This window comes from Pseudophryne corroboree, chromosome 10 (assembly GCF_028390025.1).
Source record: "Pseudophryne corroboree isolate aPseCor3 chromosome 10, aPseCor3.hap2, whole genome shotgun sequence".
In the NCBI taxonomy this organism is placed as follows: domain Eukaryota; kingdom Metazoa; phylum Chordata; class Amphibia; order Anura; family Myobatrachidae; genus Pseudophryne; species Pseudophryne corroboree.
The window spans coordinates 248,697,428-248,841,606 of record NC_086453.1 but is presented as its reverse complement, the minus strand read 5'-3'; the positions used below and the strand labels follow the sequence as shown (position 1 = coordinate 248,841,606).

General features: G+C 43.4%; 2 long non-coding RNA genes across 3 annotated transcripts; both read left to right on the top strand.

The window, feature by feature from the left end:
* The first annotated feature begins 25,305 nt into the window (after nt 1-25,305).
* LOC134965475 (uncharacterized) lies at nt 25,306-92,982 on the top strand. 2 transcript variants are annotated; one of them, XR_010188389.1, is made up of 5 exons: nt 25,306-25,510; nt 27,486-27,664; nt 33,495-33,571; nt 57,930-57,992; nt 92,837-92,982. It is a non-coding gene; the product is annotated as an uncharacterized LOC134965475 (long non-coding RNA). The 2 variants fall into 2 exon arrangements; XR_010188388.1 differs by lacking the exon at nt 92,837-92,982 and adding an exon at nt 85,336-86,014.
* An 18,365-nt stretch (nt 92,983-111,347) lies between these two features.
* On the top strand, nt 111,348-121,060 carry LOC134965474 (uncharacterized). Its single transcript, XR_010188387.1, has 3 exons — nt 111,348-111,509; nt 120,710-120,781; nt 120,855-121,060. It is a non-coding gene; the product is annotated as an uncharacterized LOC134965474 (long non-coding RNA).
* Nucleotides 121,061-144,179: the final 23,119 nt, after the last annotated feature.

The window sequence follows — 144,179 nt, the reverse complement described above, 5'->3', positions numbered from 1 at the left end:
GCTTCCGCTGTCACCCAAAGTTTTTGAACTTGTCACTGACTTATTATGAATGCGCTGCAGGTGACGTATAAGGGAGGATGTTCCGAGGTGGTTAACGTCCTTACCCCTACTTATTACAGCTTGACAAAGGGAACACACGGCTTGACACCTGTTGTCCGCATTTCTGGTGAAATACCTCCACACCGAAGAGCTGATTTTTTTGGTATTTTCACCTGGCATGTCAACGGCCATATTCCTCCCACGGACAACAGGTGTCTCCCCGGGTGCCTGACTTAAACAAACCACCTCACCATCAGAATCCTCCTGGTCAATTTCCTCCCCAGCGCCAGCAACACCCATATCCTCCTCATCCTGGTGTACTTCAACACTGACATCTTCAATCTGACTATCAGGAACTGGACTGCGGGTGCTCCTTCCAGCACTTGCAGGGGGCATGCAAATAGTGGAAGGCGCATGCTCTTCACGTCCAGTGTTGGGAAGGTCAGGCATCGCAAACGACACAATTGGACTCTCCTTGTGGATTTGGGATTTCAAAGAACGCACAGTTCTTTGCGGTGCTTTTGCCAGCTTGAGTCTTTTCAGTTTTCTAGCGAGAGGCTGAGTGCTTCCATCCTCATGTGAAGCTGAACCACTAGCCATGAACATAGGCCAGGGCCTCAGCCGTTCCTTGCCACTCCGTGTGGTAAATGGCATATTGGCAAGTTTACGCTTCTCCTCCGACAATTTTATTTTAGGTTTTGGAGTCCTTTTTTTTCTGATATTTGGTGTTTTGGATTTGACATGCTCTGTACTATGACATTGGGCATCGGCCTTGGCAGACGACGTTGCTGGCATTTCATCGTCTCGGCCATGACTAGTGGCAGCAGCTTCAGCACGAGGTGGAAGTGGATCTTGATCTTTCCCTAATTTTGGAACCTCAACTTTTTTGTTCTCCATATTTTATAGGCAGAACTAAAAGGCACCTCAGGTAAACAATGGAGATGGATGGATTGGATACTAGTATACAATTATGGACGGACTGCCACGGTTAGGTGGTATAAAAAAACCACGGTTAGGTGGTATATATTATAATAATAATACAATTATGGATGGACGGACTGCCTGCCGACTGCCGACACAGAGGTAGCCACAGCCGTGAACTACCGCACTGTACACTGGTTGATAAAGAGATAGTAGTATACTCGTAACAACTAGTATGACACTATGACGACGGTATAAAGAATGAAAAAAAAACCACGGTTAGGTGGTATATATTATAATAATAATACAATTATGGATGGACGGACTGCCTGCCGACTGCCGACACAGAGGTAGCCACAGCCGTGAACTACCGCACTGTACACTGGTTGATAAAGAGATAGTAGTATACTCGTAACAACTAGTATGACACTATGACGACGGTATAAAGAATGAAAAAAAAACCACGGTTAGGTGGTATATATTATAATAATAATACAATTATGGATGGACGGACTGCCTGCCGACTGCCGACACAGAGGTAGCCACAGCCGTGAACTACCGCACTGTACACTGGTTGATAAAGAGATAGTAGTATACTCGTAACAACTAGTATGACACTATGACGACGGTATAAAGAATGAAAAAAAAACCACGGTTAGGTGGTATATATTATAATAATAATACAATTATGGATGGACGGACTGCCTGCCGACTGCCGACACAGAGGTAGCCACAGCCGTGAACTACCGCACTGTACACTGGTTGATAAAGAGATAGTAGTATACTCGTAACAATTAGGATGACACTATGACGGTATAAAGAATGAAAAAAAAACCACGGTTAGGTGGTAGGTATATAATAATAAATAATACAATTCTGGTCGGACGGACTGCCTGCCGTGTGCCGACACAGAGGTAGCCACAGCCGTGAACTACCGCACTGTACACTGGTTGATAAAGAGATAGTAGTATACTCGTAACAATTAGGATGACACTATGACGGTATAAAGAATGAAAAAAAAAACACGGTTAGGTGGTAGGTATATAATAATAAATAATACAATTCTGGTCGGACGGACTGCCTGCCGTGTGCCGACACAGAGGTAGCCACAGCCGTGAACTACCGCACTGTACACTGGTTGATAAAGAGATAGTAGTATACTCGTAACAATTAGGATGACACTATGACGGTATAAAGAATGAAAAAAAAACCACGGTTAGGTGGTAGGTATATAATAATAAATAATACAATTCTGGTCGGACGGACTGCCTGCCGTGTGCCGACACAGAGGTAGCCACAGCCGTGAACTACCGCACTGTACACTGGCTGATAAAGAGATAGTAGTATACTCGTAACAATTAGGATGACACTATGACGGTATAAAGAATGAAAAAAAAACCACGGTTAGGTGGTAGGTATATAATAATAAATAATACAATTCTGGTCGGACGGACTGCCTGCCGTGTGCCGACACAGAGGTAGCCACAGCCGTGAACTACCGCACTGTACACTGGTTGATAAAGAGATAGTAGTATACTCGTAACAATTAGGATGACACTATGACGGTATAAAGAATGAAAAAAAAACCACGGTTAGGTGGTAGGTATATAATAATAAATAATACAATTCTGGTCGGACGGACTGCCTGCCGTGTGCCGACACAGAGGTAGCCACAGCCGTGAACTACCGCACTGTACACTGGTTGATAAAGAGATAGTAGTATACTCGTAACAACTAGTATGACACTATGACGGTATAAAGAATGAAAAAAAAACCACGGTTAGGTGGTATATATTATAATAATAATACAATTATGGATGGACGGACTGCCTGCCGACTGCCGACACAGAGGTAGCCACAGCCGTGAACTACCGCACTGTACACTGGTTGATAAAGAGATAGTAGTATACTCGTAACAATTAGGATGACACTATGACGGTATAAAGAATGAAAAAAAAACCACGGTTAGGTGGTAGGTATATAATAATAAATAATACAATTCTGGTCGGACGGACTGCCTGCCGTGTGCCGACACAGAGGTAGCCACAGCCGTGAACTACCGCACTGTACACTGGTTGATAAAGAGATAGTAGTATACTCGTAACAATTAGGATGACACTATGACGGTATAAAGAATGAAAAAAAAACCACGGTTAGGTGGTAGGTATATAATAATAAATAATACAATTCTGGTCGGACGGACTGCCTGCCGTGTGCCGACACAGAGGTAGCCACAGCCGTGAACTACCGCACTGTACACTGGTTGATAAAGAGATAGTAGTATACTCGTAACAATTAGGATGACACTATGACGGTATAAAGAATGAAAAAAAAACCACGGTTAGGTGGTAGGTATATAATAATAAATAATACAATTCTGGTCGGACGGACTGCCTGCCGTGTGCCGACACAGAGGTAGCCACAGCCGTGAACTACCGCACTGTACACTGGCTGATAAAGAGATAGTAGTATACTCGTAACAATTAGGATGACACTATGACGGTATAAAGAATGAAAAAAAAACCACGGTTAGGTGGTAGGTATATAATAATAAATAATACAATTCTGGTCGGACGGACTGCCTGCCGTGTGCCGACACAGAGGTAGCCACAGCCGTGAACTACCGCACTGTACACTGGTTGATAAAGAGATAGTAGTATACTCGTAACAATTAGGATGACACTATGACGGTATAAAGAATGAAAAAAAAAACACGGTTAGGTGGTAGGTATATAATAATAAATAATACAATTCTGGTCGGACGGACTGCCTGCCGTGTGCCGACACAGAGGTAGCCACAGCCGTGAACTACCGCACTGTACACTGGTTGATAAAGAGATAGTAGTATACTCGTAACAATTAGGATGACACTATGACGGTATAAAGAATGAAAAAAAAACCACGGTTAGGTGGTAGGTATATAATAATAAATAATACAATTCTGGTCGGACGGACTGCCTGCCGTGTGCCGACACAGAGGTAGCCACAGCCGTGAACTACCGCACTGTACACTGGCTGATAAAGAGATAGTAGTATACTCGTAACAATTAGGATGACACTATGACGGTATAAAGAATGAAAAAAAAACCACGGTTAGGTGGTAGGTATATAATAATAAATAATACAATTCTGGTCGGACGGACTGCCTGCCGTGTGCCGACACAGAGGTAGCCACAGCCGTGAACTACCGCACTGTACACTGGTTGATAAAGAGATAGTAGTATACTCGTAACAATTAGGATGACACTATGACGGTATAAAGAATGAAAAAAAAACCACGGTTAGGTGGTAGGTATATAATAATAAATAATACAATTCTGGTCGGACGGACTGCCTGCCGTGTGCCGACACAGAGGTAGCCACAGCCGTGAACTACCGCACTGTACACTGGTTGATAAAGAGATAGTAGTATACTCGTAACAATTAGGATGACACTATGACGGTATAAAGAATGAAAAAAAAACCACGGTTAGGTGGTAGGTATATAATAATAAATAATACAATTCTGGTCGGACGGACTGCCTGCCGTGTGCCGACACAGAGGTAGCCACAGCCGTGAACTACCGCACTGTACACTGGCTGATAAAGAGATAGTAGTATACTCGTAACAATTAGGATGACACTATGACGGTATAAAGAATGAAAAAAAAACCACGGTTAGGTGGTAGGTATATAATAATAAATAATACAATTCTGGTCGGACGGACTGCCTGCCGTGTGCCGACACAGAGGTAGCCACAGCCGTGAACTACCGCACTGTACACTGGTTGATAAAGAGATAGTAGTATACTCGTAACAATTAGGATGACACTATGACGGTATAAAGAATGAAAAAAAAACCACGGTTAGGTGGTAGGTATATAATAATAAATAATACAATTCTGGTCGGACGGACTGCCTGCCGTGTGCCGACACAGAGGTAGCCACAGCCGTGAACTACCGCACTGTACTGTGTCTGCTGCTAATATAGACTGGTTGATATTTAAAGAGATATTAGTAGTATACAACAATACTATACTGGTGGTCAGGCACTGGTCACCACTCCTGCAGCAAAAGTGTGCACTGTTAATTAATATAATTGTACTCCTGGCTCCTGCTAACAACCTGCAGTGCTCCCCAGTCTCCCCCACAATTAATTATAAGCTTTTAATTTATACATTGATGACTGTGCAGCACACTGGGCTGAGCTGAGTGCACACAGACTGAGTCACACTGTGTGACTGACTGTGCTGTGTATCGTTTTTTTTTTCAGGCAGAGAACGGATATAGCAGAGAGAAGTGAACGGATATATTATATTAAATAAAAGTTAACTAGCAACTGCACTGGTCACTGACTGTGGTAAACTAACTCTGTCTGCGACTCTGCACAATCTCTCTCTATCTAATCTATCTATCTCTATTCTAATGGAGAGGACGCCAGACACGTCCTCTCCCTATCAATCTCAATGCACGAGTGAAAATGGCGGCGACGCGCGGCTCCTTATATAGAATCCGAGTCTCGCGATAGAATCCGAGCCTCGCGAGAATCCGACAGCGTCATGATGACGTTCGGGCGCGCTCGGGTTAACCGAGCAAGGCGGGAAGATCCGAGTCGCTCGGACCCGTGGAAAAAAAAGTGAAGTTCGTGCGGGTTCGGATTCAAAGAAACCGAACCCGCTCATCTCTAGTTTTTGGGTGGTTAGGGTCCTGGTTGAACCTCACTGCAGAATGCGCAGAGCAGTACTTTAACCTAGTGGGCCAGTTCTGGGTCTTTCACTGGATGGATTTGGATGAAAACTTCACAGAGTGCTAACACTGAATCCCAGAAGACATGCTAGGGGGCTGGGGTCAGTTTGACCTCAAAGTGGAATGCAACAGGTAGAACTTTGACCCAGGGAGCCTGTTCTGGGCCATCCACTATATAGATTTGGAAGAAAACTTGACAAAGTGGGAATATTGGATCCCAGAAGACATACTGGGTTGGGGTCCCAGACAGATGCTGCATCAGTCCAGTCACAGTGGTGGTGTCCTCTGCTGCCATATGTCCAGTGTAGCTGTATAAATCCAGTCCAGTGGTGCTGTGTTGTGCTGCATCAGTCCAATGGTGGTGTCTTGTGCTGCATCAGTCCAGTCACAGTGGTGGTGTCCTCTGCAGCCATATGTCCAGTGCTGCTGTATAAATCTAGTCCATTGCAGTGGTGATGTGTTGTCCTGCATCAGTCACGATATGTTGTCCCTGTGCTGCTGTATAAATCCAGTAGTATTACCGTATATGTCCAGTCATACTGCCGTATATGTCCAGTGATATTGCCGTATATGTCTAGTAATACTGCCATATATGTCAAGTGATACTGCCGTATAATTCCAGTAGTACTGGCGTACATGTCCAGTGATACTGCCGTATATGTCCAGTGGTACTGCCGGATAATTCCAGTGATACTGCCATATATGTCTAGTGGTACTGCCGTATAAATCCAGTGGTACTGGCTTATAAGCCCAGGGGTACTGCCGTATATGTCTAGTCCAGTGGTAGTGTCTTGTGCTACATCAGTCTTGTCACAGTGGTGGTGTTCTCTGCTGCCATATGTCCAGTGCTGCTGTAAAAGTCCAGTCCAGTGGTGCTGTGTTGTGTTGCATCAGTCCAGTGGTGGTGTCTTGTGCTGCATCAGTCCAGTCACAGTGGTAGTGTCCTCTGCTGCTATATGTACAGTGTAGCTGTGTAAATCCAGTGCAGTGGTGCTGTGTTGTCCTGCATCAGTACAGTGGTAGTTTCTTGTGCTGCATCAGTGCAGTCACAGTGGTGGTGTCCTCTGCTGCTATATGTCCAGAGTAGCTGTATAAATCCAGTGCAGTGGTGCTGTGTTGTACTGCATCAGTACCATGGTAGTGTCTTGTGCTGCAGCAGTGCAGTCACAGTGATGGTGTCCTCTGCTGCCATATGTCCAGTGTATATGTATAAATCCAGTACAGTGGCGCTGTGTTGTACTGCATCAGTACAGTGGTAGTGTCTTGTGCTACATCAGTCTAATCACAGTGGTGGTGTCCTCTGCTGCCATAAGTCCAGTGCTGCTGAAAAAGTCCAGTCCAGTGGTGCTGTGTTGTGCTGCATCAGTCCAGTGGTGGTGTCTTGTGCTGCATCAGTCCAGTCACAGTGGTAGTGTCCTCTGCAGCCATATGTCCAGTGCTGCTGTATTAGTCCAGTCCATTGCAGCAGTGCTGTGTTGTCCTGCATAAGTGGTATAAGTCCAGTGGTATAAGCTGTGGTATAAGTCCGGTCTTACTACCGTATACAGTATGTCTAGTGATACTGCAGTATATGTCCAGTGATATTGCCGTATATGTCCAGTGATACCGCTGTATACTGTAATTCCAGTTGTACTGGCGAATAAATCCAGTGATACTGCTGTATACAGTATGTCCAGTGGTACTGCCGTATCATTCCAGTGGTACTGCCGTATAAATCCAGTCCAGTGATACTGCTGCATATGTCCAGTGGTACTGTCATATAATTCCACTGATACTGCCGTATATGTCCAGTGGTACTGCCGTATAATTCCAGGGATACTGCCATAAATGTCCAGTGGTACTGCCGTATAAACCCAGTGGTACTGGTGTATAAGTCCAGGGGTACTTCCGTATAAGTCCAGTGCAGTGGTGGTGTCTTGTGCTGCATCAGTCCAGTCACAGTGGTGGTGTCCTCTGCTGCAATATGTCCAGTGTAGCTGTATAAATCCAGTGCAGTGGTGCTGTGTTGTCCTGCATCAGTACTGTGGTAGTGTCTTGTGCTGCATCAGTCCATTCACAGTGGTGGTGTCTTCTGCTGCCATATGTCCAGTGCTGCTATATAAGTCCAGTCCATTGCAGAGGTGCTGTGTTGTCCTGCATCAGTCCAGAGGTGGTGTCCCTGTGCTGCTGTATACGTCCAGTAGTACTGCCGTATATGTCCAGTGATACTGCCGTATATGTTCAGTGATATTGCCATATATATATATATATATATATATTAAAAAATGAAGTATATAAAAGCGCCTAATAGTGTTGGTGAATCACTCCTCGTGAAAAAATTGTGATAATAAAACAGACAAAGTATAGCAACTTAGCTGCGGATGTTTCTGGTAGATGACTCTTAAAAACCGGACATGTAAAGGAGAGATAAAATAGACATAGTGTGTACTGTTTTTAGATTTCCACAGGTGTTTTTTTTTTTAAAAAAAAACAATTTATAGGAACTATGCAGGTTCCAAATTTATAGTAGAAACTATGTTTAGTTAAAAACAATAGTTTAATAGACACACTCCTGCCAAAACATGCAGGTTACATATATAGATAAAACAGTACACAAATTTTAAAGGACATATATAGCAGCTGATTCAGTTCTAAAAATGCAGGTATTACTCGTACAATATTAAAAAGTATAGCAGGCTTATCTGTCCACAAATATGGGTATTGGATTAGATTTCATCCATGAATGCAAGTATCAAACGTACAAGATAAAAGGTAAAAACATGGCTTATCTGTCCACGGATAGGAAGTCAAAAGGGGTGGGCATCCAGTCCCTGTCCCAACGCGTTTCGTCCTAATGTGAGGACTTCTTCAAGGGGATGACATGCTGTGGGAGTCCTGGGATTTTTATCCTCCCAACATGACCCTCTCCAGGAGGGACACAATGCTCTGCTTCTGGACTTTTCTCTTAATGTATGATTGCCGGCACCTGTGCTGAACAGGTTAATGGAAACACCTTTCTTATCCATTAACCTGTTTAGCACAGGTGCCGGCAATCATACATTAAGAGAAAAGTCCAGAAGCAGAGCATTGTGTCCCTCCTGGAGAGGGTCATGTTGGGAGGATAAAAATCCCAGGACTCCCACAGCATGTCATCCCCTTGAAGAAGTCCTCACATTAGGACGAAACGCGTTGGGACAGGGACTGGATGCCCACCCCTTTTGACTTCCTATCCGTGGACAGATAAGCCATGTTTTTACCTTTTATCTTGTACGTTTGATACTTGCATTCATGGATGAAATCTAATCCAATACCCATATTTGTGGACAGATAAGCCTGCTATACTTTTTAATATTGTACGAGTAATACCTGCATTTTTAGAACTGAATCAGCTGCTATATATGTCCTTTAAAATTTGTGTACTGTTTTATCTATATATGTAACCTGCATGTTTTGGCAGGAGTGTGTCTATTAAACTATTGTTTTTAACTAAACATAGTTTCTACTATAAATTTGGAACCTGCATAGTTCCTATAAATTGTTTTTAAAAAAAAAAAAAAAAAAAAAAAAAACACCTGTGGAAATCTAAAAACAGTACACACTATGTCTATTTTATCTCTCCTTTACATGTCCGGTTTTTAAGAGTCATCTACCAGAAACATCCGCAGCTAAGTTGCTATACTTTGTCTGTTTTATTATCACAATTTTTTCACGAGGAGTGATTCACCAACACTATTAGGCGCTTTTATATACTTCATTTTTTAATATTTATCTTTATATTGTTTAAAAGCTGCCACTTACGTACTCGTAAGGAGTGTTAGGCCTGACCATATAGTCATTATATCCCTTTGTTTTAGGGGGTCTTACTGAATTTACCTAGGCGCTATCCTCTATTGTTATACATATATATATATATATATATATATCCAGTGACACTGCCGTATACGTCCACTAAGGGATCCGGTCTGAAGATTGACAGTGTCTAGGTCGACAATGTTTAGGTCGACCACTATAGGTTGACAGTCACTAGGTCGACATGGATGGTAGGTTGACAGGGTTTCTAGGTCGACATGTGCTAGGTCGACAGGTCTAAAGGTCGACATGGGTTTTTCACATTTTTTTCTTTTTTTGATTTATTTCATACTTAACGATCCACGTGGACTACGATTGGAACGGGAAAGTGTGCCGAGCGAAGCGGTAGCGGAGCGAAGGCACCATGCCCGAAGCATATCGAGCGAAGCGAGCCATGCGAGGGGACGCAGTGCACTAATTTGGGATCCCGGTCACTCTACGAAGAAAACGACACCAAAAAAAAATAAAAATCCTCATGTCGACCTTTAGACCTGTCGACCTAGAAACCCTGTCGACCTACCATCCATGTTGACCTAGTGACTGTCGACCTATAGTGGTCGACCTAAACATTGTCGACCTAGACACTGTCGATTTGATGAACCACACCAGTCCACTAATACTGCTGTATAATTCCAGTGGTACTGCTATTATGTCCAGTGATACTGCCGTATATGTCCAGTGGTACTGCCGTATAAATTAGAGATGTGCACCGGAAATTTTTCGGGTTTTGTGTTTTGGTTTTGGGTTCGGTTCCGTGGCCGTGTTTTGGGTTCGAACGCGTTTTGGCAAAACCTCACCGAATTTTTTTTGTCGGATTCGGGTGTGTTTTGGATTCGGGTGTTTTTTTCAAAACACCCTAAAAAACAGCTTAAATCATAGAATTTGGGGGTCATTTTGATCCCAAAGTATTATTAACCTCAATAACCATAATTTCCACTCATTTTCAGTCTATTCTGAACACCTCACACCTCACAATATTATTTTTAGTCCTAAAATTTGCACCGAGGTCGCTGGATGACTAAGCTCAGCGACCCAAGTGGCCGACACAAACACCTGGCCCATCTAGGAGTGGCACTGCAGTGTCACGCAGGATGGCCCTTCCAAAAAACACTCCCCAAACAGCACATGACGCAAAGAAAAAAAGAGGCGCAATGAGGTAGCTGTGTGACTAAGCTCAGCGACCCTAGTGGCCGACACAAACACCTGGCCCATCTAGGAGTGGCACTGCAGTGTCACGCAGGATGGCCCTTCCAAAAAAACACTCCCCAAACAGCACATGACGCAAAGAAAAATGAAAGAAAAAAGAGGTGCAAGATGGAATTGTCCTTGGGCCCTCCCACCCACCCTTACGTTGTATAAACAGGACATGCACACTTTAACCAACCCATCATTTCAGTGACAGGGTCTGCCACACGACTGTGACTGAAATGACGGGTTGGTTTGGACCCCCACCAAAAAAGAAGCAATTAATCTCTCCTTGCACAAACTGGCTCTACAGAGGCAAGATGTCCACCTCATCATCATCCTCCGATTCATCACCGTGTACATCCCCCTCCTCACAGATTATCAATTCGTCCCCACTGGAATCCACCATCACAGCTCTCTGTGTACTTTGTGGAGGCAATTGCTGCTGGTGAATGTCTACATGGAGGAATTGATTATAATTCATTTTAATGAACATCATCTTCGCCACATTTTCTGGAAGTAACCTCGTACGCCGATTGCTGACAAGGTGAGCGGCGGCACTAAACACTCTTTCGGAGTACACACTTATGGGAGGGCAACTTAGGTAGAATAAAGCCAGTTTGTGCAAGGGCCTCCAAATTGCCTCTTTTTCCTGCCAGTATACGTACGGACTGTCTGACGTGCCTACTTGGATGCGGTCACTCATATAATCCTCCACCATTCTTTCAATGGTGAGAGAATCATATGCAGTGACAGTAGACGACATGTCCGTAATCGTTGTCAGGTCCTTCAGTCCGGACCAGATGTCAGCATCAGCAGTCGCTCCAGACTGCCCTGCATCACCGCCAGCGGGTGGGCTCGGAATTCTGAGCCTTTTCCTCGCACCCCCAGTTGCGGGAGAATGTGAAGGAGGAGATGTTGACAGGTTGCGTTCCGCTTGACTTGACAATTTTCTCACCAGCAGTTCTTTGAACCCCTGCAGACTTGTGTCTGCCGGAAAGAGAGATACAACGTAGGTTTTAAATCTTGGATCGAGCACGGTGGCCAAAATGTAGTGCTCTGATTTCAACAGATTGACCACCCGTGAATCCTTGTTAAGCGAATTAAGGGCTCCATCCACAAGTCCCACATGCCTAGCGGAATCGCTCAGTGTTAGCTCCTCCTTCAATGTCTCCAGCTTCTTCTGCAAAAGCCTGATGAGGGGAATGACCTGACTCAGGCTGGCAGTGTCTGAACTGACTTCACGTGTGGCAAGTTCAAAAGGTTGCAGAACCTTGCACAACGTTGAAATCATTCTCCACTGCGCTTGAGACAGGTGCATTCCACCTCCTATATCGTGGTCAGTTGTATAGGCTTGAATGGCCTTTTGCTGCTCCTCCAACCTCTGAAGCATATAGAGGGTTGAATTCCACCTCGTTACCACTTCTTGCTTCAGATGATGGCAGGGCAGGTTCAGGCGTTTTTGGTGCTGCTCCAGTCTTCTGTACTTGGTGCCTGTACGCCGAAAGTGTCCCGCAATTCTTCTGGCCACCGACAGCATCTCTTGCACGCCCCTCTCGTTTTTTAAATAATTCTGCACTACCAAATTCAAGGTATGTGCAAAACATGGGACGTGCTGGAATTTGCCCATATTTAATGCACACACAATATTGCTGGCGTTGTCCGATGCCACAAATCCACAGGAGAGTCCAATTGGGGTAAGCCATTCTGCGATGATCTTCCTCAGTTGCCGTAAGAGGTTTTTAGCTGTGTGCGTATTCTGGAAAGCGGTGATACAAAGCGTAACCTGCCTAGGAAAGAGTTGGGTTTGCGAGATGCTGCTGCTGGTGCCGCTGCGGCTGTTCTTGCGGCGGGAGTCAATACATCTACCCAGTGGGCTGTCACAGTCATATAGTCCTGAGTCTGCCCTGCTCCACTTGTCCACATGTCCGTGGTTAAGTGGACATTGGGTACAACTGCATTTTTTAGGACACTGGTGAGTCTTTTTCTGAGGTCTGTGTACATTTTCGGTATCGCCTGCCTAGAGAAATGGAACCTAGATGGTATTTAGTACCGGGGACACAGTACCTCAATCAAGTCTATAGTTGGCTCTGCAGTAATGATGGATACCGGAACCACGTTTCTCACCGCCCAGGATGCCAAGGCCTCAGTTATCCGCTTTGCAGCAGGATGACTGCTGTGATATTTCATCTTCCTCGCAAAGGACTGTTGGACAGTCAATTGCTTGGTGGAAGTAGTAAAAGTGGTCTTACGACTTCCCCTCTGGGATGACCATCGACTCCCAGCAGCAACAACAGCAGCGCCAGCAGCAGTAGGCGTTACACTCAAGGATGCATCGGAGGAATCCCAGGCAGGAGAGGACTCGTCAGAATTGCCAGTGACATGGCCTGCAGGACTATTGGCATTCCTGGGGAAGGAGGAAATTGACACTGAGGGAGTTGGTGGGGTGGTTTGCGTGAGCTTGGTTACAAGAGGAAGGGATTTACTGGTCAGTGGACTGCTTCCGCTGTCGCCCAAAGTTTTTGAACTTGTCACTGACTTATGATGAATGCGCTGCAGGTGACGTATAAGGGAGGATGTTCCGAGGTGGTTAACGTCCTTACCCCTACTTATTACAGCTTGACAAAGGCAACACACGGCTTGACACCTGTTGTCCGCATTTCTGTTGAAATACTTCCACACCGAAGAGCTGATTTTTTTGGTATTTTCACCAGGCATGTCAATGGCCATATTCCTCCCACGGACAACAGGTGTCTCCCCGGGTGCCTGACTTAAACAAACCACCTCACCATCAGAATCCTCCTTGTCAGTTTCCTCCCCAGCGCCAGCAACACCCATATCCTCCTCATCCTGGTGTACTTCAACACTGACATCTTCAATCTGACTATCAGGAACTGGACTGCGGGTGCTCCTTCCAGCACTTGCAGGGGGCGTGCAAATGGTGGAAGGCGCATGCTCTTCACGTCCAGTGTTGGGAAGGTCAGGCATCGCAACCGACACAATTGGACTGTCCTTGTGTATTTGTGATTTCGAAGAACTAACAGTTCTTTGCTGTGCTTTTGCCAGCTTATATCTTTTCATTTTTCTAGCGAGAGGCTGAGTGCTTCCATCCTCATGTGAAGCTGAACCACTAGCCATGAACATAGGCCAGGGCCTCAGCCGTTCCTTGCCACTCCGTGTGGTAAATGGCATATTGGCAAGTTTACGCTTCTCCTCCGACGATTTTATTTTAGGTTTTTGAGTCCTTTTTTTACTGATATTTTGTGTTTTGGATTTTACATGCTCTGTACTATAACATTGGGCATCGGCCTTGGCAGACGACGTTGATGGAATTTCATCGTCTCGGCCATGACTAGTGGCAGCAGCTTCAGCACGAGGTGGAAGTGGATCTTGATCTTTCCCTATTTTTGGAACCTCAACATTTTTGTTCTCCATATTTTAATAGGCACAACTAAAAGGCACCTCAGGTAAACAATGGAGATGGATGGATACTAGTATACTTATGAATGACGAGTGACTGACGACACAGAGGTAGCTACAGCCGTGGACTACCGTACTGCGTCTGCTAGTATAGAGATGATAATGATATAAAAAATATATATCACTACTGCAGGTATATATAATATAATGACGGACCTGCTGGACACTGTCAGCAGACTCCTAAACTACTAGTATGAAGAAGATAGAAAAAAAAAACCCACAACAGGTAGGTATACAATTATGGACGAGCACTGACAACACAGAGGTAGCTACAGCCGTGGACTACCGTACTGCGTCTGCTAGTATAGAGATGATAATTATATAAAAAATATATATATATCACTACTGCAGGTATATATAATATAATGACGGACCTGCTGGACATTGTCAACAGACTCCTAAACTACTAGTATGAAGAAGATAGAAAAAAAAAACCCACCACAGGTAGGTATACAATTATGGACGAGCACTGACGACACAGAGGTAGCTACAGCCGTGGACTACCGTACTGCGTCTGCTAGTATAGAGATGATAATGATATAAAAAATATATATATATCACTACTGCAGGTATATATAATATAATGACGGACCTGCTGGACACTGTCAGCAGACTCCTAAACTACTAGTATGAAGAAGATAGAAAAAAAAAACCCACCACAGGTAGGTATACAATTATGGACGAGCACTGACGACACAGAGGTAGCCACAGCCGTGGACTACCGTACTGCGTCTGCTAATATAGAGATGATAAAGATGATAGAGATGAACAAAAAAAATATAACACTACTGCAGGTAAAAATTTATATAATATAATGAATGACGGACCTGCTGGACACTGTCAGCAGAATGCGTTTATAGAATAAAAAAAAAAAACACCACAGGAGTGTTTAACTTTTTCAGGCAGACAATATACTGGTGGTCACTGGTCAGTCACACTGGCAGCAAAAGTGTGCACTGTACTCCTGCTATAACTGCACCCCAGTCTCCCCCACAATTCAGCTGTGTGAGCAGTGAGCACTCAGCACAGTCAGATATACATAGATATATCATGCAGCACACTGAGGCTGAGCACAGATATGGTATGGAGCGTTTTTTTCAGGCAGAGAACGGATTTAAAAAAACTAGCAAAACTCTGCACTGACTGTACTCCTCCTAACAGCTCTCCCCAATCCTCCCCACAATAAGCTAAGCAGCAATCAGATCAACTAACTACTAACAGTAACTATAAACGGAGAAGACGCAAGCCACGTCCTCTCCCTATCAATCTCAATGCACGTGTGAAAATGGCGGCGACGCGCGGCTCCTTATATAGAATCCGAGTCTCGCGATAGAATTCGAGCCTCGCGAGAATCCGACAGCGGGATGATGACGTTCGGGCGCGCTCGGGTTAGCCGAGCAAGGCGGGAAGATCCGAGTCTGCCTCGGACCCGTGTAAAAAGGCTGAAGTTCGGGGGGGTTCGGATTCCGAGGAACCGAACCCGCTCATCTCTAGTATAAATCCAGTGGTACTGGTGTATAAATCCAGTCCAGTGATACTGCCGTATATGTCCAGTGGTACTGCCATATAATTCCAGTTATACTGCCATATATGTCCAGTGGTACTACAGTATAATTCCAGTTATACGACCATATATGTCCAGTGGAACTGCCGTATAAATCCAGTGGTAATGGCTTTTAAGTCTAGGGGTACTGCCATATAGGTCCAGTCCAGTGGTAGTGTTTTGTGCTGCATCAGTCCAGTCACAGTGGTGGTGTCCTCTACTGCCATATGTCCATTGCTGCTGTATAAGTCCAGTCCAGTGGTGCTGTGTTGTGCTGCATCAGTCCAGTGGTGGTGTCTTGTGCTGCATTAGTCCAGTCACAGTGGTGGTGTCCTCTGCTGCCATATGTACAGTGCTGCTGTATAAGTCCAGTTCATTGCAACAGTGCTATGTTGTCCTGCATCAGACCAGTGGTGGTGTCCCTGTGCTGCTGTATAAGTCCAGTAGTACTGGCGTATAAATCCAGTCCAGTGATACTGGTGTATAATTCCAGTGATACGGCCATATAATTCCAATGATACTGCCCTATAATTCCAGTGATATTGCTGTATAAATACAGTCCAGTGGTACTGATGTATAAATCCAGTGGTACTGCCGTATAAATCCAGTGATACTGGTGTATAAATCCAGTAAAGTGGTACTTCCGTATAAATCCAGTGGCACTGGCGTATAGGTCCAGTGGTACTGACGTATAAGTCCAGTGATAATGCCATATAAATCCAGTCCAGTGGTACTACCGTATAAGTCTAGTGGTACTGCCATATAATTCCAGTGATACAGCTATATAATTTCAGTGGAACTGCCATATAATTTCAGTGGTACTGACGTATTAATCCAATCCAGTGGAACTGCCGTATAAGTCCAGTGGCACTGCTGTATAAGTCCAATGGTACTGCTGTTTAAGTCCAATGGCACTGCCATATAAGTCCAGTGGTACTGCTATATAAGTCCAATGATACTGTCGTACAAATCCAGTCCAGTGGTACTGCCGTATAAATCCAGTGGTACTGCCATATAATTCCAGTGGTACTGGCGTATAAGTCCAGTGATACTGCCTTATAAATCAAGCCCAGTGGTACTGCCGTATAAGTCCAGTGGTACTGTCCTGTACTGTATATTATTTAATCCATTTAAAGGGGTTATGAATATTTAATCCAAATAATTTTTACAGGGTTTGCTCTATGTGGTGTAGGGATATGCTGTCCTTTGCCGCATATTGGCCCTCATTCCGAGTTGTTCGCTCGCAAGCTGCTTTTTCACTCCTCCGTTTCTCCAGCCATTCCCGCGTTTTTCCCAGAAACGGTAGCGTTTTTTCACACACTCCCATAAAACGGCCAGTTTCCGCCCAGAAACACCCACTTCCTGTCAATCACATTACCATCACCAGAACGAAGAAAAAACCTTGTAATGCCGTGAGTAAAATACCAAACTTCTTAGCAAATTTACTTGGCGCAGTGCGAACATTGCGCATGCGCAATTAGCGGAAAATCGCTGCGATGCGAAGAAAATTACAGAGCGAACAACTCGGAATGACCACCATTGTGTTATATAACTCCAGAAAAATAATGGAGAACAAAAATTTGGAAGATAAAATAGGGAAAGATCAAGAATCAATTCCTCCTAGTGCTGAAGCTGCTGCCACTAGTCATGACATAGATGATGAAATGCCATCAATGTTGTCTGCCAAGGCCGATGCCCAATGGGATAGTAGAGGGCATGTAAAATCCAAAAAGCCAAAGTTCAGTAAAAAGACCCCCAATTTTTTTTTAATTGCCTGAGGAGAAACGTAAACTTGCCAATATGCCATTTACGACATGGAGTGGCAAGGTACGGATAAGGCCCAGGCCTATGTTCATGACTAGTGGTTCAGCTTCACATGACGATGGAAGCCCTGATCCTCCCGCTAGAAAAATGAGAAGAGTTAAGCTGGCAAAAGCACAGCAAAGAACAGCGTTCTGAGGTGGTTTCACAAATCCCCAAGGAGAGTCCAAGTTTGTCGGCGGTTGCCATGCCTGACCTTCACAACACTGGACAGGAATAATGACTCCTTCCACCATGCGCACACTCTCTGCAAGTGCAGGAAGTAGCACCCACAGTCCAGTTTCTGATATTCAAATTGAATATGTCACTGTTGCAGTACACCAGGATGAGGATATGGGTGTTGCTGGCGCTGAGGAGGAAGTTGACAATGAGGATTCTGATGGTGATGTGGTTTGTTTAAATCAGGCACCGAGGGAGACAGTTGTTGTCCGTGGGATAAATAAGCCTATTGTGATGCCTGGGCAAAATACCAAAGAAGCCACCTCTTCGGTGTGGAATTATTTCTCCACAAATCCGGACAACAGGTGTAAAGCTGTGTGTTGCCTCTGTCAATCTGTAATAAATAGGTGTAAGGACGTTAACCACCTAGGAACATCCTCCCTTATACGTCACCTGCAGTGCATTAATCAGAAGTCATTGTCAAGTTCAGAAACTTTGGGTAAGAGCGTAATCAGTCCACTGATACCTAAATCCTTTCTTCATCTTGTACCCAAGCTTCTGCAAGCCACACCACCAACTCCTCCCTCAACGTCAACTTCCTCCTTAGTCAGGAATGTCATTAGTCCTGCAGGCCATGTTACTGCAAGACTGAGGAGTCCTCTCCTAATCAGGATTCCTCCGGAGGATCCTTGAGTGGTACGCCTACTGTTGCTGCCGCTGCCGTTGTTGCTGCTGGGAGTCGATTGTCATCCCAGAAGGGAAGTTGGAAGACAATTTGTACTACTTCAAGTAAGCAATTGACTGTCCAAGAGTCCTTTGCGAGGAAGATGAAATATAACAGCAGTCATCATGTTGCAAAGTGGATAACTGAGACAGCTCTGACAGCTATGCTGGTGTTAGACGTGCATCCGGTATCCGCCATTAGTTCAGTGGGACTTAGAGAATTGATGGAGGTAGAGTGTCTCCGGTACCAAATCCCTTCTAGATTCCACTTCACTAGGCAGGCGATACCAAGGATGTACAGAGACATCAGAAAAAGTGTCCTCAGTGTCCTAAAAATTGCAGTTGTACCCACTTTCCACTTAACCACGGACATGTGGACAAGTGGAACAGGGCAGACTAAGGACTATATGACTGTGACAGCCCACTGGGTAGATGTATTGCCTCCCACAGCAACAAAAACAGAAGCATCTCACAATCATCAACTCATTCCTAGGCAGGCTACGCTATGTATTGTCAGAGATAAGCCTCCTTCTATCAATTCCCTTCAATTGTCTGTTTGATACCATTTGTTTAACAATGCATTGGGAATCCCAGGAAGCAGACAACACACATGGTTATGTCGGCAAGATGAGACTAAAGCTTGTTTATTTCACAGGGTGTTATATAACAGAAAGGTACTTGCATGAACACTTGATACACGTCACATAAGAAAACAAAATGCATCTTCTCTCAGAAATCCTCCCTAGCTGACCCTCTCCTTTGTGTCCTTCTCAAGAAGTCTAAACACATGAGAAACTGTCATATAACAAATTTCCAAGACTATAGCTACGACCTTGCTTCTCACAGAATGTACTAACTATGAAATGTCAGCATTCTTATGATTTCTTAACAAAGCATCTTCCTTATTCACTACAACATGGCTGCTACTTATACAAAATGGCTGATAGCAGCATAAGCTTAATACTATCTCTTTTAGTCCCTCCTTTTCATAATAATTTGACATTACAGGTGACCTATAAGGCATTAAACAATCTCTACCTACAAGAGTCTAGGCAAACAGTCTAGCTATAATGGTGCTAAAGGCTATATTCTTGTAGTATCGTGCTTGTCACTCTATCCCATGGAAGGTAATGACTGTTCACATCATATCCATTAAGGTAGACTGCTTATGGCTCCTTCTTGCCAAGCTCTTCTGTAGTTTCTTAAATTTGGAGGTTTCACATCTTTGAGTTTACAGACTTCTTTCAAGCTGAAAGGAAACCAAATAGCATCTTAAGACACAGATATATGCAAACTGCTCAGCCAACAATTTTTAATAAAAACATCACAATTTCAACAATCTATTCTTTGATCTCGCTAAACCAATTGGCAGGATTTAACCAGGAGAGGATAACCATCCTCCCTTCCCCCAAGTTCCCTCCAGGAAGTCAGGAGTATTATGTTTGTTGGCATATGCCTGCCTTTGATTCTTCACTTCTTGGTCATATCTCTAAACCACTTCTTGCGCATTATCTATTTCATTAATAATAAATATACAACACATTCTTGGAGTTCTTTTCATACACATTTTAAAAAATGTCATGTATTTGCTTTAAATAAATCTAAAACCCTTACATGCTTATATGTAGTGGGGACAGATGTCCATTCCCCTCCTTTTCCAGATGTGGGCCCATGTGAGCCCAGCATTTCTTAACTAACTGGTATCTTTGAAATCCTAGATATTTCATGATCTTTACTTTAGTTTGCTTAACACAAGATCTAGTGGCTTTGATACCACACTTCTTACATACTACACACTGGTATGTAACTTTGGATTGGCGGACATGCCAGTCCCTGCCCTCTCCTATGAGGAATATAGAGTATATTATAACTACAATGAGTAATGAAGTTCCCAATATAATGACCCATAGTGGCCTGTCTAGTTTAGGCTCAATTAGCCTCTGCATGTTTGTGTATTTCATTGTTCAAGCTTAACTTGAGCAAATTTGCAGTGGGACCCAAGTCTCTCTCCTTAATTTTCACAGAAGTGGGCATGGTCAACGACATTCGATATGGACAATCAAATCTGGGCTCAAGTGACTTTTTCACGTGTCTTTCCAGATACACCCGATCTCCTGGTTAAAGCTTGTGGGGATTCATATCTGCTCCTGAATCTGGGAGAGAGGCAAAAACTAGAGAATACAGAGGTGTTAGTTTCTTTAGTAAGACTTATTTTAACATATGCAGTCAAATTACCATATTTATGCTGTAACTCTTGTAAATAATAACATCCTATAGATATGCAATCAAACAATATTTCATAAGGTGAATAACCTATGGTTTCACTGAATATGGTTCTACTATTAACCAGTACTAAAATTAAAACACCTTAGCATCCTTTTCTGGTTTCTGTGACACACTCACTAACCTGTGGGTGATACATGGAATGCCTGTTGTATTCCCAAATCATATATTATGTACTACATTGTTTCTTCAATGAGATAAATACTGCTATCTGCTACTATAACTTCTGGTATTCCGTATCTGCATATAAATTCTGAAATTAATTTTCTAGCTATCGATTTTGCTGCGGCTTTTGCCATTGGCCAATAACTGGAAATGTCTGTGGCTACCAATACATCTTTGGCAGTTAGATATAGTCAATTTGCAGTCTTTGAAATGGAAAATAACTTTTGTTGTGGTTTGCTCCAAGGGTTGTCATGACCTTCTGTCCTGGATTGGACATTTCCACATATCCAGTAGGCTTGTACAAACTTGGTTGTATCTGGATAAATTTCTGGAGCTATCCAACTTTCATTAACTAAATTTCTCATTTGATCCCTTCCCAGGTGTGTGAGTCCATGGCTGACTTGACACATAAGTGGATATAAGCTCCTGAGTAAGCATAACTTCTCTTCTAATTTCTTATTCTTGTCTGGCTCCTCTTCTCTCTCATGCTGCTTTTTCTTCAGGACCTGCTTGTTCCTGAAATTTCTTCAAATTCTGTAGATCAGGCATTTAAGGCTTTATTTCGTCTGTTTCTTCTGTCTCTATGGTGTAGACTGCTACCTTTACTGGTTGTTTGGTTGCTTTTCTTTTTTACACAGGCTACTTTCTCACTCTCTCCTGCTTGGTTCTGAAGTTCAATCAGTGTAGCATAATCAGGCATTTGGTCTGGTACTGGAATGGTTACTGTATAGGCTTGCCTTTCCTGCTGGGGGCATCTTCCTGCCCTCTTGACTTCAGCATCTTGCCAGATTGTTGCCTCTTGTTTCAGGAGTGTCATTTCTTGTGTGTGCCTGGATCTTCATTACTGCAACCTTTTCTGTGGCCCTTGCAGAGCTCTGAACTGGTGTCTGATAAGTGAGGCACTTTGCATGTATTAACCACTTGCCGTCTTGAAGCCTCTGCTTTTCCATATCTGGCCCACACTCTTGTATTGGGATGGTAAGGATCTTGAATCCACAACTTCATGTTCAGTGGTTACTACATATCCTGTATAAGGAATTCCCCATAGGTGTGCGCAGGGGGGGTGCCTGGTGCGCACAGGCACCCCCTAATGTCCGGCACCCCTATCTCACATGCCTGATGCAGCCGAGCAGGCTGATTACTGTCCCCTCTGCACTGATCCCTGTCAGGACTGCATTACTGAATGGATGCCTGAGTTAATCAAGGGTGCTACTGCCACTGACTTTCAAACACCCGTCTCCACCTCCATGTATAAAAACAGCGTGATGTAACGTGATTATGTCATGCTGATCGCACGCCCACCCGTCACACCTGCCACACACCCACCTCTCTCCTTCTATGCTATGCCAATGTCAGCCACTGATGAGGATCAGCATGCAGCCAGCGTTCCTCTTAGGAAGGCAAATTCAATACTGGCAGGCGGTCGGCAGCAGCATTGACACGTCACTCGTTTTCTCAGCAGCAGCAGCAGTACTAGTCTGCGACTGTCAGTGTCAGTGAGTTGCTGACTTGTAAGTAAGCTGCTGCAGCTTGCAGGAGAAAGAGAGGGGGAGCCAAACCAGGCTGAGGAGGAGCAGTGTAATTGCAGTGAGTGCCATCAGGGGTGTTTGTTTGGGGCACACCACAACATCTGACAATGTATCTGCTTTATTAGGATTGTTACAAAGGTGGATATTTTATATTGCGATGACCGTCAATAGATGATGCTAGAGATGCCCAAAAGGCGGTGCTAGACACACCCCCTCCGACGGTGCACCCCCTAATAAAATGTGCTGCGCACGCCTATGGAATTCCCATAGTACCTTGATCCATCCACATATAGCTCATGCTGCGCATAAGGTAGTTCTTGTTCCAGTAAAGCCACACAATCATGGAAAAAGAAAAATGTTGCCCTTAGTAGAACTATCACCTTGCTCTGGATTTTGCTTAGTAGAACTATCATCTTTCTCTGGACCATCCCTCTGTGTCCATGATAATTTGTCTGCATCCTCCTCTTCTGGACCACCTTCCTGGTCCTCATCATCATCTGCTTTCTTGCTGATCCATCAATAGGGATGATAATCTGTTTCTCCCTCCTTTTGAATCTTGAGATTCAACACCTTTATTGATTAATGCTGGAAAAGGGTTGCTGGGTTGAGGGTAGTACATCTTCTGATGGTTACATTGTTGGACTTGGCAGTGCTACTTCATACATGGTCAGCTTTACCGCTGACAGGTGTTTGGTTCTTACTTGTTGAAGCTTCTCTGTAACCGCATGCGGTACCTGGATGATAAGCTCATGATTCAACACTATGCCTGTGCTCTTGTCCTCTACTAGGACTGCTGCTGCTGCTGCCACTGCTCTGATGCTGGTAGGTGCTACTTGAATGATGTTGTCAAGCTTGCTTGAGTGGTAGGCCACTGGTCTTCGCCTTAGTCCATATTTGTGCGTTAGGATTTCTATGTATGGCATCCTTCTTCAACAGTCAAGTAGTTCTAGGGCTTGAGATGAGGCAACTGCTGCTTTCAATTGTTCAATTGCTTTATTCATCTGTTGCTGTGTGTAGGATGTGGACTGTCCCTCTTACATGCTTGCATGTAGACTGATGCTAAAGGTATCCATTCTCTGCAGTATCCTACTAGGCCCAGCAATGATCTCTTACTTGCTTGACACTAGTTGGTATCTTAGCTTGCATTATGATTTTCTTTCTCTATTCTGTTAGAAGTCCGGTACTTTGAGTGTCCTAGGAAGATTACCTTTTGTTTTGCTAGCTGCAATTTCTCCTTTCGAGGCTCTGCAGTCTTGTTCATCCAGAAACTTCAATAAGGATACTGTCTCTTCTTGGTACTTCTTTCAGTGGTGGTGGCATTCAGCAGGTCATTTACATACTGTATTAGCTGTGTGTTTTTTGGATAAATCACTTGGTGATGTAGCACCTCCCTGGGGTAATTTGGTCTAGCAGTATTCCTTACTTTCTTCCACAACTGATACTGTGGGAATGAGCCAATATTTAACTTCTGTTCCAACTTGCTTCTAAACGGTTCTGTATCTCCTTTGATAAGTTGCTGGAAAATTCAACTTCTGCTGAGGTGTACTGTATTCTCGCTTGTATAAGCTTCAGTACATTGTGTCCCAGAAAAGTCACTGGACATGTACTCCGAGGTCAAGAACTGGACTGGTATTGGTGACTGTAGTTCTTGTGTCTTCTGTCCCTTTAAGAGTTTCTGATATCATCAGTTCTTGTGGTACCTCCCTCTGCTGTCTTCTGCATCTGTTGGTTCGAGTATTCATTAGACACAAACGTCCTTCTCCAGTGGGCAAGGCGACTGCAATTATACCTTCTGTTGTTTCTTCTGGAGACATTATGTTCACTGGGAAGTACCTGAAGACGCTTGTACTTTATATTGGCAGAAGAAGCATCATTCATTTGCCTTCTAGGACTTCTTCCTTAGTATTTGCTTTAACTTTGTAGCTGCTGGTGCTTCAAATGTTCTGATCATGGCATCACCTCTGTAATCTTGCCATGTAGTACTGATCACTGTCAGATGTCTTTTTAGTCCATCCATAATGGTGTTCAACATAATGATGTCCATGGTGGGAGTTGTTGTTCCTCTTTATCTGACTTTTCCTGTGAGTGGTAGACAGGTATAGCAGCTTTTACTTCAGGTTACATCTTTGTTGGAATGTTGTTGGTACATCTTGCTTTCTTGCAGGGGGTAGGGCTTGACCTCCCAATCCAGTTGCTGCGATGGCCTGATCTGTAAGTAAATGTGGAGGAATCTGGTTGTGCATAAAAACAGTTCTTGAAGCCCCTGTGTCTATTAAATAATCAAGGTCTTGTCCTGTTGGTAAAGTCACTGTAATAGTACCTTTTGTTGAAATGTCAGTGGTAGCTGGGTACACTGTTGCTGTTCAAAAATCACAATTCAGGCGCTGTATGTTTTTAAATTGTATAAATTCAATTCGTTTTTATACTATGAGCTGCAAAAAAACAGTCCAGCTGTGTCTGTGTGCACACAGCTATTTTAATTAGTGATGATGAAGAGCCACAGATCTCCACCTCAGAAATTAAAGCAAACCAAAGAACCAAAAAATTACTGTTTTGCGCTAAAATACTTAATGGTGCATATATGAATGAAAATTCCTGTATAATATATAACCATCTGATTTATTTATTCAATAAAAAATATATATATAAAAAGATTGGGTAACATTCTGCCAGGGCCGTAACTAGGTGTGTGCCGATGGTGCCTTGCCCACAGCGCATATGCACTGTAGGCGCACCATCCGGCATCACCACCCGCACGGCCGCTCAATAAGAATTAATCTACCAGGACCCAGGAGGCGCCCACCGCACCGCAGCTCCGCACGAGTGAAGAAACAGAAAATAAACTACAGCTCCCAGCAGCCCTTGCTGCAGGAAGCTGTAGTTTATTTCCTGTTTCATCACTCAGTCAGCGTGGGTTCGGCATGTGATGCTGCCCCCGCGCTCTTACTGTTGCCGGCCCCACAGTGCAGCACTGCAGGAGAGGAGACAGAGAGACAGCCCTCACTGCTGGCAGCTGAGCTCTCCGGCTGTCAGGGGGCGGAGCCAAGCTCAGGCAGACGTTGCAGACAGAAGGCCCACACTCCGGAGGAGCAGAGGTGACAGGAAGTGTGTAAGTCTGTCTCTCTCTTCCATCTCTACCTCTGATTAACACTCTCTCCTCTCTCTTATCTTTCTTATCTCTCCCCCTGTGTAACTCTCCCCCCTACCTTCTCTCTCCCCCTGTGTAACTCTCCCCCTACCTTATCTCTCCCCCTGTGTAACTCTCCTCCCTACCTTATCTCTCCCCCTGTGTAACTCCTCCCTACCTTATCTCTCCCCCTGTGTAACTCTCCCCCTACCTTATCTCTCCCCCTGTGTAACTCTCCCCCTACCTTATCTCTCCCCCTGTGTAACTCCCCCCCTACCTTATCTCTCCCCCTGTGTAACATTTCCCCTACCTTATCTCTCCCCCTGTGTAACACTTCCCCTACCTTATCTCTCCCCATGTGTAACCCTCTCCCCCCTACCTAATCTCTCCCCATGTGTAACACGTCCCCTACCTTATCTCTCCCCATGTGTAACCCTCTCCCCCTGTATAACTCTCCCCCCTACCTTATCTCTCCCCCTGTGTAACACTTCCCCTACCTTATCTCTCCCCATGTGTAACCCTCTCCCCCTGTATAACTCTCCCCCTACCTTATCTCTCCCCCTGTATAACACTTCCCCTACCTTATCTCTCTCCCTGTGTAACTCTCCCCCCTACCTGATCTCTCCCCATGTGTAACCCTCCCCCCACCTTATCTCTCCCCCTGTGTAATTCTCACCCTTACCTTATCTCTCCCCCTGTGTAACTGTCCCCTACCTTATCTCTCCCCTTGTGTAACTCTTCCCCTACCTTATCTCTCCCCCTGTGTAACACTTCCCCTACCTTATCTCTCACCCTGTGTAACTCTCCCCCTACCTTATCTCTCCCCCTACCTTATCTCTCCCCCTACCTTATCTCTCCCCCTGTGTAATTCTCACCCCTACCTTATCACTCCACCTGTGTAACTCACCCCTACCTTCTTTCTACCCCTGTATAACACGCTCCCCTACCTTATCTCTCACCCTATATAACACTATCCCCTACCTTATCTCTCACCTTCTTGTATAACACGCTCCGCTATCTTATCTCCCCCTGTATAATCTCCCCTATCGTATATCTCCGCCTGTATAACACTCTCCCCATAAAATCTCTCCCGCCATATAACACACTCCCCCACCTTATCTCTCCCCCTGTATAACTCTCCCCTACCTTATCTCTTACCCTGTATAACACTTCCCCTATCTTATCTCTCCCCCTGTATAACACCCTCTCCTTCCTCCTCATTCCATCTGTATAACACCCTCTCCTTCCTTCTCTCTCCCTCTGTATAACACTCTCTCCTTCATCTTCGCTCCATCTGTATAACACCCTCTCCGCGCTCCCTCCGTATAACACTCTCTCCTTCCTCCGTGCTCCCTCCGTATAACACCCTCTTCCTCGTCTCTGCCTCTGTATAACACTCTCTCTCCTTCATTTTCTCTCCCTCTTTATAACACCCTCTTCTTCCTCTTCTCTCCCTCTGTATAACTCTTCTTCCTCCCCTCTCTCTCTCTGTATAACACTCTCTCCTTCCTCCATGCTCTCTTCGTATAACACTCTCTCCTTTCTCGTCTCCTTCTCTGTATAACACCTCTTCTTCCGCCTCTCTCTCCTTCCTCCTCTCTCCCTCTGTATAACACCCTCTCCGCGCTCCCTCCGTATAACTCTCTCCTTCCTCCGCGCTCCCTCCGTATAACACTCTTCCTCGTCTCTTCCTCTGTATAACACTCTCACTCCTTCATCTTCTCTCCCTCTTTATAACACCCTCTTCTTCCTCTTCTGTCCCTCTGTATAACTCTCTCTGTTTAACACTCTCTCCTTCCTCCGCGCTCCCTCCATATAACACTCTTTCCTTCCTCCATGCTCCCTTTGTATAACACTCTCTCCTTTCTCGTCTCCTTCTCTGTATACCACCTCTTCTTCCGCCTCTCTCCGTCTGTATAACACTCTCTCATTCATTCTCGCTCCCTCTGTATAACAGCGCCACCTTTCTCCTGGATCTGATGCTCCGCCCCCCTGCAGTGTCTCTAGGGAGAGACATGATGACATGGGGGTTTGAGGAGGAGGCATTCCAGCTCACAGTGCAGCAGCCCAGTGAGTCCGGAGTCAGACCTCCGGTGACCTTTTCCCCACCTGCCGTCAGTCACAGAGCTTGGGGTGGTGAGTGATGTATAAAACAAGAATGCTATTTTATATTTCTCTACCTGGAGTAATGTGTAAAATGGGACTCTATCTGGTGTAAAGTGTGTAAGTGGCGCTAGAGTACTGGAGACTACTGTGCAGCGTAATATGAATTGGTATTATTTTGTGGTCACACCTCTTCCCCTAGAAGCCATGCCCCTATAGTTTTGGTGCGTGCCTATGATGCGCGCTGGCCCTGTTTTAAATATTGGGGGGGGGGGGCGCCGATGCTATTTCTTGCACACAGCGCTAAAATGTGTAGTTACGGCACTGCGTTCTGCTTTTACTATATAGAATTCATGTGTACAAGTCATCAAATACTTTTCCTTATTGCTATAACAATGGAAAACACCTGATATATATTACCACATGTAGTATGAATACTTAAGCACACTCTAGATCAGAGGTTCTCAAACTTGGTCCTCGGGGGCACACACAGTGCATGTTTTGCAGGTCTCCTCACAGAATCGCAAGTGAAATAATTAGCTCCACCTGTGGACCTTTTAAAATGTGTCAGTGAGTAATTAATACACCTGTGCACCTGCTGGGTTACCTGCAAAACATGCACTGTGTGTGCCCCCGAGGACCGAGTTTGAGAACCTCTGCTCTAGATAGTATCCAATCTTAAGTATACATCTTTCATAAAAAAGTGCAATTTAATGTTAAAATGTTATCCATATAGATATTGTAGAAACAACTGTGTTTAAAGATGCTGTCCCAAATTGTGGTTACCACTCATATGCTGTATGCACACAGCTTATTGTTCCATGATATATATGTTTCTTAAAATGGTATGAAAACTTTTGCACACTCATATGCTTTTCAATTTTAAGGTGCAGTGTCTTGTATATAAAAGCAGTGGCACTAAGTATAGTGTCCCACGTTATGTGCAAACGATCCTGAGAGCACTTGTCCCGTAATGTGATTGCTGCTTATGTGCCGTGTATGGCAGCTTACCACTGCAGCCCAACTGGCTGTATTGCGGGATCTTGCGCTGCACTCAGAGGGAGATTTTGCTGATCATTCTACAAATTCCTACAACTGATGGTGATCTAATCCATAAGCTGGGAACCAAGGACGACCAAACGTGACTCCTTAAATCAGAAACCGCCGGCTGGGTCTTCTGCAACGAGGACGCTGCCAACCAGCTGACAGGGAAAGTCAGATCTGCACAGCCGTCCGTATACAAGCGGCTCCAGCTTCCCGTCCTCTGTTGAGCGAACGTAGACAGTTGAGAGACAGCACCACACACCGCTGAGTGCAGCACAAGATCCCGCAAAATAGCCAGTTGGGCTGCAGTGGTAAGCTGACATACACGGCACATAAGCAACAATCATGTTATGGGACAAGTGCTCTCAGGATCGATTGCACATAACGTGGGACACCATACTTAGTGCCACTGCTTGTATATACAAGAGACTGCACCTTAAAATTGAAAAGCATACGAGTGTGCAAAAGTTTTCATACCATTTTAAGAAACATATATATCATGGAACAATAAGCTGTGTGATACAGCATATGAGTGGTAACCGCAATTTGGGACAGCATCTTTAAACACAGTTGTTTCTACAATATCTATATGGATAACATTTTTTAATTAAATTGCACTTTTTATGAAAGATGTATACTTAAGATTGGATACTATCTAGAGTGTGCATAAGTATTCATACTACATGTGGTAATATATATCAGGTGTTTTCCATTGTTATAGCAATTAGGAAAAGTATTTGATGACTTGTACACATTAATTCTATATAGTAAAAGCAGAATGTTACCCAATCTTTTTATATATATATATTTTTTATTGAATAAATAAATCAGATGGTTATATATTATACAGGAGTTTTCATTCATATATGCACCTTTTAGTATTTTAGTGCAAAACATTCATTTTTTTTGTTCACACTGTTGCTGACACAGAGGTTGCACACCCTCATACTCTGTCATCTTGTGTGTGTTGCTTTACATATGGCTGGTCAGAAGCCTGTTGCCGTGCTTTTATAACCTGTTCTAAATCTACTTAACAGGGTCTATATATATATATATATATATATATATATATATATATATATCTATCTATATCAAACACTTGTATTTGCTTAAAGAATGCAGCAGGATTATTTTTCCTTATTTCTGGCAACTTATTTACAATTCTTAACATATTAGACTGAAACCATGGTATGTAATGTTCTCAATCAATATGTTTGGGGTTGTAGTATCTAACTCACTTTCCCCTGCATCAAAACTGCATTACCAGAACTTTTAGTATTTTAAATAATAGTAAAGTACTGTAATAATGAGCACTAAGCTACTATCTTCAGCTACCTGACAGCTGAGAATACTTTTTTCTAAACCAAAACTAAACTACACATTGCATATATGAAAAATTACTTTATGGAAATATATATAAATCTGCATAATTATGCGTAATCACCCATTAGTATAATTTGCTTTAGCATTTTCTATGTAGTTAAACTTACTGCTTTCTAGTTATGTTTAAAATCTTATAAGGCATTCAGGACTAAAATGACAATTATTTTTATAATGCAATTTTTGCTTACTGTTATATTATTCATATTCCGTAGTCATAAACATTTGTACATCCGCATGTCATTAGTCACATAGAACTAACAGGTGAATTGTTACCGTACTTCCCATCCCCAGCCTGTATATTTACAGAGCACATAGAATAACAGATTATAATTGATATAGTTACCATTACGATAAACTTTAATATATCAATTATCTATTTTTTCCCGATTTTGTAATATTTTGGATTTACATACTGGTACTTTGGCCATATAGAATCAGCTTTTGTGGCTTCCCTGAGGGATTTACAACATAAATGGGCTGTAGCTGTGGTTCTGTATGATTACTTTGCCTGTCGGTTCCTTTCTCTTTGCTATCACATTCACATTTCCAGGAACCTTGCTTATAGGGCGTAACCATTGACTTTTCTTTATTACCACTTCTAGTACTACTTACTGTGGGCAGTACCCCAGACTTATTAGGTCTGCATTTTTCAGACCTAGGAACATTATAATTTTAACAATCTCTATTTGTACATTTCCATCCTGATACTTTTGTTTAAACCAGGGAACAATTTGGATCCACTGTTCTTGTGGATGACATATTAAATCATCATGAAGGTTGGGTATTTTTAACACTCAAGTATATTAAACTTAGGTAACATTAACACTTAGGTACTTTTCCAAGTATCAATATCCAGGATCTAAAGGATTGTGGGATATCCGGCTATATGCTTGATTTCCTGAAATAGCAAGGAAACTCAACCACTCTTTGCCAATATCACTTGGTTTTGGAATAAAATGACACCCCATCAATATATAAACACTTTCCACTGAGTCCGTAGTGTTTCTCCATACCTCTGGCTCAGCACAAAATGAAATAGCTCTCAAGATAAAAGGGCCGTGCCCCTTCTTTTCTATAAATGCCTCATATAAACACTCTGAGCAAACGTCTTCTGTCAACATGTGTATACGCTTTTAACTTCTTATTTATACAGGTGATGTATTGAATTATGAACAAATTGTATCCAGCGCTCTACTTGTGTGGATAAACGCTGTGGCAGCAAAATTGTGGTGGAGGTTAAACCCAATACCTCTTTAAAGATATATAACATAAGGGTACACAATTGCGCCTGAATATGTGGTGGTAATGGTTGCAATACTAAATGACAAGTATACACTGTATATATGAAGAATAAGTGTATTTATTCTAAAACAAAATGACAGAAAGAGAGAATGAATGGAAAAAGATGTGAAAAAATAGAGAATGAATACATTGATGAAAGAGTGTATATATATATGTATATGAAAAAATCTATACATATGTATATTTTGGTCCGCAGTCCAGTACAATAGAGTGTGGCGTCCCACCTCGTTTAATTGTGCTCAAACTTCTACCACAATGTGTGGAGGGGCATCTACAACACAGTGATCTTCTGACGGTGCTAGCAAATGAAGGGGTACCCCAAGTGGCTATGCGGGAGGGATGAGTTGCAGGAGATAGGTAATTACTGGCTCTGGACTCGCCGCTCTCTGACTCTTTCTGTGGCTGCGGAAGGTGCCCGTGTAGACAGGCGACTGCCGCCGGCTAGATCCGGGGAGTGCAGTCGTGTCTCTGGGGGGAAAGTGTCACTGACTTCGAGACCCGGAGCGGGACTGTCCGCAGTGCACCTCCCCACTTACAGAGCCCTTACCTCGTTCTTCTGAAAGTGAAACCGGAAGAAAAGCTGCAAGACTGACAAGGAAGCAAGGTGACAGCGGAAGTTGGGAATCGAGCAAAGAAGAACGAGGTAAGGGCTCTGTAAGTGGGGAGGTGCACTGCGGAAAGTCCCGCTCCGGGTCTCGAAGTCAGTGACACTTTCCCCCCCAGAGACACGACCGCACTCCTCGGATCTAGCCGGCGGCAGACGCCTGTCTACACGGGCACCTTCCGCAGCCACAGACCGAGTCAGAGAGTGGCGAGTCCAGAGCCAGTAATTACCTATCTCCTGCAACTCATCCCTCCCGCATAGCCACTTGGGGTACCCCTTCATTTGCTAGCACCGTCGGAAGATCACCTCACCCCCCCTCCCTCTCAAGACAGGGTCAAGCTGCTGCAACAGACTCTTTGACCGTGACCCCTACACATTACTGAATGAGCTCCTCTGGGACTGTGTTGTATATGCCCCTCCACACATTGTGGTAGAAGTTTGAGCACAATTAAACGAGGTGGGACGCCACACTCTATTGTACTGGACTGCGGACCAAAATATACATATGTATAGATTTTTTCATATACATATATATATATACACTCTTTCATCAATGTATTATTTCTCTATTTTTTCACATCTTTTCCCATTCATTCTCTCTTTCTGTCATTTTGTTTTAGAATAAATACACTTATTCTTCATATATACAGTGTATACTTGTCATTTAGTATTGCAACCATTACCACCACATATTCAGGTGCAATTGTGTACCCTTAGGTGATGTATTGAACCTTAAAGCCCTGAGACAGTTTACCAAATTCTTAACAGTGTCAGTAAAACCTCGTTTATCAATCCAGTGTTTGTTGTTTGCTTCAAATCTCCTTTATTGGTCAAGTTTGCCCCTTACACAAATTGCACCAATAAGTGCCTATTTCCCTTCCCCTAGCACTGACGATTTCCAGGGGCTCACTGTGCTGTCCCTTTGCTTGATTGATCAGTTCACTTTGCGAAATCCTTCGGGGCTGCACCTTTACTTGTGCTGCACAGTATTCAAAACAAAAGTTACTATATATCTCAGCTTGAAAGACTTACTCTTTTAAGCATCACACTTATGGTAATAAGTGTTTTCTAGGGAACTCTCAGTTTAAAAGACATAGTCTCCTAAACATCACACTTGTATTATTTAAGTGTATTCTGTATTCATCAACAACAAAGGGACAAATGAAGCAAACTACTTGGATCTTAATTCTCTGACACAACAAACCAAAATTCTGTTATTTTTCTATCACCACTTTAGAAACATGACTACCCACAACTGTTGCAAAACCTGTCTTAAGGATCCCTACAAAACTGAAATCACTGTTTTGCAATATACCTTTAAATTCACAATATTCAGACTCAAATGCAGGATTATACCACAAACATATTGAGCATTTGCAGTTATGACAAGTCATTTAAAAATAAAACCACATTTTTTCCTTGCAAAAGCAAAACTGAAACTTATAACTTTATCAGCGCACACAGAAAAATAATGAATGCTTTCAAACAGACAAGTGGGTCCAAATGATTATGTATTGCTTACCTCGGCAGATGAACAGACCAAAGGACTATATACAAGTGCTGATAGAGTAATCAAGTTGAAATCAATCTTCAGATCACTCACCCAGGTATGTCAGCAGTTGCACATGTCCAGCAGTCGTGTCGTCATCTGATGTCAGCATCTGTCAGCGATCGCGGCAAAGGAGCCCCCATGTAACTGTCAGAGATAAGCCTCCTTCTATCAATTCCCTTCAATTGTCTGTTCGATACCGTTTGTTTACCAATACATTGGGAATCCCAGGAAGCAGACAACACACACAGTTATGTCAGCAAAATGAGACTAAAGCTTGTTTATTTCACAGTGCGTTATATAGCAGAAAGTTACTTGCATGAACACTTGATACACGTCACATAAGAAAACAAAATGCATCTTCTCTCAGAAATCCTCCTTAGCTGACCCCCTCCTTTGTGTACTACACAAGAAGTCTAAACACATGAGAAACTGTTTAATAACATATTTCCAAGACTATAGCTATGACCTTGCTTCTCACAGAATGTACTAACTATGAAATATCAGCATTGTTATGATTTCTTAGCAAAGCATCTTCCTTATTCACTACAACATGGCTGCTACTTATACAAAATGGTTGATAGCAGCTTAAGCTTAATACTTTCTCTTTCAGTATCAATGCTTTCTGTAGGCGGCATACCGCTGACAATCTCTTACGGAAACTGAGGGACATCATCGCACAATAGCTTACCCCACTTAGACTCTCCTGGGGATTTGTGATACCAGACAATGCCACCAATATTGTGCATGCATTACATCTGGGCAAATTCCAGCATATCCCGTTTTGCACATACAATTAATTTGGTGGTGTAGAATTTTATGAAAAATGACAGGGGCATGCTGGAGATGCTATCAGTGGCCCAAAAAATTGTAGGCCACTTTCGACATTCAGCCACCGCGTGCCAAAAACCGGAGCACCAGCAAACTCTCTTGAACCTGCCCTACCATCACCTGAAGCAAGAGGTTGTAACGGGGTGGAATTCAACACTCTATATGCTTCAGAGGATGGAGGAGCAGCAAAAGGCCATTCAAGACAATAAATTCAATTAAGATATAGGCAATGGAGGGGGAAGGCACGTGATTTAAGCACAGTGGAGAATGATTTCCATCTTGTGCAAGGTTCTCCAACCCTTCAAACTTGCCACACATGAAGTCAGTTCAGACACTGCCAGCTTGAGTCAGTTTATTTCCCTCATCAGGCTTTTGCAGAAGCAGCTGGATAAATTGAAGGAGGAGCTAAAACAGAATGATTCTACTGAGTATGTGGAACTTGTGGATGGAGCCGTTCACTTGCTTTGCCAGGATTCAAGGGTGGTCAATCTTTTGAAATCAGAGGACTAGATTTTGACCACCATGCTTGATCCTAGGTTTAAAGCCTACATTGTATCTCTCTTTCCAGCAGACACAAGTCTGCAGAGGTTCAAAGACCTGCTCCTCCTTCATTTTCTCCTGCAACTGGGGCTGCGAGGAAAATGATAAGTTTTCCTAGCCCACCCACTGGCAGTGATGCAGGGAAGTCAGGAGTGAGTGCTGACATCTGGTCCTGACTGAAGAACCTGCCAACGATTACTGATGATTCTGTCACCATTGAAAAAATGGTGGACGATTATGAGTGACAGCATCCAAGTAGGCATGTCAGACAGTCCGTACATATACTGGCAAGAAAAAGAGGCAATTTGGATGCCCTTGCACTAACTGGCTTTATTTTACCTAAGTTGCCCCCCCCCTTACAGTGTGTACTCCAAAAGAGTGTTTAGTGCAGCCGGTAACCTTGATAGCGGTCTGCGTAGGAGGTTACTTCCACAAAATGTGGAGAAGATGATGTTCATCAAAATGAATTATAAATTCCTCCAGGAAGACCATTACCTGCAATTGCCTCAAGAAAGTACACAGGGACCTGTGATGGTGGATTCCAGTGGGGATGAATTAATACTCTGTGAGGAGGAAGAGAATGTACACACTGAAAGGGGTGAGGAATCGGAGGATGAGGTCGACATCTTGCCTCTGTAGAGCCAGTTTGTGCAAGGAGAGATTGATTGCTTCTTTTTTTGTGGGGTCCCAAACAAACCAGTCATTTCAGCTACAGTCTTGTGGCAGACCCTGTGGCTGAAATGATTGGTGTGTTAAAATGTGCATGTCCTGCTTATACAACATAAGAGTGGATGGGAGGGCCCAAGGACAATTCCATCTTGCACCTCTTTTTCTTCTTTGTATCATGTGCTGTTTGGGGCCTAGTTTTTTAAAGTGCCACCCTGTCTGACACTGCCGTACAACTCTAGGGGTACTGCCGTATAAGTCCAGGGGTACTGCCGTATAAGTCCAGCCCAGTGGTGCTGTCTTGTGCTGCATCAGTCCAGTGGTTGTGTATTGTGCTGCCATAAGTCCAGTGGTGGTGTCCTTTGCTGTATTTTATTTTCTCCAACTAAAAGGTTTATATACATTACTTATATTATTATCCAAATAATTTTTACAGGGTTTTCCCTGTGTGGTGTAGGGGTACGCTCACCTGTGCTGCATATTATTATAATAGCTCCAAATAAAAGGGTTATTATTATCCAAATTAATTTTACAGGCTTTGCCGTGTGTGTGTGTGTGTGTGTGTGTGTGTGTGTGTGTGTGTGTGTGTGTGTGTGTGGTTTAGGGGTATGCTCTCCTATGCCACCAATATTGTGCGTGTATTACATCTGGGCAAATTCCAGCATGTCCCATGTTGTTTGTGCCATACACTTGTGTCGCTTAGCTTAGTCATACAGCTACCTCATTGCACCTCTTTTTCTTCTTTGCATGATGTGCTAGTTGGGGCCTAGTTTTTTTAAGTGCCATCCTGTCTGCAACTGCAGTGCCACTCCTGGATGGGCCAGGTGTTTGTGCCGCATACTTGTGTTGCTTAGCTTAGTGATACAGCTATCTCATTGCACCTCTTTTACTTATTTGCATGATGTGCTGTTTGGGGCCTATTTTATTTAAATATGTTATCATGTCTGACACTGCAGTGCCACTCCTAGATGGGGCAGGTGTTTGTGCTGCACACTTGTGTCACTTAGCTTAGTCATACAGCCACTTCGGTGCAAACTTTTGGCCTAAAAACTATATTGTGAGGTTTTCAGAATAGACTGGAAATGAGTGGAAATTAATGCTATTGAGGTTAATGATAACGTAGGATCAAAATTTCCCCCAAATTCTGTGTTTTTTTGGTGTTTTTATGTTTTTTTCAAAAATCATCCAAATCCAAAACCAAAACTCGAAAGGGTGATTTTGGCAAAACCAATCCAGATCCAAAATACGAGCATGGAACCAGAACCAAAACCAAAACACAAAATACGAAAAGTGCTCGCCGCACATCTCAATTTGTTAAGAGGTTTTACAGTTTTGGAGCTAAAAATTTTGAGAATGGGGCCTAGTTCCTGTTTGAGCAATGTGGGGGTGGGCCTTTTGATGAGTTCACTGGTATATATAGGCCCATTGGGGCCATGGTATAGTAAGCTCCAACACTTGGGCATCTGGTCTTGAGGAAGGGCCACGCTGGGCCCGAAACATTGACATCTGCCTTTGTATCGTAATATGAAGTAATACATTTATTTTTTCACCGCGATTTTGAAGACTGGTGAGTGCACTCTGTATGTCTGGAAATATATATATATATATATATATATATATATATATATATATATATATATATATATATATATATATATATATATATATATATATGAGTGTAAAGATTGGTGGCACTCAAGCAGGCTTGGTAAATGCAGATAAAAGTTTCTTTATTTGCCTACATGTTTCGGGGAAAAGCACCCCGTCCTCAGGGCTGAACAACAGTAAGAAGATACACATACAACACTTAAATACACCACAGAAAAAGACATTAATGCAAGGATTGTACTCGCCTGTCCTCACAGCGCCGCCGCCCGTCCGCACATGCTGCACACTTCCGTGTCGCTGGGCAATGACGTCACGGTGCGCCGCGGGGCAGGGAGATCGTCATGGAAACAACAATCAGTTACAGGCTCCCATAAAACCTGTGTAGAAAAACGTACAAAACATATAAAAATACAATATAAGATAGCACATTTAAAATACATAGAGATCATCATTTAGGGGGAGATCCTGACAATACTTAATTGTCACCGCAATCTCGTCTCAAATAATGATAATTGTATATTCCCGCCTTAACAAAGACCCTACTAAGGACTTTAAAAAAGAGCTGGACATTTATTTAAAAGAGTCCAGCGGGCTGGGTATTATATCCCAAGATGTTTGTACTGCCCTTATGGTAGACTTCCCAGTAGTACCGCTTTTTTATACCTTGCCGAAAGTGCACAAGACCCTGGAGAATCCTCCAGGTCGGCCAATTGTGTCAGCAAGGGGCTCGCTATATCAGCCTATTGCGGTCTACTTGGATGCCTATCTTAATCCCTGTGTTCAAGCTTTGCCCTCCTTCCTTAAGGATACGTCGTCCCTCTTGCTGCAATTACAGCAATTGGATACGTTACCTAACAATACCCTGTTGTGTAGTGCCGATGTTACCAGCCTCTACACTTGCATCCCACATGATGCAGGTGTGGAGGCGGTAAGAGCACTCATTGAAGGTAATGATATATACCATGGCCCAGATTTGTCTTTTTTTCTACACTTGTTGGATTTAGTTTTGAAGAGAAATTATTTTATCTTCAATGGGGAATTTTACCTACAGTCATCTGGGTGTGCGATGGGGTCCGCAGTGGCCCCGTCGTACGCCAATGCCTTTATGTACCATCTTGAGAAAACTATGTTTTATCTTGACCCCTCTGTTAAGCCTCATGTGATTTACTATAGGCGCTATATTGACGACCTTTTGGTTTGTTGGAGTGGATCTAGGGAAGAGTTGATTAGGCTGTGGGATCAGCACAATGCATTGGAACATGTAGTGAAATTTACATATGTAATTGATGATAAGCAAATCAATTACTTGGATGTTTCCATTTCCCTTAAGTCTGGTCAGCTTAGTACCTCCCTATTTGTCAAAAATACTGATAGGAATACGTTTTTGAATTATCAAAGTTTCCATCCACTTGCATTAAAGAAAGGGTTGCCGTACTCACAATTTCTGCGGGTACGGCGTATCACGTCAGACCCTCAGGATACAAATAGGGCCCTCGATGAAATGCTACTGAGATTTGCGCAGAGGGGGTATCCTATTAGGGATCTTGAAAAGTCAAAGGAGGCAGTTCTCCGTATTCCTAGGCAGCAATTACTGATCCCCAGATCCAACCAGAAAGTCACAGGAGACAGATTACCATGGGTGAGTAGATACACTACGAGTTCAAAACGGATAGTGAGTAAGGCCAAACAATTGTGGCCTGTTATACAAACAGAAACAGCTCTGAGCAATCTATCCAATACTAGACTATTACCTAGTCATACTAGGGGCACTAATATAGGCGACCATGTAGTTCGCCTTGATGTCACCAATATGGCTAAACGTGATCAAGCCCACTTTCTTAGACCGAAGATGGGATGCTATAGGTGTCTTGGATGTGCTACATGTAATACTTTACAAACAGGTACCACATTTAACCATCCACAAAATGGTCAGAAAATACCTATCAGACATCGCCTTACCTGTACTACTACTCACGTAATTTATTTACTTACATGTCCGTGTGGTCTTGCTTACGTGGGCAAGACCATACGACAGTTTAGGGAAAGGATGGCACTCCATCGGAGTGCCATTAAAAAAGCATTTGAGAAGGGCACAAGTGATCAGCCGTTTGCGCGTCACTGTTTGTTAGCTAAACATGGGGTGGCCAGCATTCGCGCTATCCTTATTGATCACACCCCCATGTCATTGAGGGGTGGTAATAGGGATAGACTACTTCTACAGAAGGAATCCCGTTGGATATTTAGGCTAGGAACACTGTCCCCTGGTGGTCTTAATGAAAACCTGGGATTACAGTGTTTTCTTTAGGCCCATACAATCTATAAAGGTATTCCTATATGTTATCCGTAGGGGAGGCTGTTAATAGCCAATAGCTAACAGCGAATGGTTAATTATTATTGAGTAAGTCCTGTTCTCCTCGAGGTAGAAGGATATAACACCAGAAGTCCTGAATATTATTATTTGAGACGAGATTGCGGTGACAATTAAGTATTGTCAGGATCTCCCCCTAAATGATGATCTCTATGTATTTTAAATGTGTTGTCTTATATTGTATTTTAAATGTGCTATCTTATATTGTATTTTTATATGTTGTACGTTTTTCTACACAGGTTTTATGGGAGCCTGTAACTGATTGTTGTTTCCATGACGATCTCCCTGCCCCGCGGCGCACCGTGACGTCATTGCCCAGCGACACGGAAGTGTGCAGCATGTGCGGACGGGCGGCGGCGCCGTGAGGACAGGTGAGTACAATCCTTGCATTAATGTCTTTTTCTGTGGTGTATTTAAGTGTTGTATGTGTATCTTCTTACTGTTGTTCAGCCCTGAGGACGGGGTGCTTTTCCCCGAAACATGTAGGCAAATAAAGAAACTTTTCTCTGCATTTACCAAGCCTGCTTGAGTGCCACCAATCTTTACACTCTATGCCTGTCACTTGCTGACCTGGATGGCACCGCAGCAAAGGAATCTGTTCATATTTATTGGAGTGCCGGTATGACTTTGGAATTATATATATATATATATATATATATATATATATATATATAAACAAAGAAAGATACAGCACTCCTAGGCAGATTGGAACAACAACACAACGGCCGTATAAGAGCTCTTATACTGCCATTGTGTCGTTTTTCCAAGCTGCCTAGGAGTGCTATACCTTGTTTTGTTTGTATCAGTTACTAGTATGGGCACCCAGCGCAATACTTTTTACTGCTGATGGGAGAGCCAGTACCTCAAACAAGCTATATGTATACATATATATATATATATATATATATAATACAGTACACTCTGAGAGCAGCTGTCTACTACATCTGTGATTTAATTAAGATATAACAAAAATTGCGCTACCTGTCTTGGTTGTGGCAGGAATCGTGCGCTGCATGGTGTAAAGGTGCTCATTCTATGAGGATATATATATCTGGGGTTGCGAGTCCAGTGGTTTTATATTTGTTTATATATTGCAGGGTTAATCTTTGGTTAACTCTTATTAACTGTGGCCACAAGCTTTTTCATGCACCCCTATGTAAACTCAATTGTCCTAAACCTGTGTCAGCTGCTCCTTAGTAATTTATCAGCCTGTGTCAGATGACTAGTGTGCCTTTAAAAGTCATAAGATATGTGGCAGGTACACATAAAATCTAGTGGGCATATTTGCAGTTATATTATGTGTGATACAGTTGGCAGGTTTTAATTTTTAAGACTCTGTGATAGTGTAGGACCTGCAAGAAGGTGGGGTACCTTGGTGAGCGGTTTGTAGGCTTCCGTGCATTGGCCAATTAACTAACTAAACCCCCATCATTTATTTATTGATGTTGTGAGGATAAGTGAGCTTGCTATGGTGAGTGCTGAATTTTCTGTTTGTATATATTTAAGTAGGTGGCCATGGGCTACATGTGCCCCACCCTATGAGTGGTGAGTGCAGACATTGCACCCCGCTTCTGGGGTGGCGAGTGCTGTGGTTTTATATTTGGTTATATATTGCAGGGTTAATCTTTGGTTAACTCTTATTACCTGTGGCCACAAGCTTTTTCATGCACCCCTATGTAAACTCAATTGTTCTAAACCTGTGTCAGCTGCTCCTTAGTAATTTATCTGCAGTGTCAGGTGACTAGTGTGCTTTTAAAAGCCATAAGATATGTGGCAGGTACACATTAAACCTAGTGGGCATGTGTGCGGTTATATTATGTGTGATACAGTTGCCAGGTTTTAATTTTTAAGATTCTGTGATAGTGTAGGTGGCCATGGGCTACATGCACCCCACCCTATGAATGGTGAGTGCAGACATTGCATCCCGCTTCTGGAGTGGCGAGTGCTGTGGGTTTATATTTGTTGATAGATAGATAGATAGATAGATAGATAGATAGATGCACTTGTGATTAAGCACATGCCCTTGCTGTGGAATTTAAAAAGACAATAATACTCCGGGTTTTGCATTTAATTTTATTGCCCTCCTTGAAAACCCTTGGAATAGTAAATATACTGTTGAATCATTGTAGGTTCAAAGCAGACAGAATAGCTCATTCCGACTTTTCTGTCTCCTGCCATTTGTCCTCCGCCTGCACCTTGGGGAAAGCCTTCTAAGCACATTTTTTAAGGGGGGGGGGGAAATCATAAATAAAAAAAACAGCATTTTTAGCTACAAACTGCAGGATTTACTGTACTGTCCATGGCCACCTTAACATATAGGCCCACTGGGCAGCTGTCTAGGGCCCCACAATTCAGGTTCCTTTGAGCAGGGGCTGGTGGTGGTGACAAATCAGAGCAGTGAGCGGCATTCTCCACTTGCCTCCCAGCTGCAGCCAAACCGTGAATGGCTGACCGCATGCTGATTGGTGGAGGGCTGGTGTTATCCACCATTCAGAGTGCTGACAACCATTCACTGTATGGAAGCATGTGGATAGCCAGCATAAGACCACAGAAGGGGCATGTTATAGGCATAGTAAGATTTATTATAATTGCCCTGTGCAAATGCTGTCTTTTCTCTTTGTAACTATCTTTGCCTAATAAAGATATTTTTATGAAAATTACACACACAGACACACACAGTCACACACCTATGTTTGCATGTGTGTATGTGCATGCATGTATGTATGTATGTATGTATATATATATATACATATATATATATATATATATATATATATATATATATATATATATAATGTGTGTATGTGTGTGTCTGTTTCAAGTTCAACATACTGTATTACAATTGCATCTGCTTTTTCTAAAGCAGCATTTGGTGGCCTAATATTTATTAACTTCTTAACTTCTTAATACCAGAAATTCTATTACCACTATGTAAATGAAAATGCATAAACCCTGCATAAAATAATATATATTATATCATTGTATTATAGATAATCATTATCAATTTTTTTTCTTATAACTGTGAACATACCGTACAATTTCTGACCTGGATTTTTTTCTCATCTCTAGCTAGGCAGCTGCTTAAATACACAATGCTATGATTTAAATTAGTGCCTTAACCAGTAAGAAAAGGTGGATTTTCAGGATGAAAAGTCAATATGATAATTGGAATGAGTGTGGAATTGGAATTCTGGATTCTCTTCTACTATAAATGAAAAAGATAAACCTTATTTGAAAGGATTTTTTTACTTTTTATTGATTCAGGTGACAGTGCTTGTAGGCTGTTAGGTATGAGTGATATTTACTAAAGTGTTTCCAATGAATTATACATTTGTATGATTTACTGTTCATCATCACACTTTGAGAAGAAAATAATATATGGTACAGTAATTTTGTAATGTGATTGAGAGCAAGCAATGTTTGTTACACAGTTTTTTTATATGTAAAAATGGGTGTTTTTATAAGGATTGCCTATTGCTTGAGACACTGCACATAGGGGGTGATTTAGACCTGATCGCTGTGCTACTGATTTTGCTGTCCTGCGATCAGATAGTCGCCGCCCAAGGGGAGTGTAAATTCACCCCGTGCAAGTGTGCGATCGCATGTATGCGCCATGTGAAAATGTCCCTCAGTCAGTGAACAGCTGCAAATCTGTTTGCAACTCACTCACCATCAAGTTTTCCAGTGTGTGCAGTCTGTGCGCAGCCCAGGACTTACTCCTACAGTGCGAAAAGAACAGGCTGATTGGGTCTGGAGCTGCCGTCACACACCCTATCAGAAAATGCTTGGGAACACCTGCCTTTTTCCTGACACTCACAGAAAACGTCCATGTTACCACCCACAAACAGCCTCTTCCTGTCAATCAGCTTGCAAATGGCTGTGCGATCAAAATTTTCGCACCAGCTTGTTGCTGTTTGGTGACGCCCATGTGCATTGTGGTGCATACGCACGTGCAGTCAATCGATAATCAATCTCTGTGCGAAAATGCACAGCAGTGATGAGGTCTGAATCGGGCCCATAGTTCATAGAGTAGTTCATAGTTCATACCTTTCTTCAGGTTGTTTTGATGAGGTCTTATGTCATTTATTTTGTGCCAGGTCTTGATTTAGGAAGATTATAAAATTGCAACCTTATGTCTGTATATTTAGATGTTGCCCAACATTTAATGATGTAGGCACTAGATCTAAAGCCATATTGTGACTTTAAATATAGTGGCTAGCTCAACAAAATCTTGTTGCTGTCTGCATCTTGCTTACCATTTTATTTGGGCCGATAAGATTATTACTGATGCATCTTTGGTGTTTTTCATAAAATGGTGATTAAATAAAAAATTACAAAAGTCATTAAATAAGTAGCCAGAACCAATATTATAGTTTCACTGGCAGCCACAAAGCAGAATATATATGGAATGCCAGATCTGTTTGTAACAAACTGGTCCCCACTCATGACCTTTTCATTTCCAACTCCTTACACCTACTAGCTATTACTGAAACTTGGATTACGCCCTCTGATACTACCTCTCCTGCTGCTCTGTCTGCTGGGGGCCTCGCATTCAAGACACACCCCGACCTGGGGGTCGCCATGGGGGTGGTGTTGCTTTTACCTTCTAGTTACTCCTACCAACTCATACCACCAGAACCATCCCTTACATTCTCTACATTTGAGATCCATACTATACGCCTCTGCCAACCAGTTCATCTTAAAGTAGCTGTCATTTACCGCCCCCCTGGCTCTGCTTCCAAATTCATCGACAACTTTGCTTCCTGGCTTCCTCACTTCCTCTCTTCTGACATTCCCTCCATTATCCTAGGCGATTTCAACATCCTTATTGACATCCCCATACAATCCCCTGCCTCTAAACTCCTTAACCTCACCTCTTCACTTGGTCTCTCCCAGTGGACCTCCTCACCCTCCCATGTGAATGGGAGCTCACTGGATCAGGTCTTCACTCACCGCTGTGATATTTCTGATTTTTTCAATTCCCCATTTCCCCTCTCTGACCACCACCTGCTTTCCTTTAACCTATCTCTCTCGAATTCCCCATCTCTACCTCCCAAGGCTACCATCACTAAGTGTAACATTGAGGCTATTGACACCACATTCCTTTCCTCCCTGTTTGACTCACTTCTCTCTCCTATTGTCTCTCTCTCATGCCCTGAACAAGCCACTTCCATATACAATGCATCCCTCACTTCTGCTCTTGACTCTGTTGCTCCACCAACCACTATTCACCCTTGCAAATTAACACCTCAACCCTGGCACACCAAATGCACCAGATATCTGCAAAAATGCTCACGTACTGCTGAGCGACACTGGAGGAAATCACGCTCTAAGGCAGACTTCCTCCATTTCAAACTTATGCTCTCATCCTTCAGAGCTGCCCTTTCTCTTGCTAAACAGTCATACTTCAAGAACTTCATATCCTCCCAGCAGAGGCGTAAGTTATTATAAGACGCCCGGAGGCGAAAAAGTTTATATCCCCCCCCCCCAGTCCAGGTATACACTCACAGCCACATATACACGCACTCACATATATACAAATACACACCCAACCACATATACACACATTATACCACTTATACACACATATCTACATACTCACAGTCACATACACATCTATACAAATACACACACACACACAGCCACATTGACACACACACTGTCCCCCACCCTGACACTTTCCTCCATCAGATATCGCATCTCACCTGCCTCAGTGTCAGCATGCAGGAGCTGGGCAGCGGCGTTGTGGGGCAAAAGCTGAATCCAGGCAGCGGTGTTGTGCGGCAGGAGCTGAAGCCGGGAAGCTGTGCTGTGGTGGTGCAGGAGCCGGGTAGCGGCACTGTGAGGCGGGAGCCGGCCAGCCGTGATGTTCTCAGGCTGAAGCCGGAGCTGGGTAGCTGCGCTATCGGGCGGGAGCTCAAGAGACGCTGAAGAGCGGTATCATCCTGGAGCCGGGCAGCCGCACTTCTCAGGGGGCGGGAGCCGGGGTGTCATTCAGGAGACGGGAGCCACAAGCGGACAACCACACTGTCGGAGGCAATGGAGAAGGTGCCCCCTTCATTGCTGGAGCCCGGCGGCATCCGACTCCATTGCCTCCCAGACTTCCGCCACTGCCTCCCAGTCTTCCAACCCCCGGCGCCTCTTTGCCACTCTCAACTCACTCCTCTGCCCACCTCCACCTAGTCTCCCTTCCTCACTCTCTGGTCTTGACTTTGCCACTTACTTCACATCCAAAATTTACTACATACGTCAGGACATCACATCACACCAGACCATCAGTAAGCAGCTTTCTCCCATCCCTTACCACCCCTCCCCATCCTTCCCACCAACTCTGACATCTTTCTCCCATGCATCTGGAGAGGAAGTCATGGCCCTCATTCGTTCCTATCCCCTCACCACCTCCCCACTTGACCCTATCCCCTCCCGCCTCCTCCGCTTCCTCTCTCCTTCTGCTTGTTCCCATCTTTCCCACCTTCTCAATCTCTCCCTCTCATCAGGCACTGTCCTCTCTGCCTTCAAGCATGCACTCATCTCTCCTATTCTTAAAAAACGTACCCATGATCCAAACACTCTCTCCAACTACCGACCCATCTCTCTCCTCCCTTTTGCCTCCAAACTCCTTGAGCGTATTGTCTACAACCGCCTTATTTCCTTTCTATCCTCACACTTACTAATTGACCCATTCCAGTCTGGCTTCCGTCCTCTCCACTGCACTGAAACTGCCCTTACAAAAGTATGCAATGACCTCCATGCTGCTAAATCTAAGGGACACTACTCTACACTTATTCTACTTGATATCTCTGCTGCTTTTGATACTGTGGACCATCCTCACCTACTGCAAATCCTTCACTCCATTGGTCTGCGTGACACTGCCCTCTCTTGGCTGTCTTCCTACCTCTCTGACCGTTCATTCTCTGTCTCCTCTCATGACTCCACCTGCCCCTCACTTTCACTTACTGTACGTGTACCCCAAGGTTCTGTACTTGGTCCTCTGCTCTTCTATCTCTATACATCCTCACTAGGCAAGCTCCTTAGTTATTTTGGTTTTCAATATCATCTCTATGCTGATGACACCCAAATCTATCTTTCCTCTCCAGACCTCACCCCTGCTTTCCTCACTCGTATCTCCAACTGTCTCTCTGCTACCTCTTCCTGGATGTCCCAGCGCTTTCTTAAACTTAACATGTCTAAGATCAAGCTGATCATCTTCCCTACCTCCCTCCCACATTACCTCACCTCCTACAATCTCATTATCTATTGATGGCACTACTATCTCCTCTAGCCACCAAGTGTGCTGTCTTGGAGAAATCCTTGACTCCTCTCTCTCCTTCAAACCACACATTCAGCACCTCTCAAAAACCTGCGTTTTCATATATAAAATATTTCCAGGATCAGACCCTTTCTGACCCAGGATGCTACTAAGACTCTTATCCACTCACTGGTCATCTCCAGACTGGACTACTGCAATCTCCTCCTGACTGGCATTCCTGACAAACACCTCTCTCCACTCCAATCTATCCTCAATGCTGCTGCCCAGCTCATTTTCCTCACCAAACGCACCATGTCTACTTCTCCTCTCCTACTAGACCTTCACTGGCTCCCCTTCCCTTTCAGAAACCATTTCAAGCTTCTCACACTCGCTTACAAAGCCCTCACCCACTCCTCCCCATCTACATCTCTGATCTTATCTCCCTTTACACTCCCACCCATCCTCTTCGCTCTGCTAGTGCACGACGACTCTCCTGCCTACGGATTACTTCCTCCCACTCCTACCTCCAAGATTTTTCATATGCTGCACCACTTCTCTGGAATTCTCTACCTCTCCCCCTCAGACTCTCCACCTCTCTACAAAACTTCAAATGGGCTCTCAAGACCCACTTCTTCACCAAACCCAGCCAAATCTCATCCTAACCCTCTGTTCCACATTCTCTATGTACCCCATCTGTGTCACCCCTGTCTGTCTACCCCTCCCCTTTAGATTGTAAGCTCTCACGAGCAGGGTCCTCTTCCCTCATGTGCTTATCCTTTGTCTTGCTTTAATAATCTTCAACTGTACCTCATCCAGCAGTCTTCTGCCACCTTATACTTATTCCAGAGTCATCTGCTGATGTAACTATGTGTATTTACCCTGTACTTGTCCTATACTGTCATCAACTGTAAGTTGCTGTTTTCCTGTTTGATTATTTATGTACTCTGTAATTGTGCACTGTGGAACCCTTGTGGCGCCATATAAATAAAGGATAATAATAATAATAATAATAATAATATCACCTGCTTTACCATTTGGTGCATTTCTGGAATATTTAATTCTGCAATTAAACACGCAGAGACAGTAGTTCACTAAATAGGCTCCTACGTAACAGAATATAGCAATTGTCACACGGGACAAAAAAAAAAAGCAGTATATCACTTATATTTAGCTTTATATGAAACTTACAAATCTGTAGTCACAGACAATATTAGCCAATTACATTTTAGAGTTTGATCCAACTAAATGCATTCCTACAGTGGCATAGTGTGGTGCATGGGGAGCTCATGCTCCAAGTGTTGACTGACTGGGACACCAGCTGCAGAGGCTAGTGGTGAACACAGAAACCCCCCTGACAGACAACAATTGGATCCCAGACCCCTTTAATGATTAATGCCAGGATTCACAGGTGTATGAAGAAGGGGTGGGACCAAAATGATGAAATTATTTTTATCACATAATTTTTGCTCTGCCCCTGCCCGTACACCAGCGAATCACAGGATTATGCCACTAAGAGGTAGGGCCTACTGATGCAATGTACCTGCCCCCTATTAAGATCAGCTGCATCTCTCCATGCTGGACATTGTGACTCAATGCTACACCTCTGCATGCATACAGTATAAACACTATAATTAATGTTCCTATATCCAACTGTGTTAGCAGGCATTTATTCTAAGAGATATCCAAAGCAATACATTCCTTAGCTCATGTAATTTCACCTGTATAGTATTAGTAATAACACAACAACAGACTAGGACCTGTTAAACAGGCAGATGAGAGAAAATCCAGTTTGTTAATCTGTATATACATTTTTTAGTTCAGCAATAAAAAAGGATTTGCACAAAGATCTATTCACCATTTATCTGAGGTACACAGGTTTTGATATGTTCTTGCTTGTATGCAAACTTCATGCAAATATAGTTAGTAGATGAGTTGTAATAATATATATTGGCCCTTTTAGCATAATCGATAGCTCCAGGTTAGAAGATTCCTCGATCACTGTCCATAGCACAAGCTCTTAATGTACTGGAACTGCAGTATGTCCCTCTCCAAATCCATGGTGTAAAGTAAAGTAGTGCAGTACAGTATAGTGGAAGGACGGTCCACAACACACCCTCTGCATGCATTTTTTTCAATACTCGCCCCCTGGAGTCCCACGTTGTCAGCAGGAGCACTGCAGAAGTCACCAGAAAAATGGCACAGTGGACATTTTCCAGGCAATTAGTGCATGTGCAGTGCGAAAATCACTGGGAAAATGGCTGCTGCGCCACTTTACTACACACATGCGCATGTGCAATAGACTCTGGGACAGAGCTAGGGTCCCCTAGTGACCACAGTCTACAGTGCAGCCATCTAAAGAGAAGGAAGCCCAGACAGAGTGTCCACACAGGTGTCTGCCTCTCTTGATGTGCCTCTGCTGGAAAGACTTCCAGACTTGTACGTCAATGCTCTTATCAATGTGCATTCTACAGTAACTGCATTTCACAGGAAGTGAAAGTTGCTGAATATATTTTTAAGAGCTGTACAATGCAAAAGAGGAAATAGAACAACTGTATGAGGCACTGGACACAAAATTGTCTCTTTCTAGATCAAGGGAGCGTTGTGCTCTCTATACCCCTCTTCTTCCTGCTGTGTTCTGTATAGGGGCAGGTGTGTGGCTCTGCATATAACTTAAAGGAACATTTTTGACTAACTATTCCCATTCTAAGCCTAACACTTATTAAATAAACTATTGTACATAGTATCTTGCTAGAATATTTTGATTCAAACTGTACTTACCCGTTCCTGTGTATTACAATATTACAAGAGCTGTTCCTTGTGGTTTCAACAGGAGTTATTAATGATTCCCCTCTTGCTTTCTGTTTTGTATTTTGACTATTCTGATCAGAGCCGTAAGGGCTGTAACACACTGGCCGGTTTCTCTCGGATGGCAAAAAGCCGGACAAACTTTGTCCAGCTTTTTGCCATCCGGGAGAAACCGGCAGAGTCTTGCAGACAGGACGGCTTTGAGCCGTGTGTGATGCTGTGCGCATGCGCAGCATCAGACACGGCTTCAGAAAAAAACGTTGTGTGTGAAAGCTCCCCTTCACACACACGGTTCACTGGCTGCAAAGACGGCCCGGTGGCCGCCCGGCCGCCGGACCTTCCAGTGGTGAGACCCGGCTGCAACCCGGCAGCCGGGGCCGTGCAGTGTGAAGGGACCCTAGCCCTCACACTGTTAACTACAATGACGGCACGGGAAAAAGCCGTCCGGCTTTTTCCCGGCCGGCAAATGCCGGGTAGTGTGTTTTAGCCCTAATTAGACATTTTGGTGCCCTGTGCCAGAAAGAGAATTGGCGCCCCCCACACTCACCATTTTTACAATAAGTTCATAAGATGCATGCCTCGCGGAGAAGAGGCATGACAAAATTGATCCCAGAGAAAGCCCATGCTACGATGCCCCTTACTATATATATATATATATATATATATATATATATATATATATATATATATATATATATATGTAGTAGAACAATCACAAGGGAGCTATATAGTGTCTGGTATGTAAAGGCTCAAATTTCCCAACTGATCATTAGTTGGTCACCTTTATATAAATAGATATTTTATTCATAAAATAGACGGGGAATATATACCACTTCAAATCATCTATGATGAGATTAGATAAAAAATACTCTCAATTCACAGTTCATATTAATATTGTTCAATTGTAACAATTGCAATTTCCAGCAGATATTCTTCACTGAAGTAAAACAAGATCGCTGTTAATAACCCAATGCGTTTCGTCCTCAAAACTACATCAGGGGTTAACAATCAGAATCCTGCATAAAGCATGTTCATCATAGAAACTTCTCAGTTTAGCATACTGAACATTGTGAAGATGTCAGATAACAAACCACCATATTGGATATCAGGGAGACGTCATCGGTAAAAACCATATAATTAAAAATAATGCATATTGCTGTAACAGAGCTTCTCTGCAAGCCAGACACTTCTTACTGCAAAAAATACTGTATACCACCCTTTCAGGTTTTAGCCTTGGTTTTAGATCTGGATTTATTTTTTTAGATCATAAAAACAGCTAAAATCACAGAATTGCTTTTTTTGTTCCTACAGTATTATTAACCTCAATAACATTAATTTCCACTCATTTTCAGTCTATTCTGAACACCTCACAATATTGTTTTTAGGCCAAAAGGTTGCATTGAGGTAGCTGGATGACTAAGCTAAGCAACACAAGTGGGCGGCACAAACACGTGGCCCATCTAGGAGTGGCACTGCAGTGGCAGACAGGATGGCAGTTTTAAAAACTAAGCCCCAAAGAAAAAAAAGAGGTGCAAGATGGAATTGTCCTTGGGCTCTCCCACCCACCCTTATGTTGTATAAACTGGACATGCACACTTTAACAAACCAATCATTTCTGCGACAGGGTATGCCACATGACTGTGGCTGAAATTATTGGTTTGTTTGGGCCCCCACCAAAAAAGAAGTAATTAATCTCTCCTTGCACAAACTGGCTCTACAGGGGCAAGATGTCGTCCTCATCCTCTGATTCCTTACCCCGTTCAGTGTTTACATCCTCATCCTCAAAGAGTATTAATTCATCCCCACTGGAATCTACCATTACAGGTCCATGTGTACTTTCTGGAGGCAATTGCAGGTAAAGGTCGTCCTGGATAAATTTATAATTCAATTTGATGAACATCATCTTCACCACTTCTCTACTTTTGTAAAAGTTACCTCCTACACCGATCGTTGATAAGGTTACTGACTGCACAGGAGACATGTCAGATATTGTTGGAAGATCCTTCAGTCTGGACCAGATGTCAAAAAAAGCTCCTGACTGCCCTGCATCACCGCCAGCAGGTGGGCTAGGAAATTTTATTATTTTTCTCGCAGCCCCAGTTGCGGGAGAAAATGAAGGAGGAGCTGTTGATGTGTCACGTTCGGCTTGAGCTGATCATTTTCTCACCAGCAGGCCTTTGCACCTCTGCAGACATGTGTCTGCCGGAAATAGAGATACAACATAGGCTTTAAACCTAGGATCGAGCACAGTGGCCAAAATTTAGTGATCTGATTTCAACAGATTGACTACTCTTGAATCCTGGCAAAGCAAATGAAGGGCTCCATCCACAAGTCTCACATACTTAGCAGAATCACTCCATTTTAGCTCCTCCTTCAATTTTTCCAGCTGCTTCGGCAAAAGCCTGATGAGGGGAATGACCTGACTCAAGCTGGCAGTGTCTGAACTGACTTCACATTTGGCAAGTTTGAAGGGTTGGAGAACCTTGCACAACACGGAAATCATTCTCCACTCTGCTTGAGTCAGGTGCATTCCCCCTCTTTTGCCTAAGTCATTGGTGGATGTATAGGCTTGATTAGCCATTTGCTGCTCCTCCATCATCTGAAGCATATAGAGGGTTGTATTCCACTTTTTTACTAACTTTTGCGTCAGGGGATGGCAGGGCAGGTTCAAAAGTAGAACAAGAAAAAAAACACAGACTGGAACTGCGCTTAACATCCAATTAAAGATTTTATTCACTCTCACAATAAAAAAATATATATATTTTTACAATCACCGGCCGGATTTCATATATTGCACAAACCATAAATATACTAATAAGGACCTTCAATGCCTCTATAACACATAATTAGCATACAAAAATCTCTTAAAAACAAAAATTAAGAACTCAGTGCACACATAGTCGTTTCACTGACTATAAGACTGCTCATAGGTGATTCCTCTAACCTTGCAGGCGTCCCTGCAATGTATAGCATTTCGTCCAATGTCCATATTATTTATTTCTACAACAGCAAAGGAATAATGAAATATTCTTGTAGTGCCCCTATGTCTACGGGGTTAAACTGAATGCCAGTCATTGATTAATAACCGTCCCATGAGCAGTAGGTCAGCAAAGCAATGTTAATAATGCGGTTATGGCAAGCTTGTAAATGTCCTTCCCTTTAGCACTAGGGTATCAAGGCTGCCTCTGAATGAAATTATGGCTGCAATGATACTCAGGTCTGGGAGCGCACTCCCTATTCCCCCTTAGCACTGGGGTCCGTATGTCCGGGTACCGAGTTGATTAGTTGGTTAGTTGGTTAATGAGCCGTCATGCAGAGTATGCCTAACAGTCGCTTGGTAAATAACTTAGCCGGCCGGCTATAAACTCACTTATCCACTCCTCCACATACACATTTCACTGCCTCGATGTGCCAGCACATCGAGGCGGTGAAATGTGTATGTGGAGGAGTGGATAAGTGAGTTTATAGCCGGCCGGCTAAGTTATTTACCAAGCGACTGTTAGGCATAATCTGCATGACGGCTCATTAACCAACTAATCAACTCGGTACCCGGACATACGGACCCCAGTGCTAAGGGGGAATAGGGAGTGCGCTCCCAGACCTGAGTATCATTGCAGCCATAATTTCATTCAGAGACAGCCTTGATACCCTAGTGCTAAAGGGAAGGACATTTACAAGCTTGCCATAACCGCATTATTAACATCGCTTTGCTGACCTACTGCTCATGGGACGGTTATTAATCAATGACTGGCATTCAGTTTAACCCCGTAGACATAGGGGCACTACAAGAATATTTCATTATTCCTTTGCTGTTGTAGAAATAAATAATACGGACATTGGACGAAATGCTATACATTGCAGGGACACCTGCAAGGTTATAGGAGTCACCTATAAGCAGTCTTATAGTCAGTGAAACGACTATGTGTGCACTGAGTTCTTAATTTTTGTTTTTAAGAGATTTTTGTATGCTAATTATGTGTTATAGAGGCATTGAAGGTCCTTATTAGTATATTTATGGTTTGTGCAATATATGAAATCCGGACGGTGATTGTAAAAATATATATATATTTTATTGTGAGAGTGAATAAAATCTTTAATTGGATGTTAAGCGCAGTTCCAGTCTGTGTTTTTTTCTTGTTCTATTAAAGTGGTGGCAGAGGAACCAAGCCCCAGGAACGTGCGGCTGACATCCGATTTAAAACACTAGCGCCCAATTTTGTGTTTTCTTTCAGGTTCAAAAGTGTTTGCTGGTGCTCCAGTCTTCGGCAAGCAGTCGCTGTATGTCAAAAGTAGCCCGCAATTTTTCGGCCACTGACAGCATCTCCTGCACGCCCATGTCATTTTTGTATGCTAATTATGTGTTATAGAGGCATTGAAGGTCCTTATTAGTATATTTATGGTTTGTGCAATATATGAAATCCGGCCGGTGATTGTAAAAAAAAAAATATATTTTATTGTGAGAGTGAATAAAATCTTTAATTGGATGTTAAGCGCAGTTCCAGTCTGTGTTTTTTTCTTGTTCTAATAAAGTGGTGGCAGAGGAACCAAGCCCCAGGAACGTGCGGCTAACATCCAATTTAAAACACTAGTGCCCAATTTTGTGTTTTCTTTGAGGTTCAAAAGTGTTTGCTGGTGCTCCAGTCTTCGGCAAGCAGTCCCTGTATGTCAAAAGTAACCCGCAATTTTTCGGCCACTGACAGCATCTCCTGCACCCCCATGTCATTTTTTTAAAAAGTATGCACCACCAAATTAATTGTGTGTGCAAAACATGGGATGTGCTGGAATTTGACCAGATGTAATGCTCCCACAATATTGGTGGCGTTATCAGATATCACAAATCCCCTGGAGAGTCTAAGTGGAGTAAGACATTGTGCGATTATGTCCCTTAGTTTCTGTAAGAGGTTCTCAGTGGTGTGGCCCTTACGGAAACCAGTGATACACAGCGTAGCCTGCCTAGGAACAAGTTGGCGTTTATGAGATGCTGATGCTGGAGCCGCTGCTGTTGTTGCTGCGGAAGGCAACACATCTACCCAGTGGGCTGTCAGTCATGAGTCATTAGTTTGCCCTACTCCACTTGTCCACATCTCTGTTTTAAGTGGACAGTGGGTACAACTGCATTTTTCAGGACACTGAGGACACTTTTCTTAATGTCCATGTACAGTCTGGGAATTGCTTGCCTAGTGAAGTGGAATCTAGATGGGATTTGGTGCCGGGGATACCGGATGAACGTCTAATACCAGCATAGTTATTATGGCCTCAGCAACAGGGTGACTGATGTCATATTTCATCTTCCTCGCAAAGGACTGTTGGACAGTCAATAGCTTAGTTAAAGTAGTACAAGTGGTCTTCCGACTTCTTCTCTGGGATGATGATCGACTCACAGCAGCAACAACAGCTGCGGCAGCAGTAGGTGTAGAACTGAGGGATCCTCCAGAAGAATCACAGATAGGAGAGGACTCGTCAGTTATTCCAGTGACATTGCCTGCAGGACTACTTCCGATCCTCACTGAGAAAGAAATTGACGATGAGCGAGTTGTTGATGTGGATTACAGGAGTTTGACACAAAATGAATACAATAGGAAAAAGGGATTTAGGTATCACTGTACTGTTTACGCTCTTACCCAAAGTTTATGAACTTGACAATGACTTATGATGAATGCGCTGCAGGTGACATTTAAGGAGGAATGTTCCTAGGTGGTTATCGTCCTAACCCCTACTTATTATGGATTGACAAAGGCAACACATGGCTGGACACCTGTTGTCCGAATCTGTGGAGCAATAATTCCACACCGAAGAGGTGGATTTTTTTGTATTCTGCCCAAGAATGATAATGGGCTTTTTCAACCCATGGACAAAAACTGTCACCACTGGTGCGTAATTCTATATCAACTTCCTCCTCAGCGCCAGCTACACCAATATCCTGCTCGTCCTGGTGTACTTCTAAAGTGACATCCTCAATCTCAATATCAGCAACTGGTCTGGCGGTGCTCCTCCCAGCACTTGCAGAGGGTGTGCAAATGGTGGTAGGAGCTTCCTTTTCCTATACAGTCTTGGGAAGGTCAGGCCTAGACATCGCAACAGCGGACACACTTGGACTCTCCTTGGGGATTTGTGATATGTCTGAGTCTGAATGCACAGTTTTTCCTGTGCTTTAACAAGCTTTTTTTTTATATATTTTTCGAGAGGGAGGAGGGCTTCAATCTTCATGAGAAACTGAACCACCAGTCATGAACATAGATCAAGGCCTTAGCCTTTCCTTGCCACTTCGTGCTGTGAATGGCATTTTGCTAATTTTACGTTTCTCATCAGATAATTTCATTTTTCTTTTTCATTATTGGATTTTACATGCCCTCTATGACATTGATCATCGCCTTAGATGATGATGTTGATGGAATTGCATCGTCAATGTCATGACTGGGGGCAGCATCAGCTTCAGCAGTAGTACTAGTAACTGGAAGTGGTTCCTGACCTTTCACTACTTTTTCCTCCAAATTTTTGTTCTCCATTTCACAGGATATTGCCCCTTTATTAATAAAGCACACAGAACAGTGCCCCTTTATTTTTACCACAAACAGAATAGTGACCCCTTTATATTTACAGCATCCCTGTATTTTTACAGCATGCAGGACAGGGCCACAGCACCCCTGTATTTTCACAGCACCACTGTATTTTTTACAGCATACAGGACAGGGCCACAGTGTTCCTTTATTTTTACAGCACCCTTGTATTTTTACAGGATAGGGCCACAGCACTCCTGTATTTTTACAACATACATGACAGGGCCACAACACCAATTTATTTTAACAGCATACAGGACAGGGCCACATTACCCCTGTATTTTTACAGCACCCCTGTATTTTTATGGCATACAGGACATATTTTTAAATTTAATTTACAGCATATATTTATATTTACAGCACCCTGTATTTTTACAACACCCCCGTATTTTTACAGCATATAGGAGAGGCCCACAGCACCCCTGTATTTTTACAGCATACATAGCAGGGACACAGCCCCCTGTATTTTTACTGCATACAAGACAGGGCACATTATTCCTTTATTTTTACAGCACTCCTGTATTTTTACAACACCCCTGTATTTTTACAGCAAACAGAACAGGGCCACAGCACCCCTGTATTTTTACAACATACAGGACAGGGCCTCAGCACCCCAGTATTTTTACAGGACAGGGCTGCAGTGTTCCTTTATGTTTACAGCATCCCTGAGTTTTTACAACACCCCTTTATTTTTACAGCATACAGGACAGGGCCACAGCACCCCTATACTTTAACAGCATACAGGACAGGGCCATAGCTACCCTGTATTTTCACATCACCCCTATATTTTTAAAGCACCCCCATATTTTTACAGCATACAGGACAGGGCCACAGCACCCATGTATTTTTACAGCATACAGGAGAGAACTACAGTGTTTTTTATATTTACATCACCCCTGTATTTTTATAGCACCCCTGTATTTTTACAGCATACTGGACAGGGCCACAGCAACCCTGTATTTTTACAGTATACAGGAAAAGGCCACAGCACCCCTGTATTTTTACATAATACAGGGCAGGGCCACAGCACCTGTTTTTTTTTACAGCACACAGGACAGGGCCACAGTGTTCCTTTATTTTTACATCACCTCTGTATTTTTACAACACCCCTGTATTTTTACAGCATACAGAACATGGCTACAGCACCCCTGTATTTTCACGTCACCCCTGTATTTTTACAGCATACAGGACAGGGCCACAGCACCCCTTTATTTTCACATCACCCCTGTATTATCACAGCACCCCTTTATTTTTACAGCATACAGGACTGAGCCACAGCACCCCTATATTTTTACAGCATACATGTTAGGACCATAGCTACCCTGTATTTTCACAGCACCCCTGTATTTTTACAGCATACATGACAGGACAACAGCACCCCTTTATTTTTACAGCCTACAGGACAATGCCACAGTACCCCTGTATTTTTACAACATACAGGACAGAGCCACAGTGTTTGTTTATTTGTCAGTTTGACTCATTATATGCCGCGCTGGCTTTGGGACCCTTGACAGTGGTAGTTGTTGCTTTCATTTATTTTTATTTTATACACTTTGAAAAATATTTTTTCAAATATTTAAATATTCTATAATGCACATCTGCAGAACATATCTCCTTCTCAAAAACTGGGGGACACAGTGGGGTGACATGTGAACTGACCATGCCAGTTACATTAACGTGTTAAATTATATTTTCCTCTTAGAGAAAATAATAATAAAGAAAGTCCATTTATCAATCCTTTCTTTATTTTATAAGTAACACCTTATTTCTTGCAAACTTCTCACCTCTGCAGGGAGAAATATGCATACCTAAGGACAGAAAAGGGTGGTGCTGTGCTACTATATCTGCGGGACAGGTGGGTAGAGCTGCTGTGAGAGTGGATGTACTGCAATAACCACTAGTGTATAGTAGAAAAAAAGGCGTAAACTCCAGCACTCAGCTCACCATATGAAAAACATGCCAACACAATGGTTATATATATCTGTTTAATTTTCTGAAAATATAATATATATACTCAGATGGGATTAAAGTATAAAAATGTGAGTCTATGTCAAAGGTGTAAAATTATGATATAAAATGTGTGTTGACTCCTAATACTGGTATACAACAATAACACGGGACATAAACAACAAAAATAAATTAGGGTTTAAAATGTTACTCCTTAATGCAAATGGAATCTGCTTCAACATTTAAAAAAAAAAAGATGAATCAAAAAAACCACACAGTGATGTAGGTTGCATTCCTGCGTCTTACTCCCTTAACGATGTGTGTGGTGGAATGTAAAAATGAGGTCCAGTGACCGTTAGTTGTAGCCAAAAACCTCTCAGCTAGTAACAACGGGCCTAATTCTGAGTTGATCGCAGCAGCAAATTTGTTAGCAGTTGGGCAAAACCATGTGCACTGCAGGGGGACAGATATAACATGTGCAGAGAGAGTTAGATTTGGGTGGGTTGTATTCAAACTGAAATCTATATTGCAGTGTAAAAATAAAGCAGGCAGTATTTACCCTTCACAGAAACAAAATAATCCACCCAAATCTAACTCTCTCTGCAAATGTTATATCTGCCCCCCCTGCGGTGCACATGGTTTTGCCCAACTGCTAACAAACTTGCTGCTACGATCAACTCAGAATTACCCCCTATGTGTGCAATGCTGCAAATACCGGAGCCTGTAGTGGATGTAACAATAATTCAAGTAGGTCAGAGGTTGTTGAGAGATGTCACTTTCTTACCTCCTCCAGTCTTTTTACGTGGAAGAAAGTCCACTCCCGGTGTCCTATGGATGCTTATAGCTCCATTTCCGATAGAGAGAGTGTCTGCTGGCAGACCACCCAACCAGCCTTCTTCAGCACTGTGCGGCACTGGAGGGATTGATGCGATCTGGGATCAACGCATTTCACCTACAAGGCTTTGTCAGGAACCAAATTATTTGATACACGCTCCTTTCCGGATTTAAATAGCAGAGCAGATGCGTTCCAAAGTTACTAGGTTACTTCTGCACTGCTGTGTGTTCTAAATGGTCCTATTTATCCACCCATCCTTGGGGGGAGGTATAGTGATAATTCCACAGTCTATAATTGGTCAGAAAAAAATAATATTTCCGGACAACAGTAATAGTAAGTGCATCAAACAAACATACTAGTTGGGTATTAGACATAAAGACAACATATACGACAGTGCTCAAAATGTGACTGCTAAGGTGGGGCTAAAAATGTACCTGGTATAGTATCGTCCTCTTTCAACAATTGTAATAAATGTGTACCCATCTTCTTATTGCATACTTATGGTGAAAATACTATGTAAATTACTAGTAATAAAAAACACAAACAAAAAACAAGAAGCAAAACCAAAATCCAGAGAACAAAGAATATTCATGTTGGAGAGTTTTATACTGGAGTGGGATACTGTGGCATAGAGCTAATGTATTGCCTGAACCCCTAGCCTACAATAAGATATAAATAATAAAGTGCCCTACCTAGAAGAATGACAATATAGGCAAAGCCTAAAAAACCACTAGGGGTATATGTATAAACATATAAACATACTGTATATGGGGTACTATGTGGAATAGATGACCTATCCCCTATTAAGATACTTCTAAATGGGCAACAAGATACTTATTCTACTACATTATTATATGACACCTATGAAAAAAAGTATATAATATTTTGCAAAGAGAGTACTAGATGAGAATTCCTATGTAAATATGTGTAGATATACAATTTTCTTACTGTAAGAACGGGGTGATTTCGAAGTCAACATTTAAGCCTTTTGGGGTTAAGGTTCCCATAATATAAATAAACTTTGATTCTTCTCTTGACAGTCGCTGTTCAAAATTCCCACCTCTCCAGGGTAATATGACTTTCTTGATTCCCATGAATTTTAAGACATATGGATTGCTGTTATGCTTTTGCAAGAAATGCAGTGGGACACTATGATGTTCATTTTTATTTTTAATATTGCAAAGATGTTCTTGCACTCTTATATGGAGTTTGCGTTTCATTTTGCCGATATATTGCAAGCCACATGGGCACTCAAGGAGATCTATTACTCCTGTAGTTTTACATCCGATACGTTCTCTTATCTTTTATTGCCAGTTGTTAGAATTTGAGTGTACTGTCTCCATAGTTTTGACTGAATTCTGTCTAGTTTTTTAAAAACCGTAAATATTCCGCAGTATGAGAACCCATTTTTTATTTTTCCTCCTGCAGTGGTTGCGATTTCTTGATGACTTTTGATTATAGTTGACTTGATTGTTGGAGCTCTCTTATATACCACACGTGGTCATGATGGTAATAAATCTTTAAGCACTGTATCGATCTTCAGAATGTGCCAATTTGTTTTACACTTTGTTCTAATTTATAGCTTTGCAAACAGAAATTTGATATGAAGAGAATTGCATTGTCTTCTTTAACATCTCTTGGTTTGTACCTCAACAAATCTTTCCTAGTTATGCTCTAAATTTTTTCTTTAGATTCCCTTAATAGTTTAGAGTCATATATTTTTTCAGCAAAATTCTTTATCATGATGTTGGCTTGTCTGTTAAATCCATTTCTTTTGTGCAGTTCCGTTTTATGCACCTTAATTGGCCACCCAGAATATTTTTTACCCATGTACTATGATGATTACTTCTGCATGAAGATAACTATTGCTGTCGGTTGGCTTCACAAATGTTTTAGTTTTTATCTTGTTATTTTTCACTAAAATAGTTAATTCCAGAAAATTCACTGAACTCTTACTGATGGTACTTGTGAATTCCAAATTTGCATTGTTATTGAATAAACAGTTAGAATTCCATATGTTCTCCTTCCCAAAGTATGATGACATCATCTACATACCTCGCTCACAGATATAATTTATCAGCGTAGATGTTATTGTGCCAAATGGTTTCTAACTCCCACTGCTCTAAAAATAAATTTGCATAGGACAGGGCAAATTTTGTGCCCATCGCTATAGCCAAGCATTGTCTGTAGTGTATCCCGTTGAACCAAAATAAATTATGGGTAAGTATAAACCTAATGGATTCTATTAGAAAGTTCATCTGTTAATGTTTTTACAGTAGCTGGCATCATCCTCCAATCTTTTCATGACAAAATCACAACCAATGTCATGAGGACAGAAGAAGAGGGCACTAAGGGCATCTTTAACCTAAGTCATTATAAACTGAATAAAGCAAAAATGCAGTCCTTAGAAAAGGTTTAAAGTATGCACCGACTAACAAACTAAATAAATTTGATACGTTTATTGATTTGCATAAGTTTATACGGAAGTTGACTTTCAAGAAGTTCTTCCATAATGACAACGACATTCTGAATATATGCAACAACATCTAGAGGATGGGTTCACCCATACATTACTTAAAGATAAGTCATTATTTTACCCACAGTACTTAAAAGTGGGCAGTACGGATGGTGTAATGGTTAGCATTACGGCCTCACAGCACTGAGGTCATGGGTTCAATTCCCATCATGGCCCTAACTGTGCAGAGTTTGTATATTCTCCATGTACTTGCATGGGTTTCTTCCGGGTACTCCAGTTTCCTCCCACAATCCAAAAATATACCGGTAGGTTAATTTGCCCCCAACAAAATTAACCCCAGTGTGAATGTGTCTGGGTGTACATGTGATAGGGAATAAAGATTGTAAGCTCCACTGGGGCAGGGACTGATGCGAATGGGCAATCATTCTCTGGAAAGCACTGCGGAATATGTGTGCGCTATATAAGTAACTGGTAATACATAAATAAAAGTACCACAGATACAGACTTTCCAGAAGTTAGTGGAACATGACATCAAAACAATCCCCAACAAGGTGATAAAAAGTACATGGAACATCACCCGAGAAGAAAGATCGGCACTACAAGCACTCGGAAAGAATAAAGAAATTGTCATCAAGCCAGCTGACTAGGGAGGAGGGATTGTTATCCAAGATCATGAGAGGTATGTGAATGAGACCTTAAGACAACTACAAGATGAATCTACATACCAAATATTGAAGAAAGATCCTACTCCATAATATAATGAAGAATTTCAGGGTCTCCTGAGGAGGAGGAGAAGAAGCTTAGGCATCTTATCATAACAAGAAAGCGTGTACCTGGATCCAAAGAACTCTCTGATGCCAGTTTATTACCATCTCCCAAAAATCCATTAGGATTATGAAAATCCACTGGGAAGGCCAATAGTGGCAGGAACAAACTTGCTTATGGCAAAGCTGTCAGGGTACGTCGATAAATTTCTTCAACCTATTGTTGTTAAAAAGAAAGGATATATCAAAGACACAACTCAGGTTTTGATTATCCTGAACGAGATGGATTGGAAGGAAAAGTATGTTCTCATAACTTGCGACATTAAGGCCCTGTACACGTGTACCCAACATGACATTAGTTGTGATTTCATCAAGAAAAGATTGGAAGATGATGCCACCTAAAAACAAGAACAGATGAACTTTCTAATAGAATCCATTAGGTTTATCCTTATCCATAATTTCTTTTGGTTCAACGGAATACATTACAGATAACGCATGGGTATGGCGATGGGCACAAAATTTGCCCTGTCCTACGCAAATTTATTTTTAGCACAGTTGGAGTCAGAAACCAATTGGCACAATAACATCTACACTGATAAATTATGTCTTGGACGAGGTATATAGATGATGTCATCATACTTTGGGAAGGAGAACATACAGAATTAGAACTGTTTATTCAATATATAAACAATAACAATGCAAATTTGGAATTCACAAGTACCATCAGTAAGATTTCAGTGAATTTTCTGGACTTAACTATTTTAGTAGAAAATAACAAGATAGAAACTAAAACATTTATGAAGCCAACCGACGGCAATAGTTATCTTCACGCAAGAAATAATCATCATAGTACATGGGTAAAAAATATTCCAGGTGGCCAATTAAGGCGCATAAAACGGAACTGCACAAAAGAAATGGACTTTAACAGACAAGCCGACATCATGATAAAGAATTTTGCTGAAAATATATGACTCTAAACTATTAAGGGAATCTAAAGAAAAAATTCAGAGCCTAAATTGGAAAGATTTGTTGAGGTACAAACCAAGAGATGTTAAAGAAGACAATGCAATTCTCTTCATATCAAATTTCTGTTTGCAAAGCTATAAATTAGAACAAAGTGTAAAAAACATTGGCTCATTCTGAACACCGATACAGTGCTTAAAGTTTTATTACCATCATGACCACGTATGGTATATAGGAGAGCTCCAACAATCAAGTCGACTATAATCAAAAGTCATCAGGAAATCGCAACCACTACAGGAGTGTTCTCATGCTGTGGAATCTGTACTGCTTGTAAAAAAAACTAGACTGAATTCAGTCAAAATTATGGAGACAGTACACTAAAATTCCAACAACTGGCAATACAAGATAAGAGAACGTATCACATGTAACACCACAGGAGTAATATATCTCCTTGAGTGCCCATGAGGCTTACAATATATCGGTAAAATGAAACGCAAACTCCATATAAGAGTGCAAGAACAACTATGCATTATTAAAAATAAAAGGAAGCTCATAGTGTCCTAGTGAATTTCTTGCAAAAGCATAAAAGCAATCCATATGTCTTAAAATTCCCGGGAATCAAGAAAGTCATATTACCCTGGAGAGGCGGGAATTTTCAACAACTACTGTCAAAAGAAGAAACAAAGTTCATTTATAATATGGGAACCTTAACCCCAAAAGGCTTAAATGTTGACTACGAAATCACCTCATTCTTGCAGTAAAAAAAATGTATATCTAAACATACTTACATTGGTATTCTCATCTAGTACAGTACTCTCTTTGCAAGATATTATATACTTTTTTTCCATAGGCATCATATAATAATGTAGTACAATACATATCCCGTTGCCTATTTAGAAGCATCTTAATAGGGGACAGGTCATCTATTCCACATAGTACCCCATATATGTTTATATGTTTATACATATACCCCTAGTTGTTTTTTAGGCTTTACCTATTTTGTCATTCTTCCAGGTAGGGCACTTTATTATTTATATCTTGTTGTAGGCTAGGGGTTCAGGCAATACATTAGCTCTATGCCACAGTATCCCACTCCAGTATAAAACTCTCCAACATGAATATTCTTTGTTTTCTGGATTTTGTCTTTGCTTCTTTTTTCTGTTTGTGTTTTTTATTACTAGTAATTTACATAGTATTTTCCCCATAAGTATGCAATAAGACGATGGGTACACATATATTACAATTATTGAAAGAGGAAGATACGATACCAGGTACATTTTTAGCCCCACCTTAGCAGTCACATTTTGAGCACTGTCATTTATGTTGTCTTTATGTCTAATTCCCGACTAGTAAGTTTGTTTGATGCACTTACTACTACCGTTGTTCAGAAGTATTATTTTTTTCTGACCGATTATAGACTGCGGAATTATCACTATACCTCCCCCCAAGGATGGGCAGGTACGTATGACTATTTGAAATGCACAGCAGTGCGGAAGTGATCTATTAACTTTGGAACACATCTGCACTGCTATTTATATCCAGAAAGGAGAGTGTATCAAATGATCTGCTATCCTGATGAAGCCTTGTAGGTGAAACGCGTTGATCCCAGATCACATCGATCTCTCCAGTGCTGCACAGTGCTGAAGCGGGCTGGTTGAGTGGTCTGCCAGAATACACTCTCTACCTATGAAACACAGGCTATATGCATCCATAGGATACCGGGAGTGGACTTTCTTCCACGCAAAAAGACCGGAGGAGGTAAGAAAGTGACATCTCTCACCAACCTCTGACCCATGTGAACTATTGTTACATCTGCTATGGGCTCCAGTATTTGCAGCATTGCACACATACTTACTAACTGAGAGGTTTTGGCTACAACTAGCTGTCACTGGACCTCGTTATTACATTCCAGCACACACATCGTTAACGGAATAAAACGTAGGAGTGCACCCTACATCACTGTGTGGTTTTTTTTATTCATGTTTTTTTTTTAAATGATGAAGCAGATCCTATTTGCATTAATGAGTAAAATTTAAACCCTGCTTTATTTTTGTTGTGTATGTCCCATGTTATTGTTGTATACTGGTATTAGGAGTCAACACACATTAAACCTCATATAGGGGGTCATTCCGAGTTGTTCTCTCATTATTTTTTTGTCGCAACGGAGCGAATAGTCGCTAATGCGCATGTGCAATGTCCGCAGTGCGACTGCGCCAAGTAAATTTGCTATGCAGTTAGGAATTTTACTCACGGCATTACGAGGTTTTTTCTTCGTTCTGGTGATCGTAATGTGATTGACAGGAAGTGGGTGTTTCTGGGCGGAAACTGGCCGTTTTATGGGTGTGTGCGAAAAAACGCTACCGTTTCTGGGAAAAACGCGGTAGTGGCTGGAGAAATGGAGGAGTGTCTGGGCGAACGCTGGGTGTGTTTGTGACGTCAAACCAGGAACGACAAGCACTGAACTGATCGCAGATGCCGAGTAAGTGTGGAGCTACTCAGAAACTGCTAAGAAGTGTCTATTCGCAATTCTGCTAATCTTTCGTTCGCAATTTTGATAAGCTAAGATTCACTCCCAGTAGGCGGCGGCTTAGCGTGTGCAAAGCTGCTAAAAGCAGCTTGCGAGCGAACAACTCGGAATGACCCCCATAGTCTGAGGATTGTCCGTAACATAAACTATAACATCTTAACACTTACTTATAATAAATAAAGACACGGAGATTTGAATTTGGCAGAAATTGTTAGCTATTTATTTAAGTGAACCATTAACTGTGAATAATTAAACTAAAGTATGGTGGCCAGAAAGAACGGCTAAACAACCCTATCCCATAGATAACTATCTTATAAAAAAAGAACTGACGTAAACCTTCCAACAAACAAATAGGTATCCGCTCAACCTCCATCCTGACTACCCACCCATGAAGGTGATGAGGCTGCCACCCGAGAAGGCGGTCCAGCAGATGTAAACCAGTCAGCGAAGGAGAGCGCACCTAAAAATCAACCACCAAACGACCTCCAATCCACTCTTTAATACAACAAATGTTAACTTGCCGTTCTTTCCCGCCAACAGCGAAGTTCTGTTCCACAGAAACTACACCCCGCCACCATACCCCTAACCTACCGAACCAACCACCGAAAACAGATCCTCCAAAAACATAGATAGTCCCTGTCCTGTCAAGTGCACACCATCAGGTCTAAACAAGTAGAAGTACCAAAACTTGATCCGCTGATGCCAAACCACAGCACCGCCATGTGCCACCACAAACTTAGCCACCGCGGCATTCACCTTCCGGCTAGCCACATCAATCGCCCGACAATCCACCACTCCATGCCAACACAACCGCGGCACTATACAAGACCAGACAAGCCTACAGCCAGGCCAAGCGCCCGAAATCACTTGCAGATCCTGAATGATGGCCAATCGAAGATTCACTGCCTTCCTCCTACCTAGGTCGTTCCCTCCTAAGTGAATCACCAACAGTTTGGGGATGCCAAACCGCCGAACCTGCTCCATAAGCTTCACTTTCAGGTCATGCCAAAGCATACCACGAACACCTATCCACCGCACATCATCCGAACCCACAAAGCAAGGAGCCCCTTCCGCAGCCAAAAAATTGGCTGCCCAATAAACAGAGGAATGGCCAATCACCCACACATCACACAAATCCTCCCGCCAACCTAAAAGGGAAAAAACAGATAAACAAACGTGAATATGGGAGATAACCAAACCCAGCCCAGAACAGGAACCAACTATCAGAACGAGGATCTGTCAAAAAGAAAAATTGAATAGAGGACTATAACTTTCCTCTTGAACAAGCTTCAGGCCAATCGAAGCAACAGAAAGAAACAAAATGAAAAATCAAAATAACAAAAAGGGGGGGGAGGTTAGAGCTGGGAGGGGGTGGGGTTTGGGGGGAACACAGAATAACTCGGCTGGAGGTGAAACGTAAAAACCTGCTGACGTACTTGTAATTAGATGCCAATTAGCCGAATTGAATAAATTAAGCCAAATCAGTTTGTCAGTTCAGGCAAAAAATCGCGAAGCACTCCAGACCCCCTCTGCCAGCAGTGGCGAGTAGCTAGCCATCCGAGTAGGGAGGACAGGGGAGACAAACAATACAGCACGAACACACTGAACTGAAACACACAACGCAGTAACACAAACAACATGTTAGTAGAACAAACTCGCTTACGCAACAATGGGCCGAATGTAACGCTTATAAGCCGCCGACTTCCAGCGGCCCAAAGCCTTAATTTCGTCCACAGCGCGCCCTGCAGATGCTGCGGAAATGGCGGCCCCGATTCTAAAGGAATGGGAACCAAAGTCCCTAGGCGAGAGGCCAAAACTGGACAGGCAGCGCCGCATCATCCATGTAAACTGGTACTTCGTCAATGGCGACCCATCGTAATGTAGGAGCCAAGACCCCTCAGACGAGGTCCTGACCTCCGCATACTGACCAGCCAATGCCACCGGACAACAGTCCCCACCACCCGATGGTGTCAAAGTGAGCCAATGCCCTCTACCCATCTGATCAGTTTTTGAGCGGCGCAGCCTGCACAGCACAGACCCCCCACCCACAATAAAATCCGCGCGCCGCATAAAGGCCTCGGTTTTCTTAGAAGCCGCAACCAGCTCAGAAACCCTGAATGCACCATGGAACAGGCCAGCTGAAACAGGAGCGTTTCAAAACGGGAGTCCGCAACCCCCGCCACTGCCCCTAAGAGGGAAGAAAGCAGGGACGCATCAATAGGGCGTCGGCCATCGGGAGGCACCGGAGCCGAACGCGCCCAACCTCTAAGCGCCCTTGCCAGCAGGAAACCCTTCGTAAAATCCGGCATACCCTTCAATTTAGAATAAAAGGATATCCCGGCGAGGTACCGAGACACCATGGCCCTCAATCTCCCCGTTACGAAGAGTTGCCAAACGAAGTCTAGACACAAGCTCTGACCCCTCTTACCTCTAGGCCCTTGGTCACGGGAAAAGTATTCCCACTCCTTCCAGGCCCTACGGTATCCAGCGAGAGTGGACGGAGCCAAAGACAGCTCTGCTAGCCCTTCCAATCTGCCATGATGACCTGCCAAACATAAGAAGGGCAGGGCAAACCTACCGAATCAGCCTCCGGGGCCAACAAACAGAACCTATCCCACTGCCCCCTGGACAATACATCGGCGATCCCATTATCTACCCTGGGGACGTGTTGCACCCGAAACAGAATATTGCAGCGCAAACAGGTTAGCACGAGCCGTGACAACACTCGGAGGACCCGCAGGGCCTTAGCCCTTTGGTTGTTAACCGCGTGCACGACCCCCAAGTTATCGCAACGGAAGAGAATACTGCGATCGCGCAGTCGCTCCCCCCAAACTTCCAAGGCCACCATGATGGGAAAGAGCTCCAGCAAGAACAGGTTGCCGGTCAGCCCCTCCCTCGACCAAGACTCGGGCCAAGAGGCCGCGCACCAAGCCCCGTCCAGGTAACAACCGAACCCCGAGGAGCCCGCCGCATCTGTAAACAACTGCAATTCGAAACTGTCAACGAGCGGGGCCATCCAGATCCATACACCATTGAAATCCACCAGGAACGAAACCCACATAGCGAGGTCCCGCCTAATCTCTGCCGAGAAACGGACAAAATGGTGCGGCCTGGACACCCCGGCAGTGGACCGCTCCAACTTCCGTCAAAAACCCTGCCCATGGGAATCACCCGACAGGCAAACTTCAACCGACCTAAGAGGGATTGCGCCTCCTGCAACGTAACCTTACTTCGTTCCAAGCACTGCGCAATGGACTCCCGTAGCTGCATGACCTTGTCCTGAGGCAGCCGGCACGCCCCCCGCGACCGTATCGATCTCGATACCTAAAAAGGACAAGCAGAAGAGGGGCCCCTCCGTCTTATCCTCGGCCACCGAGACGCCAAAATGCCCCAGCAATGCCCGCAGCGAGAACAGCAGGAAACCACAGCGAGGAGAAGGCGCGGGCCCCATGCACAAAAAAATCATCCAGGTAATGTAAAATCCTGCTACCTCCGCAAGAATACTCCACACACCAATGTAAAAAGGTGCTGAACTTTTAAAAAAAGGCACATGAAACGGAACACCCCATAGGCAGACACTTGTCAATGAAGCATTCCTTCCCGACGCGGAAACCCATGAATCGAAACGACTCCGGGTGCAAAGGGAGCAAGCGAAAAGCCGATTCAACATCCAGCTTAGCCATGAGGGCCCCCGGGCCACACTCCTGGACCAAGCCCAGAGCATCCTCAAAGGACTGATACACCACCGAACAATCTTCCGGCGAAATTGCATCGTTCACCGTGGACCCCGATGGATAAGACAAATGCTGAATGAGCCGAAACTTACCCGGGGCCTTTTTGGGCACAACCCCCACCGGGGAAATAATCAAATCCTTGATAGGTGGCTGCGCAAAGGGGCCCGCCATTCTCCCTAGGCAAACCTCCTGTTCCACTTTACCTCGAAGCACGTCAGGGAAATCCCGGGCAGACTGCAGGTTCCTGGCGGCCCAAACTAAAACATCCCCCACCACAGGCAAAGGAAAACCTGACGCAAAACCCTCCCGCTGAAATCTTGCGTCGTCTGTGTTTGGGTACCATCCTAACCATTTTAGCATGGCCCCCAAACGAACCGGGGTCGGCGCCCTAACTAGCGGCAAGCCCGCCCATTGCTCTTCCGGCAGGGCCAGCGGCCGCCTTGGCACCAGGACGCCCCCCGCGGAAGCAATTGGAAGCAGGGTGGGATCCGTTACATCGCAAGCAAAGGTGTCGAAAACGACACCGTTGCCCCAGGGGGCACGTGGCATTGTTGAACGCGAAACAGTTCCCCTTCGCCGGTGTCTGCTGCCGAGAACGGGCTGCGTTCCAAGGGCGGCGCGTGGACCCTCAACCGCTGGTCGAAACTGACTCGCCGTTGCGACCTGCGCCACCGGCGCCCCCTTTGCCACCATCTTCACATCCTGCGCTCGCGTGACCCAAAGCCATACCTCCACGTCTTTGCATCCAAAGTCAATGACGTGTAGGCAATCGTGCTTCTGACGGAACTGTTTGTCGTACTGCAGCCACGAATCATCCTAAGACTGACGCTGCATGTCATGCACGAGGTGAATATACCTGATGACGTTCATGTGTTCATCAGGGCGATCCTCCAAGTAGCACGCCACGAAAACACAGAAACCCGCCAACCAGTTGTCATACGATCGAAAGGCCTCCGTCCCAATACCGCCCTTCGTGAGCGCTTCCTTACCTTCCCTCTTGGTGTCCTCCATCAACGTAAAGAGGTCGACATATTCCCCCCGTCTAATCTTCCTCCTGCAACTCTCCTGCAATCCCCGCAAGACTGCCGTGTACTCGCAGCGAACCACGCCCGGCAAATTACGCCTCCTCCTTTCCCGTCGAGAACTACCACTACTCTTCCGAGACCACTTATCCCGGTGCCGCGCCTCACGCCGCGCGTACCTGATAGCCCTCTTCCTAGCCTTCGCGGTGCTACTAACCGCAGACTGGCACGACAAAGAAGAGGAATAACTACTCGACGTACTGCCGTACGAGGAAGAAGAGGACCCTAGTGACATAGCAACAGTATCGGCGTCCCACTCACCGGCGAGCCCGCTTCCGGAAGGCGATACGATGGCCACGACCGGCTCCTCGTCCCGATCGCTATCCGGAACCGCACCTGAAAAAGAAGGGACAACCGCCCCCGGAGCCGAAGCCCCCCTGGCGGGAATGAAAGCAGACGCCCCCACGGGCGATGGGGTAGTGCTACCCAGCAACACAGCGGCGGAGCCCAGACTGCGACACACCTGTAGAAACTGCACCATGGCTGGGTCAGACGCACTTGGGGGAACAGCCGCATCGCCCGAAGCGGGAACCGATGAAACGCCACACGGGGACAAAGCCGTCAAAAACGGCGCAAACGCTGCCGTCATGGCCGACAGTGCCGACGCAACGGCAGAGGGATCCGGAGCCGCAGCTCCAGAGGTCCTCCCAGCACCCGGGTCCACAGCCGGGATTGGTTGAACCGCGCCGGCACGCCGCCCAGGTCGGCCCCGCCGGGAACCGGCACTAGCCGCCCCAATAACCCCCGTTCCCTCCTGCGGTGCATCTCGAGCCACCGAGCCGCTCCGGCCCCCACTGGCCCCGCCCACCGGGAGAACCCGCTGCCTTCTGCCACCAGCCAGAACCCCCCCCCCGGCACCCCGCCATCACTACCATAGGCCCCCGGGAGCCCCCCCGTCAGAGCGGGGAGAGCACCCCGGGAGTCCAGCTGCCCCACGGGCGCATGCACGCGCCCGCGATCCGGACTGCGCCAGCCTCACCGGACGGCCCGTGGAAGGTTCACTGTCCCCCTCCATAGAGGCAATCCCCTCATGCTCTGGGGAGCCGCTGGTGACTCTCAGCGGTGGAGAGCGCAGGGAACGCGCGTGCGGCGGCCGCGGCCTGGCCTGCGATGGGGTGGACGCACGCGCCGCTGCGCGCGCCCGAGAGAGCGCCCGCAGCAGCGCCAGCAGGCACAGACCCGGCCGCGAGCAGAGCGCTCCGGTCCGTTGCACCGGAGGCCGGCTCCCGAGTAGGGGACGCATCAAGGAAGCGGGCAGGGGGGGGGGGGGCAGAGGAGCGGCGAGGACGGGGCATGTCAGGCTAATGTATAATCCCGGGCAATGAGGACAGAGGGGGCACAGCAACAGCAGCTATGACAAGAGCACTCAAAAATAAGATGCAGCACAGCAAGAGACAAAGGGGGGTAGAGCACTTACCCTCACCACGACAAAAGCAGAAGAGGCTGACCCAGACCCTTTCTCAGGCTTAAGAACCCATTCCACCTACCCCCAACATTCATTCCTGTTGGCTAACAATAAAACTCCCATAATGCCTTACCGTCCTGCCCCCAGGCTAGCTGAGGTTTAACCCACTCCTCTCCTATTCTGTCAATTTGTTCTCCTTTCTATCATCATTTTACACCTGTGACATAGACTCACATTTTTATACTTTAATCCCCTCTGAGTATATATAAATTATATTTTCTGAGAATTAAACAGATATATATTTCAACTATTGTGATAGGCATGTTTTTCGTATGGTGAGCTGAGCACTGGAGTTTACCCCTTTTTTCTGAAATTTGTATACCTACTGTGTGCTCATTAATGTTTCTATCATGGGTGCAATGTGTGCAGTGCACATGGACCCCTGGGGCTATTGGGGGCCCACACCGCACACACTGCACCCATAATGTTTTAATATTCACCTTCTGGAGTCTCGTGATGGGTGCTGCAGCCAGGGCAAAAAAATCACTCCCAAAATGGCTACCGCCAATTGTCTTTGGACCATGATGGGTGCATTGTTTCCGGGGACCTGCGCATGTACAGTAGACTCCGGCACAGTGACCAAATTCTAGGGTGCCGTGGAGAAGAGGGGGCATACCCGGAGTCTGCACATGGGTCATCTCCTGTCTTAAAACCTGTGGGTGCTGTTGCACAAATTGCAGTCAATTACAAATCCTAATCTGTGTTTGTATCATTGATCTTCTATTTTACACTTTGTAAGCGACCTCCTGTGTTTGTATGTGACAGCTAAAACCAAAACATAATTTGTGCGGAGGCCGCAACGTGTGCTCTATCAGGAAATGTAACACTATATATACTATATACCATCTCCCAATTGTTTATCCATTTACTGCTAATAATATTATTGCAATTTTCTTTAAACCATAAAGCACTGCCATAGTATGCAGCACTGTACACAATGCAGATCATTGCACAAAGACATTATATAAGATTTATTTAAGCTAAAGGTAAAGATGGCCTTGCCCAATTGATATTACTATCAAAGAGGTTTAACAAACACTTACAGTATTATTACTAGCTTTATTATAAACAGTTACTGTTATAGCACCAGCATATACCATTGCGTTTACAACTGGAAACAAAATGGTAGTAAAAAATGATTTAGTAATAACAGTCAGACAAAGAGGGAAGAGGGCTCTTCTTGCAAGCTTGCAATCTATACTTGATATAGGGCCCAATTCAAGGTTGATTGCAAAACAACATTTTCCTCTAATGGGCAAAACCATGTGCACCGCGGGGGGCAGATATGATATGTGCAGAGAGTGTTAGATTTGGGTGGTATGTGTTCAAACTGTAATCAAAATTGCTCTATAAAAATAAAGCAGCCAGTATTTACCCTGCACAGAAACATAATAACTCACCCAAATCTAACTCTCTCTGCACATGTTATATCTGCCCCACCTGCACTGCACATAGTTTTGCCCATTAGAGGAAAATGTAGTTTTGCAACATAAAGTTGTGGAATAATACTGTACAGTAGCTGCTGCTCCAGAATGAGTTGTTCTGTCACTATGGATCTGTGTGTCAGTTGGAATCTGTGTGTTCATTTTTTCTCCATGAGTCTCTATTTCAGTGTATTTGCATCAATCCTCCATTGTGGTTCTATGTCAGTATGTCTTTGGGTGGGATATATCAATGGCAAATTGCAGTCAAAACTCCCAAAACATTTTCTGAGGTTTGACCACATTTTCTATTTGTTCAAAGCTAGAGCTTGTACCCAATAAGCTGATGGGCTTCTTCCAGCAGAGTACCTTGGGAGGGATCCAATAGCAGAAAGATGACTTTTCCGAGTGATTTTTTTTCCAGTGGCGGCTCCAGTGCAGTCCAAAATTCAAACAGGGGAGCAACACCAACTGCAACTCCATGCGCTGTCAAACATCGCTGGCCAGGACTCACTGGCAGTAGGTGTGGCTCTCCTAATTGAATCTTGGACTGCGCTGCAGCCCCACCTCTGAAGCCACTGCTGCTTTTTTTCTGTGATGCCAGAGCAGATTAAAGCTTTTGGTCTGTAGATGCGCCGAATTATATAAGCATTGCAATTGGTTGCTCTGTTTCCGAGTTATGTGGCAAAATGTCCGCCTGCCATTTATAATGCATTGTCATTGTGACAGTTTTTGAACTATCCCTATGCACCTGCTGGCTGACCTGGAACATGTGACATCCTTGGTGGTCTGGAAACTGTGACAGTTATTTGCAGCCTCCCACTAAACAGAGATTTTTTTTCTAAATTCTGCTTCTAATGGGGTGAAAAGGGGTAAAATGTTCTGCCCAGCAAACATTTGCCCATTTGAAACTAGGAACATCAGTTAGTTGTTATTATTATTATTATTATTATTAGTTTGAGCCATTATTATTTCTGTATGGTTCTTGATGTTATTTTATATTAAAAAAGTAAACTACATATAAATAAAACTTATGCAAGCCCACCTATAGTGCTGAGTGAATTCACAATATATTGCTCTTTGGGTAGATATGTGAGGATTTTTGCTTCAAATGTCAGTCAACAATATCAACAACATCAAAAAAATGTTTCTGTCCTTTATGTGAGATGTGCCAGCTGAACATCACAATGCACATGAAGAGGGAATGACTGGATGGATAATCCGGAAACTGTCAAGCATTAAGAACCTGTTTTCTCTGTGTAACAGACTGCAAAACTGATATGGTCACACTAATCCTTTTCTGTTTACTTTTGATGTACTGTATATACAACCCCAGAAATTCAATATCCATACTGTATTTACACAAGAAGATAAAAAATACTGAATTTTGGACTTAGCAGATATATAAGATATGGGTTTATAATACTTTAAAGCTATACTTTTCTACTAAGAAATTCAGATTATTGCATATTTCTAGAAGAGATTAGGAAATAGAAGCAAACCAGTTTGCTATAGTTTATAGTGTAGTTCAGTGGTTCTCAAACTTTTTTGAAACACAGCACCTGAGAGTATCATATTTTTGTTTCACGGCACCTCTAGGCCAAAAGTTTGTTACTGAGAAATGTAAAAATAAATATTAAATTAAGTACATTGTGTTTATACAGTATGTCATCCTTATGGTCAGTTATGTGGTGGGGTCAAGATTTTCTTCTGTTTGTCCACTTATTTTATGATTGACAGCACCAGCGCTGGTTATGATTATTACATTGACCATAAATAATCCATGGCACGTCTGCAAGGGTTCTGAGGCATCGTAGGGTGCCATGGGACACAGTTTGAGAACCACTGGTGTAGTTGTTTATGCTCCTAGTTTTAAATATAGGAACCAATAAGTCATCATTTTAATTAATGTATTTTAAATTCACTGAACTGACTTAAGGACCACAGGACAAACAAACTGTACTGATTGATGCAGCTTAAATTTGGTTACCATAGTCTTCTCTAATAATAATAAAATAGTAATAATAATAATAATAATAATAATAATAATAATAATAACAACAACACAAGTACTCCTAACAGTAATGGAACTACTACAAATGTAGGGTTTGTGGCAACTAGATAACCTGAAGTTGAAGGTGCACAGCAAATCCAGTCCAGCCTCCCAAGTGATTCAGCATGATATGCTGATGGACGAGATGCTGGTTGTCAGAATACTGACAGCGACATCCTGACCATCAAAATCTAGACAACCCCCAGAAAGTACCCTAAGCCTCCCCTGCCCCCAACGCTAACCCTCCCTTGTGAGTGCCTAACCCTTCCCAGTGGTGCCTAACCCTAACCCTCACCAATGGTGCCTGTCCCTAACCCTTCCTTCCCCGTTGCCTAAACCTAAATCTCCCTGCTTGGTGCCTAACCCTAACCTTCCCTTGAAAGTAAGGATGAGCGGGTTTGGATCTCAGAAATCCAGACACCCCCCCCCCCCCCCCCCCCAGACTTCACGATCCGAGTCCGGCTCGGCTTTTCCCGCCAGTCTCAGTTCCCATAACGAGGCAAAACAACATCATCCTGGTGTCGGATTCTCGCTATATCTGGACTTTTGTATATGTTGCGCCTCCCTCCCCACCATCTTCACTCCAGTCCTGGAGAGTGTAGCGAGAGGATGTGTCTCCTCAGTGTCTGTGCAGGAAAGTGGCGTGGCGCTTGGGGTGGTGACCTGCTCTTTGTATCATTCCAGTGGTGCTGTCTTGTGCTGCATCAGTCCAGTGGTAGTGTCTTGTGCTGCATCAGTCCACTCACAGTGGTGGTGTCTTGTGCTGCCATAAGTCCAGTGCTGCTGTATAAGTCCAGTCCAGTGGTGCTGTCTTGTTCTGCATCAGTCCAGTGGAGGTGTCTTGTGCTGCATCAGTCTAGTCACTCCAGTGGTGGTGTCCTGTGATGTCATAAGTCCAGTGGTGCTGCTGTATAAGTCCAGTCCAGTGGTACTGTCTTGTGCTGCATCAGTCCAGTGGTGGTGTCCTGTGCTGCCATAAGTCCAGTGGTGGTGTCCTGTGCTACCATAAGTCCAGTGGTGCTGCTGTATAAGTCCAGACCAGTGGTGCTGCTGTATAAGTCCAGTCCAGTGGTGCTGCCGTATAAATCCAGCAGTATTGTCGTAGGTCATGCGTACTGACATACAAGTCCAGTGGTACTGCTGTATAAGTCCAGGGTTACTGTCATATATGTCTAGTGGTACTGTCGTATAACTCCAGCGGTACTGCCATATAAGTCCAGTTATTACAATAACTTCAAATAAAAGGATTATTATCCAAATAATTTTTACAGGGTTTGCCCTGTGTGGTGTAGCGGTATGCTCACCTGTCCTGAATATTATTATAACAACTGCAAATAAAAAGGTTTATTATCCAAATAATTTTTACAGGCTTTGCCCTGGATGGTGTAGGGGTACGCTTGCCTGTGCTGATTATTATTATAATAACGCCAAATAAAAGGGTTATTATCCAAATAATGTTTACAGCCTTTGCCCTGTGTGGTGTAGGGGTACGCTCTCCTGTGCTGCATATTATAATAACTCTAAATAAAAGTGTTATTATCCAAATAATTTTTACAGGCTTTGCCCTGTGTGGTGTAGGGGTATGCTCTCATATGCAGCATATTATTATAATAAAAACTTCAAATAAAAGGGTTATTATCCAAATAATTTTTACAAGCTTTACGGTGTGAGTGTGATTTAGGGGTATGCTCTCCTGTGCTGCATATTATTATAATAACCCCAAATAAAAGGGTTATTATTATCCACATAATTTTTACAGGTTTTGCCCTGTATGGTGTGGGGGTACGCTCTCTCCTGTGCTGCATATTATTTAATAACTCCAAATAAAAGTGTTATTATCCAAATAATTTTTACAGGCTTTGCCCTTTGTTTCGTAGGGGTACACTCTCCTGTGCTGGATATTATTATAATAACTCCAAATAAAAGTGTTATTATCCAAATAATTTTTACAGGGTTTGCCTAGTTTGGTGTAGGGGTACGCTCTCCTGTGCCACATATTGTTATATAACTCCAGAAAAATAATGGAGAACAAAAATTTGGAGGATAACATAGTGAAAGATCAAGAACCACTTCCCCCTAGTTCTGAAGCTGCTGCCACTAGTCATGACATAGATGATGGAATGCAATCAACGTCGTCTGCCAAGGCCGATGCCCAATGTCATAGTAGAGGGCGGCATGTAAAATCCAAAAAGCCAAAGTTCAGTAAACTGACCCAAAAAAATAAATTAAAATCATCTGACGAGAAACATAAACTTGCCAATATGCCATTTACGAAATGGAGTGGCAAGGAATGGCTAAGGCCCTGGAGTGGTTCAGCTTCACATGACGATGGAAGCCCTCATACTCCTGCTAGAAAAATGAAAATAGTTAAGCTGGCAAAAGAACAGCAAAGAACTGTGCGTTCTAAGATGGTATCACAAGTCCCCAAGGAGACTCCAAGTGTGTCGGCGGTTGCGATGCCTGACCTTCCCAACACTGGACGGGAAGAGGTGGCTCCTTCCACAATTTGCACGCCCTCTGCAAGTGCTGGAAGGAGCACCTACAGTCCAGTTTCTGATATTCAAATTGAAGATGTCACTGTTGAAGTACACCAGGATGAGGATATGGGTGTTGCTGGCGCTGAGGAGGAAGTTGATGATGAATATTCAGATGGTGATGTGGTTTGTTTAAATCAGGGAACGGGGGAGACAGTTGTTGTCCATGGGATTAATAAATCCATTGTCATGCCTGGGTAAAATATAAAAAAATCCACCTCTTCGGTGTGGAATTATTTCTCCACAAATCCGGACAACAGCTGTCAACCCGTGTGTTGACTTTGTTAATCCGTAATAAGTAGGAGTAAGGACGTTAACCAGCTAGGAACATCCTTCTCTAATATGTCACCTGCAGTGCTTTTATCAGAAGTCATTGTCAATTTCAGAAACTTTGGGTAAGAGCATAAGCAGTCCACTGACACCTACATCCCTTCTACCTCTTGTACCCAAGCTCCTGCAATTCACATTACCAACTCCCTCAACGTCAATTTCCTTCTCAGTCAGGAATGACAGTAATCCTGCAGGTCATGTCACTGGCATGACTGATGAGTCCTCTCCTAACCGGGATACCTCCGGAGGAACCTTGTGGTAAATTTACTAAGATGGGAGCTCTAGTTAAGGTGGGATGTTGCCCATAGCAACCAATCAGATTCTACTTCTCATTTATCTTGCACCTTGTAGAAGATAATACCTGGAATCTTACTGGTTGCTATAGGCAACATCCCATATTAAATAGAACTCCCATCTTACTAAATTTACCCCCTTGAGTGGTGCACCTACTGCCGCTGCTACCGCTGCTGTTGTTGCTGCTGGGAGTCGATCGTCATCCCAGAGAAAAAGTCGGAAGACCACTTGTACTACTTCAACTAAGCAATTGAGTGTCCAACAGTCCTTTGCAAGGAAGATGAAATATGATTGCAGTCATCCTGTTGCAAAGCGGATAAGTGAGGCCTTGACAGCTATGTTGGTGTTAGACGTGCGTCCAGTATCTGCTATTAGTGCACTGGAATTTCGACAATTGATGGAGGTGGTGTGTCCCCGGTACCAAATCTCATCTAGATTCTACTTCACTAGGCAGGCGATACCAAGAATGAACAGAGACATCAGAAAAAGTGTCCACAGTGTCCTAAAGGATGTGGTTGTACCCACTGTCCACTTAACCACGGACATGTGGACAAGTGGAACAGGGCAGACTAAGGAACATGGGGCTAATTCAACAAGGAACGAAAAACTGCAAAAAATCTAAAACATTGCGAAAATACGTTAAATCTGAGACAAAAAATAAAATTTCTGAAACAAAAAAATAAAACTTCTGAGACATAGCAAAAACTGTGTATGCAATATGAAAACTAGGTGTGTAGGGGCGTACTAAAGGGCTGGACTCGCAAAAACTACGTGCAGGGGCGTGTTGTGGCGTTATGCAGATTTTAGATAGGCGGAGCATACACATTTTTTTGTAACTGAACGCACATTTATGGTGTGCAGTTTCTGAAGTCAACCTTAAAATCTGCACATGCTGACCTCAGTAATAGAATGTTTGATGTATACAGCAATCATTGCTTCATTACACCCAGCTGAAACTGCTCACACTGCTGTCCACAATTCAGTTTATTCAGCTGCATTGAAATTTAACAACATGTAAGGGAGCTTTAAACTATTTAACACATGTATTACTTTAAAATTTGTTAGTAGTAACCTAATAATTCTTTAAGTTAATAACAATGCAGGTTTGTTAAGAGCACACTTGTTTTCCTACAAACATGTACAATAATATTTACAAGCAAGATTTTTTTTTTGGTTAATGGATTTTTTTTTTAAAAGCTGAGTTTTTTTATGATTTAAATCAACAAACAATTATCTTCAAAAATCATACCCACATACATGTGTAAGGTTTTTTTGTTTTTTTTCCCCTTGACAAAGAAACATGTTCAATAACATCACCACAATAATTGTATTTTGTGGACATTTTAATTATGCACCACTTTTTTTTATATTTTCACATTAAACAATAATATAAGGAATGTTAATAATAACAAAGTAAAAATAAATGTTAATTATAAAAAATAATTAATGTCATGTATGAAAACATTCAACATAAAAAAAACTATTTTTTTTCCCTTTTTCCGCTTGCGTTTGTGGATTCACCAGCGGAAGTAGCTTGTCTTGTTGTTCGATGCATCCTGTCAGTAAGCATGGTGGGCTCAATGTTACAGTATATGTGGCTGATGTTAAATTGTGACATCAAAAACCCTTTTACGCAAAAAATGCAACTACTGTAAGTTTACGTTTTTTTCACAAAAAATGCAGATTTTTAAATCTAATCGCAAAATTAGCAAATTTGACAAGTCCACCTTTTTTTGTAACATCAAATTAGTGTTGCAGATTTTCCGTTTGGGCGTGCTTTCACAATTTTGCGATTGGTCGCAGTTTTTGCTAAATTGCACTTTTTACGATCCTTACTGAATTAGCCCCTATATGATTGTGACAGCCCATTGGGTAGATGTATCACCTTACGCAGCACAAACAACAGTGGCACCAGTAGCAGTATCTCAGAAACTCCAGCTCACTCCAAAGCAGGCTACGCTGTGTGTCACCAGTTTCGGTAAGAGGCACATTGCCAACAACCTCTTAGAGAAACTGAGGGAAATCATCATCCAATGGCTTACCCCACTTAGACTCTCCTGGGGATTTGTGATATCAGAAAATGCTACCATTATTGTGCAAGCACTAAATCAGGGCAAATTCCAGCATGTCCCATGTTTTGGTCACACAATAAATTTGGTGGTGCAGCATTTTTTGAGAAAAGACAGGGCCTTGCAGGAGATGCTTTTGGTGGCCCAAAAAATTTCAGGACACTTTCGCCATTCAGCGACTGTGTGCCAAAGACTGGAGCACCAGCAAACATTCTTGAACCTGCCCTGCCATCACCTTAAGCAATAGGTTGTAACACGGTGGAACTCAACCCTCTATATGCTTCAGAGGATGGAGGAACAGCAAAAGGCCATACAAGCCTATACATCCACCTATGACATAGGCAAAGGAGTGGGTATGCACCTGACTCAAGCACAGTGTAGATTGACTTCCGTGTTGAGCAAGGTTCTCCAACCCTTCAAACCTGCCACCCGTAAAGTCAGTTCAGACACTGCCAGCTTGAGTCAGATCATTCCCTTCATCAGACTTATGCATAAACAGCTGGAGAAAGTGAAGGAGGAGCTAATATGGAGTGATTCCGCTCGGTATGTGGGACTTGTGGATGAAGCCCTTCATTAGCTTTGCCAGGATCCGAGGGTGGTCAATCTGTTGAAATCAGATCACTACATTTTGGCCACCGTGCTCGATCCTATGCTTAAAGATTATGTGGTGTCTCTCTTTCTGGTGGACACAATCCTGCAGAAGTGCAGAGACCTGCTGGTGAAAACACTCTCAGCTGAAGTGGAACATGACATGGTAAGAGATCCTTCTTTACTTTCTCCTGCAACTGGGGCTTCCAGGAAACATCTTAGATATCCGATTCATAAACAACCCGCTGGCGGAGATGCAGGGCAGGTAAGACCAATTTTGAACATCTGGTCCGGACTGAAGGGGGTGGTGAGCACAGCGAGCCCACATGGGGCTCATTTGCGCTTGCCCAGTTGTTGGTATGCCAGCGGTCAGGATTCCAGCACCAGTATGCTGGCCGCCGGGAGCCTGACCACCGGCATAACATACTACACACACTGAAGGACCTGCCAACAATTTCTGACATGTCTATTGTCACTGCATATGATGCTGTCACCATTGAAAGAATGGTGGAGGATTACATCGGTGACAGCATCCAAGTGGACATGTCAGACAGTCCATACCTGTACTGGCAGGAAAAAAAGGCAATTTGGAGGCCCCTGTACAAACTGGCCCTATTTTACCTAATTGCCCTCCTTCCAGTGTGTACTCCGAAAGAGTTTTTAGTGCAGCCGGTTACCTTGTCAGCAATAAGTGTAGGCGGTTACTTCCACACAATGTGGAGAAGAGGATGTTCATCAAAATGAATTATCAATTATTCCGGGAAGATTAGCCTCCAAAAAGTTTAGAGGGACCTGTGTTGGTGGATTCCAGTGGGGACTAATTAATACTCTGTGCGGATTAGGATGTACACAACACTGAAGAGGGTAAGGAATCGGTCGATGAGGATGAGAATGACATCTTGCCTCTGTAGAGACAGTTTTTGCAGGGACAGATTAATTGCCAGCTTGATTTGTGGTGGCTCGAATGAACCAATCATTTCAGCCACAGTCGTGTGGCAGACCCTGGCGCTGAAATGATTGGTTTGTTAAAGTGTGCGTTTCCTGTTTATACAACATAAGGGTGGCTGTGAGGGCCCAAGGACAATTCCATCTTGCACCTCTTTTTTTTTGGTTTGCAAAATGTGCTCTTTGTGGCCTAGTTTTTTTAAACTGCCATCCTGTCTGCCACTGCAGTGTCACTCCTAGATGGGCCAAGTGTTTGTGCCGCACACTTGTGACGCTTAGTTTAGTCACCCAGCGACCTCGGTGCACCTCTTTTTTTTCTTTGCATGAAGTGCTCTTTGGAGCCTATTTTTTAAAACTGCCATCCTGTCTGCCACTGTAGTGCCACTCCTAGATGGACCAGGTGTTTGTGCTGCACACTTGTGTCACTTAGCTTAGTCACCTATGCCACCTTGGTGCACCTCTTATTTTTCTTTGCATGATGTGCTCTTTGGGGCTTAGTTTTTAATACTGCCATACTGCCACTGCAGTGCCACTCCTAGATGGGCCAGGTGTTTGTGTTGCACACTTGTGTTGCTTAGCTTAGTCACCCAGTGACCTCGTTGCACCTCTTTTTTTATTTTGCATTATGTGCTCTTTTGGGGCCTAGGTTTTAAAACTACCATGCTGTCTGCCACTGCAGTGCCACTCCTAGATGGGCCAGGTGTTTGTGCCGCCCACTTGTGTCATTTAGCTTAGTCATCCGCAACCTTGGTGCAACATTTTGACCTAAAAACAATATTGTGAGGTGTGATGTTTTTAGAATAGACTGGAAATGAGTGGAAATTAATTTTTTCTGAGGTTAGTAATACCAAAGGATCCTGACCTCCGTCTGTACCTTGACACCAGTCTTATGCCATCATTCTGGATTATGGCATTGGTATTTCAACCAGCGGGATCCCACTTTGCAGCATTTTAACTGCATCCCCTCCCAATCACCCTGGTGAGAAGAGGAGAGTGGCAGTCTCTTCTGAGAATTTGTAGGGCTGCCACATTTACAGTGCCAACCCTGAATTTGCTCATTAGAACAGTAATGGGGCCTTGGGAAGTTGGACTAATGTCAGAGAGCCCACGTTGGAATTTTTCTTTTCAGCCAAGTGATGCCAGGCTAATCACATAAAGCCAATCATATTCTGGTGCTACCATTTTGTAAAACAATAGCCACATATACTGTAAATATAAATAATAGCATATAAATATTGTTATAAAGCACAAAAACATTTATACTTTTCTTATAAAGGAGCCATCAGTTTGTTTGTTTTTTAAATCCAGTAATTTCATGCAAGAAATTTTAACCTGCATTTGTGTTGTTTTGCACAATAAATGTGCAGTTACAGTATCAAGTAATATGTCTTAGGAGATACTTGGCATCACAGCCTTATCTGCTTTAATAGTGCCAACATTATGTGATCCTTTGAAATACAGATAGATTTAATACAGATGTAGCCACTTTCATCGCACCCATGGCACGCCACATGGGCACACCTGGCAAATCGTACCGCAGGTGCGGCTTAAACACTGGGCTGTGACTAACTGCCGCCCAATGTATTTCCTATGGTGGCATGTGCATGCCAGGGCTGGTGCAAGGTGTCTCAGCACCCTAGGCAAATCCTTAACACCCCCCCCCAAATAAATAAATAAATAAATAAATAAATATATCGAGCCCCCCTAAAGTGAAAAAGTGCAGACACAACATCTAATAAGTTCCACAGCCACCGCCTGATGGTGGTCGCAACTAGTATGCACGTATATATATATATATATATATATATATATATAAAGAACAAACCAGTCTGGCACTCCCCTCTGGACAGACTGAGCAAGGCTCCTGCTCCGGTGCCCTCCTTGCAGACACAGCAGTCAGCATAAGTATAATGGAAGAACAATGGCGGCACTCTGGAGACTTTGTTCAAAGAGGTGAAAAAATCAGTGCAGTTTAATCAACATTTCGGGGGTACTGGCCCCCGTCTTCACGATACACTCACAAAGTGACACAGTGCAAAAAAACAGACTTTAAATTAATTACCAAGCGCGCGTCCAGCCGCCCACTCCACGCCGCTGCCGACTTCCGGACTCAGTGCTTCCTGTCCCAGGATCCGGTCACCTGACCTGACGCGAGCTCCCAGAGCCGTCATGCAGGGGCGGGAGGAAGCGTTGCTATGGAGAGCGCTATCAACAAAACAAACATGGCATGATAAAAACTGTGCACATAGGACAAATAACGGACATCAAGTACATTATTTGATACATTGACTAAGTGTAAAGTGCTTAAGCTTATATTAAAACATATGTATCTATGCTGAATAATGCTATTACTAAATCAAGTGAAAAAAACTCCTACCAGTGTACAAATGAACTATACCAATAAAAATATAAAAAAATAGCCGATGTTAATGAAATATGGAGCCAATATGGTTGACTTATAACTTGCAATAAGACCTATTTCCTCTGTACCTGGCGGTAAACCTAATTTAAAACAAATGTATCAGTGTTTTTCACCAATCCGATAAGAACTGCTGGCTTTCACAGATGCGGTCTATGTGTGGGGTGCAGAAGCATCAAAACAGAGAAAACTAAATACACAGAACTCATCATTAATGGTAATAAATTGAAGATTCATGACTTCATCACATGCAATACTTCCAGTGTCATCTACCTCATCATGTGCAAATGCGGTAAATCCTATGTGGGTAGAACTTCAAGGGCCTTGAAAACACGCATAGGGGAACATTTGCGCAACATCCGTAAAGGCTTTGCCACCCACCACATCTCAGACCATTTCCGGAAGGAACATCAGTGTTCCACCAATTCAATTGCCTACTTTGTAGATCTCCGGAATATCAGGTCCACATGGAAAGATAGGAATCTAGAAGCCAACCTAGCAAAAGCAGAAATGAGGATGATATTCAATTTACAAACGCTTTCCCCCAATGGTCTTAATCAAGACTTTGAAATTAAATGGTTTCTTTAACATCATACCAGCCACATCTTCTATCCATCACCACTTAGTCATGCTTAACGGCCCTTCTTTTTTCAGGTGTATACCTTACTTAGAATCATTTATTCCCATTATTTATTTATTGTTGTATTTCCTTTTTTTCATGTCAATGGGGAACTACATTGTTTCTACATGAGAATGCCATTCTACGACCACTACGAAAGAACTGTGATCCATCCCTTTCACCGGACATCTATATAAGTTTACCTCTCCTTCAAGCTAATAAAGGACATCATGGGACATATTTGAATATTAATTCCGGTTATAATTTCTGTTTATTTGTATTGGAAACAATCAAAATGCTGTCTAATGACCATCAAGAATGATTGTCCACCTCTTTTCCCACTCAAAGAAGCTGATATCTTCTCAGGAGAGAGCAATGGACACTGTGGAATGCATTTCTGACATCATTTCCGGTCAAAACATCCTTTGAATGGACCGCAAACGTCACTTCCGGTCTGGACAGGAAGTGACCTTATCCCGCCATTTTTGGCCGTTTTTCACTGGCTAAAAGACATTTAAAAGGATCCCTATCAAGCCACAAAGGTATCTTGCCTTGAAGAAGGGACCAGGCTGTCCCGAAACGCGTTGGAGATACCTTGTGGCGCTGCCCACCCCCTGGACATTTGGTGGACTGTTTTCCTGATTGCCTGGAAGGGAATTCGATCAGAGGAGCCACCAGCAGGGTATTTCCCGGGGTACCCTGCCTTTATTTGACACCTGCGGCTCCTCCACCTGCATCGGTAGGATCACATTCCCCCCATGGCCTGTTCCTAGTCCATTTGATTTTTTATGTATTGCTTGTTTTTAGACATTGTATGCTAGTATTGTATTAAATTCAATTTTATTTACCATACCAATGTGTTTCAACATACACTTTCACACCTTGGTATTATCCACATACATAGGTGACCGTAAGACAGACCAGCGCCATTGTAGAGAGAGCACACCCCCTTTTTCATTTTGACCCCTAAATTCGCCCATAATCAGACCATGTAAGCTGCTGCTGCAGCTCTGTTCTGTCTGCTTAATTGCTGTAGCAGCTACATAAGATTAGTGATCTTTGGAAGTTTGGCTGCAGGAGGCTGTTGATTGGCTCCTGTTCCCTTTATCTCCTGAACCTGCCTTGCACTACTTGCTGGTCACAGAGCTGGACTGCAGAGGAAGCCTTTGTCACTCTGTGTCAAGTCACAGTCCTGTTGGAACACTGCTTCCATTCTTATATAGCTATAGCTCTTCAGAATCCTTGTTTGTTTGTCCCTGCAATCTATCCTGCCTGGTGCCTGTCTGCCTTGGCATCAGCTGCAGGCCGGGATGTACTAAAGGGAAAATGCATTAAAACCCCTGTTTTCGGGGGTTTTAGCATTTTTGTACTAACACCCGTCTGCCGCCTTTTCACCCCTGAGGGTATCGCCATCTTTGGATCAACATCGCTGCGAGGGGTGGCGCCCGCAGTGTGAATTATTTCCACACAATACTTGTTCTTTGTCTTGTCCGTATCTTTGGTCTTTCTGCTTGCTATCCATTATTATTTTATTTGCATACATCTGCTTTACACATAACCACCACATTTGTCTCTTTTACCACAGTCCTATTCCATTACAGTCTCTCTCTCTCTCAGGCCTCTTTTACCATGTATATAGGGGGTCATTTCGAGTTGATCGCTAGCTGCTTTCGTTCGCTGCACAGCGATCAGGCAAAGAAAGGCACTTCTGCGCATGCGTATGCGGCGCAATGCGCACGCGCGTCGTACCATTACAACGAACGATGTAGTTTCACAAAAGGTCTAGCGAGGCTTTTCAGTCGCACTGCTGGCCGCAGAGTGATTGACAGGAAGAGGGCGCTTCTGGGTGTCAACTGACCGTTTTCAGGGAGTGTTCGAAAAAATGCAGGCGTGCCAGGAAAAACGCAGTCGTGGCTGGGCGAACGCAGGGCATGTTCGTGATGTCAAAACAGGAACTGAACAGTCTGAAGTCATCGCAAGCACTGAGTAGGTCTGAAGCTACTCTGAAACTGCACAAAATTATTATGTAGCCGCTCTGCGATCCTTTCGTTCACACTTCTGCTAAGCTAAAATACACTCCCAGTGGGAGGCGGCTTAGTGTTTGCACGGCTGCTAAAAACTGCTAGCGAGCGAACAACTCGGAATGACCACCATAGTCTCAGCCCTATTAGTCTGTCCTCAGACCTATTCCTGATCTCAGTCTTTCTTTGTCTGTCCTTGTCTAATCATCTCCTAGCAGTAGTACTGTATTTCTCCTTTGTGTTGGTTGCAATGGTTGCCAGAATGAAAAACCACTGGCCTGGAGCATTCTGTGTTATTAATGTATCTGTTCTGCTTTCCCTGTCTGAACTCTATTGTCATGCACTTCTGTTGTTGCCAGTAGCAACTACTGCTGGTTCAGAGCAGTCCTTGTTATTTATATACCAGTTGATTTATGTTCCTTCCCTGTCTCTTTAATTAATTTACCTGTCTGTTAGTCGGTTATTGCCATCTCTCCAGACTACTTCCTCGTGCTATTACCATTGGTGTACTCTTTCTGTATCTCTAAATATCAAGGTATTTTAGTACCTTTACCCTATTACTGTTCTCTTGTCTTGTTCTTGTCTTCTTGGTCTTGTCTGTCTTTTCTACTGGCATTGATTCAGGTCATTCAAGGGATAAGCTCATACTACCGCCAGTGGCGTAAGTCCTGGTGGGCATCCCAATACTGGTAGGCGTATAAAGCCTTATGGGAAAAGCGACTGTTATAGGCTAGAAGACCTGCTGGTGCGTTCTATGAGTCTTCACTCTGGCTGTACAGGGGTCACTGCCCAGCAGTCAATCTACAACTTCAACTCCTGCAAAGAACCTCAGTTGCATTCATAACAGTTATAACCCTCTGACACTTTTCAAGGGGAAGCTGTTACAATACCGTATTCAAGAACAGCATTTATGTTGATATTCTATTCTATATATGACAACTATTTTGCAAATGTATAGATGGTCCCCCTTGTCACTGTGCTGCCTGATGACTTTGCACTTTTAGTTATATGTATTTGTCACTAACTTTCCCCATGCTTGCCCACATCCAGCATCCTTGGTAATGGTTGCTGTGGTGATCCCAAGCCCTCCCAGTGACTATGGAGGTCACTCCGAGTTGTTCGCTCGCAAGCGGATTTTAGCAGATTTGCTCATGCTAAGCCGCCGCCTACTGGGAGTGAATCTTAGCATCTTAAAATTGCGAACGATGTATTCGCAATATTGCGATTACACACCTCGTAGCAGTTTCTGAGTAGCTCCAGACTTACTCGGCATCTGCGATCATTTCAGTGCTTGTCGTTCCTGGTTTGATGTCACAAACACACCCAGCGTTCGCCCAGACACTCCTCCGTTTCTCCGGCCACTCCTGCGTTTTTTCCGGAAACGGTAGCGTTTTTTCCCACACGCCCATAAAACGGCCTGTTTCCGCCCAGTAACACCCATTTCCTGTCAATCACATTACGATCGCCAGAACGATGAAAAAGCCGTGAGTAAAATTACTAAGTGCATAGCAAATTTACTTGGCGCAGTCGCAGTGCGAACATTGCGCATTAAGCGGAAAATCGCTGCGATGCGAAGATTTTTACCGAGCGAACAACTCGGAATGAGGGCCTATACGTAGATACTGTATAACTGACTGGAAGTGATGTTGCGCAATGGATTGCATTCCCGGAAGTGGTGGAAGAACTGGCTCTGGAGCTGTGAGCATGGTGTGGACAACCGCTTCCCACAGTAATTACCTTTAAAGGTGAGTAGTATACCCACTGCCTGTCTTGTCTCTCCTGCTTGATGACGGATTAAACTCAGAAATGTTGCATACTTACTTGATGCACAAGTTATGTATTATGGGAAGTCCGATGAAGTGCCTGCTTGTTGGTGAATATACAATTCTTTTGGGATGATGACCCAGCAGCTGTCTTCACATTTATGATGCGTGTAACCCATGTGGAACTATAAATATATATATAAAATTTCAAGAGCGCATGGTGCTACATAGGTCAGCCATCATGCCGTCCCTGGAGGAGAAGGGGCACGACCAGCCCATGGCACACCACTTTAATATTGTGAACCATACTCTGGCACAGTTAAAATATATCATAGTGGACCATGTGCCCAAACCCCTTTTGGGGTGGGGGGGGGGAGAGATAGTGCCAAGACCCTTTCTCAGAAAGAGACAAAATGGATTCATATGTTGAGAGTCCTTTCCCCCAGTGGCTTAAATGAACAGATCGCGTGGAATGTCTTTCTTTAAAATCATGGTGATATTTGTTGTATGCATGCCTGGCCTGATATGGTAACCGTGGGTTAGTGGATGCACCACTTTTTTGCGCTAAGTGGCCCTATCTGGCTCAGTATAATTAAGGATCCTTAGTTCCATTTTCTGTCCATATGCATGTATTTATCTCCCCTTGCATGTATAAATGTGTTATATATATCCAGGGCCGGTTCTAGCCCTTGTGGCGCCCCGGGCGAAAAATAGTGGCGTGGCTTCATACAGGGGCATGGTCAGTTACGTCCCCTGTAGAGTTGAACCCCTCTTGTGCCCCCTGTACAGTAGCGCCACTTACAAAAAAAAAAATAATACTTACTATTAGTGATGTGCACCGGAAATTTTTCGCGTTTTGTGTTTTGGTTTTGGATTCGGTTCCTACGGCCGTGTTTTGGATTCGGACGCGTTTTGGCAAAACCTCCCTGAAAATTTTTTGTTGGATTCGGGTGTGTTTTGGATTCGGGTGTTTTTTTTACAAAAAACCCTCAAAAACAGCTTAAATCATAGAATTTGGGGGTCATTTTGATCCCATAGTATTATTAACCGAAATAACCATAATTTATACTAATTTTCAGTCTATTCTGAACACCTCACACCTGACAATATTATTTTTAGTCCTAAAATTTGCACCGAGGTCGCTGGATGGCTAAGCTAAGCGACACAAGTGGCCGACACAAACACCTGGCCCATCTAGGAGTGGCACTGCAGTGTCAGGCAGGATGGCACTTCAAAAAAATTGTCTCCAAACAGCACATGATGCAAAGAAAAAAAGAGGCGCACCAAGGTCGCTGTGTGACTAAGCTAAGTGACACAAGTGGCCGACACAAACACCTGGCCCATCTAGGAGTGGCACTGCAGTTTTCTAGCGAGAGGATGAGTGCTTCCATCCTCATGTGAATCTGAACCACTAGCCATGAACATAGGCCAGGGCCTCAGCCGTTCCTTGCCACTCAGTGCCGTAAATGGCATATTGGCAAGTTTACGCTTCTCATCAGACGCTTTCAATTTTGATTTTTGGGTCATTTTACTGAACTTTTGTTTTTTGGATTTTACATGCTCTCTACTATGACATTGGGCATCGGCCTTGGCAGACGACGTTGATGGCATTTCATTGTCTCGGCCATGACTAGTGGCAGCAGCTTCAGCACGAGGTGGAAGTGGATCTTGATCTTTCCCTATTTTTTTAACCTCCACATTTTTGTTCTCCATTTTTTAATGTGTGGAATTATATGCCAGTATCAATAGCAATGGCCTACAATTAAGCAGTGTGAGCACAGATATATGCAGCACACTGAGCACAGATATGGAGTGTTTTTCAGGCAGACAATGTATACTGGTGGTCACTGGTCAGCAAAACTCTGCACTGTACTACACCTATATAATACAGCTGCTCCCCAGTCCCCACAATTAAGCAGTGTGAGCACAGATATATGCAGCACACTGAGCACATATATGGAGTGTTTTTCAGGCAGACAACGTATACTGGTGGTCACTGGTCAGCAAAACTCTGCACTGTACTCCTCCTATATAATACAGCTGCTCCCTAGTCCCCACAATTAAGCAGTGTGAGCACAGATATATGCAGCACACTGAGCACAGATATGGAGTGTTTTTCAGGCAGACAACGTATACTGGTGGTCACTGGTCAGCAAAACTCTGCACTGTACTCCTCCTATATAATACAGCTGCTCCCCAGTCCCCACAATTAAGCAGTGTGAGCACAGATATATGCAGCACACTGAGCACAGATATGGAGTGTTTTTCAGGCAGACAACGTATACTGGTGGTCACTGGTCAGCAAAACTCTGCACTGTACTCCTCCTATATAATACAGCTGCTCCCCAGTCCCCACAATTAAGCAGTGTGAGCACAGATATATGCAGCACACTGAGCACAGATATGGAGTGTTTTTCAGGCAGACAATGTATACTGGTGGTCACTGGTCAGCAAAACTCTGCACTATACTCCTCCTATAAAATACAGCTGCTCCCCAGTCCCCACAATTAAGCAGTGTGAGCACAGATATATGCAGCACACTGAGCACAGATATGGAGTGTTTTTCAGGCAGAAAATGTATACTGGTGGTCACTGGTCAGCAAAACTCTGCACTGTACTCCTCCTATATAATACAGCTGCTCCCCAGTCCCCACAATTAAGCAGTGTGAGCACAGATATATGCAGCACACTGAGCACATATATGGAGTGTTTTTCAGGCAGACAACGTATACTGGTGGTCACTGGTCAGCAAAACTCTGCACTGTACTCCTCCTATATAATACAGCTGCTCCCCAGTCCCCACAATTAAGCAATAAGCACTGCAGTAGCACAAATATTATTAATAAACGGAGAGGACGCCAGCCACATCCTCTCCCTAACATTTCCAATGCACGAGTGAAAATGGCGGCGACGCGCGGCTGCTTATATAGAATCCGAATCTCGCGAGAATCCGACAGCGGGATGATGACGTTCGGGAGCGCTCGGGTTAACCAAGCCATACGGGAGAATCCGAGTATGCCTCGGACCCGTGTAAAATTGGTGAAGTTCAGGGGGGTTCGGTTTCCGAGGAACCGAACCCGCTCATCACTACTTACTATCCCCTCTCCTGAGTCCCGACCGCTGCAGACCTCCGCCAGCGCCGCTCCTCTCCTTGGATCTATGGGAGAAATGTCATGATGTCTCATTCATAGCACAGCATAAATAGACACTAGAGGTCAATTATGACCCCTAGCGTCTGTGCCAGTCCCACAATGCTGTGCGGTGCGTGATGATGTCATTGCACACCGCACAGCAAAGGTCCTCTCCACGAAGGGAAACTAGATGGGTAGCATCTAGTTCCCTTCACAGCGGGGGACCCAGCAGGGGGGGCACTGCCAAACAGTAGCGGATCTTGCCATGGTGCTGCACCCTCCGGATGGTGCCGGTGCCCTCTGGAAGGCGGCGCCCCGGGCAAAAGTCCTGCTTGCCCGTGGCAAGATCCACTACTGTATATATCCATGACAGAGAGGCCAGCAAGGCTGGCTCTTAGTAGAGTCTAGATACTCACCCTAGTCCTGGTATGTACAAGTATACCCTTATTGTGCCCATACCTAGTATCTCTCTCTTTTTTTCTTAAAAATCAACTTAATGTATAGATGTAAATACATATGTACCATAATTAATTTATCCTTTTGGGTCAATACCCCGTGATCTATTTTTTGCTACTTTGGCCATTTATGCAGTCAGCTTATTAGAATTTTAATGTTTATATTAGCACTGGATGCACTCTAGCACTCTTTCACTTGTACACTATTGATTGTTTATTTACTATGTTACACCCTCCTCTCCCATATCGACGGCTGCCCTGGAGACCATTGAGGCACGGTTGCTTGGCACCAACAGAAGCAGACGCAGGCCGCATCACAGCGGCCTCCTATGTGACCGGAGCTTTGGAGAGCCGCGACTTCCAGTACTGGGGGACGCGCCGGCGGCAGCAGACGGGAATGGTCTTACTCACTACAGGTATTTAAGGCACAGAAATGTTTCCTCATGAGTTTTTTTTTAGAGATGAGCGCCGGAAATTTTTCGGGTTTTGTGTTTTGGTTTTGGGTTCGGTTCCGCGGCCGTGTTTTGGGTTCAACCGCGTTTTGGCAAAACCTCACCGAATTTTTTTTGTCGGATTCGGGTGTGTTTTGGATTCGGGTGTTTTTTTCAAAAAACCCTAAAAAACAGCTTAAATCATAGAATTTGGGGGTAATTTTGATCCCAAAGTATTATTAACCTCAAAAAACATAATTTACACTCATTTTCAGCCTATTCTGAACACATCACACCTCACAATATTATTTTTAGTCCTAAAATTTGCACCGAGGTCGCTGTGTGAGTAAGATAAGCGACCCTAGTGGCCGACACAAACACCGGGCCCATCTAGGAGTGGCACTGCAGTGTCACGCAGGATGTCCCTTCCAAAAAACCCTCCCCAAACAGCACATGACGCAAAGAAAAAAAGAGGCGCAATGAGGTAGCTGTGTGAGTAAGATTAGCGACCCTAGTGGCCGACACAAACACCGGGCCCATCTAGGAGTGGCACTGCAGTGTCACGCAGGATGTCCCTTCCAAAAAACCCTCCCCAAACAGCACATGACGCAAAGAAAAAAAGAGGCGCAATGAGGTAGCTGACTGTGTGAGAAAGATAAGCGACCCTAGTGGCCGACACAAACACCGGGCCCATCTAGGAGTGGCACTGCAGTGTCACGCAGGATGTCCCTTCCAAAAAACCCTCCCCAAACAGCACATGACGCAAAGAAAAAAAGAGGCGCAATGAGGTAGCTGTGTGAGAAAGATAAGCGACCCTAGTGGCCGACACAAACACCGGGCCCATCTAGGAGTGGCACTGCAGTGTCACGCAGGATGTCCCTTCCAAAAAACCCTCCCCAAACAGCACATGACGCAAAGAAAAAAAGAGGCGCAATGAGGTAGCTGTGTGAGTAAGATTAGCGACCCTAGTGGCCGACACAAACACCGGGCCCATCTAGGAGTGGCACTGCAGTGTCACGCAGGATGGCCCTTCCAAAAAACCCTCCCCAAACAGCACATGACGCAAAGAAAAAAAGAGGCGCAATGAGGTAGCTGACTGTGTGAGTAAGATTAGCGACCCTAGTGGCCGACACAAACACCGGGCACATCTAGGAGTGGCACTGCAGTGTCACGCAGGATGTCCCTTCCAAAAAACCCTCCCCAAACAGCACATGACGCAAAGAAAAAAAGAGGCGCAATGAGGTAGCTGTGTGAGTAAGATTAGCGACCCTAGTGGCCGACACAAACACCGGGCCCATCTAGGAGTGGCACTGCAGTGTCACGCAGGATGTCCCTTCCAAAAAACCCTCCCCAATCAGCACATGATGCAAAGAAAAAGAAAAGAAAAAAGAGGTGCAAGATGGAATTATCCTTGGGCCCTCCCACCCACCCTTATGTTGTATAAACAAAACAGGACATGCACACTTTAACCAACCCATCATTTCAGTGACAGGGTCTGCCACACGACTGTGACTGATATGACGGGTTGGTTTGGACCCCCCCCAAAAAAGAAGCAATTAATCTCTCCTTGCACAAACTGGCTCTACAGAGGCAAGATGTCCACCTCATCTTCACCCTCCGATATATCACCGTGTACATCCCCCTCCTCACAGATTATCAATTCGTCCCCACTGGAATCCACCATCTCAGCTCCCTGTGTACTTTGTGGAGGCAATTGCTGCTGGTCAATGTCTCCGCGGAGGAATTGATTATAATTCATTTTAATGAACATCATCTTCTCCACATTTTCTGGATGTAACCTCGTACGCCGATTGCTGACAAGGTGAGCGGCGGCACTAAACACTCTTTCGGAGTACACACTTGTGGGAGGGCAACTTAGGTAGAATAAAGCCAGTTTGTGCAAGGGCCTCCAAATTGCCTCTTTTTCCTGCCAGTATAAGTACGGACTGTGTGACGTGCCTACTTGGATGCGGTCACTCATATAATCCTCCACCATTCTATCAATGTTGAGAGAATCATATGCAGTGACAGTAGACGACATGTCCGTAATCGTTGTCAGGTCCTTCAGTCCGGACCAGATGTCAGCATCAGCAGTCGCTCCAGACTGCCCTGCATCACCGCCAGCGGGTGGGCTCGGAATTCTGAGCCTTTTCCTCGCACCCCCAGTTGCGGGAGAATGTGAAGGAGGAGATGTTGACAGGTCGCGTTCCGCTTGACTTGACAATTTTGTCACCAGCAGGTCTTTCAACCCCAGCAGACCTGTGTCTGCCGGAAAGAGAGATCCAAGGTAGGCTTTAAATCTAGGATCGAGCACGGTGGCCAAAATGTAGTGCTCTGATTTCAACAGATTGACCACCCGTGAATCCTTGTTAAGCGAATTAAGGGCTGCATCCACAAGTCCCACATGCCTAGCGGAATCGCTCCGTGTTAGCTCCTTCTTCAATGCCTCCAGCTTCTTCTGCAAAAGCCTGATGAGGGGAATGACCTGACTCAGGCTGGCAGTGTCTGAACTGACTTCACGTGTGGCAAGTTCAAAGGGCATCAGAACCTTGCACAACGTTGAAATCATTCTCCACTGCACTTGAGACAGGTGCATTCCATCTCCTATATCGTGCTCAATTGTATAGGCTTGAATGGCCTTTTGCTGCTCCTCCAACCTCTGAAGCATATAGAGGGTTGAATTCCACCTCGTTACCACTTCTTGCTTCAGATGATGGCAGGGCAGGTTCAGTAGTTTTTGGTGGTGCTCCAGTCTTCTGTACGTGGTGCCTGTACGCCGAAAGTGTCCCGCAATTTTTCTGGCCACCGACAGCATCTCTTGCACGCCCCTGTCGTTTTTTAAAAAATTCTGCACCACCAAATTCAAGGTATGTGCAAAACATGGGACGTGCTGGAATTTGCCCATATTTAATGCACACACAATATTGCTGGCGTTGTCCGATGCCACAAATCCACAGGAGAGTCCAATTGGGGTAAGCCATTCCGCGATGATCTTCCTCAGTTGCCGTAAGAGGTTTTCAGCTGTGTGCGTATTCTGGAAAGCGGTGATACAAAGCGTAGCCTGCCTAGGAAAGAGTTGGCGTTTGCGAGATGCTGCTACTGGTGCCGCCGCTGCTGTTCTTGCGGCGGGAGTCCATACATCTACCCAGTGGGCTGTCACAGTCATATAGTCCTGACCCTGCCCTGCTCCACTTGTCCACATGTCCGTGGTTAAGTGGACATTGGGTACAACTGCATTTTTTAGGACACTGGTGAGTCTTTTTCTGACGTCCGTGTACATTCTCGGTATCGCCTGCCTAGAGAAGTGGAACCTAGATGGTATTTGGTAACGGGGGCACACTGCCTCAATAAATTGTCTAGTTCCCTGTGAACTAACGGCGGATACCGGACGCACGTCTAACACCAACATAGTTGTCAAGGACTCAGTTATCCGCTTTGCAGTAGGATGACTGCTGTGATATTTCATCTTCCTCGCAAAGGACTGTTGAACAGTCAATTGCTTACTGGAAGTAGTACAAGTGGGCTTACGACTTCCCCTCTGGGATGACCATCGACTCCCAGCGGCAACAGCAGCAGCGCCAGCAGCAGTAGGCATTACACGCAAGGATGCATCGGAGGAATCCCAGGCAGGAGAGGACTCGTCAGACTTGCCAGTGACATGGCCTGCAGGACTATTGGCATTCCTGGGGAAGGAGGAAATTGACACTGAGGGAGTTGGTGGGGTGGTTTGCGTGAGCTTGGTTACAAGAGGAAGGGATTTACTGGTCAGTGGACTGCTTCCGCTGTCACCCAAAGTTTTTGAACTTGTCACTGACTTATTATGAATGCGCTGCAGGTGACGTATAAGGGAGGATGTTCCGAGGTGGTTAACGTCCTTACCCCTACTTATTACAGCTTGACAAAGGGAACACACGGCTTGACACCTGTTGTCCGCATTTCTGGTGAAATACCTCCACACCGAAGAGCTGATTTTTTTGGTATTTTCACCTGGCATGTCAACGGCCATATTCCTCCCACGGACAACAGGTGTCTCCCCGGGTGCCTGACTTAAACAAACCACCTCACCATCAGAATCCTCCTGGTCAATTTCCTCCCCAGCGCCAGCAACACCCATATCCTCCTCATCCTGGTGTACTTCAACACTGACATCTTCAATCTGACTATCAGGAACTGGACTGCGGGTGCTCCTTCCAGCACTTGCAGGGGGCATGCAAATAGTGGAAGGCGCATGCTCTTCACGTCCAGTGTTGGGAAGGTCAGGCATCGCAAACGACACAATTGGACTCTCCTTGTGGATTTGGGATTTCAAAGAACGCACAGTTCTTTGCGGTGCTTTTGCCAGCTTGAGTCTTTTCAGTTTTCTAGCGAGAGGCTGAGTGCTTCCATCCTCATGTGAAGCTGAACCACTAGCCATGAACATAGGCCAGGGCCTCAGCCGTTCCTTGCCACTCCGTGTGGTAAATGGCATATTGGCAAGTTTACGCTTCTCCTCCGACAATTTTATTTTAGGTTTTGGAGTCCTTTTTTTTCTGATATTTGGTGTTTTGGATTTGACATGCTCTGTACTATGACATTGGGCATCGGCCTTGGCAGACGACGTTGCTGGCATTTCATCGTCTCGGCCATGACTAGTGGCAGCAGCTTCAGCACGAGGTGGAAGTGGATCTTGATCTTTCCCTAATTTTGGAACCTCAACTTTTTTGTTCTCCATATTTTATAGGCAGAACTAAAAGGCACCTCAGGTAAACAATGGAGATGGATGGATTGGATACTAGTATACAATTATGGACGGACTGCCACGGTTAGGTGGTATAAAAAAACCACGGTTAGGTGGTATATATTATAATAATAATACAATTATGGATGGACGGACTGCCTGCCGACTGCCGACACAGAGGTAGCCACAGCCGTGAACTACCGCACTGTACACTGGTTGATAAAGAGATAGTAGTATACTCGTAACAACTAGTATGACACTATGACGACGGTATAAAGAATGAAAAAAAAACCACGGTTAGGTGGTATATATTATAATAATAATACAATTATGGATGGACGGACTGCCTGCCGACTGCCGACACAGAGGTAGCCACAGCCGTGAACTACCGCACTGTACACTGGTTGATAAAGAGATAGTAGTATACTCGTAACAACTAGTATGACACTATGACGACGGTATAAAGAATGAAAAAAAAACCACGGTTAGGTGGTATATATTATAATAATAATACAATTATGGATGGACGGACTGCCTGCCGACTGCCGACACAGAGGTAGCCACAGCCGTGAACTACCGCACTGTACACTGGTTGATAAAGAGATAGTAGTATACTCGTAACAACTAGTATGACACTATGACGACGGTATAAAGAATGAAAAAAAAACCACGGTTAGGTGGTATATATTATAATAATAATACAATTATGGATGGACGGACTGCCTGCCGACTGCCGACACAGAGGTAGCCACAGCCGTGAACTACCGCACTGTACACTGGTTGATAAAGAGATAGTAGTATACTCGTAACAACTAGTATGACACTATGATGGTATAAAGAATGAAAAAAAAACCACGGTTAGGTGGTATATATTATAATAATAATACAATTATGGATGGACGGACTGCCTGCCGACTGCCGACACAGAGGTAGCCACAGCCGTGAACTACCGCACTGTACACTGGTTGATAAAGAGATAGTAGTATACTCGTAACAACTAGTATGACACTATGACGACGGTATAAAGAAAGAAAAAAAAACACCACGGTTAGGTGGTATATATTGTAATACAATTATGGATGGACGGACTGCCTGCCGAGTTCCGACTGCCGACACAGAGGTAGCCACAGCCGTGAACTACCGCACTGTACTGTGTCTGCTGCTAATATAGACTGGTTGATAAAGAGATAGTATACAATACATACAACAATATACTACTATACTGGTGGTCAGGCACTGGTCACCACTAGTCACACTGGCAGTGGCACTCCTGCAGCAAAAGTGTGCACTGTTTAATTTTAAATTAATATAATATTATGTACTCCTGGGGGCTCCTGCTATAACAACCTGCAGTGCTCCCCAGTCTCCCCCACAATTATTATAAGCTTTGCCTTTTATACATTGATGTGCAGCACACTGGGCTGAGCTGAGTGCACACAGACTGAGTCACACTGTGTGACTGGCTGCTGCTGTGTATCGTTTTTTTTCAGGCAGAGAACGGATATAGCAGAGAACGGATATATTATATTAAAATAAATAAAAGTTAACTAACAACAACTGCACTGGTCACTGTGGTAAACTCTGTCTGACTCTGCACAATCTCTCTCTCTCTTCTAATCTAATTTCTAATGGAGAGGACGCCAGCCACGTCCTCTCCCTATCAATCTCAATGCACGTGTGAAAATGGCGGCGACGCGCAGCTCCTTATATAGAATCCGAGTCTCGCGAGAATCCGACAGCGTCATGATGACGTTCGGGCGCGCTCGGGTTAACCGAGCAAGGCGGGAGGATCCGAGTCTGCTCGGACCCGTGAAAAAAACATGAAGTTCGTGCGGGTTCGGTTTCAGAGAAACCGAACCCGCTCATCTCTATTTTTTTTTGTGTGTGTTTTTTACCTCACAGCGTAGCACCCTGATAAAAATGCCAGGAAGGCGTTGAAACGTTGGTGGACTGCACTATGCTTGTTTGTATTTGACCACTTGCTTGCGTAATACAGCCTATTTCTATTTTTTGCAAAAGCCAGGGAATGCCGCCTAGTTCTTTTAAAGCTTGGAGGGGACATGCTACATATATATATATATATATATATATATATATATATTTAGTACCCCAGTCCCAGCAGGTACCCCTACAAGATTGCCCTAGAGACCTCAGAGATTCCCTCAGACTATTCAAGATCCTGTTAACACAGGGTTAATGGAACTAGAGGGGCATTAGGATCCAGGGAAGGCAGGCTCAGCACTGTAAAGCAGTAAGATAAGAAGCCCGCTGTTATGATAACCCCTGACCTGAGTGAGGAGAGTGTGCTGAGCGCAGCGGGAAGGAGCAGCAGCTGCAGTGTGGAGAGCGTTCAGGAGAGCCAGCGTGTGGACACACGTGGCACGGACCAGGAGTGACGCGGCAGCTGTGTTCCCAGAGCGGGACAAGGGGTCAGAGCTGAGTGTGGCAATGCATAGCACCCACACTAGCGTGAACCGGGATTGGAGACAGCCAGGCAGCAATCGCTTCCACAGAGACCTACTACACACAAGCAGCTGCCGTGCGGGCACGTCTAGATGAGACTACAGTGACCAAGGGATACTGCATGAGCCAGAGACCGTGACATCCAGCTGGAACTGGCAGCTAGGGAAGGTACTGAGCACCCTCACAACCATCGCAGGTTTGAGCCAGGGACACTGGGCATCAGCACCGCCACCACAGATTTGAACCAGGGCTATTGGGTACCCTCTCAACCACCATAGAACTGAGCCAGGGCTATTACAAAGACACATGTCTCCCCTTCTCTCCTTCCATATCTCACATTAACACTGGGTTACCTGCCCAAAGGCAGATTCTGCTACTCAGCAAAGGTGAATGGGACAGCGACTGTGGGTGTAAACCCTATTTACAGAAATAGAGACTTAAATCCCTGTGCACAGGTCGCGTTTTGTTTACCACACACTTGCAAGTGTTAGTAATAAAAGGTATACTGTTGCTAGCCTAAAATAGTGAGTGGGACATACTAATATATTAATTGCACTGTTGTGATATGTTATATAAGCTATAGATAAAGTAACTCACTTACTGTTGATGAAACCACTGTTCTAAACGTGTTGTCTTTGTTACAAGTGCAGAAGCATTATTGAAGTGACCTGTTTATTAACCAGCTGTCTGACAGCATAGAGAAATTCAGGGGTTCTCGCCCCTATGACGTAGTACACATTCAGATTTTAACATTTGTGGAATAATAAAAGACACTGATTGCATAGCCCTAGTGTTACTTGCTCCTTGAGTCCCCAGCAGGTGTCTCTGATTTGCCGGATAACAAGAACAGGGGTATTCCCCGCACCAACAAGGCAATTACATCTACACTCAGGTCGTGTGCACCACAATTCCATCTTGCACCTCTTTTTTTTTCTTTGCATTATGTGCTCTGGAGGGCCTAGTTTTTAAAACTGGCATCCTGTCTGCCACTGCAGTGCCACTCCTAGATGGGCCACGTGTTTGCACCGCCCACTTGTGTCGCTTAGCTTAGTCATCCAGCTACCTCGGTGCAACCTTTTGGCCTAAAACAATATTGTGAGGTGTCCAGACTAGACTGGAAATGAGTGGAAATTAATGTTATTGATGTTAATAATACCGTAGGAACAAAATTACCCCCAAATTCTGTGATTTTAGCTGTTTTTATGTTTTAAAAAAAAAAATCCAGATCCAAAACCAAAAACCCGAAAGGGTGGTTTTGGCAAACCCAATTCAGATCCAAAACCAAAACACAAAACCCGAAAAGTGTCCGCCGCACATCTCTAGTTAAAAGCTGCTAACACAATGTGGGATTTATAGATAACAATGTAGCTCATTGTTAATATTTATTAATTAATATACTGTACTTCATTGCAGATAATACCCACACATGTGAACTTTCTAAGCAATAAAAGAGGCTATATCTACACTCTGGGGGTAATTCAGACTGTATCGCTGCAACGGCAGCGATCGTAGTCTGAATTCCTTTGTGGAGTGCGCCCTCGCAGCACACCCCGGGAGGCCCAGTGCGATGATAAAAGCATCTCAAGGCTGCGATCGCCTCTGCCTGATTGATTTAGCTGGAGGGTGCGTGCCAATGGCGTTAGAACGCTTTTGGCGGGGCACGGTCCAGACAATGCAGGCTTGTCCAGACCAATGCGGGGGCAGGCCAAGGCGACAGCATGAAATCACATGCAGCCACTACAACCTGGCACGTGGAGGGTAGCCACCTGTCAGCTCGCAGGATCTGAGCAGACGGAGACCTACTCAGCAGGTGGAAAAAGCATCGCCGCTGTGCGATGCATTATGCACCCTTGCGGAGGGGGGAGGGCATGACATGCGGGGTGGAATAGCCCTGTCATGGGCGTCCCCCAGCATATCAGAGAAATTGATTGTAGATGTGCTAAATTTAGCACATCTATGATCAGATCTGAATTACCCCCTCTAACCAATCAGTCCCAATTTGCCATGTTTGTCTAGAGCAGTGGTGGGGAACCCTTAGCCCTCCAGCCTCCAACCTTTGGCCCTCCAACCTTTGGCCCTCAAGCTGTTGTTGAACTACAAATCCCAGCATGCCATGCTACATGATGTGTAGTTCAACAACAGCTGGAGGGCCAAAGGTTCCCCATCCCTGGTCTAGAGTGTCATTCATAGCAGGGCTACTTCAATGAGCAGTTTTAGTGTGGTTTTATTTATCTCCTGTGGAGGAAAAGCCTTGAAAGAAGAAGAGGACTCGCTATTGATCTAGTGCATTCTGTATGTCCAGTAAAGTGGAGAAAGAGGAATTGTCTTGGAGTGTTTATTTAAACATGTTCTTTTTTAATCTATATTTGTGTTTATTTTACAGTGAATTTTACAGGTGAATTACAATTTCAACGTGTCCCTTTCAAAGCCTGTCATAGCTTAGTGCTGGTAGCAGCAGCTGTTTATACCAGTAATTTATTCACTACCACCCAAGGCTGTGAACATTCATGCTTGCAATGTTTGGGAGGGGCACACCAATTTGTATTTATTTTACTATTATGAAAACCTACCTGAAAACACTCCCCTCCTCCACCTCATCATCATCATTATCATCATCATCATCATCCTGCATGAATGGAGTCTGAAAGAATGGTAACATACCTAATATCATATCATTACACTTTATTCAAACACATGCATTTGGTTTTATATTCTGAACTGTATGGATAAACATACAGCTCTGCATATAAGAGTATATATGCTAGGTTTGTGTATGCTTTTCTAAGAAGTAAATTGCATTAATTTGGGAGCCAATTTTGATTCAGCCCCTTCTATTTTTGTTTCCGTCTCCAATTTTGTGTGTGTACCCAGTGTCGAAATGGGGTATGAAGGAACCACCATGGAAATGCAGCAGTAGGGGCCCATACTTAAAGGGTGTTGCCAGCCACCACAGTCTTGGTCAACTCTTAGATAGGACATAGCCTGCAAACAACATGAATACTACAATGCATTGGACCATATGTCAACGTAACCTCTAGATTTGATTTAGTAGGATGGAGGATCTTGGTGTAGTTTCTATAGAAACAATCCAAACATCAGTGTTCCTGCTCTGCCAGGTAACTGATCCTCTAATAGGGTAACATTGTATAATACAAGTTCACAGTCTGAAACCAGACATTAGAGGAGGGATTGGGGTCCACCAAGGGTTTCCCCAGTACCCCTATGGGCCAGTCCATCCCTGTGTATAACTCTCTTATCTCTTTTCTTATATGTGCCTCTGTAATAAGAATTTGAATAAACTACAAGCATAACTGAACAGATATAACCTTTAAAAACTCAAAATTCTTTAGCAAAAAATGGAAACAAAGGAAATGAAACATAAGCTATATGGAATAACTGACTGTTAAACTGTGGAGCTGATAATATAAAAGAATTCATTTGACATGTACTATATCACTATCTTTTGTAATTTGTTAGATACTAATAAAAATTGTATTTATAGCACTTTATGAAAGAGAACCTGTCATCGTGTTCCTGAGGGGCAATGAAGCTGAGAATGAAGATAGTGCAAACAGTGGGAACATAGAGTTCCTTCATTTTTTCCAATCCTTCTCCAAAAAACCAAACGGAGCAGACAATTTTTTTTGTACATTTACATAGTAAACTATGTTATAGAAGAAAAAAAAAACCGTTGTTATAAATTATTATCATTATTAACAGTTGCTTATATAGTGCAGCATACTGCTTTGCGCTTAGTTATGTAATGTAAACATACTATTTAAGTGTTATGGAGCCTTCATTGGACAGTAGCTGTTGTGCCCAGCCCCTGACCCCATGAGGTTCCCCTGTCTCTCTATCACTCTTACCCAACTCCCTTACACTCAGTCTCTCTGTCCCTGTATCTCAACACCTCATTTCTATCTGTCCCCCTCCAATCTCCATTATGTTCTCTCCCGTCTTATCTCTTTACCTGTTTTTTTCTCTCTTCTTCTATTTTCTCTATTGATCTTTTCTCTCTGACTTCCATTGCTTTTTTGTCTCTACCCGCACCTTTCACTGTCTCTCCAACATTTGACTTTGTAAATATATATATATATATATATATATATATACACACAGTATATAAATATATATATACATGGTGGAGTTCAGAACAAACAAATGTTTAAAACGGACACGGCACTACAGGGCTTGTCTTTAACAAGTCACTTTAATGTCCATCCATATCAATGCTGTGTACATACATATCTAAGGTAGCAATATCCAAAGATATAAATCATGCAGCAAACAGAAATAAGCTCACACATGTAGAACAATGCGGCATTTCGGGCCACAGTGGGTCCCTTCGTCAGGTTCAGCGTGTGCTGCAAAGAAAACGTGAATAACATACAATACCCATAACGCTTACCTATATAGCGTCCCCATGCCGGCGTGGTCGGTCTCGGAGCAGCAGAGGGCTTCCGGTCAAGGCAAAACGCTTGACAGATTACGTAATCCGGGAGCGACGGTTGTCATAACAACCCGGTATGCGGAGGCTTCAAAGCTGTCCCCGGCCGCTCAGCCTGACAGGGGAGGCTATATAAAATGAAAAAAGCATACAGTGTGAGAGAAATAGTGGACATACAAAAAAATAAAACACATATAAATAACAACATATGGTCAGTTACCTAATTCTAAGCCATAATGCAAAACACCACTATATATAAATCCATATGCTGTATCTATCTATATATTAAAATCAACATGGAATCTGGGCAGACAGATGCATCTACTCAGGTTGTAGCACTCTCATTAGTAGGTATTATTGAGAGAGATAATTACAATAGTTCCTAATCGTTGGTAAGGTACAAATTGCATAATACCCTATATCCCTAACATTGTGATCCTACATGATCAAGATCAATTCTATGCAGACATATGCATCTGCCTTATTTGTACTGTAAATAATTCCAATTTATTTTCTCATTCAAACCTGCCGGTTGAATGGTATTAAGTTTCACTATCCATCGAGCTTCCAATCTATGTAGTGCTAAGACTCTGTCACCCCCTCTCCGTAGAGGAGGAATATGATTGATTATCTGATAGCGGAGGTCCGATAGTGTGTGTGCTTTAGAACAACAATGTCTTGACACTGGTTGTTCGTTAGCGTTACCCGCTAAAGCCTGACTGATATTGGAACGGTGGAGGACCATTCGTTCCCGTAAAGTATGTGTAGTTAACCCAACATATAGTAACCGACATGGGCATATGATGTAATATATAATAAATTTGGTGGTACAATTAAGGACATGGCAGATGTTAAATTTCTTTTTAGTTTCTGGATGTTCAAAAGAAGACCCAGTAATTAAAGACGAACAAGTAATGCAAGAGGGATACCTATAGCACCCTGCTTTTTTAATTGAACCAAAAATTCCATGTTTAGGTGTATAGTCTGTAATGTCAGTTTTAACTAAATAGTCACGTAAATTGCGATCCCGTTTATAACTGGTCATTACTAGGGTATGTTGAAAGCATGGCAAAGATTTATCTGTCTTTACAATTGGCCAAAGTGCTTTACTGGCACGGGGTATAATGGGACTGGCTGTGGAATATCTAGTAGACCAAATAAATGTATTTTGATCATTTTTTTGATCTGAAGCTCATTGCAATATCGCTAAGCGATCTTGTTGCATAACTTTATTCTTAGCTAGTTGAAGGTCCTTCCAATTGTATCCCCTGCTCTTAAATTTGTCAATAACCGTCTGTAATGCATCTTCTAACTGAGAAGGATCACTAGTTATACGGGCCACCAGTAACATTTGCGAAAATGGAAGTCCCCTCTTCAATGGTACTGGGTGGTGACTACTCGCATAAAGCAATGAATTTCGGCCGTTTTTTTGTGAAAGACCATAGATGCTAGTTTCCCTTCTTTCAGATGAATTGTAACATCTAAATAATCAATATAGTCAGGTCTACACACAGATGTAAACTTGATGGGACCTGGTAATTGATTAATATTGTGCATCATCTCTTGAAATGCTACCAAACTGCCACTCCATAACATAAACAGATCGTCTATGTAACGAATAAACCATCTAATGTTGCTACTGTATGTGGGGTTATCAAAAAACAATTTTTGTTCTTGATCAAAAATAAAAACATTTGCATATACCGGGGCCACCCTACTTCCCATGGCAACTCCAGCCTGCTGTAAATAAAACACACCATTAAACAAAAAATAATTTTTTAGTAAGCACGAGCTCTAACAACTTCAAGAATAATGTTTTATCCAAACCAAAATCATCACCCAGATTACTGATGAATCTACCCATCGCCTCTAAACCCCCTCTATGCGTGATGATAGGTATAGAGGGAGTAGACATCCATCGTACATAGCAATGTATCTGCTGGTAAGTGCTCAAACTCCATGATTCTTATAAGGAACATAGTAGTGTCCTTTAAATATGTTGAACATTTAGTTACATGTGGTTGGAGTAACGAATCAAGGAATTCAGAAGTGGGTTGATATAAAGAGCCTCTTGCCGACACAATCGGCCATCCCGGAGGGTTTACCAAGCTCTTATGCACTTTGGGCAGTGTGTACAGGCATGGAATAATGGGACTTTTTGGAAGTAATGCATCTCTTAGCTTGGAATCCAATAATTTATTTTGGACTGCTTGTTCCAATACAGTGCTAAGTTCCTTATGAAATCTTGTCGTAGGATCAGTGTCCAATTTTATGTAGGTGTCAGAACATGCAAGTTGTCGCATCACTTCATCAATGTATTGGGTCCTATCCTGTAACACTATACTGCCGCCCTTATCCGCCGGACGGATTATAATTGTAGTATCAAATGATAAATTGTGGTATAAAGGTCGAGGGGTAGCAATAAACCTATTCACAGAGTCATTCATCAATCAACTAAAGGTTTTTAGAGATGGATTAGTAGACATGGGATCAAACGATGAGGTACTGTATTTACGAATGATCTTGCTATTTGAATCAATCGGAGGGTTAGTTGCACTATGCTGAAAAAAATTATCTTAGCCTCAATTTCCTATTCATTTGGTGCATATCCATTTGCCACTCAAAAGGGTTATGAGGATTGGTGGGAACAAACGTGAGTCCTTTATTCAGCACGGATTCCTCGACTGATGTTAATTGTCGTGAAGATAAATTGAAAACGAAATTGTTTTCTTGGCTTTGTTTGCTTTTGTTGATCCTTTGGGTTTGACTTCCACGCCTCGTTGGCTTGGGCCAGCCTCTGCTCTAGCCCTGGTTGTAGCCCCTAAAGGGGGTCGATTAGCAGATAAAGCATCATCCGAGTCGGCGACAATTAAATCACTGTCGCTATTGGAGAAATAATGTCCTTTAACTTGACGACCTCTGCATTGCCGGTATGTTGTAGGTGTTGGTCCTCTGTAATTCAATTTTGTAGTATCTGTCCCGGTGAGCCATCTATAGACCTGATGATCCTCGTAGCCATTTTGGACTACTTGTAATTTTGATTTTTAAAATTTTAATAGCTTCTTTCTGTAGTTATCTATATGTTGAGCTAATTTTGCCCATGTTGCCGCCTGCCCAGGGTCTGACATGATTTTTACATGAGTGGTATTCAAAGTCTCAATCTTGGACTTCGCTACTTGCAGCTCCCGGCCTGCCTCCTCGATAACAAGCAGCATCAAATCGAAACTACATATATTTAATACAGATACCCATCTGCGGCAAAAACTCAGGGTTTGTCCTCCCTATCGTAGGGATATTGCGGACCCGGAAGCCCAGTGGAATCAGCTTTTGACGATAATAGTCTGATAAAGTGGACCCGTGCAATAAATAATCGGTCTCCCGTTTGACTTTGCGTAAGCATAATAATTGCTTAAATACATCATCTACCGTGTCATCCAGTGCCTCAGGCACACAATCTTCTGCAAACAAAATTCGATCAACTTGAGCTTTACTAAAACTAAGCATGTCGCCCATTTGTAATGACACATTAGTGGCCGTAGTGACATCCACTCTGTTACTCTCAGAATTTTCCATGTTGCTAAATATTTCCACTTGTATTCACCAACACAGTTATACTTCAAACAACAATCCAACAATTTCTGTAGGTGCCTTGATACATAGGGGAATACTTCCCAAACAAATGCAGTCTCTGGATAATCCGGCACTCTCTATAATAAATCAACCGCCTGTGTGCCTTTGTCCCATAATACAGACATGGTGGAGTTTAGAACAAACAAATGTTCAAAACGGACACGGCACTACAGGGCAGAGACGTGCAGTCAGGGGAGGCAGGGGAGGCAGTGCCTCCCCTGTCATTAATGATTAAGATAATACAAAGAAGATGCATATGACACATATTATGTGTCATATGAATTCTCTTAATATTATTCTTGCATTGCTCCTCTCTTTATGTGTTTGGGAGGCACCGATCGTGGTGCCTCCCGTTGTCTCTGGGGAAAGGTATGGGAGCGGGGGGCGGGCACGGGCGGGGACTAGCCATGGGCAGTAAAAGCCCATTGAAAATATATGGGAAAGCGGCACCATTAGAGGTGCCGCTTTCATACAGGGATGTGCTTTCAACCTATGAAAGCACGTCCCTGTCAGTGAGGCCACAGTGATTGGCCAGCGGATCCGTCACTGGATCCGCTGTCAATCACTGTGTGGGCGACGCTGGCGGAGGAGGTGCGGGCGGCTGGATGCGGCGGTTGTGCGGGTGGCAGGATGCAGCGGTGGTGCGGGCGGCGGGATGCGGAGGTGGTGCGGGCGGCGATAGAGCGGGCGGCGGGTTGCGGCGGCGGTGCGGGCGATGGAGGTTTACCTTTAGCCTGCAGAGTTTGGCAGCGGAGCGGTACCAGTTTCAAAAATGGCGCCTCAGCGTCATTTTTGAAATTCAAGATGGCCGCCGCGAGCCAATCACGGCTCGCCGCGTCATCGCCCCGCCCCCTCCGTCTGACTTATATAAGTCAGCGCGAGGCAGAGGAGCGTCAGTCCGACGGCGGAGGAAGAGCTGTGAAGAGCTCCTGAAGAAAGAAGACGCTGGAAGTCCTGGATGGGCGGCTATGCAAAAGAGCTTAGCAGCCGCCGCCCACCAGGTGAAGACGCTGGAAGCCCTGGGGAGGTGGCACCCCCCCAGGTGAAGACGCCTGAAGCCCTGGGGAAGCGGCGGCCACGCAAAAGAGCTTAAAGGCCGCCGTCCCCAGGTGAAGATCCAGTTTAATAAAATTTATTTTTAAGACCGTGTGGTGTTTTATTTTAATATTTTCTTTACAGGTGGACTACAGGTGCCAGCGGGCCCTTTATGTCCGGGCATGCTGGCACGTGTGGTTCTCCAAGTGGGGTGCGGGGCATAGCACTGGGCTATCAGCCCAGTGCTGGTTATTGCTCGGGAGGGGGGACCCCATTTTTATTTTTTGGGGTTCCCACTTTCCGAGGAATTCCAACCCTGGGCTGACTGGCTGGGGGGATGATTAATGTTATAGCAGGGGGACCCCATACTGAGTGTATCCCCTGCTATGGCATTACTCCCCCTGGCTGGTTCTGCCTAGTGCTGGTTTTATTGATGTATTGGGGGACCACACTTTTTTTTTTCTTCGGGGGGGGGGGGGCTTGTTATCTGTCAGTGCCTCCCCAACCAGTGACCTCACCGCACGTCACTGCTACAGGGCTTGTCTTTAACAAGTCACTTTAATGTCCATCCATATCAATGCTGCGTACATACATATCTAAGGTAGCAATATCCAAAAATATAAGTCATGCAGCAAACAGAAATAAGCTCACACATGTAGAGCAATGCGGCATTTCGGGCCACAGCGGGTCCCTTCGTCAGGTTCAGCATGTGCTGCAAAGAAAATGTGAATAACATACAATACCCATAACACTTACCTGTATAGCATCCCCATGTCGGAGCAGCAGAGGGCTTCCGGTCAAGGCAAAACGCTTGACAGATGACGTAATCCGGGAGCGATGGTTGTCATAACAACCCAGTATGCGGAGGCTTCAAAGCTGTCCCCGGCCACTCAGCCTGACAGGGGAGGCTATATAAAATGAAAAAAGCATACAGTGTGAGAGAAATAGTGAACATACAAAAAAATAAAACACATATAAATAAGCTTCAGATCAAAAAAATGATCAAAATACATTTATTTGGTCTACTAAATATTCCACAGCCAGTCCCATTATACCCCGTGCCAGTAAAGCACTTTGGCCAATTGTAAAGACAGATAAATCTTTGCCATGCTTTCAACATACCCAGGTAATGACCAGTTATAAACGGGGTCGCAATTTACGCGACTATTTAGTTAAAACTGACATTACAGACTATACACCTAAACATGGAATTTTTGGTTCAATTAAAAAAGCAGGGTGCTATAGGTATCCCTCTTGCATTACTTGTTCGTCTTTAATTACTGGGTCTTCTTTTGAACATCCAGAAACTAAAAAGAAATTTAACATCTGCCATGTCCTTAATTGTACCACCAAATTTATTATATATTACATCATATGCCCATGTCGGTTTCTATATGTTGGGTTAACTACACGTACTTTACGGGCACGAATGGCCCTCCACCGTTCCAATATCAGTCAGGCTTTAGCGGGTAACGCTTACGAACAACCAGTGTCAAGACATTGTTGTTCTAAAGCACACACACTATCGGACCTCCGCTATCAAATAATCAATCATATTCCTCCTCTACGGAGAGGGGGTGACAGAGTCTTAGCACTACATAGATTCGAAGCTCGATGGATAGTGAAACTTAATACCATTCAACCGGCAGGTTTGAATGAGAAAATAAATTGGAATTATTTACAGTACAAATAAGGCAGATGCATATGTCTGCATAGAATTGATCTTGATCATGTAGGATCACAATGTTAGGGATATAGGGTATTATGCAATTTGTACCTTACCAACGATTAGGAACTATTGTAATTATCTCTCTCTCAATAATGCCTACTAATGAGAGTGCTACAACCTGAGTAGATGCATCTGTCTGCCCAGATTCCATGTTGATTTTAATATATAGATAGATACAGCATATGGATTTATATATAGTGGTGTTTTGCATTATGGCTTAGAATTAGGTAACTGACCATATGTTGTTATTTATATGTGTTTTATTTTTTTGTATGTTCACTATTTCTCTCACACTGTATGCTTTTTTCATTTTATATAGCCTCCCCTGTCAGGCTGAGCGGCCGGGACAGCTTTGAAGCCTCCGCATACTGGGTTGTTATGACAACCGTCGCTCCCGGATTACGTCATCCTTCAAGTGTTTTGCCTTGACCTGAAGCCCTCTGCTGCTCCGAGACCGACCACGCCGGCATGGGGACGCAATATAGGTAAGCGTTATGGGTATTGTATGTTATTCACGTTTTCTTTGCAGCACACGCTGAACCTGACGAAGGGACCCGCTGTGGCCCGAAATGCCGCATTGTTCTACATGTGTGAGCTTATTTCTGTTTGCTGCATGACTTATATCTTTGGATATTGCTACCTTAGATATGTATGTACGCAGCATTGATATGGATGGACATTAAAGTGACTTGTTAAAGACAAGCCCTGTAGTGTCGCGTCCGTTTTGAACATTTGTTTGTTCTAAACTCCACCATGTCTGTATTATGGGACAAAGGCACACAGGCGGTTGATTTATTATAGAGAGTGCCGGATTATCCAGAGACTAAACATATATATATACATATATATATACATATACACTGCTCAAAAAAATAAAGGGAACACTTAAACAACACAATGTAACTCCAAGTCAATCACACTTCTGTGAAATCAAACTGTCCACTTAGGAAGCAACACTGATTGACAATCAATTTCACATGCTGTTGTCAAATGTAATAAGCAACAGGTGGAAATTATAGGCAATTAGCAAGACACCCCCAATAAAGGAGTTGTTTTGCAGGTGGTGACCACAGACCGCTTCTCAGCTCCTATGCTTTCTGGCTGATGTTTTGGTCACTTTTGAAAGCTGGCAGTGCTTTCACTCTAGTGGTAGCATGGGACAGAGTCTACAACCCACACAAGTGGCTCAGGTAGTGCAGTTCATCCAGGATGGCACATCAAAGCGAGCTGTGGCAAGAAGGTTTTCTGTGTCTGTCAGTGTAGTGTCCAGAGCATGGAGGCTCTACCAGGAGACAGGCCAGTACATCAGGAGATGTGGAGGAGGCCATAGGAGGGCAACAACCCAGCAGCAGGACCGCTACCTCTGCCTTTGTGCAAGGAGGAACAGGAGGAGCACTGCCAGAGCCCTGCAAAATGACCTCCAGCAAGCCACAAATGTGCATGTGTCTACTCAAACGATCAGAAACAAACTCCATGAGGGTGGTATGAGAGCCCGACGTCCACAGGTGGGGGTTGTGCTTACAGCCCAACACCGTGCAGGACATTTGGCATTTGCCAGAGAACACCAAGATTGGCAAATTAGCCACTGGCACCCTGTGCTCTTCACAGATGAAAGCAGGTTCTCAGTGAGCACATGTGACAGACGTGACAGTCTGGAGACACCAAGGAGAATGTTCTGCTGCCTGCAACATCCTCCAGCATGACCGGTTTGGCAGTGGGTCAGTAATGGTGTGGGGTGGCATTTCTTTGGGGGGCCTCACAGCCCTCCGTGTGCTCGCAAGAGGTAGCCTGACTGCCATTAGGTACCGAGATGAGATCCTTAGACCCCTTGTGAGACCATATGCTGGTGCGGTTGGCCCTGGGTTCCTCCTAATACAAGACAATGCTAGACGTCATGTGGCTGGAGTGTGTCAGCAGTTCCTGCAAGACGAAGGCATTGATGCTATGGACTGGCACACCCATTCCACAGACCTGAATCCAGTTGAGCACATCTGGGACATCATGTCTCGCTCCATCCACCAACACCACGTTGCACCACAGACTGTCCAGGAGTTGGCGGATGCTTTAGTCCAGGTCTGGGAGGAGATCCCTCAGGAGACCATCCGCCACCTCATCAGGAGCATGCCCAGGCATTGTAGGGAGGTCATACAGGCACGTGGAGGCCACACACACTACTGAGCCTCATTTTGACTTGTTTTAAGGACTTTACATCAAAGTTGGATCAGCCTGTAGTGTGTTTTCCACTTTAATTTTGAGTGTGACTCCAAATCCAGACCTCCATGGGTTAATAAATTTGATTTCCATTGACAATTTTTGTGTGATTTTGTTGTCAGCACATTCAACTATGTAAAGAACAAATTATTTAATAAGAATATTTCATTCATTCAGATCTAGGATGTGTTATTTTAGTGTTCCCTTTATTTTTTTGAGCAGTGTATATATAAATAGAAGACCACAGAGACAAGAAGTCTTGCAATGTTTCAAAGCATTTATTGCTATTTTATAAATTATAAACATCAATAGCAAAATACTGAATATTTAAATGCTTACCCCCCATCATCTATCCCCACCATGTGGACTCCAAGCACCACACCTTCCAGTCAAGAAAAAAATCAGACACAGGTTGTGGCCATTCACTTACTAGACGTACAAAGTGTGATGCAAATAACAAACATTTAAAAATAACACAGACAGATACATATTAAAATCAATGGCATAGAATAATAATAATAATAATAATAATCATCATAATACAGATTATGAACAAATCTTGCGTTGTTTTTTGTGCTATACCTCTCAATATTTCTGACCTGTTCAGTTTTTCAGCCCTCTTTAATGACTCAGTTCCATTTCCTTTGACCTGACATAGCTGTGTGTACATGTATCAGGCTAGTATAGTAACAGCCTTGTAAATATTGTGTCTATTACCCCAAAACTGGAATTTGGTTGGAAGCACATTTCTTTAGTGTGTTAACTATTCATGTTGAATATGTGTTGTCATTAATCTGGTATTTACAGTAAATGTATGTTCATTTATTCATTACTATAATCAGAACTCGTTTGCATTATGTATATATATTTTTTTAATTAGAGTCATATTTTATTGTTTTTCTAATAAGACAAAATACATACATTAAAAATTACATACAATCATAGTTACATGTATATATTCGACAAGCCAGTTTACTTTGTTATATATTCTTTCTTAAAGCCACAAATTGCTTTGGGCTACGTGCTTGGGCGCCACTGTCACTGACCCCGTCCACACCCACCACTCCTCATTCATACATCATAGCACATGGCATTCCCATCTTCTTTATTGTAATTTATTTAATTTACCTAATATATGCCTCATCTTTTTACTTTATTTAGTGACATCAGTTATTTCCATACTTCCCGTGTATGTATGTTTATCTTTAATATGATACATATAAATGTGATACATGTGAATACAACCCTATACCCTTGTCCTCTTTTGTTTAATGAAGTGTCTAATGTCGGTCACTGCCAGTGGCAGCAGGCGCCCCCACCCTCACCAAAATCTACTCGACTTTTTAATTTTTATCTAGTTCAATCTATCAACTTTTATACATTAACCATTATATACATACATACATACATACATAAATGCGAAATATAATATACAACCGGCCAGTACTTCATGTTATTCACACTTATTTATAACCACAAAATTATATTGCACGTTTCGAAATGTTATATAGATGATTTGTTATTCAAATAAATAATTTTTTAGAATACATTCATAAAAACACTTATGGGTTAAAATTCACATCAGTGACCATCCAGACATCGATAGTATACCTTGATCTGGAAATCTTTATACAAAACAACATCATACACACTAGAAATCATGTAAAAAAAAGAACCGTATATACTTGAGTATAAGTCGACCCGAATATAAGCCGAAGCACCTAATTTTACCACAAAAACCTGGGAAAACTCATTGACTCGAGTATAAGCCTAGGGTGGGAAATGCAGCTCTAGCCGTACACAGCCATCAGTGCCAGATATGCCCTCATACTGCCAGATATGCCCTCATGCTGCCAGATATGCCCCACAGTGCCAGATATGCCCTCATGCTGCCAGATATGCCCCACAGTGCCAGATATGCCCCACAGTGCCAGATATGCCCTCATGCTGCCAGATATGCCAGATATGCCCCACAGTGCCAGATGTGCCCTCATGCTGCCAGATATGCCAGATATGCCCCACTGTGCCAGATGTGCCCTCATGCTGCCAGATATGCCCCACAGTGCCAGGAAGGGTACTTACCCTCCATCGCTCCCGCGTTGTCTTCTGAAGGAGGGACACGGAGGGCACAGTGCGCGGCTCTCCTGTGTCCCTCCTGCATCTCCGTCTCCGGTGGCGTGTGTGTATTAAATGAAGTGCCGGTTCGTGAGCCAATCAGAGTTCACTAACGGGCAGTTCATTTAACACACACACACACACACACACGCCACCGGAGACGGAGACGCAGGAGGGACACTGGAGAGCCGCGCACTGTGCCCTCTGTGTCCTTCCTTCCACTGACTCGAGTATAAGCCGAGGGGGCTTTTTCAGCACAAAAAAACGTGCTGAAAAAGTCGGCTTATACTCGAGTATATACGGTAAGCGGAAATAACACAATATTAACATCCAGGAACCATCCTAAAAACTGGATAAAGAATATCCCAAGTGGACAATTCAGACACCTTAAGAGAAATAGCTCACAGATGGAGACTTTCAAAAAAACAGACGGCACAGATGAAAAATAAATTCCTACAGAGATGATACAAGGATGAAGACGTCCAGAATCAAATTAATCAAATATCCAAGTTCGACAGAAGTGAGCTTATTAAATATAGACAAAAAGGACAACAAAAAGACTTCAGACTATCTCTTATAACACAGTTTAACAGCCAGAATTTAGCCTCTGAAAAAATCTTAAACAAACACTGGCACATTTTGACATTGGATAAAGAAATAGCTCCTCTAATTCAGCAAAAACCACATATTATATATAAAAAAGCTACGTCATTGAAACAAGAATTTGTGAAAAGCTACATCCCAATTGACAAACAATGTTCAATAGAAGATAAGAAAGGACATTTTTACTGCTTAAACTGTTCAGCATGCAAAACAACAAAGAAAGAAACAACAAAACCTGCAACAAAGTTCACTTGTAATGACACAAACAAAAGTTACAAAATAAGAGACAAAATATCTTGTGACACAGAGGGAATTATTTCTCTTCTACAAGGTCCATGTGGCCTGCAATATGTTGGACAGACAAAAAGAAAGATGAAAATCCGCATTGTAGAACATATTTACAATATTAAAAAAGGTCTACAGACACATAGCATATCCAAACATTTTTCCGACATTCACAACAAAAATCCTTCTGATGTACAATTTATGGGAATACAAAAAATGATCCCAAACTGGAGAAGAGGAAATATTTCAGATAAATTGAAAAGAGCAGAAACAAAATGGATCTTTTTATTACAAACGTTAGAACCCACAGGACTCAATATTGATTTTGATTTTAATTCATTTTTATAACCCATCATTTTTATTCTTTAAAAATAGTACACAGATATTTACTTTAACATATTCTCAAAGTATTAAAAAAAACTATAAAATAATTCATATGTAACAACACTTAATGCAAACACCAGTAAATGTTTTTTAAAAGCAAATTTTAATTGATTCTAATTAGCCAATTATTCAATAAAGGCTTTGCATAAAAAGAACAATTCACTACATGGACGCTATCCATGACTAAGGACCCACGGGTCCAAAACGCGTTGGAAAGCGACAGCAGGAGATTCCGGTAATCAATCACATCACTTAGCCTGCGCCGACGGGTATGAAGACAGAGAGACAGTGTGCGGGAACCAGCCGGGCGGAGAAAGAGACTGAAGACTCCGTTAAATGTAGGCAGCAATAGGGAGAGTTAGTCAGCCAGCGCCTCACCACCGCCGCATTGCGGGACACGGCTCACATACGGAACCCACCTACGGACAACTGCACAGGCACAAAAAAGTGCTGTAAACATTTTACTAATTTATTCTTTTTTACAGGTGTTTGCTAACAATTTTAACACAATAAGCACCCCAATTTTCCTTTTATAGATTGTACCACTCTAATGGGAGCTGCTATATAATACTCCAAGCGCAGGGTAATTTTATCATTTGTATTACAACTTACTTTATACTTCAACATAGTGTGCACAAATTTATCCCCTTACTTACCTCTATTTCATTTTAATGTGTCGTGTGAGACGGTAGCAGTGGCTGCAACTCCCCAGGTTTTCACAGGCCCCATACTGACCTGGTTAGATTTTTTCCCCAACCATTTCCTCATTCTTCCTCAGTGTGATGTGCTACTTTCCCCCCTTTTTATACATATTCACATTAACATCAACCTCCTAACCAATATAGCTATTCATTTGCCTCCACCACCATATTATAATATCTTGAGTGAAGCCATTTATTCCATATCATACCATATCTATTCTCTGCATTTCTAGACAGGTACACATATTTCTCATGGGCAACAATTGTATTTACCAAAATTTTCCAGGACCTGAATTTAGGGCCCTCTGTAGCCATCCATGCCCTAGCAATAATCACTTTTGCTAACGAACATGTATTGACCAGGTATTGTTTGGTATATCTATCAACCCTAGTCCCCTCATTTATACCTAGCAAGCACATTCTCGACATCATTATCGATCTTTCTATAACTGTATTGACAATGGATCCAATAACCTTACGCCAAAAGTCACTCACAACTGGGCACTCCCATAACATATGCATGAATGTACCTACTTCGACTTTGAACTTTGGGCATTTATTTGTTTTTGTTCCTTTAAATTTCATCAACCTCTCAGGAGTGAGATACATCCTATGTAAGATACTCAATTGAATTTGCTGGTATCTAGCTGAATTTGTAGCCATTTGGGGCATTGCAATTACCATTTCCCAGACATCCCCATTTATTGGACCCACATCCTTCTCCCACTTATTTTTTAACCCCAACAGGGCTTCACAATGATATTTATTTAAAATCAATGTATATATCCAAGAAATTACTTTCTTCGGACCCATAGCTTTCAGGGATCGTTTAATTGGAAAATCCTCTCTACATGGGTTCAAACCGGAGAACTGACTACTCAATGCATGGGATATATTTACTAAAAATCGTGTTTGTGTCGATTTGATGGGAGTTTAATCTCGATTTCTATCAGATGTATTTTACTGCAACATTTTGAATTCATCTACGTTAATTTACTAAGATGTCGAGTTTGGTGTTTTCATATTTTCCGATGGCAATGTTTTTCATATTTTGCTTTTGTTTTCCCGGCCGCAATTCTGGTTGTCGCCCGTAGTTGGGATGTTTTTATACGGAATTGTAAGATTTATAACACGGCAGGGTTTTCTGTACTTTGGCCGCATTTCCACTTTTAGTTTAGATTTTGTCATTCGTTCGTGATTGGTTGTGTTTCTGATGTAGGAGTGTCTGTGCGCAACCATATAAATACTCTCCAAACCATCCACACCTCATTGGTTTAGTTAGTGGTGAGAAAAGAGGTTGTGCTGTTGAGTTGGTGAGTAGTTTGGAGGTTTTGGAGTTTTGTTAGTTCTGAGTGCTGTATTGTGTTTGAAAGTAGTCTTGTCATTCTGATAGTCTTGTTTATTTTGGGTTTGTCTTAATTTCTGTCCTTGTCTTTTTTTTTTGGAGTCTCTTGTTCATGTGTGTTTGTGTGTGTGTGTGTGTGTGTGTGTTTGTTGTGTATTGTGTAGTGGTAGTGGAGGAGTGGTTTTATTTTGTCTTTTTATTTTTCTATGGTAATTGTTGTTTGTCCAAATTATGTCTGAGTCAGAGGTGGGTTAGGTGAGTGAGGTGGAGGAGGTGAGTGAGGTTCAGGAGGTGGGTGAGGTTAGTGAGGTGGAGCACATAGGAGAGGTTGCTGCTGCAGCCTCTAGTGATAGTGACAGTTATGCTGAGAATGTGGCTTTGGTGCGTGAGCTCATGAAATATCAGCGTCAGCTTTTTGGGCCGGAGTCCTCAAAGGTCAGATCACAGAAGAAAAGTGTTGTGGGCTATAGTTGTGGCTGCTATTAACAGTGAGGGGGTGGTCAAGTGGACAGAGGACACGTGCCGCAAGCGGTACTATGATATTAAGCGCCGTGTGAAGTCCAAAATGGCGAAGGAGGCAAAGTCTGCTCGGCAGACCGGTGGGGGTCAGCCCTTCATTGCTAAATATCTTGACTATGAGGAGCCCATGTGAAGCTTACTACCTCCTGAAGTTGTTGCAGCAACAAATGTCTGGGATTCTGATCGGCCCAGGCAGGATGGCGAGCATGATGTTTTGTGTAATTTGTTGTGTTATTTTTTATTGTGGTTTATTTGCTTTGGCTATTGTATCTCATGTGGCATAGGCCCTTACTATGTGCTTGGATTACATGGCTGGCCTACCTTTTTTTTTTTTTTTGGGGGGGGGGCTAAACAAACAGCATATTTTTTTGCATATAACAGTATTGTATGTGTAATTACACTGTATAATGTATTTTTTTTTCTTTTTTTGTGTTGTTTTTTATTGGGACACACCTTTATATTGGTAACAGCATGCTTGTCCTTCAACACATGTAACACAATATGCATGTAACATTGAATTTTGAAGCAGTTTGCCAGGTGCAACGTATCACACACAGTGGGTCAGATGTATTAACCTGGCGAACGCATAAGTAACAGAAAAACCAGTCACATGTTCAAGCTAAGACAAGCACCATCTAATCTGACAAAAAATTAAATGACCATATTGTTGCACCTTGCCTGCTGCATTTCACACCTTACCCAACACTGGTTTCTCACTTCCTTAGGGCTTGTCCTAGTTACGGCCTCTGCCACAGTGGTTTTGCCAGCTCATTGGTAAATTATGTTGTTTAGGAGTATATATTTAGCCTTGTGGTGTTTCTAATTTTTGCACCATGTTTTTGCTGGTGCAAAAGTCATTAGTTTGAGTGTGGAGTACATTTGATATGGTGTGTTAGCTTGTGTATTTATGACACAATGGGCCACATGTATTAACCTGGAGACGTCGTAAGGAAATGGCAAAACAAGTAAAATCCGAAGCTGCAAAACACACCAGCCAATCACCTACAATATGCAATTTGCCAGTTATGAGCTTTCCGGCTGGTGCATTTTTCAACTTGTGCTTATCACTGGTTTGACACAGACTTATGGCTTCAGCAGCTTAATACCTGTGTACCAAATTTACTATACCTTTGTTGCTATGTTGGCCTAGTGTGTGTTTGTTGTGGCACATCACACAGATTTACACAAATATCCTTTAATATTTGTATGTGTAAAAATGTCCCCCAATATGAGTGTGCTTTGGAGTGTTGTATTTTTGTGTTTTAATGTTGGCCCATGTTTGTGAGATCTCTTTTTTGAGATGGCTTGCACTGTAATTAGTGCACATGCCCGTTTTTTTTTCATAATGCCTTTGGTTCTGGGGCCCATATCATCAGGTTTTGTGATGGGCAAATTAATACACATTACGTGTAGGCCACAAAACCCAAAGTTTAAATAAACTTTGAATCATAAAGGCAAAAAAAACATATCAACTGCATTGTCCAATTACCTTTATTATAAAAGCATTTATCTTGTTGTACAGTGTCGAAGAAATCCAGAACTGGGTGCCCTCCAGCCTGTCCAACAACATCTGATGGTGATGCTGCAGCATCAGGTAAAGTGTCAATTGTAGTACATGTTATGTTTGTAAAGGAATGGGCTGACATTAATGTTGCCTTTATTCATAGGTCCATCAACACAAGGCTTTGGGCACAAAAGACGCCCTCCTGAAGACCACAAAAAAGACAACATGTGGCAGTCAAGAGACCAAGGCCGGATGATCCCTCCAAAACACATGAGTCTCCACCACAACGCAGAATATCCATTGTGTCTTCTAAACCGCCACACCAAATTTTGGACACTCCACTAAGACGCCAACCACACTCCCCTCATCTGACTGGTGAGTAGAAATCTGCAAAACCAAAATACATTAGTCAGATCTATATTATACAGTTGTAAACAATCACAAACTGGAGCCCCACATAAACAACAATACATACTGAAGAACACCAACCTCAAAATGGCTTCAAAGTAGACGGTAGATACCGTACTCCAGTAAAGATATGTGTGTCCACTTCATCCATACAGTAGCATATTGTGTGGCAGATGCTGCAACACAAATAGATGGGCAAGCTTGACAAGGAGTAAGGCTGGAATCTTTGTTGTGTGTTGATGTATTTGTCCACATTGATTACAACATGCATAATCTCCGATATGTTTTACTAGGCCACACCAAAAAAAAAAAACCTTTACTGAAACCCGACCAAATTTGTCATGGAGAATGTAGGACACCCAAACAAAATAATGTGGTTGCTCTTACATTGATGTAAATACCAAAGCAACAATAAAAGAGGCATGTGCAGCCTTTAAAGGCAGTAGTGATGTTGGTGAAAGGCTGAACAATTCAAATTTGTGGTCACATATGTAGACTCACCTTAGTTTGACAAACATATTAGAAACATACATGCCAAACTAACCAAAAATGCTTTGTCCTTCCAGAAACTAGTAATGAGTCGAGCATCCCTCCATCCCACCAGCAGGACAGTGAAATGGAGGAGACATTTATTTTGCAACTTCAGCCAATCAGTGAACCAAGAACACCCACACTACCTGTGAGTACACTACCCCCAAACACACACCACCACCACAACAGAGTCCAACAACACCAGTAGCGCAATGGCCTGATCATGTTTTTTGGGCCAATTGGGTGACACAGCAGGCCACTAACCAGGCTTGCCGGTGTAGGCAGACACAAATATTCACAAGTCTGCCATATCACCTAAGAAGAATAAGCCACAATATCAGCCACCAGAAGGAGCAAACAACACGAATGGCAAACACCATGGAAATAATGCGGGCTGACATGACACATGTAATGGACAACTTCCAACGTCTACTGGATGACCATCACAGACAACACCAAAGCTACCTAAACCTTTTAAAATCAAATCAAATGTTAATTGAATCAATCACCCGCATAATGGAGAACCACACTGCAGCCACACGTGAACTGAATGCGACACTCACTAACCTCAATCAAACCCTCAGTACCCAGCAGCCAGAACAACCAAGCAGCAGTTCTGGGATGCCCACTCCACTTATTTCGCCAATGACTTCACCACCAAGGCGCTCCACCCGAACACGGGCACATGACAGTGGTAAAGGGAAATGTTTAGCCAAGCAGGCATCTCAAAAAAAATAACAATCATATGGTGTTGATTCTGTTTGGAGACAAAAAAATAAATTAGTCACTAAGTGTATGATGTACACTATAGATTTGCGAGAGGTTTGGGGGATCCTGCACAGCTCTGACTACAAAGTCACACAAACAACCTGTTAGGTGTAAGGGCCAACTATAAAGCTACTGTAAAGATGTGCGGCGGGCATTTTTCATGTTTTGTGTTTTGGTTCTGGTTCTAATTCCACTTTTGTGTTTTGGTTTTGGCTTGGTTTTGCCAAAGCCACCCTTTCGTGTTTTGGTTTTGGTTTTGCATCTGGATTTTTGAAAAAAACATAAAAACAGCTAAAATCACAGTATTTGGGGGTAATTTTGCTCCTACGGTATTATTAACCTCAATAACAATTATTTCCAGTCTATTCTGAACACTTCACACCTCACAATATTGTTTTTAGGCCAAAAGGTTGCACCAAGGTTGCTGGATGACTAAGCTAAGCAAAACAAGTGGACAACACAAACACCTGGCCCATCTAGGAGTGGCACTGCAGTGGCAGACAGGAGGGCAGATATAAAAAAAGGCCCCAAATAGCACATCACGCAAAGAAGAAAAAGAATTGCAATGAGGTAGTTGTATGACTAAGCCAAGTGACACAAACAATTGGCCCATCTAGGCGTGGCATTGCAGTGGCAGACCAGAGGGCAGATATCAAAAAAGGCCCCTAATAGCACATGATGCAAAGAAGAAAAAAAGGTGCACCAAGGTTTCTGTAGGCCTAAGCTAAGCGACACAACCACCTGACACATCTAGTAGTGTCATGCAGTGGCTGAATGTCGAGAGTGGCCCACAATTGTTCGGTCCACTGACAGCATCTCCAGCACGCTCCAGTCACTTTAAAAAAAAAAATCTGCAATTGTTGGACTTATACGGCAGTACCCCAGGACTAATACAGCAGTACCCCTGGACTCATACGGCAGAGTCACACAGGATGGCACTTTTCAAAAACTAGACCCCAAACAGCACCTCATGTAAAGATGTCGAAGAGGTGCAATGAGGTAGCTGTATGACTAAGCCAAGCGACACAAACAATTCCAAATGGAATTATACGTTCAAATCACTGGAATTAATTGACAAGATCACTGGAATTAATAATTATAAATCACTAAAATTAATTAGCAAAACCACTGTAATTATACGTCCAAATCACTGGAATTAAATGGCAAAATCTTGTTATCGCCTGCCTAGTGAAGTGGAATGTAGATGGGATTTGTTACCGGGGACACAATACCTCCATCAATTGTCTAAATCCCACTGCACTAATGGCGGATACCGGACGCACGTCTAACACCAACATAAGTGTCAAGGACTCAGTTATGAGGGCCTCCATCGTCATGTGAAGCTGAACCACTAGTCATGAACATAGTCCAGGGCCTCAGCCGTTACTTGCCACTCCGTGTCTTAAATGGCATATTGACAAGTTTACGTTTCTCCTCAGATGATTTAAATTTCTTTTTTTGTTTCTTTTTACTGAACTTTGGCTTTTTGGATTTTACATTCCCTCTACTATCACATTGGGCATCGGCCTTGGCAGACGACGTTGATGGCATTTCTTCGTCTATGTCATGGCTAGTGGCAGCAGCTTCAGCACTAGGAGGAAGTGGTTCTTCTTGATCTTTCCCTATTTTATCCTCAAAATTTTTGTTCTCTATTATTTTTTGGGAGTTATATGAGACAATATGCGGCACAGGAATGACTGGAATGACTGATGAGACAGGACACTACCACTGGTCTAATGCAGAACAACACAACAATACTGTAAGAGACTTGTGGTTGTTGTTATAATTATTATACGGCAGCAGTGGACATATAGCAGCAGCGTATATTGTCACTGGAATTACTGATGACACAGGACACTACCACTCGTCTGATGCAGCACAACAGGTTGTTGTTATAATTGTTATACTTCAGCAGTGGACATATAGCAGCAGCGTATATCGTCACTGGAATTACTAATGACACAGGACACTACCACTGGTCTGCACAACACAGCACCACTTTATACAGCTACACTGGATATATGTCAGCAGAGAACACCAACACTGTGACTGCCTGGACTGATGCAGCACAATACACTGAGTGACTACACTGGACTGGACTGAGCAGCACAACACTTGACACCCCACTTTCCTGACCCAACACACAGACACTGAACACTGAGGACACGTCCTAGCTATACACTCTCCGAGACTGGAGTGAAAATGGCCACGACGCGCGGCTCCTTGTATGGAATCCAAATCCCACGAGAATCCGACAGCGGGATGATGACGTTTTGCCTCGTTTGGGTTTCCAAGTAAGGCAGGAAAACCCGAGCCTGGCTCGGATCCAGACTCGGAAGGCAAAGTTCGGTAGGGTTCGGTTCTCTGAGAAACGAACCCGCTCATCTCTAAAAGCTAGTACTTGTAGGATACCATTTGTGCTGATATAGGTGTTGGTGGTGGTCCTATGAGTAAAATTTCAAACATCTGTCAATAGGGTTGTCCCTGTGACAGAACAGGGGAACAGAAAGTTTAACTCTTTGTGTGGCCACTCTTACATGAAATGATTCAAAATTGATTAAAATCTAACTTTGATTTTGTAATTAAAATTTTTAGTCATATACCAAAGAGAGTGGATATACTCTCCTTAAAATAGCAAACTCTTTTTTTTAGGAGAGAGGGACAATAAGAAATGTTTTTTGGTTAACTTCCAAGATCTGCCTCTCACTAATCTTAATCACTAAAAAATCTTTAATGTTTTTTGGATATAGTGATTCAGTGGGGTATATTTACTAAGGTCCCGATTTTGACCGAGATGACGTTTTTTCTTCAAAGTGTCATGTCGGTAATTTACTAAACTCAAATCACGGCAGTGATGAGAGCATTCGTATTTTTTTGGAAGTTCTTGTAGAAAAATACGAATGAATACATCTTCGGCCAAACGCGGCTGTTTAGGTATGAATCACGGTCATTTACTAACCATTCGTATTTGTAATGTGTACCGTGAAAATGAATTTGTGGTCATGAAAAAATACAATTCGTAAAAAAGTCCTAAAAAAAAGTAGACCTGCTTTTGATAAGCGTGTTTACATGTGTATTCAATTATCCATTCGTCACACCTGAATGTTTGGCCCTATAAAAGAGTCCCAGGCACATTTTGAATAACTCTCACTCTGAAATGGCTGCTGCTGTGTGTGCTAATGATTTTCTGGTTGCTGGGGGATACCTGAGACTGCTTCATGAGTCTTCTAGAAATCTGGGCCAGGTAAGTGAACATGGTCAGCAGGTTGTACAGGTGCCGCGGAGGCTCCGCCGGCCTCGTTTTTTTAGGGGTCGTTTAAACTTAAACGCATTGTCTGATGATAGAGTCATACAGATGTTTCGGCTAAATAGAAGCAACATTTTCCGTCTGTATGACCTTGTCAAACTGGACCTAGACCCTGAGACAGCACGCTCTCGCTCTGTCTCAGGCCTGCACAAACTCCTGGCTGTGTTGCACTTTATGGCTACTCGGAGCTTCCAGGCTGTGACAGGCGACGTCATTGGTATCTCCCAGCCCACCTTTTCCAAATATTTGAATCAGGTGAGTTGAAATATACATACACGTCTATGTCTAAGTGTTGCTTCTGTTAGGTCTTAGAACACAGTATTGTATTGATTACAGATCATGACACTCACCTTATATTTATTAATGTCCACTCAGGTTTTGGATGTCTTGGAACCCCATATAGATGCCTCTATCTGCTTCCCTACCCAGGAGTCGCAGTGGCATGCAGTCAGGGTAGCTTTCTATGAGCTTGCTGGCATGCCCAATGTGCTGGGTGCCATAGATTGCACACACGTTGAGCTGAGACCACCTAGGGGCAGGCAATATGTCTTTACCAATCGGCATTCTAGACAATCAACTAATGTCCAGGTGGTTTGTGATGCAAATCTCAAAATTATGAGTGTGGTTGCAGGTTACCCTGGTGGCTGCCATGACTCCTTCATCCTCAGTCAGTCATCCCTCTTTGATAAATTTGAGGACGGACAAATGCCTGATGGCTGGCTGCTGGGTATGTTCCAAGTGTGTTGTGTGTATGTGTGGTAACTTAAAACTCCTGTTTTTGTTTAGGTGTTTTTTCATAATACACATGTACTAATGTTGGCTATATCTGTATTTCAGGTGATGGTGGTTATGGCTGCTACTCTTGGCTACTTACTCCATTGTCCCAACCTGATTCTCCTGCTGAACACAATTACAATCATGCACATAAGTCTACGCGGAATGTGATAGAAAGATGTTTTGGGGTGCTGAAATCTAGGTTTCGGTGTCTGGATAAATCTGCTGGGCTTTTGTTGTATAGTCCCCCAAAGGTGACTAGGATTGTGTTCTTCTGCTGTTTTCTTCATAATCTGTGTTTGACCCAACATCTGCCACATGTTGATGAAGAAAACAGTCAGCAAGAAGGTGAGTTAGAACCATCTGGTGACAGTGTGAGTACAGATGTAGGGAGGCAGGTAAGGCAAGAAGTTATTCAGCGTTATTTTACCGGTAAGTATTGTTTAGTTTCAAATAGCCTTGATTAACCACTTTTATTAAATGTATTGTAGGTGTGAATGTTTTTCTTGTATTTGTATTTTAACATTTAATACTGGTCTGTACATTTATACTGTAATTTGACTAACTTACAGTGTCACTCATTACCCCATTAAACCATACACATTGCATATTTTAAAATGATTAGCACAGACACAGGCATTTTTGGGTAAACCATACCAAAATTTTAATTTTGGAACAAACATTTGATGCATCCTTCCTTATTTTAATTTTTTTGGTGCTGGGTGCAGAGGATTGACCAGGTTCGGTGGCCCGTGTTCTGCTGGAGCGTCTAACAGGGGAGGTAACTGGGGTCTGACTTGGTGTAGTAGTTCCGGAGCTTGAGCTGACTTGTTGGGATGCCAACACATTAATGCTTTGGCTGAGGTTGTGTATGCTTGCATTAAGTTGGTTATTTGTGGCAGTGTTGCTGGCAATAATTCTGGATAAATTTTCGTGGACCACTTGGTTGTGTTGGATTATTTGTATTAATGCTTGTTGCTGCCGCTGTTGTTCATCGATGATTCTTGTTAAATTGGCAAGCATTTGACTGTTGTCTGCCCTCATTTGTTCCATAGAATTTGCTATTCTGTCTACCTGAACTATCAGTCTGCCTGAGTTCCGACTGATGCGAGGAAGATGATGGGGCAGACTGGCAAGGTGTTGAGTGTGGGTGTTCAGGCAGGCATAGTGTTGTGCCTGTTGTGTGGCCCAACTGTTCCAAAAGTCAGGGGACATTTGTTGCTGGGGTGTTGTTGGCATCAATTGGGGGCTAACGGCTGTTTGTGGTGTTTGTGTTATGTCCTGCTGCGGGGGTGGCTGGGTAGGATCGATGGGCTGCAGGAGTAGTGTGTAGGTAGGCTGCTGGTCACTTTCCTGCTGTGCGTCCTCGACCATGATGGGTGGTTCTGTATGGGGTTGATAACAGCCACTATTTAGTTATTATTATATTTATTTGCTTGAACAAAACATGGCTTACTTAATAATACTCATGTTGAAAATGTTTCAGAGTTTGTGTGCTTAAATTACCTAGGAAGCTTACCTTTTGAAAAACATATGTGCCTTCTAATTTAAAAAAAACAATTGTATTAATAATTTGTTATTTCTCGGACTCTAAGCAATAATTAATTTGCAAACACGAAGATCTTTCGCCATTTTACATTAATGCATTTCCAGATTGTGTATGCCCCTTCCTTTTGTGAAACACACACAATGCAATAAATGTGGTTTGTTACACACGCATAATTTATTAAAGCCAGTCAGTGTTGTGTGTGTGTGTAACTTTTAAAACTATCAAATAATAATTTTTTAAAACAAAAAAACCAGGTAAATGTCTTAAGGTGGACTATGTTTCGAAATGGAGATGTTGGCCATGGCAAACATTTGGATTCCAGATTACATTTATGTTTTTTTTTACTAAAAAAGATGTAATAAAAAAATGGTTGCTATGGGCAACATCACATCTGAAAAAGTAAACAAAAAAATGTGAAAAATAACATGTGCTTGTTGTTTGAGATTATTGGCTGGATTAAGAAATTAAACATATATAATTTTTTTGATACTACACAAACAGTGGTGCAGATGAATTAACATGGAGAAGATCTAACGATTTGCAAAGCCAATGATATGTGCAAGGTGATAAAGGCACAAGCCAAACAGGGATGAACAGAATTTTTTTTTTTCATTTTTATACACTTTTTCAGCATAGAACACCTTGCACATATCAGTGGTTTTTCTAATCATTAAGCCTTATCCAGGTTAAAACATAGACCACACTGTTTTTAAGTTTTGTGACAATTATCTTTTATGTTTACTCACCAGACAGCTGAGGTGATTGTGGCTCATCACTTTGTGGACTTGCCAAAATTGCCTGTGGTGGCAGGGGCAACACTGCGGAGATGCGCCGCCGGGGTGGTGATGATGGAGCAGCAGACTCAGCCTCAAGATGACGTCTCCTGGTTGGCCACCTAGGCACACTCACCGAGCCCTGTGATGGTCGCCTTAGTGGAGGGCGGCTTGCAGAAGAAGAACCTATGTGATAAGAGAAAAATTAATATTTTGATCTACAATGTGTTTGCAGAATATGTGATTACAGTGAATTCTTACCTGCATTCCCGCCATCTGCATCACTTGGCAGTGTTGGCTGTGGCCTGGCTGTGGTGCTTCTTGTGGTACTGTTGAAAGATGTGAAAAAACATTATGAACATACTTTGAATACTCATTGTTATCTGAATTTCCTTATTGTGATGTAAACATATGGAACATAATTATAAGTAAACAATTTTATGTTGATTTTTTTCTGGTTGACTTCATTGGGTGTGTATCCTTTAAATAAGAATCAATTACACTAATTAATCCATACACAAAGCAAAATAATGCACAATATTGTAATGGTTTCTTTATTAAAAAACAATATTGCACGCTAAACTTACAAATTTTTACCAACAAATACAACACTAGCCTTCAATATCTGCATAAAAATGTTTTGGCCAAAAAAATATGCCAATGAAAATGTATAAAAAAAAAACAACAACACACAACAACACACAATAAACAGAAATGCAAATCAAGCATTTATTTTGTGAATCTAAGAAAAATAAAAAATGTATGGACAAGCTGGGCCTCTGAATATGTAGTAAAACTACACATACCAGCATGCACTGCAACAGATGTAGCATTCACTATTAACAAAAATGCGGCAATGCATGATGGGACTTGTAGTTTGCCAACACCTGTAGAGCCACAGGTTGCCCAGGTCTGCACGACATCACTAACACAAGGTAACAATTAACAAAGTGACAATCATAATTAGCAGGATTAAATTACAAACAACAAATGACAACACACAGATGTTAAGACTTTTAAATTTTAAACAAATACTCACCATCCTGCCTTGGCCGGTCAGAATCCCGGACATGAAGCGCACCAACCACTTCGGGGGGAATAAGGGAACGCACAGGCTCCTCCCAATCCCGATAAGAAGCACGGAAGGGGGGTCCACCCCCGGTTTGGCGGGCTGATTTGGCCTCCTTGGCCATTTTTGCCTTCACACAGCGCTTTATATCATAAAAGCGCTTGCAACATGTGTCCTCAATCCGCCTCACCACACCCTCACTATTCACTGCGGCAATGGCTTTACCCCACAGTACAGACTTCCTACGTGTGGACACCTTGGCAGCATCATGGCCAAACAACTGCCGATGATGCCTCATCAGCTCCCGCACCAAAGCCATGTTTTCAGCATAGCATTTGTAGTGGTGCATGGCTGCGGAGCCACAACACCATCACTATCACTGGAGAACGCAGCAACAGGGACCCCCTCCTCCTCACTAACCTCCTCCCTCTCACTAACCTCCTCCACCTCACTCACCTCCTCCCTCTCACTAACCTCCTCCACCTCACTCACCTCCTCCCTCTTGCTAACCTCCTCCACCTAACTCACCTCCTCCCTTTCACTCACCTCCTCCAACACACTGACCACTGACTGGGACATAATCCCGACAAACTACAAATAACACAGAGAAAAAAAAAACAGAAAGCACACTCCTCCACTACCACTACACACCACACACCCACACACACTCACTCACAAACAATTACAATAGACTTGAAAAAAAAAAACAAGGACAAAAAAGTAGACAAACTTTGAAAAAACTACACAAGTATGACAAGACTACTTACACACACAGTACAGCACTCAACAATCGCAAAAAACCACAACAAATCCACCAACAACTCCAGAAAACTCACCAACTCCTAACACACCTTCCTCTCTCCTCTCCACTAGCTAAACCCACGAGGTGCGGACGGTTTGGGGCGTTTTTATAGTAATGTGCACAGACACTCCTCCATCACGAATCAAACCAATCACGGACGTGAGTGACAAAACCGAAACTAAAGAAAAAAATGCGGCCGTGAACGGACAAACACTGCCGTGACTAAAATGTGACGCAGCCGTAAAAAAACACATAACACGGCCGCAAAACCACTAAATCGGCCGCATTCTACCAAACAAAACTACGAATGACATCGACATGGCAAAACACGAAGAAGAAAAATACGACAGCTTAGTAAATTAGTCGTAATAAATTAAAAAAGTTGCAAAATCACACTTTCGATGTCATTCGTGTTAGATCTTTAACCTCAGCCGGAAAATTACGAACTTTAGTAAATATACCCCAGTAAGTGTAATTTAAATTTGCATTTACTTAAAAAATAAAAGTGGGTGATAATATGATGAAACGGTGAGGTATTTAGTAATGGATCATTCCTCTAACCACTGACGAGTGCTTTTTTGGAAGTAATTCCTTTGGATAGAATCATTTTTCTATGCATGTTTTTTTTAAACGTTAACAAACAATTGTAGAGACGTACATAATGAACCAATTTAGGGCCTACAGTTTAAAACAGAAAAGTACCTAAATCAGTAAGGACATGTGTAAGTTTTGGCTGTGATATAGGATAAAGTACCGGGGCCAGGTGTCAAGTGACTTCTGCTCTATAGATTGTTGTGTTAGCAGCTTCCTTGGTCAAACTACATTTTTACAAAACATGCAAATACGCTTTCATGATGCCACCAACAGCATCTCCTGTACACCCCTGTCCTTTTAAAAAAAAATCTGCACCACAAAATTAATTGTATTTGCAAAACATGGGACGTGCTGGAATTTGCCCAGTTGTAATGCACGCACAATATTGGTGGCATTGTCCAATATCACAAATCCCCAGGAGAGTCTAAGTGGGTTAAGCCAATGAGCTATAATGTCCCTCAGTTTCTGTAAGAGGCACACCACTGACAAGAGGTTGTCAGCGGTGTGCCTCTTACAGAAAGCAGTGATACACAGCGTAGCCTGCCAAGAAACGAGTTTGGATTTTCAAGATGCTGCTACTGGTGCCACTTCTGCTGTTGTTGCTGCGGGAGGCAATACATCTACCCAATGGGCTGTCACAGTCATATAGTCCTTAGTCTGTCCTGTTCCACTTGTCCACATGTCCGTGGTTAAGTGGACACTGGATACAACCGCATTTTTTAGGACACTGGTGACACTTTTTTTGACGTCTCTGTACATTCTCGGTATCGCCTGCCTAGTGAATTGGAACCTAATGGGATTTGGTACCAGGGACACAATACCTCCATCAATTGTCTAATTGTACCACTGTATAAATGGCAGATAACGGATGCACGTCTAACACCAACATAGGTGTCCAGGCCTCAGTTATCCGCTTTGCAACAGGTTGACTGCTGTCCTATTTCATCTTCCTCACAACGGACTGTTGGACAGTCAATTGCTTAGTTGAAGTAGTACAAGTGTCTTGCGACTTCCCCTCTGGGATGATTATCAACTCCCAGCAGCAACAACAGCAGTGGCAGCAACAGCAGGCATACCACTCAAGGATCCCCTGGAGGAATCCCGTTTAGGAGAGGACTCGTCAGTCTTGCCAGGGACATGGCCTGCAGGACTACAGACGTGCATGGCTAAGGAGGAAGTTAACATTGAGGTAGTTGGTGATGTGGCTTGCAGGAACTTGGGTACAAGAGGAAGAAGGGATTTAGGTGTCATTGAACTGCTTACACTCTTACCCAAAGTTTCACAACTTGACACTGACTTCTGATGAATGCGCTGCAGGTGACGTATAAGGGAGGATGTTCCTAGGTGGTTAACATCCTTACCCCTACTTATTACAGATTGACAGAGGCAACACACGGCTTGACACCTGTTGTTCTATTTTGTGGAGAAATAATTCCACACTGAAGAGGTGGCTTTTTTGGTACTTTGCCAAGGCATCACAATGAGCTTCTTCATCCTATGGACAACAGGCGTCTCTTCCTCAGTGCCTCATTTAAACAAACCACATCACCATCAGAATTATCATCGTCCACTTCCTCTTCAGCTCCAGCAACACCCATATCCTCATCCTGGTGTACTTCAACAGTGACATCTTCAATTTGAATATCAGACACTGGACTGTGGGTGTTCCTTCCAGCACTTGCAGGGGTCATGAAAATGGTGGAAGGAGCCACCTCTTCCCATCCAGTGTTGGGAAGGTCAGGCATCGCATCCGCCGACACACTCGGACACTCTTTGGGGATTTGTGATACCATCTCAGAATGCACAGTTCTTTTCTGTGCTTTTTCCAGCTTAACTCTTTTACTTTTTCTAGCGGGAGGATGAGGGCTTCCATCGTCATGTGAAGCTGAAGCCCTAGTCATGAACATAGGCCAGGGCACTAGCCGTTCCTTGCCAGTCCGTGTCATAAATGGCCTATTGGCAAGTTTACGTTTCTCCTCAGACCATTTATATTACTTATTTGGGGACTTTTTACTGAACTTTGGATTTTTGGATTTTACATGCCCTCTACTATCACATTGAGCATTGTTCTTGGCAGACGACGTTGATGGCATTTCATCGTCTTTGTCATGGCTAGTGGCAGCAGCTTCAGGGAGGAAGTGGATCTTGATCTTTCCCTATTTTATCCTCAAAATTTTAATTCTCCATTATTTTTCTGGAGTTGTCAATGGTGCAAGTATGCGGGTACGCTCGGGTATGGAGTACCCTTAATAATTTGGCAGCAGGTACGAAGTTCCACCTGCCACACACTTTGCCATTGCCACAATTATAAGTGCCACAAAGCAAGAAGACCATGGTGCTTGGCAGCATGACGGCTCCTCCCACTTTGTCAGGGTTACCAAGAGTGCAACAGTGGCTGTATTTTCCTGTTATAATGGAGGCATTACTATATATTGTTATTAAATTGGGGGAATTACTATATATTTCTATTATACTGGAGGCATTACTATATATTTTTAGCCCTGCCTCCAGAATCCCAAAAATAGAGGATGTGACATGTGGCCACACTGCTAGTGTCATGTAGCCACTTCCACTAGCAGCTTGTGGCCACGCCCCATCATAACACATTACCACACCCATTTTTTGGCACTCAGTACCCATAAGAAAATTTTTCTACTTGCACCACTGGGAATTATATAACAAAATTTGCGGCACAGGAGCATTGGACATATGGCAGCAGAGGATACCACTGTGACTGGTCACTGGAATGACTGATGGCTGATGCACAGGACACTACCACTGGACTGATGCAGGACAACACAGCAACACTGTAAGTGACTTGATATTATTATACAGCAGCACTGGACATATGACAGCAGAGTATACCACTGTGACTGGTCACTGGAATGACTGATGGCTGATGCACAGGACACTACCACTGGACTGATGCAGCACAATAAACCACCACTGAACTGATGCAGCACAACACAGCACCACTGGACTGGACTTATACAGCAGCACTGGACATTTGGCAGCAAGAGGACACAACCACTGTGACTGGACAATGCAGCACAAGACACGGACACTGAGAGAACGGAGACACGTCCTCTCTCTACACTCTCCAATGCCGCAGTGAAAATGGCGGGGATGTGCGGCTCCTTATATGGTATCCAAATCCCGTGAGAATCCGACAGCGGGATGATGACGTTTTGCCTCGTTCTGGTTTCCGAGTCATGCGGGAAAATCCGAGCCTGACTCGGATCCAGGCTCGGAGCGTGAAGTCCGGTAGGGTTCGGTTCTCTGAGAACTGAACCCGCTCATCTCTAGTATTTATTACTCGATTAAGGTGGGTGGCTGATATCTTTGCAAAGATTTTTACATCTGTGTTTATTAAAGAGATATGTCTATATGATTCGGGCAATATAGGATCCTTTCCTGGCTCTGGTACCAATATTATTATGGCTTCCTTCATTGACTCAGGAAGTTTATTATCTTCATAATACTCATTGAACGAATCTAACAATTTGAGAGCTAGTGCTGTCAGATGTTTTTTATAGATCTCTATAGGTATTCCATCCACACCAGGGGCTTTACCTCCTGAAAATGCCTTAATGGCACATTCCATCTCCCCTACTGTAAAGGTGGCATCCAAAGATTCATGTGAAGCACTTGACAAGGTAGGTAATTCAATGTTGTTCACATATTCACATATCTCCCTTTCAATACTGGTTTCTCTTGTATTGTAAACATCCTGAAAAAAAGCAATAAAAACCTTTACTATCTCCGGGGTATCTGCAACTATATTTCCTGTAGTGGTTTGTATTTTAGTAATTATGTTTGAGGGCCCATCTATCTTTGCCAGGTATGCCAGATAGCTCCCTGATCTATCTGAGTTCAGATAGCTATTGTGAGATCTAAATAACATAGTTCGATTTATACCATCATAAGTGTGCTTTCCATTTCCTTTGAGCTTCCTGCCATACCAACCTAGTGTCCTCCTGTCTTTCTGCTAAATATTTTGCTTCCATATTAATACTCTTTTTCTAGCTATGTTATAGTTTTCCTATATGACAACTTTAACTCTGCTATTTTTTTTTATCAAGGAACCCCTCATGTATGCCTTAATTGCATCCCACACAATATCCATATGTGCTGATCCTATATTAACTTCTAGAAACTCCAGCCACGCTTTTTCCAGTTCTAATCCTGCTCCCATCTGTATTAACCATGAAGGGTTACATTTCCAAAATAATTGTTCCTTGTCTACCTCCACTTCTATTTGCAGTAAGATTGGTGATCCGATATTCCTCTTGTTTTATATTTAATAGAGGATAGTCTTGGCAATATATTTTTAAATACCAAATCAATTCTTGAAAAGGAACCATACGTCTGTGAATAGCATGAAAACTGTTGTACCCCGGGGTTCCTTATCCTCCATGGGTCTACCCGCTATAAATGTTGCAAAACCTCTATTATTCTGGTGCTTTCTACTACTGCTTTCCGCCATCTATCTAAAACTGGATCTAATACATTGTTAAAGTCCCCAAGACAGATTACCGGTATCTTTGGTGCCAATGCTACAAACTCCACCACTATCTTTAATATCTCATATGAAAATGGTTGTGGTATATATATGGTGGTGGTATATATATGGCTAATATGTTCATCTGAACAGATTTAACTGTACAGTTAAAAAAAAAACATATCTTCCTCCTGGATCTATTTTTACCATATTGCAACTAAAAGGAACTGTTTTTTTAATCAATATTGACACCCCCCCTCGAGCAAGATGTATAGGATGCATGAAATGTCCACCCAATCCACGGCCTTTTCAATGATAATAATCTAACTCCTACCAAGTGCGTTTCTAAAAGACAAACTATTTCTGTACCAAACTGCTTTATTTGTTAAAACACCAGTGACCATTTTATTTTATTATTTAAACCTCTTATATTCCATGTTAGAACTTTCAGCATGGATTATGGCCAACAGATGTAGCAAAATGGCAAGATATATACTGAGGGTCTCAGTATATATCACTCTCTTTTCCCTAGAACAAGAGACCATATGATCCTATATTTTGGAGGAGCCCTTTCGCACATCGCACTGGGGTCCCTAACCATAACAACAATACACACATAACCCACATCCCCCCTCCCTGTATACCACCCTTTGCCTGGCATACCTAGTCCCCCCCCTCCCCTCCAAACACATAATAGACAATTATAAACAATATAATACATCCAACCATATATCTTATTGGCAATAAATTAAATTAACAATTTTTCCACAAACTTTTCATGGTTATTACCCTCCTCCATTTCTGGTATCCCTACTATTCTTACATTATTACGGCGTATTTGCCCTTCAATATCTGAGCGCTTATTTTTCATACCACCGACCTGCTCAGTCATACCTTTCACCTGTACTTGTGGCTGGGCAACATTGTCCTCTGTGGAAGATACTCTCACCTCCACCTCACCCACTCTTTCACGTACTCTATTAAGATCTTACCGTGACAGTGAAATGTCTGACTGTATCTTGCCGATTTTTTCTGACAAGCGATTTTCACTTGCACTTACTGTTTCTAACACCTGCTGAAGAGAAACTTCTGAAGCACTACAGGGTACATTTGTTTTGGAGGGGGTTGTTTGTGGAGTAGTTGGAACTGATTTTGTGACACTTGTTTGTGTTCTAGCATATTTTCCCAATTTGGCCGCAGCTGCTGCCTGGCCCATTTTCCCCATTTTCCAACTACTTATACTTACTCATACACTTCTATGTTTTGCTTATTCTAGTTGCCAGATATATATATTCCAATAGAGGTACAATTTCTCACAGTCTGAATAGGAGATTAAACAACATTGTCCCAGTCAACATCATTAAAATAGTGACTCACGTGATCCAGACTCATTTTTCACTTGCCAGCACAGGACCGTCTTTACAATACTTTTTGCAGCTTTTTGTGTTACTGAAGGCCTGTTCAAACCTATGTCAAAGGCTCTTAGGCCGGTGCCTCAACTGGGTCTCCTCCATCTCCCACACAGTCCCCAAGCCACACCCCAGATAACTCTCCTCCACCAGTGGCAAACGCAGGATTTGCATGGGGGGGTTTCCAGAACTGGGCGGAGCCAATCACGGGGGTGGGGACTGAGGTGACCCAGTATATGCTGGGTCCGTAAAACTAGTGTGTCTGTGTGTTTATATATATATATATATATATCTACACATATATATCTACACATATATATATATATATATATATATATATATACACACATATATCTACACACACACATATATATATATATATATATATATACACATACACACACACACATACATATACACGGGTGGTCTTCAGTATGCCGGCGGTCAGGCTCCCAGCGACCAGCATACCGGCGCCGGGAGCCTGACCGCCGGCATACCGACACTTATTCTACCTCGTGGGGGTCCACGACCCCCCTGGAGGGAGAATAGAATAGTGTGGCGAGCACAGCGAGCCCGCAAGGGGCTCATTTGTGCTCGCCACACTGTTGGTAAGCCGGCGGCCGGCCTCCCGGCGCCGGTATGCTGGTCGCCGGGAGGCCGGCCGCCGGGAGATCGTAGTGAACCCATATACACATATACATAGCATATTAAACATGCATACATATATATATATATATATGTACACACATACAGTACACATATATATACACATGTATATATATATATATATATATATATATATCATATGTGTGTGTGTGTTTATATGTATGTATGTATGTATGTATATACATGTGTATATATGTAGGCACATGGATATATATGTACTATAATTAAAATAAAGTAAACTTTTATTACACTTGCAAGTGCCACCAGGAAGACAGCAGGCTGCAGAGGATGCTAGACAGTCATTAGTAATACTCATGCAGCTAAAAAGAAAAAGAATTTTTTTTTTTTTTTTTTTAGTGGAGGGGGGTTTCTGGGTACTCGGAAACCCCCCTGGGTGCGCCACTGTCCACAGCAGACCCTCTCACAGTCATGATAGTGGTTGAGGGGGGGCAAAAACAGGGGAGAGGGTAGAAAGGGTATAGCTGGGCCAACCAGCGGCGGTGTCCTCACCACCCTTTGCTCCGGGTTCACTGCTTGGCCGGTCTAGCAGCTCCCAGCCGCACGTTTGCTGCAGTCCTCTCACGGTGCCGCCCGAGTCTCTCACCCCCGGGACGGGGAGCCGCTGCCTCCGCCGCGCCGCCCGGCAACACGGACTCTGGGTTCACTTCCACCAGGTCCCAGACCACATCCTCACAAGTGGGACCCCAGCAAGGGACTCCCACTCCACAATCAACTGCAGGAGATAGGCGACCTGGCCGGTTTCTGTGCTCCAAATTGCAGCTCTGGGACCATGGAGACAAGCAGGATTTGCTTGGACGGCCGCAGAGCCCTTGTCAGCCCTCACCTACTCCTGTGCTGCCGTTGCCACGCCCCGTCTGCATTATGTATATTTGGTAAGTTTACATGCATTGTGTTTCTTGCACTATGTTCTGTATGCATGTCCTGTTTTCTTTTTCCTTCTTGTTGAGCAGAGCTTTATTCATGCCCTTTGTCTTTTGTAACATCTATTAACATGCCATGTTTTCTAGGTCTCTCTTTTGAGATCTGATGTTACCATGACTATCGGCTCCTATGTCTCTAGCAGTGTGATCCAGCTGTGATCGTTTACTCTTGCTACCATGACTATTTAGCTTTGTGCCCATTGTTGTATATTAATACATATTTTGTTAATAATCTATATGTTTACATTTCGTGAATACATTGTATCCATATCTATGCCATTGTTTTTAATATGTATTTGTCTGTGTTATTTGTATATTTGTTATTTGTTTCACACTCTGTTAGTGGTCTATTCATGAAGCAGTTAAAAGTGTGGAAAAGTGAGCAAGTGGAGAAGTTGCCCATAACAACAAATCAGCTGCTACGTATAATTTTATAGAATGCACTTTATAAATGTTACCTCAACACTGATTAGCTGCCATGGGCACTGGCTCACCTCTAAACTCTTCTCACTGTTTCATGAATAGACCGCTAAGTCTATTAAGTGGACATCCAGCACCTCTGTCTGATTTTGCTTGACCGGAAGGTGGTTCTTGTAGTCCACAAAGTAGGAGGTGGAAAGCATTTAAATAAATTGTAAGCTTGTGAGCAGGGCCTTTCTACCTCTATGACAGTTTGTTTATTACCCTGTTTTGTTTTATCATTGAGTCCAATTTTAAAGTGCAACGTAATGTGCTGCGCTATAAAAGAAATTGTTAATAAATACATTTAAATTGTCAGTATTTTGATATTGATGTTTATGTTTGACAACAGAGCAATAAATGCTCTGAAACATTGATGAACTTCTTGTCTCCATTGTCTTATTTATTTGGAGTGCTGCCTTTGGGACATTATGCTGAGGCTGCTTCCAGCTTATTTGGATGGCACCGCACAGTACCTTGATAGGAAACACTGAGTCCCGCCGTTGGATGTATTTATATGACGTACGGTGGGGTGAGGCAGGTGAAGCAGAGCCTTTCTTGTCATACTAACGTTTGTACCAGAGTTTTGATTGTATAAAGTATATGAAAAATACAAATAATATGTTTGAAATATCTTCTTTGCATTATTCTAATCATTTTTATATCCAAAACTCTGGAGTAAAAAGTATATGGCAGGTGAGGCAGTGCCTCCTCTGCCTATCATTTCCTCACATCTCAGATCAAAACTCACCAAACTTACAGATGTTTATACTGCTGCACCTGTGTATAATGCCCAGATGTACCCTTTGGCTCATATATTGCGTTTAAATCTGGCTCTGGTGCTAGCCAGTGCTTCCTGAGCCATTTAGCTCACCGCACGTCTATACGGATAGATAGATAGATAGATAGATAGATAGATAGATAGATACTTGCCACTCACCGGACTTCACGTGTATCAGAAATCATGAGGTGGAGGTGCACAGTTAGGTTATAGTTTCAGTTACATTAAACTTCATCAGAATCACATTATTCTGATGAAAGTTAATGTAACTGAAACTTTAATCTAACTGAGCGCATCAGCCTTATAATTTCTGATATATGTGAAGTCCGGTTAGTGCTGCCCGTCGCAGCCAAACATGTGTGTTACTGTGTTCACTTGGGAGGGCACCACGGCAAATGCTGCTTCATAAAACTGAGTGCAGAGAAAACTGTTTATATATATATATATATGTGCGGCAGACACTATTCGGTTCTGGATCTCCGTTCGTGTTTTGGATTTGGATTGGTTTTGCCAAAACCACCCTTCCGGGTTTTGGTTTTGGATCTGGATTTTTATTTTATTTTTTAAAACCTAAAAACAGCTAAAATCACAGAATTTTTTTATTTATTGTTCCTACGGTATTATTAACCTGAACAACATTCATTTCCACTCATTTCCAGTCTGTTCTGAACACCTCACACAATATTGTTTTTAGGCCAAAGGGTTGCACCGAGGTAAGTGACACAAGTGTGCGCCACAAACACGTGACCCATCTAGGAGTGGCACTGCAGAGGCAGACAGGATGGCAGTTTTAAAAACTAGGCCCCAATGAGCTCATAATTCAAAGAAAAAAAAGGGTACAAGATGGAATTGTCCTTGGGTCCTCCCACCCACCCTTATGTTGTATAAACAGGACATGCACACTTTAACAAACCAATCATTGTTGGCAGCTCCTTCAGTCCGCACCAGATGTCAACACTTGCTCCTGACTGCCCTGCATCACCACCAGCAGGTTGGCTAGAAAATTTTATTATTTTCCTCGCAGCGACAGTTGTGGGAGAAAATGAAGGAGGAGCTGTTTATGGGTCACGTTCCGCTTGAGCTGACAATTTTCTCACCAGCAGGTCTTTGCACCTCTGCAGACTTGTTGGAAAGAGAGATACAACATAGGCTTTTAACCTAAAATCGAGCATGGTGGTCAAAATGTAGTGGTCTGATTTTAACAGATTGACCACCCTTGAATAATGGCAAAGCAAATGGAGTGCTCCATCCACAAGTACCACATAGTTAGCAGAATCACTCCATCTTAGCTCCTTCAATTTCTCCAGCTGCTTCTGAAAATGCCTGATGAGGGTAATGACTTTACTCAAGCTGGCAGTGTCTGAACTGACTTCACGTTTAGCAAGTTTGAAGGGTTGGAGAACCATGCACAACATGGACATCATTCTCGGGATTTGGTACAGGGGATACAGTACATCCATCAACTGTCTAAATCCCATTGAACTAATGGTGGATACCACATGCGAGTCTACAACCAGCATAGAGTTATGGCCTCAGTAATCTGTTTTGCAACAGGATGACTGATGTCATATTTTATCTTCCTCGCAAAGGACTGTTGGATAGTCAATTGCTTAGTTGAAGTAGTACAAGTGATCTTCCGACTAGAGATGAGCGCCTGAAATTTTTCGGGTTTTGTGTTTTGGTTTTGGGTTCGGTTCCGCGGCCGTGTTTTGGGTTCGAACGCGTTTTGGCAAAACCTCACCGAATTATTTTTGTCGGATTCGGGTGTGTTTTGGATTCGGGTGTTTTTTTCAAAAAACCCTAAAAAACAGCTTAAATCATAGAATTTGGGGGTAATTTTGATCCCAAAGTATTATTAACCTCAAAAAACATAATTTACACTCATTTTCAGCCTATTCTGAACACATCACACCTCACAATATTATTTTTAGTCCTAAAATTTGCACCGAGGTCGCTGTGTGAGTAAGATAAGCGACCCTAGTGGCCGACACAAACACCGGGCCCATCTAGGAGTGGCACTGCAGTGTCACGCAGGATGTCCCTTCCAAAAAACCCTCCCCAAACAGCACATGACGCAAAGAAAAAAAGAGGCGCAATGAGGTAGCTGACTGTGTGAGTAAGATTAGCGACCCTAGTGGCCGACACAAACACCGGGCACATCTAGGAGTGGCACTGCAGTGTCACGCAGGATGTCCCTTCCAAAAAACCCTCCCCAAACAGCACATGACGCAAAGAAAAAAAGAGGCGCAATGAGGTAGCTGTGTGAGTAAGATTAGCGACCCTAGTGGCCGACACAAACACCGGGCCCATCTAGGAGTGGCACTGCAGTGTCACGCAGGATGTCCCTTCCAAAAAACCCTCCCCAATCAGCACATGATGCAAAGAAAAAGAAAAGAAAAAAGAGGTGCAAGATGGAATTATCCTTGGGCCCTCCCACCCACCCTTATGTTGTATAAACAAAACAGGACATGCACACTTTAACCAACCCATCATTTCAGTGACAGGGTCTGCCACACGACTGTGACTGATATGACGGGTTGGTTTGGACCCCCCCAAAAAAGAAGCAATTAATCTCTCCTTGCACAAACTGGCTCTACAGAGGCAAGATGTCCACCTCATCTTCACCCTCCGATATATCACCGTGTACATCCCCCTCCTCACAGATTATCAATTCGTCCCCACTGGAATCCACCATCTCAGCTCCCTGTGTACTTTGTGGAGGCAATTGCTGCTGGTCAATGTCTCCGCGGAGGAATTGATTATAATTCATTTTAATGAACATCATCTTCTCCACATTTTCTGGATGTAACCTCGTACGCCGATTGCTGACAAGGTGAGCGGCGGCACTAAACACTCTTTCGGAGTACACACTTGTGGGAGGGCAACTTAGGTAGAATAAAGCCAGTTTGTGCAAGGGCCTCCAAATTGCCTCTTTTTCCTGCCAGTATAAGTACGGACTGTGTGACGTGCCTACTTGGATGCGGTCACTCATATAATCCTCCACCATTCTATCAATGTTGAGAGAATCATATGCAGTGACAGTAGACGACATGTCCGTAATCGTTGTCAGGTCCTTCAGTCCGGACCAGATGTCAGCATCAGCAGTCGCTCCAGACTGCCCTGCATCACCGCCAGCGGGTGGGCTCGGAATTCTGAGCCTTTTCCTCGCACCCCCAGTTGCGGGAGAATGTGAAGGAGGAGATGTTGACAGGTCGCGTTCCGCTTGACTTGACAATTTTGTCACCAGCAGGTCTTTCAACCCCAGCAGACCTGTGTCTGCCGGAAAGAGAGATCCAAGGTAGGCTTTAAATCTAGGATCGAGCACGGTGGCCAAAATGTAGTGCTCTGATTTCAACAGATTGACCACCCGTGAATCCTTGTTAAGCGAATTAAGGGCTGCATCCACAAGTCCCACATGCCTAGCGGAATCGCTCCGTGTTAGCTCCTCCTTCAATGCCTCCAGCTTCTTCTGCAAAAGCCTGATGAGGGGAATGACCTGACTCAGGCTGGCAGTGTCTGAACTGACTTCACGTGTGGCAAGTTCAAAGGGCATCAGAACCTTGCACAACGTTGAAATCATTCTCCACTGCACTTGAGACAGGTGCATTCCACCTACTATATCGTGCTCAATTGTATAGGCTTGAATGGCCTTTTGCTGCTCCTCCAACCTCTGAAGCATATAGAGGGTTGAATTCCACCTCGTTACCACTTCTTGCTTCAGATGATGGCAGGGCAGGTTCAGTAGTTTTTGGTGGTGCTCCAGTTTTCTGTACGTGGTGCCTGTACGCCGAAAGTGTCCCGCAATTCTTCTGGCCACCGACAGCATCTCTTGCACGCCCCTGTCGTTTTTTAAAAAATTCTGCACCACCAAATTCAAGGTATGTGCAAAACATGGGACGTGCTGGAATTGGCCCAGATTTAATGCACACACAATATTGCTGGCGTTGTCCGATGCCACAAATCCACAGGAGAGTCCAATTGGGGTAAGCCATTCCGCGATGATCTTCCTCAGTTGCCGTAAGAGGTTTTCAGCTGTGTGCGTATTCTGGAAAGCGGTGATACAAAGCGTAGCCTGCCTAGGAAAGAGTTGGCGTTTGCGAGATGCTGCTACTGGTGCCGCCGCTGCTGTTCTTGCGGCGGGAGTCCATACATCTAC